Below are 113,424 nucleotides of genomic sequence, written 5' to 3'. Positions count from 1 at the left end.
CGATAGAATCTGTGGCGCTGAACGCACACACGATCCCACAAATTTATACTCCTGCTCTCCAGAAGGTCTGAAAATTGCCACCTTCTTACGATAATCAATCACGGCATAACTGGAGAACAACCAATCCATCCTAGAATAACATCAAACCTTGACATGTCGTATACCATAAGATTCGCCGGTAGCAGTTTCTCCTGAATTTTCACTGGGCAGTCTACCCACATCTTCCTACAGAAGGATACACTCCCAGATGGTGTAGTAACAGATAACACCTCATTCATATCTCGAGTCTCAACCCCACACCATCTCACAAAATTCATAGACACAAAGGAATGGGTTGCACCCAAATCAAACAAAACAGAAGCTTTATTTGAAAGCAATAATAAAGTACCTGTCACCACGTTACCTACATGCTCAGCGCCCGCTGGAGTAAGAGAGTATACTCTGGCCGGAGCTGTATTCGTCTGAGTGGTTCCCCGAGGTATCTAATTACCCCCTTGGTCCCCACTAATTGCAGGCACGTCTCGCCTTGGTGCTCGACAATCACAAGACATGTGGCCTGGCTGGCCCCAGTTGTAGCAACTACCCCCAAATGACTGACACTCTCCCTCATGCCACCTATGACATCTGGTACAATGACCACTGATCTGGCTCGTCTGAGAGTCCTGGCATTCGGTATTCTAGAGGTAACCCGAGCCCTTGCTCCTCTTCTTCCACGATCCCTGACGAGATCCTGTCTGAGAACCAGAAGGTACTGTCCTCTTTCTCGATTCCTGATCTGCCTCATCCTCTCCAATACCACTTTCGATCACCGTGGCCTTATCCACCAATACCGAGAACTCGCGGATTTGAAGCACACCCACCAGTCTACGGATAGCCTTCCTCAAACCCTTCTCGAACCTCCGAGTCTTCTCATACTCACTCGAGATCATACATGGTGCAAAACGGGACAGCTCCATGTATCGAGCCGCATACCCTTGCACCGTCAAACTCCCTTGCGTCAGAGCAGAAAACTCATCTGCTTTCGCATCATGTACTGAAGCCGGGAAGTATCTGTCAAAGAACACCTCCTTGAAACGGCTCTATGTCATATCCTCAGGACCAGCTCTCTGTCTCTCCAGCAGACTCACCGCAGTCCACCATCGACTCGCCTCCCCAGACAGCTAAAAAGTAGCATAGAGGACTCGCTGCCTATCCATGCAGTGCAGAACTCCCAGAATCCTCTCAGTTTTCTCCATCCAGTCCTCTACTATCGTCGAGTCAGGTTGTTCAGAGAACGTCGGAGGATGCATGCGTGTGAACCTCTCAATGGTGCACCCCGCAGCAGTGTAGGAGAGCGCTCGCATCTCCTCACACTCCACCCGTTCTCCCGCAATACCTGCCTCGTCAAACCCCGAGGCATAGAAGGAGACTCATCACTCCTACTCTCCTCGGAGCCACTTCCCAGATTATTATCCTTGGGCTCCATTCTGCAACACAATAAGAATCTATCAGTATCCCTATAACACATACAGTTAACACAATGATCTACACTAATCATGTTAACTACTTCCTACTAGGTCTAGGTATGTCCTATCACACCGACATGAAAGTCATCAATGATCTGCCCTGCTTTTACTGGAATCGTCATCCCAAGAAAAACATGTAATACCATCGACAATTCCCAGTCTAGCAACCGAACAACCCTCAACCAACTCTACCCATATCCACATCTTATACTCTGGTATAAACTCATAACTAAGCCTAACCAAGTCTACAAGATCTAGTAACCTGGTTAGCTCTAATACCAAGTTGTCACGCCCCGAACCCGAAAATGGGACCCAAGGGTGAGATTGTAACCTAACATGTCCCTATATCATACAAATCATCACAGATACAGTACAAATGATGAGGGTCCGACCCCGTGGGATTCCCAGACACCCTAAACACATCTAATCATAATCATATATGTAGCGGGAAAAAGTCATTCTATATCAACATATGCAGTACCATACCAGAGTCTATACAAGAGCAGAACATGACTCTAACAAAACGTACAAACTGGGTGCCCAAATACAACTCAAAATGGCAACCCAACAAAACTACAGTCCTAGCACTTACCCAAGCGCTAATGCAGTATACCGGCCACTACGCTCCCTACACTAGGACGCTAGTTCCGGTTACCTGAAAGACCTGTAAAAATGTACTTACAATAGGGGTGAGACACCTCTTAGTAAGGAAGAACACATGTTATATCGGTGTGTGGCATTTGAATGTTATCATGATACAACATACACACAGTTAAATGCATTCCAGTACTAATTTACACAGTGCATACACGCACACATACGACGGTCATTTATACGCAGTCCCGTCACAATACATACACATGATCAGTAATCCTCAGTGTCGTCACACTCTTCAGCCCGAAGCCGGTCCGCGAAATACGGCGTTGGCTCATAGCCAACCTGCGAACACAGTGCCACCGGCACATAGCTAGTCCCTTATTCCCATGGCATCATACCGGCGCTAAACTGGTGAATCCACAACCTTCGGCCTGATATGCCGGAATAGGCTCACGCCCTCGGATATAGAGCAGGACACTTTTGCCTACATGGCAGGCGATAACACGCCTTCAAATATAGAGCCGGACACTCTCAATACCTGGAACAATTTCGGAACTGCGTTCCTACTAGCATTTCAACATATCACACACACATGCATACTCATATAACTAAACAAACCACACTTATTTGGTAATCTAAACCATGATTTTCCAAACAAATACAGTTTAAACAGGTCAAGGCACGACCATCCCAATATCACAGTATAAATTACATATACTTGGTTTTCAACAAAATTCAGGATTCAGCCTGTCACCCCATTTTTCCCAAAACTGTAATAATGAAAAACTCATAGTTTTCCCCGTTAGATCCCCCCAAATGAGTAACCAAAACACACAGGACTGTAGACCACATTTCTACCGAGTCCGATTTAAAAAATAACCAATATAAACATAGTTCCCCTTACCTTAACCCCGTAAGCAAATCCTAAACTCCAAGGTCCCTAAATAGCGAACTGAGTTCCAAAACCTACAAATCACAGTAAGAATATATTCACAAGACAGCTACCTACAAATATACTAGATCAGAATTGAAAACCAAGCCTTACCTCGATTTTTCGCTGAAACCTGAAAATTTTCGAAACGAGATTCCGATCCATAGAAGTTTAGAGAGACAGAGAGAGATATTTGAGATTTCTTAATGAGGAAGCAAAGGAAATTTCCTTTTATAGCTCTTTGATCTAGAATTTCCAATTTTACCCCTCTCTTAATATTTAAACCCATTTTTCATTTTTGGGTTCTTACTCCACCAAATTGGAATTGGATCTTGTAAGCCAAAGGAATGTCAAACCCAAGGTATGGAACAATAATATAAGGATAAAATTCAACAATTACCCATTTATGAGGGATACAAGTGTTGAACTTGAAAATAACCCAATAAATGATTTTTGATGAACACAAAAGTTCTACAAATAGTGATTTTCACACAAAAATGAAGCAAAAAATAAAAACAAAAATTAAAAAGCATAATAAAACAGGGATTGAAATTATTCAGAGTAACATGATCCCATTATCAACTACCAAAGAGATTCTGCATGTATTAATTGAAGCCGCAATAGAACTCTCCCAAGTAATTCATCAAATGGTAATATGACAATCACTCTTCTAAGTAAAAACACCAAAACAATAATATTACTCTCCACAGATTCTGCATATTTTAATCAGAAGGGTGAAAAAATTACACCATTGGGCACAATTGCTTGAGACATGAAAGAACAGGGCACATTTAGGCAATGCTTAGACATCAACATAATTTTCAGTTAATTTCAATCTAAATAAAATTCATAAACAATTAAACAAGGAATACATGCATGGGGTAAACCACCCACCATGCCAATGCTCATCAAGCTTATTTATTCACTGCCCTTCTAATCTAAGAAAACGAAAAGGCACCAAAACGAAAATAACAGACAAAGGCCTCAACCCGATTCTTGTCTCCTTGCCTCTCTAAAAAGCAAAAACACAAACAGAAAGCCAAAACTTAAAATCAGTACTTGTAATCCTTAACATGGAGGCTCTCTGAAGCACCTTCACTCAGAACAGCATTACCCTGGTATTTTCCGAGGGTAGCCTCTGAGTTTGCCTTGCACCTTGCAAAGAATGCGGCCTGAGCTTTCTCCACATTTTCCTCCTTTCCTGCCCAAGACTTGAGAGTACTCTGCTGAAGTGCACGTCCGAATGAGAATGTGAGAGACCATGGCTTCTTTCCCTGGAGTTTGTTCATGGCATTAAGGTTTAGAGTAGCTTCCTCCTCACTCTGCCCACCAGACAAAAACACCACAGCAGGTACTGCAGGAGGCATGGTTCGCAACAATGTGCGGACTGTGTACTCAGCAACCACCTCTGGTGCAACTTTGGGGGATTCTGATCCCGGGGTCACCATGTTTGGCTTCAGCAGAGTTCCTTCTAGCAGAACATGGTGATCATTGAGTGCTTTATAGCAAGCAGCAAGAACACGCTCTGTCACATCAGCACAGCGATCAATGTCATGGGAACCGTCCACCAGTATCTCAGGCTCAACTATGGGCACCAGGCCATTCTGCTGGCATATGATAGCGTATCGGGCTAACCCATTGGCATTTTCATGGATGGCCAGGGGTGATGGCTCATTTGAGCTAATCTTAAGCACAGCACGCCATTTGGCAAAACGAGCCCCAGCCATGTAGTACTCCTGGCAACGCTGGGCAAGGCCATCAAGACCTTGGGTGGTTGTTTCGCCATCGGTTCCTGGAAGCTCAACAGTGCCCTTGTCAACTTTGATTCCAGGGAGGACCCCACCTTCCTGCAGAACCTCAACAAAAGGCTTACCTGTAAATAGAAATAAGTATCAAAATGTGTTTTGAGTCAAGGAAAAACAGCCATCAAATTATAGTGGAGGATAATACAAGTGCATTAATTAAGAGTACTTTCCAATTTTATAGTCACTTTGAGAACTTCTCCAATTTTTTTTAAATAATTAAAGACTAAAAAATATCCTGCATGATAGAAAACTCAGATATTATTTTATTTGTAAAGATACAAACCAGATGTATGCTATCCAACATAGTGACAAACATATATAATTAAACCATTGTATAATACCTGAAGCAGTCTTTTGATAAAGAGTTTCCTCAAAGAGAATCACTCCACTGAGGCATTCGAGGGCACCAGGTGTGCAGAAAAGGAGCTCACGCAAAGCCTGCCTGTTTGACTCAACATTTTCAACATTGATGCTGGCCAAACGCTTTCCAATTGTGCCAGTTGACTCATCAGCAGCTAGAATACCCTTTCCGGCTGTGCCAATGTAAGCAGCATTGACAATGAGCTCATCTGCAATAGCATGAAATTCATTATGCACTGATTTATGGACAAAATAAATGAAAGAACGAGTCACAAGACAATAATATCCATATGACCAAAAGGAGCCCAAAGATATCTTATTTACCATTTCAAATTGATGCCTAATGGATCAAAACAAACCCAACAAAGAAGATGGTGTTCGCCTACAGTTCATTTGATAACAAGATCAATGGAAATTTATTTTAAAGAAGAGTAAAATAAACTAACACCTCCTAAATTATGTTGTCCATTACAGATGCCACCTACTTTTAAAAGATGAACTTACACCCCCTAAACTATCAAAGGGGTAACAGAGTTAACATCCGTTAACTAAAATAGTAAATATGCCTTTACGCCATTTTATTTCAATTTCAATCCACCAGACTTGGTAGCAAATTTTCTATGACAAGGGTAATTTTGTCTAAAAAAATTACAATTTTTGTTAGATTTAACTATTTTTTTTGTAAACAAAAGGAGGTGTTTACAACCATAAAGATAGTTTAGGGGGCGTACCATTAAATGCACATTTAGAAGTTCAAGGGAGCAATTGTAGTAATGATATAGTTTAAGGGGTGTAAGTGTATTTTCCCCTTTAAAGAACAATAAAAAAATATTAAAAAGTGAAAATAGAAAGGTAAATAGCAAAAGAAGAAAATGAATTAAATAATAGAGAAGGTTGAGTAATTTTTGGAAATTTGAAGGGGACAGAATGAAAAGGTTTATAAAAAGGTATCAGAGGTTCAGGGAGGGTGCCTACCCTCTCATTGTTTGAATAACAGAAGGGCAGTCATTAAATCTACTCTCGTGTTCCAACCAAACTCCCATTCCCTTCATTCCCTTCCCCTCTCCTCCCCAACATAGTGTGAATCGCTATACCTGATGCACAATCTAAATTTCCGTGGGAAATCTACCAGGAAATGCAAGAGCACAAAACAGAAAAATAATTCAATAACAAAATCCTATTAAATGGATTCTAGATAAAATGATGAGGAAAAATAAGTAAAAAAAAATTGAATCTATGAAACTCAAGAACACAGAACAGAAAAATAATTCAATAACGAAATCCTATTAAATGGATTCTAGATAAAATGATGAGGAAAAATAAGTAAAAAAAAAATGAATCTATGAACATTCCACAGCTCTCTCTAGTATTTATTATTAGACGAGAATGGCAGAACTGCATAAGAGAATGCGTATGCAGCAAAAATATGACAGCAACAAGAGACAAGACAGCTTTAAACAAACGATCTTACTAGTTACTACTATAAAGGAAGGGGTTTTATTATTAGACGAGAATGGCAGAACTGCATAAGAGAATGCGTATGCAGCAAAAATATGACAGCAACAAGAGACAGCTTTAAACAAACGATCTTACTAGTCAATACTGTAAAGGAAGGGGTTTTATCATTCATCATATAAGAAGCATCACAAACGCGTGCGCGAAACAGATGTGATGCAATCTCTCAGTAATTATCACAAATCAATGACTAACAGACGTAAGCACAAACAGATCGACGATAAAGTCAAAGAAAGTTCGTCTTTATCGTTTATCATATAAGAAACATTACATACGCGAAACATATGCGATTCAATCCTCCAGTAACTGTCGCAAATCCATGAGTACCAAATGCACGAAGACACAGATCGATTAAAAAGTCATCGAAAGTTCATTCAATGAAGATCCACACAATACGGAACATGAATTCAATGATCCCCACATCTCCAAAGTTGCACAACAAATCAGATTTCAAAGCAGAAACTCCAGATGTAAGAGATGGGGATTCTGATAAAAACCATAAAACAAACAAACAAACACACAAACAAACAACAATAAGGACAACATCCAATCAGAAGATCCAACTCCGCAAAATCCCAGATGACGCCGTAAAACAAACAGAACCACATCAAAGATCCACCAAAAAGAGAAAATGGGGAGAGCCCAGAGTGATCGACTTACCATGGTATTTGCCCTTGTAGCAAGACATCGTGAAGATGGGACTGCGAGAAAATTCCTAGAGAGAGAGAGAGAGAGAGAGAGAGAAATGCAGAGAGGAAAATGGGGAAGAGGGAGCGGAGGGCGAGGGGTTTAAAGAGGAAGGCATGTGGGTGCATAGCCGTGGGTTTGTGGGGACCACATAAAAAACAATGGACCGCCGGGGAATACGAATTCGAGTGGGGAGGCGGTTTCTGGAGACCTTGTCGGCGGGCCGGATCTCGGCGACTTGTCTCTCTTCCACCTTTGAAATTTTTTTCTTTTTTTCTTTTTTCCTTCTAACCTAAATTACAAAATATTACACGCTTTACCCGTGCATAAGAGAGATAAAATTATTGTTAGAAGTACTAAATGCGGGCACGTGTGTGTTCTATGCTGTTACTTTTTCTAAGTTTTCATTTTTATTTTTGAGGATGGCTATAGAAAAGATGAATGAGAGTTGAAGGGTAGTTGATTTTTAAGCAAGTTTGTGGTAGTTGTGGTGTTGTTTTGAGCATTTAATAAGCTAAACCAAGTTGAGAAAATTTCTTGGTATTAAAAAATATTTGAACAATTGAACTTATATGAAAAATTGATTCACATTTATGTTAAGTATGATTTTGTTTTCTCATTTTATAGCTTTTTATGTCAATTCTGTTTTCACTTGCTCTTACTTGTTGAAATTTTACGACTTTATCAATATTTCAGGAGTGCAATTATGGATTTCTTTTTCTTCTTCTTTTATTTTATTTTACGATTTGCTAAAAAAGGGACTTTTGTTTGCACTAAATAGGTTTCAGATGAGACCGGTTTACTAAATAGGTTTTCTATTAAGATGTGGGTTGTGTGTTTGTGTGGATATCTAAAGAAGATCGGAGTTTTCAATAATTATTATTTTTTCTTTTCTAGGGAAGGCCGAAACATGGTTTGGAATTTTATTTCGTGGCTTATTTTTTCCATGATTATATAAGTTCTTCCAATTTGCAAGTTGGTTTGTTTATTTGTTCTATCATTCATTTTGTTTGATTTTGTCATTAATTTACTATTGAAGTGCTATAACTGGAACAAGTCCCTAGTTATGTTTGTTAGGACTAGAGGAGCCCATGGGTGGGTTCGATACACATGGATAAACACCAATTTGACCCAAAAGCTTAACCAATTGGATCTTGGACTCAACCATATATATAAGCACCCATTATCCACTCTAATTTTCCAATGTGGGACAAGCTCACAAGTGGAATTCTCAACAATCTCCCATTCACTTGTGCGTTCCAATTGCTCCCCCTTAAACGGAAATCGTCTCCCTTCTAGGACAATTCTCCAACAGTTGCTCAAGTGGGCCTTACCACTAGCACCTTACGTGCCTCAGATTGCATTCCACATGCCTCCGAACCAATCCTACCTCTCACGTCTTGACCCTATTTGGATCCATTCGTAGCTTAGAGGATCCTTATTGGCCTTAGCCACACACTTGGTCCTCCAGCTACTAGATCGTCAGGAGAATTAGCTTCTCGTCTCGACTTTTACGATGTCGTTCATCTAGAGTTACGAATCGTCAACTCTGATACCACTTGTTAGAACTGGAGGAGCCCATAGGTGGGTTTGATACACATGGATGAACACCAACTTGACCCAAAAGTTTAAACCTATTGGATCTTGGGTCCAACCATGTATATAAGCACCCATCATCCACTCTAATTTTCCAATGTGGGACAAGCTCACAAGTGGAATTCTCAACAATGTTTGCTGTAATTGAGGTGATGGTCCTCTTCTCCAGTTTGAAGCTTACTTCTACATTTTAGAGCTGATGTGCTAGTTATTTTATTGGAGTCTCGTTAAGCATCTTGCATCTAAAACTATCTTTGAGATTAATTGACACTGCTTTTTGATGTTTTTTTTTTTTGTATATATAAAACATATTTTTCCCACAAAAGTATTTTTCCCATAAGCTAATTTTATCTAAAGTGTTGTGCATTATAATTAAAGCAATAAATTAATATAAATATTGATTGTTGCACACAAAACTTACAATTTATGAATTATAAAATATTGTATTAGTATTTGGACAAGTAATAGGTATGTTTTGATAATAAATTTCAATAATAGGAGTTTTGTATTATGTATCGGGTCTAAATACTAGTAGAGTATTATGTAATTGGTAAATTTTTAATTTTATGCAGAGATAATTTTTTTTTTTAGGTGAGTATGCTAGGTTCAAAATGACTTCTCAAGAGTTGTACTCTAATTTCCTAAGAGCTATGTTAGAGCTAAGGAGTTTATAGTATTCGAGCTTTTATAGATTCTCAGATATAAGGTTCTTCAAATATTCTTTTCATTGGTGTAGTCTTATCAATAATGGTGAAAAGATTTATGTGTACATTATTACATGAATGACTAGAAATTAAAGTAAACATATCCAAATCTATATCCAATACTTAAGGTGATCAAAACAATGAATTTGGATTTGATTTGGAATTTCATTTCCATCTTACAATTTAGTTAAACCATGAATTTGGAATTCTATCGAATTCAAATACAAATTCATGTATTTATGATTCCAAATTCATGCATCCAAACACTACCTTATTGAAAAATTCACTTGTGAAGTTTGTCCCACATTGGAAAAAGTGAGTATTTGATGGGTACTTATATACATAGTGTAACCCAAAAACCAATAGGCTTAAGCGTTTGAGTTAAGTTGGTGTTCACCCATGTGTATCAAGCACACCTTTGGACTCCTCCACTGTTAACAATTGGAATCAGAGTTAGGTTGAAGAGTGTCGATACGGGATGTTCCTCCATTAGTATCCTTGATTCATCCTAGGTCTTTTGCTTTGTTGGTTGATATTGAATATATAGAAAATGGTAGAAACTGCAGTAGAAGAAACTTTGTCCACACGAACTCCAACCCCAACAGCTTCGATATCATCGTCAAAGACAATAGCTAATGCTCGATTTGAGGTGGAGAAATTTGATGGTGCTAATAATTTTTGGTATGTGGCAATGTGAGGTGATGGACATCCTGTATCAACAACAATTAGATATTGCTTTGGATGATAAACTAATGGATATGGGTGACAGAGATTGGGGAAAGATTAATCGTCAGACATGTGGTACGATTCATCTGTGTCTCACTAGAAATAAGAAATATTGTGTTATGAGGGAGACATCTACAAAGAAATTGTGGAAGACATTGGAAGATACATTTATGACCAAGAGTTTGGAAAATCAAATTTATTTGAAAAAGAAATTGTTTTGCTTCCAGTATCAACCGGGTATTTCGATTAATAACCACATAAATGCTTTCAATAAATTTTTTGCCGATTTGTTAAATTTGGATGAAAAGGTGAAAGATGAGGATAAAGTCATATTGTTGCTGAACTCTTTTCCTAATGATTATGAATATCTGACCACTACTTTATTGTATGTGAAAGATAAGGTTACTTTTGATGTTGTTTGTACTGCATTGATTAGTATTGAATGCAAAAAGAAGGATCAAAGTGTCCATAAGGAAACAGAAGAAACACTAACAATAAGGGGACTTTCTCAGAGTCGTAAGCCTATAAAGAGGAGTAAATCTCATGGGAGGAATAAATCTCATGGGAGACCTGCTAAAGATGAATGCCTCTTTTGTCATGAGAGAGGGCATTGGAAGAAAGATTGCCCCAAATTACAGCAGAAGAATAAGGGCAAAGCACATTCTAATGTCAATATAGTCAATGATGATGGAAGTGAGTCAGATTTTTCTCTTGTTGGAACATCGTCGTCACATTATTTTGGTGAGTGGATTTTGGATTATGGTTGTTCTTATCACATGTGTCACAATAGGGAATGGTTTTCTAATTTTGAAGAATTAGATGGTGGAGTTGTTTTATATGAAATGATAATACCTGTAAAACAACTGGAATAGTATCAATACAGTTGAAATGTCAAAATGGAATTATTAAAACCTTGATTGATGTTAGGTATGTTCCAAGCCTAAAGAAAAATCTGATTTCATTGGGTGCCTTAGTGTAGAGACCCGAAGAATTATAGTAATTAAATAATAAAAGAAAAGAGAGAAAAGTAAAATTTCAAAAGGGGCTCATCAAGGACTCGTCAACAAACATAGAGCGCTCGTCGACGAGCAGCCTTCTTGGGCTCATCGACGTGGACCCGTGTCTCGTCGACGAGAACTTACCGAGAGGGGTTTAGCAGAGCCTGAAGTTCATCGACGAGGGTTGCGACTTTGTCGACGAACTCAATTTATGGACCCATTGACGAGGTGACGTGTTTTGTCGACGAATCCGCATTTTATAAATATGCTTAACTCGAATTTCAGTGAAATTTTTCATGCAGCAATCCTCTCTCTCTCTCTCTCTAAAATCGTCTCCTCTACCTTCTCTCTAAATTTCTGGCTTCGTTCTATGCCGGTTCGACAATCGAAAGCCGCCATGTTACTCCTGGGAAGATTCTCTTCAAATCTGCTGGAGTAAATTGTTGGTTAAGCCAACTTGCGCACCATCTCAAAATCAGGGTAAGTAGATTATTTGGGTATTTTTAGTATTACTAGTTTTATTTGATCCTAGATTCTTTATGGTATGAGGATATACTTGAGTTTTGTGCAGTAACTTTGGGGTGTTATATTTTAAGATTAGGGTATTTTTGGGACCCTGCAGGTATGGGTTGAGGATCCCAGTGGGTATCTTTCTAGGAGTTCAGGTAAATTATAGTTTAGAAATGCTGGATATGTGGAGTTGGAGAAAATATGAATGTGATAATTATTATAGTAAATTCAGTTGTGTGACTGGGAATTATATGGGTGTTATTTTAGGGTGTTGAAAATTATGAACGCCACATGCGTGAGATTATTAAATAATATCTAGAGCTAGATAGTCAAGTAAGGGAAATACATGTTATGCCAGCTTTATTATACATTTTACCAGTATAACATAGTATTTGATTAGAGTGTGAAAATTATACAGTTTTACGGAATATATTTATATGGAATTTTATTTAGTTGTGTGGCATGAGAATTATTAAAATATTATTCATTATTCAAACAGAGTACAGAATTAAGCTTATTTATATAGTTTCTACAAAAATATGTTATACAGTATTATAGAAACATGATTATATAGCCTACAGAGTTATGAAACATAACTTATACAGTTTTATATACAGAGCTATGACTATACAGAATTATATAGAAATACAATTTATATGATATACAATATTTTACAGAATCATGCTTATATAGTGGGTTACAGAATTATGATTACGCAGTATATTTCAGAACATGATTGCAGAGTGTTTTATAGAGTTGATTATACAGTGTTTTTATGACCATGGTTATACAGAAATATACAGAATCATGATTAAACAGAATTTTACAGAAACATGATTATACAGAATTTTATAGAACCATGATATACAGAACATAGAACTATGATGTACAAAAATACAAATTATATAGAGCATAAAGTCATGACATACAAAATACAGAATTACAGTTATAGAATATACAGATATACAATTATTGCAGCGTCATGGCTATACAGATGATATAGAATCATGGTTATTACAAAAATACAGAATAATGGTTGTAACGACCCAAAAAATTTTGACCATTTAAAATAATAAGAAAGATAATAAAAGAAAAAAAGGGAAAATAGGAGAAAAAGGAAAAGAAATTGGAAAAGGAAATAAGCAGGCACTCGTCGACGGTCTGGATTTTCTTGTCGACGAGTAGTCTTCAAAGTCTCGTCGTTGAGTATGCATGTCTCGTCAATGAGGGTTTACTGAGAGAGGGTTTTGAATACCTAAATTTCGTCGACGAGCTCCCGGTATTGTCCATGAGTGGTGTACTCGGGCTCGACGACGAGTCTAGACGTCTCGTTGACGAAGCCACGTGGCAAGTTGCTTATAAATAGGGAGAAATCAGTTTTCAGTGGAGGAAATTTTATTCTCTTCACTTTCTCTCTCTAAGCCACGACTCCTCTGTCTTCTTTCTTCGATTCCAAGCCAGATTTAGCTTGATTCGACTATCAGAAGCTACCACGAGACTCTTGAGAAGATTCTCTACAACATAGGCAGAGCGGATTTTCGATTTGAGAAGTTTGGGAAACGTCCCAAAACTAGGGTAAGTGAAATAATTTAAGGTTTTTTTTATTATTTTGAGGTATTTGGAGCCTAGGAAGTATTATATGAGTATTTTTCTGAGATTTAAGGAATTTGGAATTTTTGGAATACAGGGTCTCATTTTGTTGATTTTAGGCAGGAATCCCAAGGAGCAAGTAAGGGAAAATATTTTATAATAACTTTTTAATAATTTTAAACGACTAATTTCAGGTATAATTTCTACATATTCAGGTATAATTTTTCTAAAACATGCTGGTATTGAAAATACTGATTTTGTATATATATTATATTGGAAAAAATCGTGTGGTTAAAACCATTCTTGTTAATTAAATGATTGTGAGCATTGTGAAATGATGAATCATTGAGATTGCGAATAATGTTTGGCTATGATTTCTGCCTCGTTGATTATATTGGTTGATTGCAGATATTGATGTTGTGTATACTGTGGTAGAATTGTAGATGTGTTGAATGATTGGTTGCTGTTAACTTGTGTTGTGGTTCATGTAAATTGCGATATAACGTTGGTGGTGGTATGAGGAGGTTGTTATATCGTACCTAGTATAACCGTCATATAACGTTGGCAGTGGTATAAGGAGGTCGTTATATGGGCGTTTATATTGGGAGGTAAACATTGGCAGTGGTATGAGGAGGTTGTTTACCTATTGACCATAAACGGAGTGTTTGTTTTATAACCCGTGTGGTTTGATTAGTCCTTTGTGGACCAGTCCTATGTGGATATATATGCTGTGTGATTGGTTTGTCCTGTGTGGACCGTGTAATCTGTGTGATTGGTTAGTCCTGTGTGGACCAGTCCTGTGTGGACATGTATGTTGTAATTGACAGTCTTGTGTGGACCAGTCATGTGTGGACATATATGTTGTGTGATTGGTTTGTCCTGTGTGGACCGTGTAATATGTGTGATTGGTTAGTCCTATGTGGGCATGTATGTTGTAATTGATAGTCCTGTGTGGACCAGTCCTGTGTGAACATGTATGATGTGTGTATTAGAAGTCCTGTGTGGACGATTACATATTGTGTGAATGTAGACCTTGTGTGGGTATGATTGAAGACTGTATGTTTATCCTGTGTGGATTGATTGTGATATGCATATATGTGTGGGGTTTTGTGAAACGAATATTGTGGGCTACGTGTGACTTTAATTAATTAAGTATTTTGGGTAAAGTAGATTACTCCACCCGAGGGCTTGCTGAGGAAGGCGAGTACTTTGGTAATTATATGTGGATAGCAGAGTAAAGGGAAGCCACTTGTATGGGTGGGTGACCTTCCCTATTCTTGGAGACTTTACCTAGATACATAACCCGAGGGCTTACTGAGAAAGGTGAGTGCCTTGGTGTTAGCACTAGAACAGAGAGAATCTACTTGTATGGGCGGATAGACTTCCCTATTTTCGGGAATTATTAGTAAAATATTTATGTATGTGGGCATGTGATTGGAGGACAAAGAAACTAACCATGGTGTGATTATGAAAGTGTTACCTTGGTTGCTATTGGATTACGATTGCATTTATATGAATATTTTAATTATATATTAAACACTTCAGTCACACACTAATATAAATTATTTCTTCCTTACTGAGAGGTATCTCACTTCGTCGATGATTTAATCTTTTCAGGTTATCCAGGTGATCGAGCTTAGATAGCTCCAGGGCGGGGTAGTTTTTTAAGTGGTACCAGAACGATTATGTTTTTAGTTTTTATGTTTAATATTTTTTGTTCAGGTTTGTAATATGAAGAAAGAGGTTGTAATTATTATGGATCTATGTGTGTAAATATAGAACTCTGGTATATTTTGTTGAGGTTATTTTACTTTTTTTCGTTGTGTGAATGGTATCAGAGACGCGCATTGGTCTCATAACGTTTCGGGCCCCACATGACGGGTCCGGGGCGTTACAATTGGTATCAGAGCATAACGGTCTTGCAGACTTTAGGAGGATAATACCAGAGCATAGGCTTGTGTTGAATGAGGGTAGGAATGGGTAGATTAAAGTGTTGACAGGAGTTTGAGTTTGTTTCGTAGCTGGGAGGCAAAAATCCCTTAACGGACTTCTGTGATTTTCTAAATCAGTAGACGGTTTCAAAAAACCACGGTAAATCCATCGACAGTGATATTTCTGAGCGGAGAAACTGAAATTTGGAATTTGAATTTGAAAGTTAAGATGATTGTGGATAAATGGATGTTGGATATTTAATTAAGGATTGGGATATAAATTTGGTTTCATGTTTTGTGAATATGTCAAATATATAAAGATGTGGAGAATCTAAATTGCCTCTATTGTATATTTATATTCAAGGATGGATCCAAGAGGCAAAGGGGTGAATGAAGGAAGAGGAAGCAAAATGAGAGCTTCCAGCGGGGACGAGATTGACACCTCTCGACTGTTACGAGGAATAGCTCGTCAAGTTAGGGAAGAAATGAGTTGGGACTTCGAGGGAACAAGCTATCCACCAGTGCACCAGGGTTGCACCATTGATCAATTTACTCGTATGAAACCCTCGTCTTTTAAGGGCGGCACTGACCTGATTAAGGCTGAGATATGGATACAAGAGATGGAAAAGATACTGGCAGTATTGAACTGCACCGGGGAGCAGAAGGTTCTTTTCGCCACTTTCAAATTGGTCGGAGAAGCTGAGCGGTGGTGGCATGCAATGAAGTTGTTAGAGGAATAGTGAGTGGTACCTATAGCGATGACCTGGGGTCACTTCAAGCAGGTCTTCTACGACCGATATTTTCTCGCCACCACCAGAAATGCGAAGGAGGAGGAATTTTTCAACTTGACTCAAGGGCGCCTCACTGTTCAGCGGTATACTGCTAAATTTATGGAGTTGTCTCGTTTTGCACCTTCTATGGTTCTAGATGAATATCAAAAGGTGAGGTGGTTTGAAAGGGGCCTAAATCATAGGATTCATGAGCATGATTTCATGGAGTTTGTGGAGAAAGCTATTATTGCAGAGTCAAGTCTGTAAAGAGGTATAGAGGCATCAGGTGCACTGGTGGTGATGAAAGGAATAAGGAAAAATAACTTGTATTATTTATAAGGTAGTACAGTTATTAGTTCAGTAGTTGTTGTTTTTGAGAAAAATACAGGTTCAAATACAATTAGGTTATGACATATACAAATCGCACATGTAGGAGAAAAATCTTTACAACAATTAGTTAAATGAGATTTGTTTAGGGGTGCAAAGGTGTGCAAACTTGAATTTTGTGAGAATTGCATTCTAGAAAAACAGACTAGAGTGAAATTTGGCACTGCAATCCACTAGACTGAAGGTATTTTAGACTACATCCATACAGATATATAGGGGCCCACAAAAACGGCTTCATTGGGTGGTATGCATTATTTTGTCACTTTTGTTGATGATTTTTCTAGGAGAGTTTGGGTGTATTCTATGAAGCATAAAAATGAAGCGTGTCAAATTTTCCTTAAGTGGAAAAAATTAGTTGAAACTCAAGCAAGCAAAAAGATTAAATGGCTCAAATTAGTTAATGGTGGTGAATACAGGAGTGACTCGTTTATAAAGGTATGTCAGGATAAAGGTATTGCTCTACACTTCACAGTTAGAGATACACCACAGCAAAATGGGGTGGCAGAGCGCATGACTCGGACTTTGCTGGAGAAAGTTCGATGTATGTTGTCTACCATCATCTGCAATAAGAGGAAAAACACCCTATGAGATATGGTCTAGAAGGCTTGCTAATGATATGATTCTTTACATGTATTTGGTATTATGGCTTATTATCATGTTAAAGAATCTAAGTTGGATCCAAGAGCCAAGAAAGCAATATTCTTGGGGATTAGTGTAGGAGTCAAAGTATGTCGTCTTTGGTGTCTAGAGATGGAAAAAATGATTTTAAGCAGGGATGTAACTTTTTATGAACTTGCGATGATGAAGAAAATAAAACACAAGGAGTCACGAGTTGAAGAGAAGACGAGTGGTACTCAACAATAGGTGAAGGTTGAGACAATTTTAGGAAACCCAGTGATAAATGAGACTACACAAGGTAACTCTCCAGTTACGATGGGGAATAGGGCACAAGAAGAGGAGATTTCAATCTGAGAATCTTCGCAGCAACAAGAATCAATTGTTTCTTAGAGGCCAAGACGATAAATTCGAAAACCTGCTCGGTATATTGATATGGTGGCCTATGCACTTCCAGTTGTAGATGATGGTGTTCCTTGCACTTTCAAAGAAGCAATGAGGAACTCTAAATCAGACAAGTGGAAAAAAGTGATGTATAAAGAAATGCAGTCTCTTCATCAGAATCAGACTTGGGAGCTAGCCCAACTGCCCAAGGGTAAGAAAGCAATTGGTTACAAAAGGATTCATGTAAAGAAAGAAGGATTTCCATATGCAAATAATGTTCACTTCAAAGCTAGATTGGTAACTAAGGGCTATGCACAGAAGGAAGGCATTGATTATAATGAGATATTTTCTCCAGTTGTTAAACATTCTTCCATTCGAATTTTGTTGGCTTTGGTAGCATAGTTTGATCTTGAACTAGTTCAGATCCTTATAAAAATTGTATTTTTACATGGTGATTTGGAAGAGGAAATCTGTATGATTCAGCCAGATAGATTTCAGGTTGCAGGAAAATAAAATTGGGTATATAAACTGGGTAAATCGTTATATGGTTTAAAATAGTCTCCAAGATAGTTGTACAAACGATTTCATCAGTTTATGATAGGTCAGAAGTACATCAGAAATAAACATGATCATTGTGTTTATTTTCGCAGACTACAAAATGGATCTTTTATATATTTACTCTTGTATGTTGATGATATGTTGATAGTTTCAAAGAACGGGGAAGAAATCAACAAGTTGAAAAGTCAGTTAAATCAAGAGTTTGAGATGAAAGATCTTGGTGAAGCAAAGAAGATACTTGACGTGAAGATTCGTAGAGACAGAATGAGAGGAAGAGTTCTTTTTTCTCAGAAACAATATTTGAAGAAGGTAGTATAGAGTTTTGGCATGTCTGAGCATTCAAAACCAGTAAGCACTCCTCTTGCTCCTCATTTCAAACTTAGTGCATCTTTATCTCCTAAATCAGACGAGAAACGTAGGTATATGTCACAGGTTCCTTATGCAAGTGTTGTTGGTAGTCTGATGTATGCAGTAGTTTGTACTAAACCTGATATTTCACATGCTGTTAGTATGGTGAGCAGGTATATGCATGATTCGGGTAAAGGACATTTGCAAGCTATAAAATGGATTTTGACATATATTATGAATACGATTGATGTTCGTATAGTATTTAAGAAAAATAATACTATTGATCAACGGGTTATTGGATATGTGGATTCTGATTTTGTAGGTGATCTTAATAAATGTAGATCAACTACTGGATATGTTTTTACATTTGCTAATGGTTCAGTGAGTTAGAGGTCTACCTTATAGTCTATCATTGTCTTGTCTATAACGGAAGCAGAGTACATGGTACCTTCAGAGGTTGTTAAGGAAGCTATTTGGTTGCAGCGTTTACTTGAAAATTTGGGAGTTGTTTAGAAGCACATTGTTGTGTTCTGTGATAGCCAGAGTAATATTCATTTGGCAAAGAACCAAGTCTACCATGCACGAACGAAGCACATCAACGTTCGGTTTCATTTTATGTAGGATATTATTGATGGAGGCAACCCGAATAATAATGGGATTTAAATAATAAAGAGGAAAGGAAATGGAAACAGTAACAAAAGGAGGAAGTCGACAACATTGCGCTTTGGAAGAAATAACTGAGAGAAATTATCAGGGAAATACAGAAAGAGGTTTTGGGCAGTTTGAATTTCGTTGATGAGGAGTGGGTTTCGTCGACGAAATTATTAAAGGGCTCATCGACGAGATGACGTGGCTCGTCGACGAATCTAGTCCTATAAATATCAAAAACCCAAATTTTAACATCAAAATTAAGAAATCTCTCTCACTCTCTCTCTCTCTCTCTCCCTTCGGCTCCCTCCTCTTCTCCCTTCGATTTCGGGCTGAATTTCAGCCGGTTAAGGGATTTGAAGCCACTACAACGCTCCTAGGGAAGTTCTCTTCAAATCTGCCGAAGCGGATTGTCGGTGGAACTCCATTGAAAATCATCCCTGAGTTGAGGTAAGGCTTTTTAAGCCAAATTTGGTCTTACAGTAGTTATAGGAAATGATATACACGTGAAAATACTAAAATTTAGTACTGAAAATTTTTATTTTCAGGGTACTGATCAGGAAATCCTACGGGTGTGAGATCAGGATTTATAGGTGCTTTTCTCAGTAGCCAGGTAAGGGAATAAACTTAAGCAGTTATTTTTCATGCAAATTACTATTATGTATGAGTAAACTTATTTTCAGGAAAGCATGTATTATATCTGTATATTATAAAGGAAATGCACATTTGGGAAAATACTGCTATTATGTTGAAACGTATATATATGTAGGAGATGCCAGAATTATGATTTTAGAATACAATGTATGACTTTATACAGCAAATGTGTGACATGAATATTACTTTATGTGAAATGTATTACAATATGACGTTGTTACGAATGAAGCATGTTTTCAGGAATATGAAATGATGTAATACGAATGATGTTGAAAATACATGATAATTGATTTATTTTCAGAATGATGTATATATATATATATGAAATGATTTCGGCGCGAGGCCGTTTATATATATATATATATATATATATATATATATATATATATATATATGAAATGTTTGGCGCGAGGCCATATTTTGAAATGTTTGGAATGAGGCCGTATTTATGAAATGTTCGGCGCGAGGCCGTATTATGAAATGTTTGACGCGAGGCCGTATATATGAATAGATTTTGGCACGAGGCTGTATTTATGAAATGATGAAAAATGCTATATTATTATGTATTATATGTTATCAGAACCTGGATGTTAGTTTAGTTCAATTCAGGAGCTCGGTATCATAGCTTATAGATCAGATATCTATGATCATATTGATGCTAACCACCCCACAAGGGGGTGGAAGATGGATAGTCGATGTGGCTTTCAATACAGTGTAGACGTCCACCTGACAGTCCGAACTAGGGTGTGGCGGGCCCATCGTACTTATAGACATTTTTGACTTGACAGTGGTCGGCCAGCCATTGTCGGGTCCCACCTTCGGGCTGCACAACCCGTCATGGGGGGTAATATATGACATCAACTAACTATTTATCCTGAGCATGTTTTCAGTATTATCAGTTATAACAGATGTTTTATGTACGGTATGAATTATTAGAAAATATGAAAGCATATGATTATTCCACCATGTTATGATGTATGTTTTTAGATATACGAAATGTACTTAGTATGTATAACTGCAATAAGTATTCATGTTACCACACAGTTGTATTTAGTTCATTTTCCCTTACTAAGATGTCTCTCACCCCCGAACTTAATTAATTTTTCAAGAGACCCTGAGAGACCGGCTGGTCGTGACCGCCGTTGAGTGAGTTGAGCTTCCCTGCTAGAAGGGTAAGCTTTGATCTAGGATTAGGAGATTTTTGTTGTAAGATCCTAGGTATATTTTGATGTTTTGGAGATTGTAATCAAATACTGTATTTTGGGAATGTAGTAGACTCCGGTATTATGTAATTAATGGTTTGATAGATGTAAATTATTTTCACTGCTGTTTAGGTTTCTGCTGTTTATGTCAGGCTATCCCCGCTACCCATAGGTTCGGGTTGATGTTAGTATTATTTATATTTATTATGTGATAAGTTAAGCAGGTCTTTACAATACTTATTCAGAAGATTGCTACAGCTGAAAATCCCGCAGATATGTTGACCAAGATTGTGACAACAATCAAGTTCAAACATTGTTTGGACTTGATTAGTATCCTACAAGTTTGAATATTCTTGGAAGGCGTCGATGATGTGGAACTCCAAGGAATGTTGGTGACTAAAAAATTTGTTAAATTTATCGTTAAGGTGGAGATTTTTTATCCCACATTGGTAGAAAAGTTGTTTTGAATTTTTTCTTTATTTGTCTCACATTGGTGAGAAGTGTTTTTTGGACTTGAGGGTGAAACTATATAAAAAGCTCAACTCTTTATTTGTAAAACACACCTCAAAGTTACTTTGTCAAGAAATAGTAAATTGCTCGTCGGCGTCCGAGGACGTAGGTAATTTTATAGTGAACCTCGTTAAATTCTTGTCTTGTTCTTTTTACTGTTTTTTTTATTAGTTTCTGCATAACTTTAGTTTTTATATATTCAATAGCATTAGTTGTAGTATTGGTGTTTGACACAAGTGGGGTGCCCAACACAACAACTGGTATCAGAGCTGACGGTTCATAACTTTGGGTGTGGGAGTGTGTGATCGAGGCTAAGAAGGATCATCTAAGCTACCAAGATGGATCCAAATTGAGTCAAGACGTGGGAGGTAGGATTGGCTTGGAGACACCATTTTGAATACAATCTGAGACATGTAAGACGATCCACTTTAGCAAATTATTAGAGAATTTGTCCCATAAGGGAGAAGATGACTTCCGTTCAAAGGGGAGCAGTTGGAACTCACATATGGTGGAGTTACTGTTCAAAGAGGAGTATTTGGAACTCACAAGTGAGGGAGAGATTGTTGAGAAATCCACTTGTGAAGTTTGTCCCACATTGGAAAAAGTGAGTATTTGATGGATGTTTATATACATAGTGTAACTCAAGACCCAATAGGTTTAAGCTTTTGAGTCAAGTTAGTGCTCACTCATATGTATCAAGCACACATTTGGACCCCTCTGCTATTAACATACCTTAGTATTAAAAAATATTTGATAATGAACTCATCTAAAAAATTGATCCAAGTCTCCGTTAAATAGATGACGAGCAAAGGAATATGTCATGACATCTTGAAATATGCTTCCGACCTAATCTTTTTCCTTATCTCCTTTACATACCTTTTAATAAAGATAAAGTTAACTGACAAGGACAATACACATAAAACTGAAAATAATAAAGCTCATAAAGACAACACACATAAAGATAAGGCTGACTGATAAGTGAAACAATTAGACATTAGAGCGTTTGATGCTAACTAGTAACTTTGAATTTTATTAAAATTCCTTTGATAAAACAACATGAAAACATGTCTAATTGGATTCAAAGGTCTCTTTTCTAATTTTATCCTTTATAAAAAATAAAAATGACAAAAAATTCAATACCTGGTGATTAAAATTAAAATAATAATTTTTTTTTGGTATAAAAAATAAATTATATTTTTATTTATAATTATTATTTCAATATATTGCAAGAAATTTTTTTTTTTATGTTAGATTAAAAGCTTAACATATACAATTGCTTATTAATCTAATCAAATATCTATCCTTCTAAGCATTAAGAAGGTTAAAATTGAAAAACAATACATATTTAGATATTAAATACCAAAAAATTAAGATAATTCAAATTTTAAATTCAGTAGCAGATTCAAGTTCAATTCAAAATTTGTTCACAAAATCATATTTGAATTTAGTGTTTAACACTTAACACTTAGTTTTACCAAACATCCTCTATCATCATTGAACTTAATTTGGATGACATACATAATTATATAAAATTAGTAAGCACTAATCCTTAATTTCACTAATTAAAAGTATCAAATTGAAATGACTTTTACTTAACAATATAGTGATTAACTTTTTTTTTTTTTTTATTACTTAGAAACTCCAGCCACCAACAAGTCCTTCAGACCCCTTGGTGTGGCATCAAACCTACGAATTAGCGTTCTCCCCCTAGGTTTTACTGATTAGGTAAAGTCCGGAATGTAGATACGGCTTCCGTGCATTAGTTGGACGTTCAGCCAATCCGACCCCTGAGATACATCTCCATTAATTTAATTGCTTGGTATTCAAGTGGAGAATGATAGATGGGCAGGTCCATTATTCCAATGAATTAGTCACATGTTCAAAGGGTCTTGAGCACCATCATTTCAAATATATATAACGATTAACTTATGATATGATTATGTATGTACCCTTTTGAATTGTAATTAATTTTATTATTATTTAATTATTTATTTCCAAAAGTAAAGTTATATCAAAGAATTATTTCAAAATTTTATATCAAAAGGATACGTGTTAAAAACTACTTTAAGGGGTGAGTATTGGTGTGGGTCTGTCTATACAAAGGTTGGACCTTGTGGAACCCTCATCCTTGATTGATATCTTATCCTTGCAATAATTTGGCTTAAGAATTTCCAAAATAATTCTAGCTATGGTGTGCACTCAAAAATTTTATTTTAAAATTTTAAAACATAATAGTATAGAATGAAAATAAGAGTTGGAAGACATTTTAATAATTTAGTTATAGGAGTATTTTATGTATTTAAAGGTTAGAACAATTTCGAGAGATCTCCATTCTAATGTAAGAGATTAGAAATAACTACATACTATAATTTTTATTAGTTAATGTACAAGAAACATGAAATAAATATACCTTTTACTCTAGAAACATCAAAACGTATATGAACACTTGGGCCATTTATTTGTGAAAAATATTTTTTATTTTTTATTTTGTTATTCTAAAAATCTACAAAAAAATTAATTAATTTTTTACTTTATCAAAATTTATATGAAATAAATGAACAAAAATAAATGTTTTGACACTATTTGCTCATTAAATAGTTTTACTTTCCATTTTTATTTTTCAAATAATTACAATAATGCTATCTTTGTTTTCTAATTTTTCCAAATTTTTATAAAAATTTTGAAAAACTTATTTTTATTGATTTTGTATACGTACTTTGTGCATGCGAGCATGTAATTCGGGTCTTGAACTTTAATTTGTGTGGATCATATGTAAAGCTTCTTCTAAACTCACTTCAAACCCTAAAATGCATGATTCCAAATATTTACCTTATATAATTTTTGAAAAATTGAAAAATAAGTTATTTGTAATTATTTTGAAATATAGAAATAATAATAAAATTATTTAAAGTATTTAAATAAACCCTTTCTTTTATACCTTTTCAATATGAAGCTTGAAAAATTAAAAAAATAAGTTAAATTTTTATAATTCTTTAAAAAATAAGAAACAAAAATAAAAAAATATTTTACAACTAAGCGAGATTAACTTTTGCAACTTATGATTTTAATATTTAGACATATTTACTTATAATTTTTTTATGATTATTGTTTGGGTAGCTAAATTAACTAACAAAATTAATGTTTATTTTAATGCTCATTCTTCTAAAAGATAGAATTATAGACGTGTATTTATCAATACCATGACTCTACGTTTGTTGTTGTCCAAACTAAACAAAATGTTGGAATGGTTAATTACATTTTGTTACATACGAATTATCTATTTTTTTTATTTGTGCATATGCTTTGAGTAAAGAACATTAACCTCTTCGGAAGTTTAACAAGAAAATAAAAATCTCTCTTAAAATTTTAAAAATTTTACAAACTTCTGCTGAAATTTTAAAAATGCATGCAATAGACTTCGTCTCATATTTGATTTTTGAGTATTCAAAAAATATGAAATATAAAAAGAAGATTGTGTCTTTTCAACAAACCTAAAAGGAGGTCTGTGAAAATTTTACTATGAGATTTTTGAAACCTCGACGGTAGTCTTTATTTTTTATTTTTTATACTAAATTTCGATAAAAAATTAAGATATTTTGTTCTATTGTTTTTAAAATATTGAAATAGTAGGTAACGAGAATTCAGTCCCAGCAACTTCTAGGTCAGACAGCAATCCTACATGCCCACAAGAATTGACAATTCCAATTGCAAGACCATTGAATTTTAATATAATAAAATATGATGCTTGCGTCAACAAGCATGCCTTCACTTCACTTTTGAACAAATGAAATAGGCTATGGTTGAAACTTTGAAATTTGCCAACCAAAAAATATTATTTTAAAAAAGATTGAATTATTAGGTTATGAGGTTGGAAAGACATTAGAGGGGAAAAAAAATCTGCAAAAATCAATTATTTTTTTGTTTAATTATCAAAGAATGCCAGAAAAAAAATTAAGCACGTAATAAATTAGTGAACAAGAATTTTGCTTTATGCTGTTGAATTAAGCACATGATCAATTCTTTTCCTGTTGAATTTTGAAGGCAGTGTATGTTGCAGCATGCAAGTTTTTGCAACCAAGCAACCTGTTAGGAAATTTAATAAAATAAAAATAATAAAACTTAAATACAAATAATAATACAATTATAAATGCGATTCACAAATATATTGAGACACAGATATTTGGTTGCCTTTAAAGAGATTTAAGCCCTCTACGGTTTTTTGGCTTAACTCACAAACCGGTACAGTAGAACTCCTCAAGACTTGTGCAGTCATAGCAATGATCAAAAGAGGAACGAGACTCGCGAGGATCAAAGACTGCAAGTTGGGGAAAATTGAAGAACTACGTTGGTCCTTGAAAAATCAAAAAACTGCCTTCCTCTCTTGGATTTCTTCTCTCTTTCATACTCCTCCAGCAATTTTTGCTCTGTTTCTTTCAGTTCCACCAGCAGTCTCTCAGAATATTCAGCTTACTGTTGATTTCCCTTAATGCCAGCCACGAGGATGTTTCAAATGCCATGTTATGCATCCAATTTTACAAATCCAACTAGCATACGGATGGAAAATTCTGGTGAGTCAATTCATTTCGAGTTTTCCTTCTGGTGGAGGTATCCCTTCATTTCTTTTAATTTCAGTTTCACATGACAAGTGAACTTTTCTCACTTTAGGTAAAAACAATTTCGTTTAAAACATTTTTTAGGGCATTTGGAGTTTCCCAAATGAAAGGCAAATGCAGAAAAGAAACAACAGATCCTACAGCCCTGGAAATCTTCAGCAAAAGGGAGAGTAGGAGATACCAAAAAGATTAAAGCATGACTAGTGAAAAGTTGCATGTTGGTTCATACTGTAAGAAATTTTTCATATTTCATTCGATGAATTAGGCTTGACATTGCACACATACTTCGGAATTTCAACACCTGTAGAGAACCCAAAAAAAGAAGAAGGTAAAAGCATTAATAGGGTGCCATATCATATTACCATTATCAAAAGTTGTAACCTACACACATGGTATTTTGTTAACATTTATTGAAGCATACAAGGGCAGATGTTTCATCACAGTTTTGAAATTTCTTCCATAACTAAATTCCACCAATATTCTTTCCTACATAGAAAAGTAATAACAGTGCCCTTGACTTTGTCTAAGTTGTCATACAAATCTTCGCCTATGTTCTTCACCATATGCAAAAGATGGAATAATATCATTGACTTTGTCTTAAATGTCGTAATTATTCTTACTTTGTCTTATGGGTCTAATCAACATCTGATTCATAACATAAACTTATTAGTATATAAATAGGGCAAAAGAAAAATATTTTTTCAGACAAATATACCTGACTTTGTCCCCAGCATAGCTCCAAGTTGCCCCCACTTCCCACATTCAGGGGTGTAGCAATTTAGATGCATGAAACGGGAAAAGCGATACGATTTAAATAAACATTGACATGGCCACTCTCATGAAAAGAATATTCAAAGCAATTGGGATTAAAGATCACAAAGTATAGAATTTACAAAAACGTTGACATGGCCACTCTCATGAAGAGAATATTCAAAGCAACTGGGATTAAAGCTCACAAAGTGGAACGCAAATTGAATGGAAGGGAGAATCATGAAGCCATTAGTTGGGAGGTCTTGAAAGCCCTCGTGGAAAGAGAATAGAATGAAGAAATCATCACTCAAACCATGACTTGGCCATTTAGGTTTTGTGATCTTCCCCAAGGCACTAGGGTCCATTGACCAAAGTATAGATTTCTATTTTGACTGTCTATAGGCTAGGGCCAGTCCAATACCAGGGATCTTGGCAAAAACCTTCAAGACTCTCAACCATTGCAAGACCACGGGTGAAGAAAGACTAAAATGTTGTGTACCCTTACCATATATTTGTTTCTTAGTCTTCTGTCATGCAAAGGAGGACAATTTCAAGTAGCATACATGGGAACCCCCAAGACCTTGGAGGAATTTGTTGGAACAAAGTGGCAAGAGTTTTTATGCAAACCATAATGGGATGATAGAATGTAGAACTTGGCAACTAGATGGATTGTGTGGATAACCTCATGGATGATCCATTTGAAATTATTATATTGATGTGATAATTTTCCTTGGGCACCTCTATTAGGCCCATAGAAATTCACATTGAGAAAGACTAAATATGTTCAACAATACTCAGAAAGTCAACAAGCTTTACGAGGGAACAAACTAGTTAAGGAAATGAATGTCATGCTGCCATCAAAGATCAAGGTTAATGCAAAACTAAACACTTTACAAGAACTAAAATCCATCTAGCAAAGTTGGTCAGCAAAGCAACCCCTCTAGTTCTCCAAGTTGGATTGGCACATCAAGTTTATCCTACTTATCCCATCTAGGCTCTGTCATCTTCCCTAAGGCACTAGAGTCCATCGACTAAAGTACAATGTCCTATACGCTTGAGTGCATGTCGAGGCCAATCTAGAACAAGGAATCTTCAAAAAAACCTTTGGTTTTGCATTAACCTTAATCTTTGATTGCAACATAACATTCATTCCTTCAGCTAGACAATTTCTTATAAAGCCTGTTAACTTTCTATGTATTGTTGAACATTTGACTCTTGCTTAATGTGAACTTCCATGGGCCCAATAGAGGTACCCAAGGAAAATTGTCGCATTGGTATAATAATTTTAGTGTATAATCCATGGAGTTTTCCACACGATCACTCTAGTTTCAAGTTTTACATCTATCTACCCACTTTGGTTTGCATTGGAACTCTTGTAACTTTACTCCAACAAAGTACGTTCCCATATATACAATTTGAAATCATCCTCCTTTGCATTGTAAATGGCTAAGAAACCAGATATATTGCAAATGTACACAAATAGGAAACTGTACTTGGTCGATGGACCCTAGTACCTTGGGGAAAATAAAAAAACCTAGATGGCCAAGGACATGGTTTGCATTATGGTTTCTTTCTTCTCTTCTCTTTCAATGAGGGCTTTTTGCTTTCAAGTCCTTCCAGCAAATGGCTTTTGCTACCCTCCTTTCTGTTAAGCTTATGGTTCACTTTGTGAGCTTTAATCTCAATTGCTTTGAGTATTCTTTAATAAGAGTGACCATGTCATTATCTTTGTAAATTATGTAAGTGGAAATGCAGTAAGGAAGTATACTCCTCGATAATAGGTGTCATGTCTATGTCATTGAACGTGAAATAAAAAGAGAACGGATTCTAGAATTGTACCAAAGATTTTCATCACATTTAGGTCTACCAGGGTAAGTAGGAGAAACACGAAGCTCCCACACAACTTGGAGAACTAGAGACACGCTCTACTAACCACTTATGCTAGATGAATTTTAGTTCCCCTATCATGTTTAGCTTTACATTAACCTTGATCTTTGCTAGCAGCATGACATTCATTCCATCAACTAACTTTTTAAGTATTATTGAACCTCAAACTCTAGTTCAATGTAAATTTGCATAGACCTAGTAGAGGTACCCAAGGAAAATTGTCGCATTGATATAATAATTTTGAGTGGATCATTGAGGGGGATTTTTGGACAATCCCTCTAGTTGCCACATTATGCATTCTATCTATCTACTCTACTTTGCATGAAAACTCTTGCCATTTTGCACCAACAAATTCCCCCAAAGGGTTTTGAGTTCCCATGTATGCAGTTTGAAATCGTCCTACTTTGTATGGAAAATGTCTAAGAAACCAAATATGTAGCAAAGGTGCACAACGTGTCAATCTTCCTTCACCTATTGTCCTACAATGGTTAAGAGTCCTTAAGGTCTTTACCAAGATTCATATATGGTGTACTAGATTGGCCTTGACTTACACTCGAGCAAAATCTAAAATTGTAGTTTGGTTAGTAGATCATAGAGCCTTAAGGAAATCACAAAACCTAGAGGGATAAGGTCATGGTTCGCATAATGGTTTCTTCCTTCTCATCTCTTTCGATGAGGGCTTTTATGTCCTCCTAGCTAGGGGCTTCGTTATGTGAGCTTTAACCCTTATTGCTTTGAATATTCTCTTCTTGAGGGTGGCCATGTCATTGTCTTCGTAAATCTTGTAGGGGATCAACTTTAGATGTAGTAGGGAAGTATACTTCTCAATAGTAGGTGTCATGTCTATGTCGATGAACATAAGATGATAGAATGATTCCAGAACTGACCAAAGCTATCATCACATTTAAGTCAGCTAGGATAAGTAAGAGAAACTCGAGGCTCTGCTTTACTAGATGGACTTTAGTTCCCCTGGCATGTTTAGTTTTGCATTTACCTTGATCTTTGCTAGTAGCATGACACTCGATCATTCCCTCAACTACATAGTATACGTAGATGCATACAAATATATGTTGTAGGTGGAGCTAGGAGACGCAAGCTGAAGACGTGTCCGCGTAGCTGTAATCCATGGACATTGATTGAATGATTTACTGTAATTCCTCAATTTCAATTTATTGTAATTTACTCCAGCTATCTATAAATAGAGAAGAGTTGTTGAGAGGTAAATACACAGAGATGAAGGAGAGAGTGTAGAGGAGTGAGGAAAAGACGTGAGAGATTGTATTCTTTCCCTGTTGTATAGTAAATTGTGGTGTGCTCCATGGACGTAGGTCGATCTAGACCGAACCATGTAAATTTATGGTGTCTCAATTTTCTGGTGCTTGTTTATTGCTCACATGGTCCTAATAAGTGATATCAAAGCCTAGTTTGGAGCAGAAACGCCAAATTAGAGACTTTCACCAAAAACAGAGCTCTATCTAGTGGCTCAAAATTGAATTTTGAGGCCACCATCACGTTCATCTCGCCGAAATGAAACCAACGGTGCAAACCGGAGCTCGAAAGGAGCCCAGATGGCAACACACACGCCATGCTAGAGACGTTCATGTTTTCACACGTTAGCGACCTACCAGCCATGCGCCGCATGCGCTCCACGCGTTTTCCTCACTCGGCCGCCTCAGCCTGACCCGGTAACTACTCCAGACCTGAACCATACTCGAGCCGGATCCATACCCGGCCCGACCATGTGTCCACTTCAGTGAGCTCCTGACAGCACTGCGTTAGTGCTGAGTCAGTGCCTCGTCACCCCGCCACGTTAGCTGCCACGTCATCCAATGGGACCCACAGAATTTGCCAGCAGGTGGCCCACAGTGCCACATCAGCGGAGAACCCCACACCCCTGCCACGTCAGCAGACGATGTCAATAATGGCGTCAGTAACGGCATCAAGTGACGATAGGTATATTCCGTTAAGTTAAGGAATATTCCGTTATAGTTGACCAGGTTTGACAAGGTTTGACTAGATCTTTGACCGGGCTTTTCGGAGCCATTTTGGGTTCGCTTTTCGAACGACTTAAACCATTTCTAAGGTTTTTAACCGTTCTGAATCCAACTGTGCTTTCCATTTGAGCTAATTCCATCTCTAGATCAGCGAATCAAGATGTCGAATGAAAAGAGCTTAAAAATCGAGATGTTTAATGGCAACAATTTCAGTTTTTGGAAGATGCAGATTGAAGATTACTTATTTGGGAAGGAGTTGCACTTACCATTGAAGGGTAAGCCAGCATCTATGAACGAGGATGAGTGGGAGTTACTTGACCGGAAAGCTCTCGAAGCTATCAGAATGACGTTGTCAAAGTCTGTGGCATTTAATATTAAGCATATATCATCCACCAAGTCTTTGATTGATGCGTTTTCTAATATTTACGAGCAGTTGTCAGCAGCTAATAAGGTACATCTTATGAAAAGGTTATTTACTATGACCATGTCTGTAGGTGAAAGTTTTAGCAGACATTTGAATAGTTTCAACAAGTTGTCGGATCAACTCGCTTTAGTCGGGATTACATTTGATAGTGAGATTCGTGACCTACTGATTCTCAGTCAGTTACTCGAAAGTTGGAATGGTGTTGTTACTGCAATCAGTAGCTCCGCAGGGGAAATCAAAGCTAGTATACGATGAGGTTGTCTGCATGATTTTGACGAAAGAAATCAAAATGCAGTCAAACCATGGTTCCACTTCGAGTTCAGCCTTGAACATGGAAATTCGAGGCAAAGGAAACAGGCATGGACGATCAAACAATCGCGGTAGATCTAGGTCCAGGCGATCTAAATCTAAAAACCCCAAAGGTTCTTAGGACATAGGTTCTTAGGGCACAAAAACTATTGAGTGCTTAAACTATGAAAAAACTGGTCATTACAAGAACCAGTGCAAAAGTCTGAAGAAAGAATATGAGACAAAGGTGAAGTCAGAAGCAAATGTTGTTTTAGAAAATGATGATATGTTGATCTACTCTTTGGAGAGCAAAAAGGAGTCTTGGATGTTAGACTCTAGAGCTGCATTCCATGCCACTTGCAGTAGAGATTGCCTATAAGAGTATACACCAGGTGATTTCGGTAAAGTATACCTTGGCAATGATCAACCTTGCAACATAGCCGGCAAGGGGACAGTGAATTTCAAGATGAACGGGTCAGTATGGAAGCTGAGAGATGTTAGATATATTCCAAACCTAAGGAAGAACTTGATCTCACTTGGTGAACTGGCAGATGAAGGATATAACACAACTTTCATTGGTGATGAATGGAAGATTTCGAAGGGTGCATTGACAATTGCACAAGGTAAGAAAAGTGGTACTCTCTATGTAACTCCTAATACATGCATGTCTATTACAGTTGCTATAGGAAATGATGATAGCAACATTTTACATCAACGACTTGGACACTTGAGTGAGAAGGGACTCAAAGTGATGCACTTAAAGGGAAAGTTGAGTGATTTATAGTCAGTGAAGATTGACACATGTGAGGATTGCATATTTGGGAAACAGAAAAGGGTCAGTTTTTAGATGAACATTGGTACCCCAAAGAAGGAGAGACTTGAGCTAATCCATTCAGATGTATGGGGACCAATGACCATTTCATCCACAAGTGGGAAGCATTACTTCGTGACATTTATTGATGATCATTCTTGTAAGGTATGGGTTTACTTCCTAAAATATAAATCTGATGTTTTTTATGCTTTTAAGATTTGGAAAGCAATGGTAGAAAATAAAACTGGTTTGGAAATCAAGAAGTTGAGAATCAATAATGGTGGTGAGTATGATGACACTGAGTTCAAGAAATTCTGCTACGAGAGAGAACTGTGCTAGGTACCTCAGCACAACGACGTAGCCAAGCGAATGAACAGAACGTTAACAAAAAAAATCCAGAAGCATACGTATGCAGTTAGGCTTACCAAATATGTTTTGGGCAGAAGTAGTCAACACAGCAACTTGTTTGATTAACAGAAGTCCATCAATACCATTGGACTATAGTCTACCAGAAGAAGTATGGAGCGGTAAAGAGGTAAGACTTTCACATTTGAGAGTTTTTGGTTGTGTTGCACATGTACATATCAATGATCATGTCAGGAATAAGCTTGATCCAAAATCCTGAAAATGCACCTTCGTCGGTTATGGTGGAGATGAATATGGGTATTGCATTTGGGATGATGAAAACAAAAAAGGTGATCAAAAGCAGAGATGTGATTTTTGATGAAAAGGTAATGTACAAAGATAGACACACAACATAACGTACAGAGTTTGAAAGAACCTTTGTAGATGTGGATGATGTCCTAGAAGGTGTAGAGACAAGACAATGGAACACCGAGAATCTTTAGGCAGACGAACCTGTGGAGCAGATTGTTGCACCACTGCCTCCTACTCCAGCACCGAAGTTTAGGAGATCTTCTCGGCAACATGTACCAAATAGGAGGTATGTGAATCATTTACTTCTTACAGATGGAGGAGAACCTGAATGCTATGTTGAAGCATGTCAGGCAGGAGATTCGAGTAAGTGGGAGTTTGCAATGAAAGATAAGATGAAGTCTCTTACCTCCAACAAAATATGGGAACTAGCTAAGTTGTCCAAAGGTAAGAAGGCTCTTCACAACAAATGGGTGTATAGGATCAAAGAAGAGCATGATGGATACAAGAGGTATGAAGCCCGGTTAGTAGTCAAAGGTTTCGAATAGAAGGAAGGAATTGACTACACTGATATTTTTGCACCAGTTGTGAAGCTGACAACCATCAAATCTTTCTTGAGTATTGTTGCCTCAGAGGGCTCACATCTTGAGCAGTGGGACGTGAAGACGACATTTCTTCACGGTGATCTTGATGAGGAAATTTATATGCAACAGCCAGAAGGTTTCTCAGTTAAAGGTAAAGAGAATCTTGTATGCAATTGAAGAAGAGCTTGTATGGTCTCAAACAAGTTCCTAGGCAGTGGTATAAGAAATTTAATAGCTGTATGCAGAGGAACAATTTTTAGAAGTGCAATGTCGACCAATATTACTACTTCAAGAGGTATCATACTAGCTATATTATTCTATTGTTATATGTTGATGATATGCTAGTCGCAGAATCAGATATAGAAGAGATCATAAAATTGAAGCAATAATGGTTAGAGGAGTTTGATATGAAAGAATTTGGTCCTAAAAAGCAGATTCTTGGGATGCGGATCTCTAGAGATAAGCAACAAGGAACGTTGCGGTTATCTCAATCAGAGTACATCAGCCGTGTTTTACAGAGGTTTAACATGAGTAATGCCAAAACTGTAAATACACCATTGGCAGGTCACTTCCATCTCTCTAAGGATCAGTCTCCCCAGACAGATGAAGAAAAAGATTTCATAGCTAAGGTACCATACGCCTTAGTCGTTGGAAGTCTCATGTATGCTATGGTTGGTACCAGACCAGATATTAGGCAAGTAGTGGGAGCTGTCAGTAGGTACATGTAAAATCCAGGAAAGACTCACTGGGAAGCAGTGAAGTAGATTTTGAGATATCTATATGGCACTATTGATAAGTGCCTATGTTTTGGAAAAAACGACTTGAAAATTCAAGGGTATGTAGATGCTGATTTTGTAGGTGAAATTGATCATCGTAGAAGCACCACCGGGTATATATTCACTGTTGGCACAACAGCTGTTAGTTGGATGTCACAGATACAGAATATTGTTGTTCTATCCACTACAGAAGCTGAGTATGTAGTATTGATAGAAGTCAGTAAAAAGATGATTTGGCTTCAGAGTTTGTTAACAGAGTTTGGATTAAAGCAGGAGAAGAATGTTTTGTACAGTGATAGTCAGAGTGTAATACATCTGGCAAAAAACTCAGCATTTCATTCCAGAACTAAACATATTGGACTGCGTTATCACTTCGTCAAATCTCTGATAGAGGACGGTGTGTTGATACTTGAAAAAATCCAAGGTAGCAAGAATCCGGCAGACATGTTAACAAAGGTGGTGACCACAAAGAAGCTGAAGTTGTGTTCAACTTCAGTTGGTCTTCATGCCTGAAAACATATTTGAACACATTGTTTATTCATATATTGATACTGGTTGAGGAGGTGTCTCCGTCTCCAAGTGGAAGATTGTTGTAGGTGGAGCCAAGAGACGTAAGCTGGAGATGCATTTATGTAGCTGTAATCCACGAATATTGATTGAATGATTTACTGTAATTCTTCAATTTCAATTTATTGTAATTTACTCCAACTATCTATAAATAGAGAAGAGTTGTTGAGAGGTAAATACATAGAGAGGAAGGAGAGAGTATAAAGGAGTGAGGAAGAGAGTTGAGAGATTGTATTCTTTCCCAACTGTATAGTAATTGTGGTGTGCTCCATGGACATAGGTCGATCTAGACCGAACCACGTAAATTTCTGGTGTCTCTCAATTTTCTGATATTTGTTTATTGCTCACAAGGTCCTAACGATATATATATATACATATGTGTTCACACACAGATGCACTTTAAAGTATAAGATACACACACGCACACACACACATGCACACACACACACACACACACACACACACACACACACACATATATATATATATATATATATATATGTATGTATGCATGTAGTATTTATAAGGGTAAAATCCAGCAAAAGACCTTGAGTATTTTGAAAATAACACTCTACCCCCCGTATTTTTGAAAACTAACAAAAATCCCCTTATATATATATATATATATATATATATATATATATATATATATATATATATGTAGTATTTATAAGGGTAAAATTCAGCAACAGACCTTGAGTTTTTTGAAAATAACACTCCACCCCACGTAATTTTGAAATCTAACAAAAAATCCCCTAGGACAAGTCCTAGCAAAATCAATTAGTCTAACTTACCAACCAGATAAGTGTATCCAACTGGAATCACAATGCTCGTCTTTGAGGACAAAGAACGAGTTATTTCCCAAGCATCAATGAAAACCTAAAAATATGAAAATACTATATCCTTTTCAAGAGATGTAAAGAATAAAATGATATTTGAAAAAGTGCATGTACCAGAAATCCTTCAATATCCTACCAAAGTAATAGATTTTTTTTTAGTTTTATGGAAGAATTTTAAAGTGTGTAACTTTTGGAAACAACTTCAAAAAAAAGACTAAGCAGTTCTCTAACTCACAGGTTATTAAATTTAAACATCTTAAGAACAATAATAACCCTTCATTTTGATTTCTTGAACTTAAATAAAAAATAAAACTATTGTTGCCTTTCCATTGTCATAATAAAATCCTTATGAAATATAAGATTGCTTAACATCCCAATTCATCTGAGAAAAAAAAAAATTGAAAGGAAAAATGAATATTAAAGAAGGAAAAAAAATGGCAGGGTAGTTGACAAATCTTACACATCTCCACCCATATTTGGTATCTAAATTAAATTGAATTTCTTGTAGAAACAGATTTAGCAGGGAAGTGAAATCAAGACATGGGCTATAAAGATCAAACTCACTAGGAGACTCACTTCTACTCCTTCCATGTGCTGGCTTGTTCCTTCTTTGTGCTTCTCCAACACTAACTTCGATTCTTCTTGAGAACCAAGGGTGCCATTCGGAACTTCGTAGAGGGTAACATAACTACCTCTACTTTGGGGCACGAGGCCTTTCCTAGTTCTCTTCTGGTGTCTTGAAAGTGTAAATGTTTCAACCACTTGCCTAAGAGGCATTCCTTTCGAGTTTTGGCTAAGGCATTGATGTGCCAAATCGGCCACCTTAAAGGCAGTTCTCACTGAGTACCGTCCCTTCATTTTATGACTCTTTTTACTCCCTTTTGGTCAGTTTCTTTGTGTGATTTTCTTATTGTGTGCTTTGCTTACCACATGAATATGTGTTTTCCCTTTCGTTTGTGCATGTATGTGCTTGCATGCATTTGTGTGTGTGTAGCAAAACCCCAACAAGGAATGCTTAGTAAATTGGGATTTTTTGGTCATCGATTATCTCCTAAGGGGTAGAGAGTCTAACATAATCACTTTGAAACTTTCCATTAGTGATACTATTAGAATCTCTGAATTTTGGGTGCACATCTTGCTTATGATTGCTACCTGAATTTTAATAGCAGTTGTTTGTTGTATATGTTTAATAAACAAAAGAATTGGAGTCTTGATCGATAAACTTTGAAGATAATTTTAGGCTAATCAGGCTGTTGGAATTAAGGGTGTGAAGGAGTGCTTATACCTTTCATTTATATAACCATACTTCTAAATCCAAATATAGTGGCGCAAACCGTGGACTACTACTTTCCTTGGACCTAAATATAACTTAATGACAAATGAACTAGTGGCATGTTAATTAGGTGTTCTAACCGCACCAAAATAAATATATTAATGTTGACTCTATTTTATTTTAAATTAACTCATTTATCAGTCCCACATATTACACCAGACATCACATAACATTGAGTTCACCACTCAGTCAAGGCAATCCGAAGTCTTAATCCGATCCTTTTTTTGAGGTTTGCCCTCTATGACGTTATGACACCCATAACCAAATGTTGCAACATACACCATATTCTAGGTATCCTAATTTTTTTCAGAAATTAGAAAATTATAGACACATTATTTCTACCTTCTAAAATAACATCTTTGCTTTGTCTTGAACATCTAAACTTTTATATAATCTTTTGAAATGAAGATCATCCTTTTATTTTCAACTATTCTTTTTTCTTATTTATTATTACAAAGGCCAAACAACATTTATAGGGCCTAAATTTGTAACACTTTCAAAAGTTCCCTTGCATCAACTTATCATATATCCATTGCACATGTTTTTTGGCTATTTAATCTGTTAAGTATTATGTATTGAAAATATAGTTGCATATTATTATAAAATATATTATTTAATACCTCTAATATAATAAAGAATATTCTTCTTTCTAAATATTAAATTTATCCCTATAAGGTTATAACTATCCATAATTATCCCAAGATACTCCTATAACAACTTATAATTATTTCAAAATGTCCTTATGATTATGTTACAATTATCCCTATAACTGCAAAAATTATTTCAAAATATTCCTATATTTATCCTTAACTATCCTAAATGGCCGTATACTTTTTAAAAAATCATTATAATAAATGTAACAAATATTTTAATTATTTGTTATTCTAGTTTCTCATTCAATTTGATTAATCCATATGCTATTCTTATTAAAAGTTTTACAAACTGAATATGACAAACCTAATGTGGCGCTTTTTTTGGTTCTACACTATAAGAGTAGAATAGCACTTACTATCCAAACATCATATCCACAACTATATATGATTGTAACATACACATAATAAAATGCATTGCTTTAAAAATTGGATCTCATTGATCGATTGTTTTAACCTAGTTTGACTGGAAGCAGCCACCTTTTCGATTTGGGTGAAGCTAAAAAAAGCAAATATGGAGCAACTCGATCCAAAATCAATTGATCCAATTTGAATCTGTCAAAACTAGCTTGACCCAGGCTTGCGGCTAGGTTAGCCCAATTTAATTTATTTTAATTTAAAGACATATATTTAAAACATTGATGTTAAAAGAGTAAATACATAAATTGCTAAAGGTTAAATTTTGAATTCTTATAAATCTTCTTCTTTTAATTATTTATAATTATTTATTTGTACTTATACAGGTAATCGATTTTACATAGGCACACACATATGTAATTACATACATAATTATATGTATGACATCATACTGATGTTACCAGTTTGACAGTTGAACCGACATTACCCACCAATCCAATCGGTCTAATGGACCTAGTCACCCAATGGCCTTATCGAGTCCGCCACCAACCCAATTTTTAAAATCATGGCATAATATACACAAAACTATAAGTAAATAAAAGTATAATATTTAGAAAATAAGTCTAGTATTTCTTATTACTCAAGTCTAAGTAAAGTTGTCTAGAATATTAACAACAACATTAACAAAATATGTTGTTATCATGTAGTTAACTAGTAAGTGTGTACCTTAAAATGCATATAATTTTGAATTAATAATATAAAATTAAATTGACCCATTTAAGATATCTTTTAAAAAAATATGCAATTATTTTATCATGTATTACATAACAATTTTTACCCTTTTAACTTTTCACTTCAGCATGCAAAAAGTTTTCAAAAAATAAAAGGGCAAAATTGTCATTTCATTGAAAAAAATTAATGGTAAGATTGTCATTTGATTAAAATAAAAATAAATTTGGAGTACTGAGATATTTTTTGAAGTGCCAATAGCTCTTGCCCTTGAAAAGAGTCCAATAAATAAATATTTTAAATTATATGGGCCCTTATAATTAAAATAAGCTAAAGATAAGATAAATAAGTGCAATAAATGCATTTTTTTGGAACATGTGGGCATTATAAATAATATATTATCTATTATTTATTTATTTATTTAATTGTTTAAAAACATCTCGATTGATTCCTTTAATTTTATTTTATTTTTTAATTCAAATTACTAGGGTTTTGGAGATTATAGAAAGCCCTTTGTTTTGCTTATATATATAATATAAATTATTAGTTTTCCTTTCTTAACTCCTCAATTCTCTCAAGAAGTAGCAGGATTGAGATACCATGGATTGATGTTTTGAGGACCAATGGGTCTTCATGCATTCAGAGCTTGTAGAAGGTCAGGCTGATCGGATCAACTTAGAGGATCCAAACAAGAATTACTTCCTTTTTGTTCTTTTCACCCCCACGATTGTACCATTGGAAAGCGTGTTGAAATCTATATCTTAAGCATGATAGGATAGAAATTCTACAACCGAGCCAATCTCAATTTCAAAATGAACCAAGAAAGCATTTGAATTAAGCAAACATTTCTCAACAAATTCTTGCATGGTTTGAAGAATAGATGGCATTGCACGCGACAGTAGGGAAGCCAAAAATAACACTGATTAATGCAGCTGAGCAAAAGGTGATGGACCATGCTCTAAAAAACCCAGCTCTTTTACGCAATTTAAATGCAAATGATTATTCAAGTGAAATCATGTTTTCTATCATCCTACCAATTTTAGAATGTGCGCGCAATGAAAAAAATTCTAATACAAGGACAATAAGAAACGATATAAAACATTCTATGAACTTCAAACCTAATTATAACACTAAGGAGGAACATGGCTATTTAATCAATTACTAATCTCACTCCTTGATCTCTCTAATTCTTCCGACTACAGTCAGCATAAAAGCAACAAGCTGCCAATGCCCTAATGTACACTATTTTCATACCCTAATGTAAACCGTCCCTTTTAATGTTTCCAAAGAGTTACCAGAGTCCGCCAACTCCTTCACTGCAACAGTTTCTTCATCAAAGAATTAAATAACTCCAACACTGACGTGTTTTCCTGTTCTTCTAATTGAACTCTCATGTGTTTCCAAGAATGATGGTGGCTAAGAGAAAAAAAAAAAAATTCAGTCCTTTACAGTACGTACATATTTACTCCAGTGATGCAAAACTGAGCAAATTTCAGTTAAGATGCAAACTAGTTATCAGCCTCGTCTTTGTTGACGTCCATTTCCAGCATACAAAATATTGTGTTCCTCCCATAGTGGGCAGCGACATGTTGCCTTTTTGTTCTTCCACTCAGCCCCACAAGTATAGCAGAACTCATATCCACATCTGCAAAAAAAAGGCAAGCATGTTGCATGATTTAAGGTGGTGTTTCATATATTACTTGAACTGAAGGAGTTCCACATCATGTCAAATCTGGGGAACATTAAATCATGCAATATTACAAAAATATTGAAATAACAAATTCAGAAAAATAATAAACCTTTGATTTGTAATGAGCATTGGTCCAAGTAGAGCATCCACACTAATCCTGGATATAAGAAGAGAGAGAGAGTCCCAACCTCAACTAATGAAGCCCAAACACTTCCAATTGGCAGCACTAATCCTTTTCTATTGTTACATCAAACTAAGGGCATGGACCTTTTTTTCCTTCTTTTTGGATGGGAGGAAAAATGAGAGGCTGGAATGTCTATTCTCATTGCATTGATTGTTATTTTTCTCCATCTGTTTGTTGATTTTCCTCTAATCTTTGAAACAGCTTCAACTTAAGTCAAATACCTCCCTAACAATGTCATAAGAGACTATCATTGAAAAGTATACCAATTCCAGCTTTGCCTGCTTTATGACCATGTTTCCTTACTATCAAACATTATTTTAAACTAAATGCATCAGCACCAACTCCCATATTGTTTTCCAGCTCCTCCATTTAGTCACTTTCAGTTAGTTCATCTTCCCAGAAATTAAGGGTGGCATCACAGGGCGAGTTGGCAATTTTGATATATAGTGCAAGTCAGCAACTTACCTTTTCCTTTCCCCCTGGGAGAGGAAACCAGGCCAATGATATACAAGTAGACCACACTGTACGTTCATAAGGAGACCTGGCAAGTTAAAAAAGGTAGCCCGAAAAGCTTAGCTAGCTCAGTTCAAAAGGATAAGCTGCAAACAAAACAAGCTGGAATATGCTCTGGCAGCAGCCCACTAATGCCTAAGTTTGCATAGGATGATGGGGGATTGCAAGAAACAACCACTCTACAGTCTACCCTGAAGCAAATTAAGATAAGTAGGCACACCCTTAAAAAAATTCTGGCACTTCACTCCATCCAAATACACCAAATATTAGCCATAATCGAGCACCACCACAAAAAGCTTTCCTCTCCTTCCCCTTCCCAAACCCCCCTAAACATCATAGTACATAAACCCACCAAAGAGGAGCAAACACAATTCTTGCCAAAAATACCAAAAAAATTACTCCAAAGAGCCCAAGAGAAATGACAATATATAATAAATCAGAAAAAATATCTCCACTGTTGAAGCAAATGACACACACATCAAATGAAGCAATAGGGTTTTATTAGGTCTTTGTTTCTAAAACAAGCCATTAGCATATTTTCTCCAGGATCCCAATCCACATAGAGGCCTTTATTCTTTTAGCAGGAGTAGAAACTGGAAATTGCAGCCCCTATCCTTCAATTTAAATGGAGTAGCCAAATTATTAATTATCTGTGGATTTCTGGTTCCTATTGCTTTTTTACTTATCACTTACGTAAAAACTGTAAGTTCAAACGACTATGTTTTTTGAGGATCCGCTGTGATAATGAAAAAGATTTCTGCATATACACCAAAATCAATCAATAATATCAGAATCTGATAAATCAGACAGGAACTTTAACTTTCCAAATGAAAAGTAAAGAGCAAAAAGGAATAGCATTGGAATTATAAATCAAATTAGACAAAAAAAGACTTGCAAGGATATTCCCAAAACAATCTAAACCCTAAACTCCTTTATCATTAAACAAAGAAAATCAAGCACATTAGTCAAACAGGCAAGCTTGTAAGTCTCTCTCAGTTTCCTTGAGAATAACAAATCCAAGAATGCCCACCATCTTGCAAGAGGAATGCAGAAATAGGGGTATCATGAAAAGTAGATGACCAAAAAAGGAGAGGATACATAAGAGCCAAAGAAGCCTTCACAATCCAATATCCTCCCAAAAGCAGATAGCTTTATAAACATGCCATATGTCATGATGCTCTTATTTCTTCTTTCTACTCATTAATCACTAGAAGGGATTCAAATTCTGGGGGCTTTTAATTTGCAAAAATCTTAATGAAAAAAATACTGATAAGCTTATGCATTTTCCGGAGGCACTTGCATCTTTTTGTTCCTCAAAGCTAAAACCTTGAAGGAGGGACAATTTTGGACATTTCTCTAATAGTTTTTTTTTTTTTTTGTGTGAATAGAAAAAGAAATTCATTAATATGAAGAGAATTTACAAGGGGGGAGAATCAGACATCTCCCAGAAAAATCTGGAATGAACCAGAAAAAACTAAAACAACAAAAAACAGAAATCAATCCAACCAATTCTTCCAATCCCCATTTAAATCTTGAAAGCTAGCTTCACTGAAAATTCCAAACCTGATACACCTTGTGCATTTCTCTTATAGATCAATCTTGTGCATGTCTCAAGCATTCCCCTTCTCCTTCATTTCCTTTGAACAAGATCCTTAAGAAATCACAAATCCTGTTGAAAGTCAAAGCTTTCATTCAAATGCAAGTTCTCAAACAAAGTTAATGCCAATGATTTGTCAAGTGGACATAATGCTTAAGACCATAACCATGAGTTTTGTTAAGTCTTGTTGGGAGACTAGTGCTCATCTTTATCTACATTGTCAAAACGCAATTGTGCAAGGTGGTTGTGCCGCAAGCTATCTAATCTTTATACTGAGTTGTGGTTTTTCTTAGCTATGGTGGGAAAATATTTTATGATAAGGTATAGAGGGTTTATAGGAATAAGAAGGGGTAGGCTTTGTATGTTTGGTTGTTTTTGCTATGTCTTGCAGGCCATGTGTAGAAAGGATCAATAGTCTCTTGGGGGGTCGATAAATTATGGTCTTCTGCCTTTGCTATAAAATTGTTTTTCCTAGCTTCTTTTTTTTTACCGTCTCTTTGGATGTTTTGGGGAGTACTTTGAATGACTCGCAAGACTGGAAGCTTGCCTTTTTGCAAATTTTTTTCTTTAATTTTGAAGGATGCTTTGTCATTTTTTTCGAAAAAAAATATTTTTCATTAAAGACAAAAGGATAAAAATATAATATGTGGAAAACAAGACATCCTCAAGCAATCAACTGAAAGCAATTACAGTAGGGTGGCTCTCCAATCCCTTTGGAAGTCAGAAATTCCCCAGAAAATAGCCAACGAATGTGCCCAAAAGGAAGTGAGGAAGACAACCCTATCCTGTATCAAGTGGAAACTGGAAAGATCTTGTTTTGGCACCAAGAATCATAGCATTTTTCCTAAGCCACAAAGTCCAAAGAATAGATGCACCGCACAAGTCCATTAAGCCACCTCTTTTTACTTATCCCAAGCCAGACCAACAAGAAATCATCACATTTTTGTGAAACTATCCATGCTTCACCAAAAATAGAAAAAAGAATAGCCCAAAGCTGTATTGCCACTTGAGAACACAGAAAGAGTTGCGCGCACATGATGCAAACACTTGTGGCCTAATAGGGTATTGTTATGACTTATGAGTCACAAGTCATTTGTATTACCTTACTAAGAGTCAAAAGTCCAGATGAATGCCCTGACTTAAAAGAAACCCTTGCCTTTAAATGTCATTATGCATAGGAAAAGAACAAGAGGTTGAAGGTCTCAATAAACGAAGGAAGAAAGAGTTTGAGGAAAGAGAACTCAATGAATCCCCTAGACAAACACCCAAATCATTCCTCTAGGGGAACAAAAGAATCTACGGCATGGATCAAAATAGCAAGTTCATCAACTTCTCTTTTATTTAAACTCCTAAAGAAGTGGAAATCCTGAGAGAGCTCCCTTCCGAAGAATAAAAGGATGTGAATGGAGCATTACAAACAAAAGATAATCTAAAAAGATGAGGCATCAAAACCTCTGGTGTAACTTCCCCACCCGAAGATCCTTCCAAAACCAAATCTATTACCACATGTAAGGAAAGAACAAATGATCAGCCATTGAAACAAAACTTCCAAGGGCTTGCATTAGAAACATTGCTATCCCCTATGGTATACCATCCTTTCAAATGAACTCTATACTTAGTTCTTATAACCTTCTAATGTAGGCAATTAACATTTATAAGGAACATCAATAACTATTTTCCAACTAAAGAGGTGTTCTTGGGATGTTAAATGATACGAGGGAGGATGTAGAGATGTTTAACCTTCATTTAGATGATATTAATATTAATATTTTTATTTTTATTTTTCATTTTATTTTTATTTTCCTTAAGGATGGTGTTGAAAAATTCTAAAAAGTTCCTACTTTGTTGAGAATTTTTCAGTGGATTCCGAGATTGACGAGTAAGGTGGTAGGTATTAACGTGGACCATGGTGACTTAAGATGGGTTCATGGCTTTACTCGGTTGTAAAAACAAGGAATTATATTAGACGAGAAAAGAATAAAATACCAAAAAAGGAGAATAAAACAAGTAGAATAAGAAATCCTCCTTTACAAAAAGAAAACTAACTATAAGATCACAACAAAAAACCAAAAAACAACTCAATGGAGTCGAGCCAAACATACCATTGTAAGTTCCAAAGAGATGGGTTATATAAATGCGGAGATTGAATTTGACTCTAATGTAGTGGTCGATTGGGTTCGTTCTCGGAGATGCATGGTATGGTATTTGTGGGATTTTTGGGAAGAGCTTCTTGAGGCTCTTTCCATGATTAATTTCACCATTGCTCACCAATTCAGAGAAGGAAATAGGCTGCGGACTTCTTTGCACGTCAAGGAGAGGAAGGCGTCACTATAAGATATCTGGAGTTCGCTTCTTTACCTCGTCTAGTTAGACGCATGATACGACTTAACAAAATTGGTCTTCCTAATTTAAGAGTTTAATGTATCATTTTGTCTTCATTTCGTTTTCGTTATGTTTCGTTTTTATCTGTTTGTAGCTTGATTTGCAGGAACCACGGTATTTCTCTGCCATAAGTGAGGGGTTTTCTAATAAAGAAAGGAGGTGCCGCCCTCTTTTATTGAAAAAATAAAAAATAAAAAAATAAAAATAAAAACAAAAGTTCCAAAGAAACATACCATATAATAGCCATATTGAAGATTCTAGAATTCCTCTCCGACCAAACATGCCATATAATAGCCATATAATGGTGCACCACCACAAAGCTATCCTATCCTTTCCCTTGTCAAATCCCCTAAATATAATAGTAACAAAAACCTTCAATGTGGAAAGACAAACCCAATTTTCACCAATGATACCAAATAATTGATTCCAAATAGCAAAAGTAAAGAGGTAGTTAAGTAACAAACGTGAGCAAGTCTCCCCACTCTTCAAACAAAGGGCAGGCCTTAATGGGTCTTCTCTTTAAAAGTGAGTCATTAGTATTGATTTTCTCAAGTATCATTTCCAAATAAAAGCTTTACTTTTTAGGGCATTTAAGCTTTCCAAATTAAAAAGGAGATAGAAAAAGGAATCTCATTAAGCTCACGAGTCAAATAGGGAAAAAAGAACTCACGAAAGAATTCCCCAAAAGGATCTATTGAATAATTGTGTAAAATATAAGGCCTAATATCAATGATAGGTCTCTCCCTCTATTTATAATATATGTCAAGTACAGTACCAATGACCATAGTACCTTACTAACTCACACTTATTAACATAACTCTTAACACATAATAGTAATAATGCTAAATGACTAAATAACCACCAACACTCCCCCTCAAGATGGAGCATGTATATCATATGCACTTAGCTTGTTTCAAACGAATTTCACACGGGCACCTCCCAAGGCTTTAGTGAATAAATAAGCAAGCAAAAACTCAGACTTTACATAAGTGGTTGTAATAAGCTTCTGTACAAGTTTCTGCCGAATAAAGTGGCAATCAACTTCAACGTGCTTTGTTCACTCAAGGAAGATAGGAGGTGGTTAAGGAGAGGAATAAACTTATTGAGGTGAGTTTAGTTACAAGGGAGAACGTGTCTGAATAGTCCAAGTCATACACCTGAGTATATCCCTTAGCAACAAGGCAGGCCTTCAATTGAGCCAAGGAACCATATGGAATAAGCTTCACAATTTACACCCAACGACAACTAACCATAGACTTATTAGGATTAAGATGTACTAAGCCCCAAGTATTATTATCCTGTAGAGCACACAACTCTTCTATCGTTGCATTCCTCCACCATAATAGGACAGGGCTTCGAAAATTGATTTGGGTGAGCAACAGAAGACAAAGTACTAACAATATAGTAATATAAGGGTGACAAGAAATCATAACAAACAAAATTTGAGATTGAATGTTGGGTACAACTACGTTTACCTTTCGAACAACAATAGGCAGATCAACATCTTAGGGAATAGGATCATTTCACGAGGGAACTAAAGGCTAGAAGTGGAAGCTAGAGGAGGCTCTCCTCCCTTCGCGATGTGTATACCTACAAATTGGGATGATCAGCTGGATGAAGATGTTGGAGGATTTGGCACAAATATTAGGTTAGGATTTGGAAGACAAAGCAAAGGAAGTGACTCATTAAGGTCAATAGAACTCAAGGAATCAGAGTAGTATAGTGTAGACTCAAAAAAGGTGACATCAACAGAGACAAAAGAATCGATGAAAAGTAGGGCTATAACATTGATATTCTTTTTGAGTATAGGAATAACCTATAAAAATGCACTTGATAGCGTGAGGATCCAACTTATCCGTTCCTGGAGTTAACTAATGAAAAAAGAAACAACCAAATATACAAAGATGAAGGAATAACAAAGGAGCCTTAGTGAAGATAACTAAATATGAAATTTTACCACCAAGGACAGAGGATGGCATTTTATTAATGAGAGAGCAAGCTGTGAACACGACATCATTCCAAAAAAAATTGGGGACATTCATTTGATACAATAAGTTACATGTGACTACGAGAATATATTTGTTTTTCCGTTCTACAACTCCATTTTGTTGTGGAGTGTGGCACAATAAGATTAATGGATTATAGTAGAATTAGTCATATAGGTACTGAATTGGGTACTGAAGTACTCCTTAGCATTATCACTACAAAATATCTTGACTGGCATATCTAACTGAGTCTTTATTTGAGAACAAAAGGCACAAAACATATTAAACAACCCAGAACGATCTTTCATTAAATACAACCAAAGCATCTTGGAGTATTCATTGACAAATATACAAAGTACCAAAACCCCAATTTTGACGTGACACGACTCAAACCCCAAACATCATAATGGACAAGCATGAAAGAACTATTTGCTCGATTGTTGACTCGAGAAGCAAAGGGACACGTTGACGTTTTTCCAACAGACAAGAGTTGCACTCAAAACTAGACAGAACTCAAGGTAGGAACTAGCTATTTTAATTTATCTAAGGACAGATAGCCAAGACAACAATAGATTTAAAGCAGTGTAATAACAGCTATGCAGGCAATGGGAAAAGAGAATGACTCAAGGTGGTAGAGTCCACAAGCCTCACGTCCAATACCAATTGTCTTCTTGTCTTTAGATCCTAAATAATCATAGAATCGGGAAAAAAGGTTACAGAGCAATTTAGCGCCTTTGAAAGCTTACTAACTAACATAAGATTAAAAAGGGAGTTAGGAATTGTATAAAACAGAAGAAGCAGAGATGGGGAGTAGAATTTACTATTCCTATCCCTTTAACTATAGTTGTGGGCCCATCAACAAGGATAACTAGAGGTAGATTTTTAGGATATAGGAGGATAGAAATGAAGTTGGTTAAACCTGACACATAGTCAGTAGCTGTAGAGTCAATAATCCAAGGACTAGTGGGAGAGATACCAAATGACATACAAACTGTAGGATTACTCTTCTAAGCAAAAGATGCAATGTGATGAGATGCTTGTTGGGATGTTTGATATTGTAGGAGCCTTGAATACTCTTCCTCCAAGATAGTTATAGTACGTTGTTCACCTAAACAAATGCCTAATGATGGAAATTGTTGACTTTTTGAGTCCGATCTCTGTTTTGATGCTGACAAACACACGTGTTACTTATGTGTGTAATCTAGTAACTGAACAAGTTATAATTCAACATAAGGGGAAGTGGAATATAGGAGGAATTTCATATTTATCATCATTCTAGCGTGTTCCATGGGGTCTTGTAGAACAAAAGGAAGACGAAAACATTAGTTTATTTCATTTGTAATGCATTTATTTTTAATTCTGGTCTGTAATAATGCATGCATCTGCATGATATGGATTACAAGCACAGATGGCCGTAGATTGACCATAGGGAATCAAATGACCGTAGGGCACCCATCGGTCGACCAATGCCAGATTTTTGGGGTTATTTCTCAAAGGCCTTAAACTGACCTTAGGACCCATAATTCTGCATGAAAATGTCTTCTATTGTCTTAAAATTAATCATCATATGAATAGGGACAATCTTATGAGAGGGATAGGACCGAAATGCTCAAAGTTGGCATGTTCGGTCAACCGAACTGTAATACACAGAACCATTCAGTTGACCAAGCCTCCCTGGGGTCAACGGTTTGACCCTTCGGTTGACCGACCAGAAATATAAAACAACACCCTGATTGACCGAACGGACACGTGGGAAGTCCTAATGCCCTGGTCGACCGAACCTACAAGTTCAAAATGACTTGGTCGACCGAAGTAGATGAAATTCGGTCGATCGAACCTCGGAGGGTTCAGAATTGCCTTTGGACGGTCGACCGAACCTGTAGTTCAAAAATCCCCTAGTCGACCGAACTTGGCAACCTGGTTGACCAAACCATGAAAATAGTCGACTGATCCTCCTGGATTGGAAATATTTTGAAGCGCTAAAATGTCATTAAAATTTAATTAATCTTTTCCAAAATACCGAGCGTGTCCCCAACGGTCATATTTTCTTGGAAGTCTATAAATACCCCTTCATTACTCCAGATTAGCAACTTTGATTAAGTTTAAAAACCTCTCAAATCATTTTCTTAATCAGAGTTTCTCCACTCATATTTTCATTGCAAAATCCTTTTGGGGTTACATTTTATACTCTCCAATCTCTTCCAATCATTATTTTGAAAATTGTTTTGAAGAGAATATTTTACTTTAGGCATTTATTTTACACTCATTTACATTTACTCTCATTTACAACTTCATTTATTAAAATCATTTTTGAGAGTAGCTTTAATATTTCTTCTGATTATTTTTTCTTGATAAACATTTTTTTTGGAAGAAATCTTCTATTGCACAAATATCTTCTTGAACTTGAACTCCAGTTTCTACAAACATTTTTGTTAGCAAAAATCTTTGTTGGAGAACATAATAATCATTTTGATGTTTTCATTTGTGCATTAATTATTTAGATAAACACCCTTACTCTATTGAGCACATATTTCATATCATTAGAGAGTGCATTTGTTAGAGCTTAAACGTGTACATCCCAGCTTATTATTTGAAATATGTTATATGTACAAAATGATTTTCATTGTAACGGTTGGGTTCAGCTCGGAATTGAATTGGGGAGTCTCAACCCTGTAAGTGAGACCGGTTTGGTTAAGTCCGGAAATTGAACTGGGGTTTTCCTCGCCCCGTAAAGAGAGGATGTAAAAGGCTTCTGCTCCACCTATTTAAGTGAGTACGGTTAGTGTAATCCTTGGGGGGTATGTCCAAGGCAGGGACGTATGCTAATTTGGCCAAACCTTGATAACAAATATCATGTGTCACTCTCTCTCTCTCTCTCTATTTCATTTAATTACTGCACTTTAATTTTCATATGTATATGCTTGCTTGTTCACTACTATAATTATTCGCATGCACACATTTAATTTAAATGAGATATGTTGCACACGTGTATGTCTACGCTAATAGCTTAATCATTTTACATACACGTTTGCATTATGAATGAAATATGAATTGTGGTGAATCGGCGTAAATGTTTAAATTAGCCGAAATGTTTTAAACCCAATTCACCCCCCCTCTAGGGATCACACCAAAGTCAACAGAAATACACTTTAAGATTTGAGGATGCCATCCCAATACACACATACAACCTCAATACAGCAGCAAATCAGAAATACACAGCAAACAAAATGCGCTTGGGATTCCAAAAGTGAACTTCTCGACCAACTGAAACAACCACAAGTAAATTTTCAGAACAACTAAACCAAACATAAATGAGTCAACCGTTGATTCAACCACGGATGAGTCACCAACAACTGGACATAGCACTGCCACAACCCTACAAAATCAATGTATAAATGCTGCCACTGCTCCAAGAGACTTGAATAACTGGGGATAGCACTGCCACAACCCTACAAAATCAATGCTACATGTTGCTCCTACTCCAAGCGACTTAAACACATCCCCAAGAAAACAACATGCAGCTCTAACAATACCAAACAGCCTCTATACAGTAGAACATCTGAAGTACATAGCAAACAACATCCTCCTAGAATTCATGGACACCATCCCAAAACGTTCAACAAACTGGAGCAAACCACAAGCACACAATGAACAATAAAGATTAAAAAAACGAATCAAGAACACAACAATATCACTGCTTCAGGCCTTAATGAACTCTATAATTATTGACCAACAGCTTCAGGCATTAGCAAGCAATCATTCCTGGAATGTCGCACATGAACAACTAAAAAAGGTGATACCTTTGGACAAAAAAGATGACAAACAACTTGGTATCATGGTGTGAGAAAGGATTGAAGATATTTGGGAGGAAATTGATGCAACATGGCTGCTCAAAAAAGTCTCACGCGCCGGAACGTGAGGTCAGCACTGCCGGCGGGGGCACATGGAGGATCCTCTGGCTATGAAATTTCGGGGGCTGGCAGATCGGCAGGTTCTATGGCTTGCTATGTAGTTAGTTTTGCAAAATATGAGGTAATTCTTGCGGTGTTGAAGAGGAGAACAGCATCTAGGATTTTTACGGAAACTGCAGTTTTTTCTGGCAACTCCTGAAGCTGCTTCTGGACTTTGGTGATGCCGATGACCCTTCTACTGCATCAGGTTGCATGGTATTATGATGTTTAGGGTTTGATTCAGTGGCAGTCATGCAATTAGAGTATAGGTCGGATCTTGCTCTGACACCATGTTGAAAAATTGGGTAAAATGGAAGACCTAACATCAATGATAGGTCTCTCCCTCTATTTGTGATATATGTCAAGTACAATACCAATGACCATAATATCCTTAGTAACTCACACTTGTTAACATAACTTAACACAAAAAAATAATAATGCTACTAAATAACCACCAACAGAATCTAAGCACCAAACACCTTTTTATCACTCCCCAAATGAACATGAAAAATGTTTGGTCAAGAGAATACCAATTCATTACACAACTTACAAGAGAATTCCTCGAACGGATCTAAGCCCCAAAAAGAACTTACAAGAGCACCAACTCATTACTCTCTCTTGTATTTAGATCTCTCCCAAAACGCCCATCCTTTTGCAAAAGGACAAAAGCATAAATTGGGGTATCATGAAGATTAGATAACCAAAAGAGCCCGGGACATGCAAGAGCCAAAGGCGCCTCCCCATCCAAAGGTCCTCCCAAAATGAAAACTCTCCCCATTACCCACTTTATACTAGACTTTAGGAAGAAAATGATGGTAAATTTAAGACACAAACTTCCAAGGACTAGAAAAACTGTAGCCCTATTTCAGTTTTTCTCTAAAGGTAATCCTACTTCTACCGCTTTTTGAGATCCAATGGCTAAGGGAGTGCATAGGAGATTGGAGGGGGGGAGGAGAGTGTACTTGTCCTTAGAGGGTCATTCACTCTTATTACTTAACACTCCTATCTATCTTTATGACCTTAAGTTCTTATGATAGGGGGTGAGATTTCTTGGAAAAGGAGAAAAGCATAAATCGGGGTATCATGAAGATTTGATAATCCAAACACCCTTCCAAATGTCCATCCTCTTCCAAAAGGAGCAAAGCATAAATCAGGCCATGAAGGTATCATGAAGATTTGAAAACTGAAAGAGACCAGGATATGCAAGAGCCTAAGGTGCCTTCCAAAACGAAATCTCTCCCTATCACCCACTTTATAATAGAATTTAGCAAGAAAATGATGATAAATTTGAGATCCAAAGGCAATCCTACTTCTACTGCTTTTTGAGATCCAGTGGCTAAGGGAGTGCATAAGAGATTGGATGGGTTGAAGAGGGTGTACTTGTCCTCAGAGGGTCATTTACTCTTATTAGTTAACATTCCTATCTATTTTTATCATCTCGAGAACTTATGACAAGGGGTGAGATTTCTTATGGTTTCGTGTGGCGGATAATAAAAGGATGCCTTGTCATGCCTGTTGTATCTTCTTTCTCTTTAAAAATTACTTCTTTCCTATTTTTTTATTAAAAAAAACGAATGGAATCTGATTATACCACCCTAAAATTTTATAATAAAACTTTACATGACCTCATTAAAGTATTAACTTTTGATAGACTAAAAAAATTCTATCAACAAGCCCAACAAAATGTAAAACAAAAAAATAGTTGTGGATCAGTGTTTTAAAAGGTGATGGCATAAAGCCAAGCATTTTATCCCTGATGAGGCGGAGCATAAGCCTTCTGAGACATTTGTTTTTTTTTATTTTAAAAATAAAAAACAAATTATATGTACAAAAAATGAAATTTATTAAAATTAATTATAAATTTTGTTGTCTGAATTTTAAATTAAAAAGATAGTTTAGAAAAAAAAAATCAAAACAAGCTGTCTTGTTTCGCCACATAGCCTTCTACAGGTTGCTCTCATTAACCAAGCTGGTCTTCATTACCACATGATCTTCTACAGCCACGTGCCCTTCTTCAGGTTGCTTTCCCACCCAGTAAACACTAAAATCTTGCCTCTCTCTTGTAATTTTCTCTCCAGTCGATTACCTCCATCAAAACTCAGCTGAGAAAGAGAGAAACTTGAGACGAGAGCGAGGAAGACTCAAAGGCAACCCAATTGTCCTGTCAGAGAGGAGAACGAGAAAGAGAGAGAAACAGTTGGAGAGATATGGCAGTGCAGTCTTCTTGCCGGAGGAGCTTGCCGGTGAAGATTGATGGTGGCTCTTTGTCGAAGTGATGGAATACTTGTTGAAGGGAGGAGTCTTCAATAGTGCTATTATTCGTTGACAAAAGCGAGAACAAAAGGGCATTCTGCCCTATTTTGCAGTTTCTTGCATTTGTTTATATTATTAAAACAAGTTAATGGTTGATCCCAAAATGCAAGCACCTTCCTCTTACTCTCTTAGAGGCATAAAAAGCATGTTTTTTCAGTTGAGGCGTACGCCACAGCCCAGAAAGCATACGCATTTCAGGTCTTTCGCCTTTCGAATTACGCCTCAGTGTGTTTTTGCCCCAAAATGCCTCAAGGCACGCCTCAGAAATGCCTTTTAGATGTGGATGATAAAAGATTTAAACAAACATAAGGCAGTGCATATGTGATATGTTCAAGTGTTCTCTAAACCAAATAGATATTGTCTTAATCACCCAACTTTGAGAACCATAAGTGATATCTCAACTCATTCAAAAATTCTGCTATTTATATCCCTCCACACAACCCAAAAAATGGTGAGAGGACTCAAGGCTATGATTCCTTTGTCTCCATACAGTATTTATATCTGTTCTTCCATAACAGACCAGGCTGCTACCTGAGAGAATGTAAAAAGAGACAAAGCCAACTCCCACAAAATCCTCATTCTAAAAATTTTTGTTCACTGATTAAGAGCCATTTTATCAGTCTCACAGTACTTTTCCCTTTTTTTGGAGGTTGTGATTTGTCAACTCACAGCTCTGTTTTGTTTCCCAAGCCAAAAAAGCACTTTAATTGGACACTCCTTTTCCAAAATGCTTTCTTTGCAAACTTAGCCCTTTCCTCGATAAGATTGTCTCTGAAGGTCATAGTAATAGCAATTAACCATATAGCAACAGCTAGTATTCAACTTCCACCTTAGTCTGTCTCAGCCTTCCAAATCTACCACCATTACATACACCTTAAAAAGTAAGACACAGTTTCCGGCTCATAGTCGCTAGAATTTCACTCAAGGGGAATGCTCCAAGTCACAACACCAACATTAAAGAAGAGACGAAACATCTATTAATGAATGCTTTCTTACTTCATGCTGTCAAAAAATTGTTTTTAAAGGTGCGTCTGCACACCAATGATCACGTCAAAGGAGAATACTGCCACCATTCCCCACCCTCAAAACAAATCAAAGCAAAAAAATCATTCCACCCTTTTCTTATCCACTTCCACAGCCTCAATCCGTACAACTCCCAACTTTCCCTATAGATACACCATTGTTTTCATTTATAGAAACACCCCCCCCCCCCCCCCAAAACAAAAAAAAGAAAGGCTTTCAAAAAAAATGAAAGGGATGCCAAAATAAACCATTTGTATTGGTCCCTCTGCAAACCTATTTAACCAACTCATACTTGAATTCTTCTCATACTACCCTAGAGGAAACCTCTTTTGGATATCTTCACATCTTTTGGTGACCAACAAAGAGATAGAAAGGGGGGACGTGGAGTAAATAATAGATTGTAAAGGGTATTCTTTATAAGAGCAAATCTTCCACCTTAAAAAGATAATATCTTTTCTAGCCAGTGAGCTTCTCAATTTTTACCACAATGAGAATCTAGGTACCATGCCTTAGTATTTGGCTCCAACAAGAAGATGCTCTTTAATTTCCAGCCAGTTACCAAAGCAATTCAAAGGAAAGGCCACCACTTTGCTTCCTAAAATCCCAGCTAAAAGATGCCCTGTAACTCCATACACTAGTACGATCAGCCAGTTTTTCTGCGAGTTAGCTTTCAGTCAAGAGACCATTTCAAAACAAAGACTACATATGAAATCTAGAAATTGATGAGCCTCCATCTCACCAAAAACAATTGTGTTATCCATAAAGAGAAGATGAGAAACTGTGACTTCACTACTATTTCTATCCATAACTGGTTTAGAAGCCCTTCCTCTATAGTCCTAGCAAACATTCTGCTAAGAACTTCCATCACTGAAATAAATAAAATTGGGAGGCAAGGCTAATAGACCAAAATCCAGAAGTCACTGATGTTGGTAATCTCAACCTTCAAACTCAAACTTTTGACAAAATTACAGTTTGCATGGAAGCCCTCAAAGAACTTTGTCACGTCGATTTTTTACCCACAACCCAATTAGCTTAGAAGAAGACCAAAGTAACACTATCGAGTCCAAGCAAAGCTCTCAAAATTTTGTTCATCATCAAAAAGCCTTGCAAGCCAAGAGGCTAAATCCTGCCATTTACCGTGCTCTCAACCGAAGTATAATTATCAGGGTTACACAACTTATATGCTGCACCATCAAAAGGGAGACATAAGAATATATAGTGCATGATAGGCCATAAGATAGAATGCAGTCAGTGCAATTTAACTTTCACTTTTTATACGAAAGCTGAGCAGTAAAATTTTACTCACATGTAGGTGCATGTGTTGAACAAATTTGTGCAACATGCATGCACAGTTGCACAGCACCTGAATGAGAGAGGGTTGAGAGATGTAGAGTACTTCACAAAATATTTAGACACTGGCAGAATAAGATGTGGAAAAAAAATGACTTCAATATTTATTAAAACTTTTCTGCATATGTTTGCCAGTATGGAGACTCATATTAACTAAGAGACAAGCTCTCACTTATGTGAAGTTCATAGGGCACTCTAAATCCATTGCAGCTTAAGCCATGTCCCATCTTGAATTTTGGTTTTTTATCTGTAAGATCATGTTGTTCTTGGTGAGGACATCTCATTCTCACTATTCTCCTGATATCTTGGTCATCCCTTCAGGAAATGGCAATATCTTCTAAGAAATAATAAGAAAAGTAAAAATGAAGTATGATAAACTACCTGCAATAAATGTGGTTGCAGCCTTCAGCAAGTTCAATCATATGGTTGCACTTAACACACTCCGCATACACGGGAGCTTTGTGCACGGGGCTGCCCTTTTTTTTCAGCAGAATTAGATGCAGAAAAAAATGACTTCAATATTTTATTACAACTTTTATGCATATGCTTGCCAGTGTGGAGGCTCATATTAACTAAGAGACAAGCTCTCATTTATGTGAAGTTCATAGGGAACTCAAAATCCATTGCAGCTTAAGCCATGTCCAATCTTGGATTTTGGCTTTTTATCTGTAAGATCATGTTGTTCTCGGTGAGGATATCTCATTCTCACTATTCTCCTGATATCTCTGTCACCCCTTCAGGAAATGGCAATATCTTCTAAGAAAAAATAAGAAAAGTAAAAATGAAGTATAATAAACTACCTGCAATAAATGTGGTTGCAGCCTTCAGCAAGTTCAATCATATGGTTGCACTTAACACACTGGCGCCATAGCTTGGTTGTTGCCAGAGACTTCAGCTTCACATCTTCGACACAAGGGTAAGGATTTTCCCTTCTATAAAGATTGCAGGTCATGCTGTTATGCCAAGGGACTTTGCAATTAATACAAAAAAGGTTACGACATTTGATGCATTTCCTGGCTTTAGTGTCATGAGAATTGAAAATTTCCCTGGAATGTTCTAAGACCTCATTCCTGGACATTAAAGCAGAGCACTGAGGATATGGGCAATAAACTTTCTCTGTCGCAGGAATGGAAGCTTCCTTTATTCGTAAGGTCATAAGCTCAATTAATTCAGGTGTCAAGAATCTTCTGCACCTATCAATATGTAGCATAGACCGACAACCTTCATGAGGACAATTAGGCACCAATGCTTGGTATAGTTTTACTACTACATGCTTTCTCAAACAAGAAATGCAATATCGATGCAAGCAACCGTCAACTGAAATCATCTGACCAACATCAGTATCTTCAAAACAAATTTTGCAAGTCTCTGTCAATTTCTTGGCATGGCTAGATTCTGCAGGGGAGATGAGCTGAGAAGTTATAGCAACTCTTGCAAGTTTATATGCAAATTTAATATGATTCCTTGCCACCAGGGAGGAGTTGCAATATGTAAATTTTTTCTGTAGAAGGTCCACCTGATTGACTAAAGCTGCAATTTTTCCGTGAGCTGGTGGCCATCTGCCTGTAACCTGCAATAGGGACACAAAATGTCGACCACCCCCAATCCAGACATTTGAAGGCGTGAACGTAAGAGCGTTACTTTATGATTGTAAATTTGTAGTTTATTCTCTTAAAAAACAAGTGAACAAAAAATTTCTATAAATGCATATATTATTAGCCATTGCAAACAAAATAAAAGAATCATTAATACTAATAACATGATGAAGATTGGTAATGCAGAGATGAGATTAAGAGCATGGTCATCATTTAAAAATGAAGAAAATGATTTCAATAAATTGTGACGCAGGGGAAGCAAGAAAAAACACTTACAGCAAGGAAATGATGGCAAAACATACTTAAAGGAGCTTCTCGTAGGAAGATTTGAATTTTAGCATGTTAATTGTGTCAGTTAACAATAAAATAGGCAAACTATGAAGCTGCTGGAAAAAAAAAAAACACTAGATGGCTCAGAATAAGTGTTGCATAGTACATGTTATTTCTCCTACTTTCCATTTCCATTTCCATTTGTTTGGAACATACAACTTCTACTATTTGCCCCAGTAGAGAGTGGTACAAAGCTAAGCGTGTGCTAGTGATATGTGGGGCAAAGAAGGTGGGAGAGAGGAAACTGAGGATGAATAGAAGTGGAGGTGCAGAGCAGAGAAGACAGTTAAAATTAAAAGTTACCTAAAACGTTTAATATAATCATTAACGTTGAAAAATGTTAGAAGATCAGGGCATCTATCCCTTCAATATGTCTTTAAACTAATCTGCTTCAGGCACAGATACTTAATCCAATCAAAAAACGGTAGCAAACTGTTATAATATGTGGCTCATATGTTGAGCGGAACGCATGTACAAAGAAAACATGGTGGAAAAACAGAGATGCGGACTTGCAGGAAGAAACCGGTGACGGTTTGCCTAAAACCGTCAACTGTTTTGTTCAAGTGTAGAAGAAACAGTCGACGGAATTGCAATGTTATATCGACTGTTTGGTCTCGACATTAAACCGTCGACGGTATGACTGAAACCATCAACAATTTTGCTCGGTTACTTAGTGCTGGTTTTCTAATTTTGAATTGGGAAGTTGAATAGGTTGGGTTTCAGGGGGAAAACCTCTGGAAGAGTTATATAGACATGTTGTATGTTGTAACTCAATTGCTTTTGACACAAGATAGTAAAAACTCACAGTCGTTTGCTCCCATAGATGTAGGCATTTCCGAGCCACGTAATTCTTCGTGTCATTGTTTTATTGCTTTCATAATCTGCGTGATTGTGTTTTTTGTATATTTCATCGTTGGCTCCTGCATTGTGTGATTCGGTTTTCGACTGCGCATTAACTTGCGCAACAAATTGGTATTAGAGCAATTGGTTACAATGGCTTCTAGGATTTCTTCTGCAAAGTTCGATATTGTTAAGTTCAATGGATCAGGAAATTTCGGACTATGGCAAAGAAGGGTTAAGGATCTGTTAGTGCAGCAGGGTATGGTGAATGCATTATACAGAAGTCAATCAAAAGGCATGGACGAAACAAGCTGGAAGGAATTGGAAGCGAAGGTTGTGGCGACTATCAAGCTTTGTCTGGCTGATGACGTATTGTATCACTTCACGGATGAGGAATCTCCGGCGGATGTTTGGCAAAAACTAGAAAGTCGGTATATGGCTAAGTCTTTAACGAATAAGTTGTATCTTAAGCATAAATTGTATTGGCTTAAGATGGTAGAGGGTTTAGATTTGAACCAACACATCAATATATTCAATCAGACAATAAGTGATTTGATGCAGGTTTATGTGAAGTTAGAGGAGGAAGACAAGGCAATGATGCTATTGAATTCCCTACCTGCGTCTCATACGTATGAAAATCTGGTTACAACTCCAACATGGGAAAAAGAAACCCTGAATTTGGAAGAGGTTAGGAGTGCTCTGCTTGGTTTTCATCAAAGAAAGAAAGCTAGCGATGAGATTTTACAAGGTGAAGGGCTTGTGGTAAAGGGTAATCAGAAACATGGGAGAAGCAAATTTCGGAGCGAATCGAGTAATAATAAGTCTCGGTCGCAGTCCAGCAAGGACATACGGTGTTTTAAGTGTGGGAAAAAGGGGCACATAAAACCAGAGTGTCCTAAAAAAAAAGAAAGGGAATGTAGAAAATCAAGAGGGTTCTTTAAAATCGGAGAATGTAGAAGGAGACTCAAAAAGTGGTGATGGTGATATGCTTTCTGTTTCATCGGGTTCAGATCGCCTCACGAATTCTTGGATCCTAGATTCGGCGTGCTCTTATCACATGACACCAAATAAAGATTGTTTCAGCACTTAAAGGTCAATAAATTCTGGTTTTGTTCTGATGGGAAATGATGTTTCATGCAAAATTGTTGGAATAGGAAACATTAGAATTCAAACGCTTGATGGTGTTATGAGAACATTATGTGATGTTAGGCACATACCAGATCTACGGAAGAATTTAATTTCATTGGGCACTATAGATTGTAAAGGATTTAGTTACAAGCTTGAAATGAAGATGAGTAAGAAATATCTATGCATTGTTGGGTACTTGAGTCGTAGGTGGAGCTGCAGCTGTAGATTCTGAGTTAGATAATATTTTTTTGTGGCATATGTGGTAAGGGAATATGGGCGAGCGTTGAATAATGGAGCTTCATAAGAGAAATCTTTTGAAGGGTGTCAAAACATGCACGCTGAATTTTTGCAAGTATTGTGTTCTTGGGAAACAAAATAAGGTGCAGTTCAAGACAGCTACACACAAGACAGAGGATATCCTTAACTACATTCATTCATATGTTTAGGGGCTGGTGAGAGCAGCATCACGAGGTGGACATATGTACTTCATAAGTTTTATCAATAATCACTCACGAAAAGTTTGGGTATACTTCATGCGGCACAAGTCAAAGACATTTTCCAAGTTTAAATTGTGGAAAACTGAGGTGAAAAACCATATCAAAAGGTGGATTAAATGCCTCAGGTCAAGCCATGGAACTGAATACGCTGATTCCAGGTTCTTGGAGTTGTGCGAGCAGCATGGCATAAGGAGACATTTCACAGTGCGCAGGACACTACAACAAAATGGTGTGACGGAAAGGATGAACCGAACTCTAATTGAAATGGCTCAGTGTCTCATGTTGAATACAAGGCTTGTAAAGAATTTATGGACCGAGGCAATGAGTATAGTGTGTTTCTTGATTAAACGATCACCAAGGGCATAACTAGATGGGAAAGTTGCAGAGGAGGTATGGATAGACAGTGCAGTAGACTACTCTGGTCTCAGAGTGTTTGGATGTCCAGCCTATGTGCACATTTCTAGTGAGGAAAGATCGAAACTTAATGTAAAGTCTAGGTGGTGCATTTTTCTGGAGTAACAGAAAGGTGTGAAAGCGTTCAAGTTGTAGGATCTAATAGCAAACAAGGTGGTGATCAGTAGAGATGTGGTTTTTAATGAGAATGTCATGTTGCAGCAAGAGGAAGAAGAAGAGAAACAGGTGCCATAAAATTGAAGCAGAAATGAGCATAAGGTGCAGGTGGAGTTAGAGACTTGGGGCAAAGATGACAATGTTCAGAATGCAAGGAGTTCTAGCTCAAGAAACTAGTAAGATCATAGTATAGCTATACACAAACTCATATGCACTATCACGTCACTGCCCAGGTATGAATTTGATGATCTGGTGTCTTATGCACTCATTACCAGTTGCAAGGATCCTATTACTTTTCAAGAGACGGTGCACAGTCAAGAGAAAAGTAGATGGATAGATGCTATAGTGGAAGAGATGGAATCATTGCATAAGAACCAGACATGTGAGTTGGTGAAACTTTTAGAAGGGAAGAGGACGATAGGATGCAAGTGGGTGTATAGGAAGAAAGAAGTTATATCAGAAAAAGGAGAGAAACTCAATGCTCGATTAGTAGCAAAGGGTTACTCACAAAGGAAAGGAGTTGATTATGAAGAGATATTTTCCCCTGTGGTCAGACACACTTCCATTAGAATAGTATTCGGATTGGTGGCACATTTCAATATGCATTTGGAGCAAATAGACGGAAAGACAACATTTCTCCATGGTGATTTGGAGGAGCTGATTTACATGGTACAACTAGAAGGGTTTAGTCAACCTGGACAAGAGCACTTAGTTTGTAAACTAAGGAAACCACTTTACGGGCTGAAGCAGTCTTCAAGGCAGTGGTACAAATATTTTGACTCCTACATGATCCGGATTGGTTACAGGAGGTGTGAATATGATTTCTGTGTGTATGTGAAGAGTCTTGAGGACAGTTCACTCATTTTTCTATTGCATTATGTTGATGACATGCTGATTGCTGCGAAAGATATGACTGAGATAAATCAGTTGAAAACTCTATTGAGTAAAGAGTTTGACACGAAGGATTTGGGTGCGGCCAAGAAAATTCTTGAGATAAGATTCGCAGGGACAGTACTACAGGGAGATTGTGGTTATCTCAGGGCAGCTATGTGGAGAGGGTATTGGAGAGGTTTAAAATGGTTAATGCAAAACTAGTAAATACACCGTTGGCAAAACATTTTAAACTGTCTACCGCTCAGTGTCCAAAGACGGATGATGATATTCGTGACATGCCAACAGTCCACTATGCTAGTGCAATGGGGTGTTTAATGTATGCTATGGTATGTACAATACCGGATCTAGCATAAGTTGTCAGTGTGGTAAGTAAGTTTCTTTCAAATCCGAGCAGAAAGTATTGGGATGCAGTGAAGTAGATTTTCATATACTTGCAGGGTACTTCACACTATGGCATCATATTCAACAGGCAACAGAGTGATCTGTTAGTTGTGGGATATGTGGATGCAGACTATGCAGGGAACTTAGATGACATGAGGTCTACAACAGGGTATGTGTTCACACCTGTGAGAGGGCATATTTGTTGGAAGTCCATGGTACAGTCTCTGGTTGCACTATCTACAAATGAGTTGGAGTATATGGCGGTCGCCGAAGCTGCCAAGGAAGCATTGTGGCTTATAGGTTTAGTCAAGGAACTGGGTATTCAGCAAAGTAGACTTCAGCTGCATTGTGATAGTAAGAGTGTCATTTATTTGGCGAAGAATCAAGTGTATCATGCAAGAACCAAGCATGTAGATGTGAGATTTCAAAAGATCCGAGAATTGGTTTCTTCAGGTGAACTTGTGCTTGAAAAAATTCACACTTCTGAAAATGCAATAGACTTTTTGACAAAGTTTGTTACCACGGATAAGTTCAAGTATTGCTTGGACTTACTTAATGTCTCCAATTGCTAAACTGCGGGTTATGTTTTCGATTTTCTCATAAGGAGTGTATATTCGTCAAGGTAGAGATTGTTATAATATGTGGCTCATATTTTGAGTGGAAAGCATGTACAAAGAAAACATGGTGAAAAAACAAAGAAGCCGACTTGCCGGAAGAAACTGGCGATGGTTTGATTGAAACCATCAACGGTTTTGTTCAGGTGTAGAAGACACAGTCGACGGATTTGCAATGTTATATCAGTTGTTTGATCTTAGCACTAAACTGTCGACGGTATGTCCAAAACTGTTGATGGTTTTGCTCAGTTACTCGGCGCTGATTTTTGAATTTTGAATTGAAAAGTTGAATAGGTTGGGTTTCAGAAGAAAAACCTTCGGAAGGGTTATATATACATGTTGTATGTTGTAACTCAATGTCTTTTGACTCAAGATAGTGAAAATTCACAGTCATTTGTTCCCGTAAAATGTAAGCATCGTCGAACCACGTAATTCTTCGTGTCATTGTTTTGTTTCTTTCAGATAATCTGCATGATTGTGTTTTATATACATCGTTGGTTGCTGCCCACTGCACATTCATTTGCACAACACAATCAAGCAAAAACCCTGACAAAAATATTTTTTGGCTCAACCACCAATGACAGGGGCAGACCCTAAACATAAATGTAGGAAAAAAAACAGAGAAGACGAAGAGGAGGGGCAGAGTAAGTTACGTATAAATAGGTGAGGTCGTCATCACAGAGAAAAAGGACTCTTTTCAAGTCCAATATAAGAGCGGTATTGAGGCATTCAATCAATGCTTCCAGTTCTGCAAGTTCTCGCCCCAGTCCATCTTCCGCCAACGGCTTTCGCAGCTCGAAAATCAGATTATCCTTCGGATCGCAAATCGCAACCCCAACCCCAGCAATCATTACCGTCGATTCTCCGACAATTTCTTCACTCACCAGCCCTTTGAAGTACAGCCGGAAGCACGCCTCGCTCTCCACCCCCCCGCTCGAACTACCCTCGCCGTACGGCCTCCGGAAATAATCCCCAGTATTGCTCCATTCTTCCTCGGGGACCTGAAGGATGTCGGAGGCCAACTTCTGATCGTGCGTGCGACGCCTGAGATCGTCCGCCGCGCCCCGCATCACGGCTTCGACGTACTCGCGGTCTCTGCGTTCCTGCTCGAACCTCGCTATCTCCTCGGCCTGAACCCCCGCTAAGCTCAAGAAATCGTCGTCGTCTACGTCTACGTCGATCGAAGGGGGCAACGGTGACAGGGGAGACGAGGAAGAGGAGGGACGAAGAACGAGAGAGGCAGCCATGGCCTCCTGCATCTGGAGGCGGAAGGCGACGTCGAGGTCGGAGTCAAGGGCTTTGGCCACCTGCAGTTCTCGCCATTGCTCAGCCATCATGGTCTGTGCATCCTCTGCGTTCGTCGTGGCCATTTCCCGCGCCGGACTGAATCCTACTATCTTTCTGTAATTTTCTCTCTCGCCTTGATTTTTTATAAGGACCCGATGCGGTGAAAAGAAAACCTGCCGACTTTACAGTTCCCGAAAGAAATTCTAAGTGACGTGGCCCACCGCTCTCTATCTCTCTCCCTGTCTCCTCCCAATATCGTATTCTCTCTCTCTAATTTTTTTTCAAAAAAATCTGTTGCGAGTCCAGAAGGTAAGATTTGGATACTTCGATATTCTTTCGAGAATGACCAATACATTATTAATAGTGACTAAAATAAAAATCAATGAAGATGAAAGCAATACTATTATGTTATAATAATATAAAATAAAATAATGGACTAGAGATATGGCTACTTAAATTTCAATTTCATAATTTAATTTGATATTATAATAATTAAATCACTAAATAAATTAATAAATAATTGACAATGAAAATCAAGTAATAAAACACCAAAAAAATAAGACACCAAAAATTTACATGAAAACCCACAAAACCTCTGATTCAATCCAAATCCACGTATAAAGGTTCACAAACTCCATAAGAGCTCTCAATAATTACAGGAATGACAACTAATTATAAGCAAACTTATTCGAAAGTCGATCTCCCCAACAATAACTAGAGATCAATAAAAGATTATCTCACCAAACAACAAAAATACGGCCAGGGATGCAAATGAATCGAACTGAATTGAGTTAAAGTGAGTTTGAGCTTGACTTGTATGTTTACAAGCGAGCTTGAGATTGACTTGAGCTTAAATTTTTATGGTCGAATTCGACTTGTTTATAATATATATAACTCAAGTTCAGTTTGAATTCAGCTTAATGAAGCTCATTGCACATATAAACGAATTAAGCTTGAATTCTAACTCAAACTCAACTCGATTGAAGTTCGTTTGGAACTAATAAACGAACCAAGTCACTAAGCTAATTAAATTAATTGATAGTCAATAAATAAGTCAAATAGCTCACGTGTGACTTGGCTCATTTGCAACTCTAAATACCACTAGGGTTGGATTTTTTATTTTTATTTTTTACAAGTGAGTTCAAACTTGACTTGAGCTTAAAATTTTCTATTCGAGTTCGATTGGTTATTACTTGAGCTTGGCTCGACTAAAGCTCATTTTACATATAAACAAGCCAAACTCGAGCTCGAGCTTGAGCTCAAACTCAACTAAGCTAAAACTCATTTTAAACAAATAAACAAACTAAGCTAATTAAATTAATTGATGATTAATAAATATAATTTAAAAAAATATACATTTTAAAGTAAGAAATTTAAAATCAAATATTTAATATGATTAATATTGACTTTTTTTTTTTCAAACGCCTAATATTTAGTTAGTTCATAGGTTACTAGCAAACTAGTAAAAAACTGAGCAATGAGCCAGCTCTCCAACAGTTAAATAAGCTGGCTCACAAATCTAACATGTTGAGTACGACCCAACTCGAATTCGACTTGTTTAGTTGACAAGTTTGAAATTTAAGGTTGAGCTCAACTCATTTAACGTAATAAACGAGTTCGAACAAATCATTATCGAATCGAGCACCGAGTAGATCACAAGCGGCTTGACTTGTGTAAGTAAGGGCATCCTATCACTTAATTTCTAAATATCAAGAGCACCCTTCATGAAAATTGTATCTTTTGAAAATAATATAAAAATTTTCTAGTACAATTTTTTTTGGGTAGTATATATAAAAATATGTGAATATAAGTATATAATTTTTTAAAAGTAAGCATTCCTCAAAGAAATATTTTTTATGCTATCTATAGAATAAATAGTGTAAATCATTATGTGCACACAAATTTTCTTTATCTTTTAAAAGTAAAACAAAATATTTTTAAAAGAAGCAATTCCTATTTTCTAAGTTAATTTAATCAAAATTAGATTGAAATTACATCTAAAATGTTTATAAATCATTTTTTAGGCATGAAAAAAAAATTTATTTAACAACAAATAAATAAATGAAGTTACAATAGAGATACATATCAATATAATATCTATTTCTATGCTATAAATTGATTAACTACAAATGGACAAATCATCTTACGAAAAAATATTCTTACGTTTTAACTTTAAGACATTCTAAATACAATTTTATGGACAATATTTTTGTCAATAAAATGATTAACATTATCTATACTTGTATATATGGTATAGAAATTTACTCCTTTTAGGACTTCTAAAAATAATAATTTTTTAATCCATAAATTGATTTACAATTATATCTTTTAGAAGTTTTTAGTATTTTTATATAATAAAAAAAAGGATATTTTTGTCCATAAAATGGTTTAGACTATTTATACTTAGTTATAGGGGGGTAAAAAAATTATCGAAAGATTGAAAACCTGACCAAAATCACAAATGGTTTAGTGTTTCAGTATTCAGTCTTGATTTCAATATTAAAAAATGAACATTTTTCAGTTTTGGTTTCGGTTTCAGTTCCAGTTTCCAAAATATAACCAAACCGAAAAATAAATAAATAAAACCAATTTAAATTTAAATTATATATAAAAAAATTAATATAATTACTTAATTAGTATGTTAATACATGATTGGTCCATTTAATATTTAAAAATCAAAATGTCCAATAGATTCTCAACAACTCTTATGGAAAGCAATTGTTGAATATTTAGAAAATCAGTTAAAAATCGAAAAACCCATAACTGAACCGCTGAATGTTTAGTTCTCAAAGGAGGAATAATAAATTCGGTTCGATTTCAGTTTCAATTTGAGAAGATTAAAAGCTGCGAGGTTCGGTTCGATTCTCGATTTGGCCCATAACCGAACCATAATAAATTTAAAATTTATTATTTGGGGATACTTTTGGTTTATAAATTTATTTGTAAATTTTATCTTTTAGAATTTATATATTATTATTTACGGAAATGATATTAGATGCTTCACAATAATTTTAGAAGATATCGGAGCAATTTATCTATTTTATTTTGGATCCATATTTTACTTAACTTTATACCATTGCATTTATTTTATTTTTTAAATGAAATAATTTTTTTTGTTCTAATTTTGACATATTCAAAATAAAATTTTTAAATGTAAAGTTATTTGATGTTTTTTAATTTAATTATTTTAAAAAATACTTATGCTACTTCTAAAAAACATAAAAATATTTTAAACATAAAATTATTTATACTATTAGTACTTCTATATACAATGTGCGTATACACTGTCATTTTTTATTGGTCAAATAGAGTTTTTTGTTTTAAATTTAAACTTAGTTTTTTGTTCTAAAATAGATTTTTACCTAAATTTAATTTATTTTATTTTATTTTATTAATATTTTGAATTGATTTTAAAATATACGGACATTTTTGCAGTAAAATGATTTACTTTTTTTTTATTATTAATATGGATATAGATAAATTGTGACTTGCTCACTTATTATCTTGTTTGTTTGCTTAATTATCAATTAATGAGTTCTTAAATTTAAATAAATTTAAAATTTATTATTTGGGTATACTTTTGGTTTACAATTTCATCTCTAAATTTTATCTTTTCAAAATTTTATTATTATTTATGTAAATGATGTTAGATGTTTCACAATAAATTTAGAAGACATCGAGGTAATTTATCTATTTTTATTTCGAGATGTACGTTTTGTTTAGCGTAATAATACCATTGCATTTATTTTATTTTCAAATGAAATGGATTTGTTTTGTCCAAATCTAGAAGTATTCAAAATAAAAACTTTATGTAGATTTATCTAATATTATTAAATTATTTTAAAATAAATACTTGTCTTACTTGTAAAATATAATAATATTTCATATACAAAATTATTCATACTATTTTTACTTCTATATATGATATGCATTTACATTGCCATTTATTCTTGGCTAAATGGAGTTTTTTTTTTTAGTTTAAACTTTAACATATTTAAAATAGATTCTATAAATATTTTTTTATCTAAATTTAATTTAATTTATTTTATTTTACTAATATTTTGAATAGTTTTTAAAATGTAGGGACATTTTTGCTACAAAAATGACTTACTTTTATCTTTATTAATTTATTATTAGTATACATACAGATGTAGATAACTATATGTAATGTTAGTTTATTTTATTTATTAATTAAATGAAAGTTTTTCCTAAGTTCAAACATTAATTTTTTATATTCTAAATACAATTTATTCTAAGTTTAATTAAATTTATTTTTATATATTATAGAGATTACTTCTATTAAGAAATTTGGTGCTACAATAAAAGGATAAGAATATTTTTATAAATAAAATGATTTATACTGTCCAATCTACTTCTATATGTATTATATAGTAATTTATTTATTTTAGGAATGTTGGTCTTATAAAAAATTATTTTAAAAATTAAGAATGCTTTTGCCGACAAATTGATTTATAGTTATATCTTTTAAGAGTTTTTTGTCTTTTTTTTTGAAAAAAAAAATATAACAAAAAGTTTTTTTTTTCTTATGGGAAAGAAAACTACGCATCTTTCATTAAGAAAATAGAAGTATATATACAATTTCTACATCTTATGATGTTTACATCTACCATCAAAATCCCTATAAAATTTTCAAATTCTATATATAGGAGATTGTGCAGAATCATAGGCGATTTTCTTGTTGCAATAATTTGAGGATCCCATCCAATTTGTGATTTACTTGTTGCAATGATTTGAGGATCTCATCCAATTTGGGATTTGCTTGCTGCAATGATTTAAGGATCTCATTCAATTTGAGATTTGTTGTTGCAATAATTTAAAGATCTCATTCAATTTGGGATTTGTTATTCCTTGAATTGAGGATGCCTACAAATTTCATAATAGCCTCCCTCAAGCTAGTGTATTTTTGGACTCCACCGAGCTTGCCATCAATGTTGTGAGTATCTACCTTGTGCCTCCCTCAAGTCAATGAAGAGCGAATTCTGATACGAGCTAGCAATGAGTTAAACGTTTCAACACTAAGCCCATTTGTCAACAAATCTACAAGATGATTGTGTGAGGGAACAAAATTGAGAGCCAAGAGCTTTCGTTGGACGTAGTCTCTAATAAAGTGACAATCCAGCTCAATATGCTTTGTTTGTTCATGGAATACCGGATTTGATGCAATATGTATGGCTAATCTATTATCTCAAAGTAATGGAATGAGTTCTTTAATAGATAAAGACAAGTCTTTTAAGACATTGCGTAGCCATACCAATTTTGTAGTTGTTAATGCCTTTGCTTGATATTCGACTTCGACTGATGATCAAGATACCGTTTTTTGCTTCTTTGATTTCTAACTAATAGGAGTGTCTCCTAAAAAGATAAGCGTTGCTGAAACTGAATGCCTCGTAGTTAGGCAAGTAGCCCAATCTAAATCATAGTATGCCTTCAAGCTAAGTGAGTTCATACTAGAAAATAAAAGGCCCTGTTCAGGGGATTTCTTAATATACTGAGTCAATCTCTTTGCCATTGCAAGATGAGGAGCTCTCGGTGTCTGCATGAATTGGCTTAAAACTTGTACATCATATGAGATGTCTGGTATGGTCACTGTCAAATAGATGAGTCTTCCCACAAGTCATATGTAATCACATCTTCAAGTAGATCTCCTATCTCACTTAATAGATTATGTTGCTGTGAAAAAGATGTTTGTGCTACCTTTGCATCTTCTAGACCTTCTTCCCTTATAATATCTCTTGCATATTTTTGTTGATTTACGTAAATTCCATCTTGACTTCTTCTAATCTCTAACCCCAAGAAATAATGCAAGGGTCCCAGGTCCTTTATTTTGAAACAAGTGTGGAAATATTTCTTAAATTAAACACATTTATCTCCATATTTCTAAGCAAGTATAAGATCATCTAAATAGATTAATAATACCAAGAAACTATCCCCATATGAAAGTGTGAATAGTAAGTGATCCCATAGACTTTTCATAAACTCATAGTTGAGAAAAGAAGTGGAGAGTTTCCCAAACCTTTGTTGTGGTGCTTGTTTGAGTCCATACAAGGACTTATGCAACTTATAAACTAGTGAATCATTAGGGTCTTTCATACCTTGAGGAGCTTTCATAAATACTACCTCATTAAGTTCTCTGTGTAAAATTGTATTATCAACATCCATGTGGTGTAGTTCCCATCCTTTAATTGTTGAGATAGCCAACAAGCACCGAATTGTGGTGAATTTAGCCACGGGAGCAAAGGTTTCATTACAACCAACCCCCTCTACTTGGCTATATCCTTTTGCAACTAGTTGTGCTTTGTACCTCTCGATCATTCCATCTGCTCTTCGTTTAATCTTGAATACTCATTTGCTTCCAATTGCATTTTTCCCTTTTGGTAAGGGAACTAGAATCCAGGTATTATTTGAATGAAGAGCTTTCAAATCTTGATTCATTGCCTCTTCCCACACTCTTTTTTTGACAGCATCTTCATAGGTATTTGGTTCAACATCAATTTCTTCTGATACTACATTGTTAGCAGAAGATACCACAAGATTTTTAGAAAGAAATGAATTTTGATAAACCTTACCATGCAATCAGTTTATTTGAGTGGTATTCTTGGTAGGGGGTCTATGGTCTTCTTACATGCCATTACATAATCTTCAAATTTTTGTGGCATCCTCCTTTCAATTTATAGTATTGAGTTCTCAACTATCATTTCTCTTTCAACTACCTCATTTTCTATTTCAAGATCAGACTCTTCCATACATTTTTCTTCCGTTTCTTCGTTTTCCTCTAACTAAATCGAGTCTCCTACATCTGCAAATTGGTTTTGAGTACGTGTTGACTCTTTAGGTTCAATCATGGTCAACAATGGTTGCACCAATACACTTTTCAAAGGTGTACATTTTTAAATGGAAAAGAATCCTCATAAAATATAACATCTCGGGATTCAAAAAACTTTCTAGTATTGAGTTCCATTACCCTATAGCCCTTATTTCCTGAGATATATCCCAGAAATACACACTTTCTAGATCTCGCAGCACACTTATCATGTGGCTTAGGTTTAACATAAACCTAACAAAAACATCCAAATACCCTAAGATGATCATATGGGGTTTTTTCTTTAAACAAAATCTTATGTGAAGATTTTCCATTAAGTATTGGTGCGGGAAGAAGATTTATCAAATGTGTTGTTGTCATTACACATTCTCCCTAATATCTTAAGGGTAGATTAGCCTGAAATCGGAGAGCTCTTGCAACCTCCAATAGGTACCTCTACTTTCTTTCCATCACCCCATTTTATTGGGGTGTGTGCGAACAGCTGGTTTGGTGTGTGATTCCTTTGTTTAAAATGAATTTCTTGAAATTCCCATACACAATCTCTTGGGAATTATCTAACTAAAGTGACTTCACCTGTACCTCGAATTGAGTTTCAACCATTTTCAAAAATTGTTCAAATAGAAATAAGGCTTCACTTTATTTTTCATTTAGTGAACCCAAGTACCTCTCAAACAATAATGAAAAAATAGCGAGCTCCAGAATGTGTGCTAGTTTCATAAGGTCCCCAAGTATCATCATGTGTTAGCCTTAGAGGCCATGTGAGCTTAACTGCACTGTTTTGATGATAACAACCTATTAGTGGTTCTAGGTAAGCTTATCTTTACATATTAAGCCATGATTAATATAAATACAAATGCAAAGATTAAGTAAATTAGTAATAGGTTAGACATTATCAAAAAGGGGGAAAATGTTAGCCTTAGTGGCTACACCATCATTATTTAATGTGTTTTGATGATATTAACTTATATGTTGTTTCTAGTGTTTTCCTATCTTTACAGATCTTATTTAGTACAAGTACAAAGTGTTGAATACATAGAAGTACCAAATCAGAAGCAAAGATCGGACCGAGTAGACATCAAATAGGAAAGATTGGAAGGACGCTGACTCAGAAGCACTAAAGCACATCCTGAAGTTTTTATTGTGTATAAATTAATTGTAATAAGGGTTGTGTGAGTGAGTGCACATTGTAACTCTTGCGGTGTGTGTCTTGCATGATTTCTGAGTAAGAGTTGGGCCATTGCATAAGCATGCTAGGACACATGAGCATAGAGGATCTGCACAAAAGTAACAAACTCACAATTCATAGTTTTCAAAGTTAAAACAAAAGTTTGTCAAATGAATCCTAAAACTCAAATATGTTTTCAAAGGGACAAGTTTTTAACATCCTAATTTTAAGAACATTTTTATACTTAGTCCCAATTGTGTTAAAACAAGTTTTATGTCCTAAAGGTTCAAAGAAAGTCAAGTATATTTATAAAAGGACATACTAAGCATATAAGATATCAAAATAGGTTTTCAAACGTGTTTTATTAATTAAGATATCTTATATTCAAAAGGAAACTCATTTGGACAAGTTTTAATCTTCATTAGACTTAATATATTTCATATACTTTTGTCCAAAAATGTTTTGAGTCATTAAAACACTTTCTGACAAGGAAAAATAAAACAATCGTCACTACCGTAGTGAAGCCTTGAGTCCTGAATACCTTGCGGTACTTTGGACATAATTTTTTTTCTAAAAAAGTCCAAATGGGACGATCTTGGTGTCCCTGGAAAGTTAAGACAAAATTCCACAACTTTCATTTTGATGACTTTTTCTGATTCAGGGACCTCGTCAACAAACACAGGGGATTCATCGACGAGTCCAACGAGCAGAATGACGCTAGCGGGCGGAAAACAACTAGTTTGCCAAATAAAATATCTTTTCTTCCCCCCAACGGCTAGTTAACGGCTCCTAAGACTCTTGGGATATAAATACAAGCTATTAGACTTGTATTAACATGGTTTTGAAGGTATTTGATCATTGTCAGTAAAAAAACATCATTTTATACAAAACCTAGCACATTGCATATTAGTTCTTCATTACATGTGCTCATTCTCTCTTTCTCACTTATTGTGTTTGATTCAATTCTTAAGAGAATACTGTGAGGTTTGGGTTGTAAAACATATTTGCTCATTGTAAGGAGCATTCTTTGTAATCTTCCATCTTCTTATGAAAGGTTTTTTGTGAACCAAGTTGTCAGGTTCTTTGTGAGCCGAATCGGTAAAGGCTTTTTGTGAGCGGTAGGGATTTGTTCCCAAGTTTGTAAGGTTTGCTTCGCTGCGGAAGGAGCGATTATAGTGGATTGTGGAATCCTTGGCTTGGTGCTAAGGCGTGGACGTAGACTTGGTGCCGAACCACGTAAAAATACTGGTGTTGTTCTTTCTCTCCCTTACGCTCTTTATTTTATATCTTGTGCATGATTTATATTTATATTGTGATATAATTCTTTGTATCTTGCCAAGAGTTTTTATTTTGTAGAAAAATATGTATTCCGCGAAAAGAGTCTATTCACCCCCCCTCTAGACTATATACTCCCGGGCTAGGACAACTAACAACATGGATTAATTCAAATAAGTTTCTTGATTTATTTCTACTAATAGGAAATGACAATTGAGTTTATCTAGCCATGTTACATGCACCGCATGGGAAAATATTTTTATTTTTAGCTAAAACATCAAATAAAATTTTTAATCTAGAAAATGGGATATGTCCCAACCTCCTATGTAACAATTCGGGTTGATTCTTCAATCTCACGACATTTGCACAAATCTGATTTTTCTCTTCAAAATAGTAGAGCCCTCCTTCCATTCTACCTGCTCTAATCATCCTCTTGGTGGTAAAGTCCTGCAAAATACATCCATTTGGTAAAAAAAGAATGTTACAGAACACTTTAAATCTCAAGTAATTCTACTAATTGATGCTAAAATACAGGTAAACTTTATTAAGAAAAGAACATCCTTCAACACAATATTTTGATTTAGTTGGATATTTCCAACACAATCAACTTGTGAATTTCTTCCATCAAGTAGCTTAACTTGTGAAATAGATTTTCTTAGATTGTTTTTTTCATTTTAATAGCTTTGAATCTGACACGACATGATGAGATGTTCCGCTGTCCATAATCCAATTTTGAGAACAATAAATTTTACTAACAAAGTTTATGGTAGGTGTTCCTTGTTTCTCTCCACTGAGTATGGCCATCAGCTAATCAACTGAGTTTGTGATAACCCACATGGGTTAAGAATAATCTGTTGTTAGCTTGCTTGTTGTTGAGGATCTACCTCCTTCCCCTTAGTTTTTGTCACTACTACATTAATGGATTTCTTTGCTTGAAAGTTCTTTTTCTTCCCTTGACAATTTGGAGGATACCCGACAATCTCAAAAACAATTCTCTTTTTTGTGACTTGTTTTCTTACAGTGTTCACACTTTGATCTTTTGTTTGGATCTAGATTCTTTTCCCCAGCATAGACTTTGAAAGTTGTTGCCTCCATAATTGGCCTTATCATCGTCACCTCTTTTGAACTTAATAAAGAATAAGCAATTGTTCAGGAGGGTAATGGATCTTTATAGAGAATGTTCGATCTTAGCACACCATAGGAATCATTCAATCCCATTACCTCTTATTTTTCCCTAACCAAGATTCCACATGTACAACTTGCACATCCTTCTCCATGAGATTTGGAAAAACTATCAAATTGATCCCAAAGTTCCTTTATTTTTGTATAGTAAGCTAAGATCGTTAACTCACCTTGTTTAGTGTTGACAATTTCTCTTTTCAATTATTGAATACGAAACCCACTTCCTTGTGAAAACCTTTCTTCTAGATCTCTCCAGATGTCATAAGTAGTGTCATGGTATGCAACACTATTATATAACTCCTCGTTGAGTGAGTTTAACAACCATGCGACCATCATAGCATTGCAAGACAGCCAGTCATCCTCTTCCGAATCTCCTTCTTTTGGTTTTTGTAATTTTCATTCACAAATACCAATTTGGTTTTGATCGCAGAACATTGATGACATATGTCCTTCATGTTGAATAGTTGGTCCCCTTTAGTCGATGAGGCATCAACAAATCTGTTGACTTTTTGAGTCTGATCCTTGATTTTGATAATGACAAATCGTAAGTTACTTATGTGTAGTGTTTGAGTAAGTTTAATACTTTAGCGCACACATAAGGAAGAGATGGAAGCCAGGAGGAACATAATGACCATATCATCCGACGTATTCTATGATGAATCGAAGAAGCAAAAGAAGAAGAAGAAGATGAAGATATGTGTTCTTATTGTAAATGCATTTGGTTTTTATATTTTGGGTCTGCAATAATGGACTGTAATAATCATTTCATACATGATAGATGTATGCTCAAAGAGACCTTAGATTGACCATAGGATACCAAACAACCTTAGGGAAAAACTTACACTAATTAGAAAAACCTTTTCTATAAATATTAAAATCATACAAAGGTTTTTTAAATAACTTAAGCTCAAAAATAGGGTTTGCAAAGACTTCAGTTGACTGACGTTGGATTTTTGGACTTATTTTAAAAGCCCAGTCGACCGAACCCTTCAAATATTAATTAGCTCAGTCGACCGAACAAACTGTAAGCCAAAAAGTCAAAAGTTTGACTAAGCCTCAGTCGATCGATAGATTTGCGTTATAAACGTTTCGATCGACCAAACAGGTCAAAAATCAACATATTGACTTCACTCGGTTGACCATATTGAAATTGAATGCACCGTCCTCGGTCGACCAAACCATGAACCACTAACCCCCCAACTACTTGGTCGACCAAACCATGTAGTTCAAACTTAAGATGGTCGACCGAAACTATATGAATAGCCAACCACATCTTTGCCTCGGTCAACTGAACCCACGAAGGGTTTAAAATCGTCCTGATGTGGTCGACCAAATTTATGGTTCAAATTTGCCTTGGTTGACCGAACTTATAAAAGTGGTCGACCAAACCTTGTCCTTGGTCAACCGAACTTCTTGTGTTGGTGCATTTTTACCATGATAATTAGGGTTAATTTTTCACTAAACTTTTTCCAAAATACCTTATATATCCCCAACGATTATATTTTTAGCAAAATCTATATATACCTCTTCATTTGCTAAGATTAGCAAGAGATTATAATTTTAATTAGAATATTTTTCTTTGAAAATTTTATTGTGCTAAAACTTTTTATACTCCCACATTTTTACAAGCATATTGTTTAAAACTCTTTCTCATACACATTTGATCATATTTTTTAGAAAGAGCATATTTCCTCACCTTCTTCACTTGCATATTGATTGTATTTCGAAGCTAGGTTGAGTGTTATTTTTGTGAGAAAATTTCATACTAATCAGAAGCTTAAACTCTCTCCCATACTTGCATTTGTTGAATATTAATTTTTGAGAGTAGCTTAAAGTTTTTCTCATTGTGTTTTACTTACAAATATTGTATTGGAAAAAACTCTTCCTAACTTGCGAACTTGCATCCTTTTTGAAAGTTTCATAAGCTTACTTTGTGTTTTGATAAAAATATTTTTTAGCAACCTTAAACCCGAATATCCATGGTGCTTGATATTTGAAAAATATTATTGTCAAAATATTTGCTTAGGGTTGCAGAGATTCTTTGAATATTCATATTGCAAATATATTGTCTTAAAATCAAAGGACTCACTCTCACATATACATATTGACACACATATTGTTGAGAGTTAACACATTGGTTAACAAAATCTCACTTGAGCTTAATATCTTATCATTTGTGAGTGCATTAATAGATTGTGCGTAATGGTACATATCTGCTCAGTGTAAGAAGCATTTTTTTGTACACAAAAATTATTTGAATATCTTTTATATTCCTAACGGGTGGTCGGAAGAGAGAGACTAGCCCTGTGAATAGTCCCGAATTGCTCTAACTCAAGTAGAAGAGTACCGGACTGGTTCAAACCCGGTTAAAAGAATTAAGTGCACCATCTTGTTAAGGTCTTGTAAAGGTTGGGGTCAGTCCTATTAATCTGACTTAGGGGTATTCCCTTACTCAGCAAGGAGAGGGAGATTGTAAATAGTGTCACTCTACCTGCAAGTGAGCAAATTTAGTGAATCCTCTTACTTGTGAGCTTGAGGCAGGGATGTAGGCATTATTGGCCAAACCCCAATAACATTTCTTGTGTCTAATTTTAATTTCCGTAATTTAAATTTCTGCACTTGAATGTTTATGTTTTATTGTTGTGTATAATTGTGAATTACTGAGCCTACTATATATGCCTTGAATATTTACTCAGTTAATTGCTTGGAGAATTGAGACTGTTTTAGAAAGACCCTAAGTTGTGTACTACTGACTACCATTTGAACCAAACCTAGGCAAGATAATTTTTAAATACCTAGTTCACCCCCCCTCTTGGGAATATACCAATTCCAACAAAGTCACCTAGTCTTTCTGAATTGCTCAAATGATAATGAGATGATTCTTTACTCATGATTTTGGTAGGCTCTAATACCATGAAAAAAATATAACTAAAAGTATTTTTTATTTATTTATGGGAAAGAAAACTACACATTTTTATTAAGAAAATGGAGGTATATATATAATTTCTACATCCTATGTGTTTACATCTACAATCAAAATCCTTAGAAAATTTTCAAATTCTATTTACACGAGATTGTGAAGAATCATAGACGATTTTCTTATTACAATAATTTGAGGATCCCTCCCAATTTGGGATTTTCCTATTGCAATGATTTGATGATCTCATCAAATTTGGGATTTGTTGTTGCAATAATTTGAGAACCCCATTCAATTTGGGATTTTCTATTGCAATAATTTGAGAATCTCATTCAATTTGGGATTTATTATTTCTGAAATTGATAATCCCACAAATTTCATAATACTTTAAAAAATAAGGGTACATAGAATGTGATTTAGACAATTTATACTTTTATACATAGTATATGTTTATCGGATCATAATCTTTGAAATTTTGACATATAATTGAAATAAATGAGTTTTTAACCAAATTGGAGTAAGTGGGGTGGATGGAAAACAAATTACAATAGTGGGGTTTTTTGCATTTTTTGAAATAGGGGGATGGACCGAAGAGGAGCTCCGATATTTTATATAACCATAATATAATATTTTATATATAGTATACAAGACATAAATTAAAATATGAATGTTATGATGTCATTAAGTATATAAATATAATAATATATTTTAACATCATATTATTTAGTATAATATATATAATATACAAGGCAATATAGAAATAACAATATTATTGTTATATTGTATTAGATTATATTTTAATGAAAAATATTGTAACAATTATCATTAATATATATTAGTACATAATAATATATAACATATAAAGAAAATAATAGAATAGTTGTAGATGATAAAATACTATCATATAATTGTGATATGTTCATTGATTTATTATATTGTTATATAATACAATATAATATACAAAATAATATAAGAATATTGTATAAAAAATTATAATGTTATGTTTCTTCTTTATTATATTACTATTTAATATAATTAATTCTAATAATTTAAATTTAATTATATGAAAAAATTACTGCTTTATTTGCAATATCACTTAATGATGATATGCACTACTCATAATATATGAGTCAAATTAATTAGGATTATATAAAAATTTTGACTAATGCTATGGGTTGTAACTATTATGGGTCCACGACAAAAGAGGAGAAAAGAGATATTAGAGTTGTAAAGAATCAAACGGTCCACATTTAAGCTTTACTTAGGAATACAAGAGTTCAATACAATAAATCTCCATATAATTTATTATACAATACCATTATATTGTTTTGTATATTAGACATAATCACACTAATATTCATATTTTATTTTATTTAAAAATTATAAAAAATAATGTAATAAATCAATAATCATATGCAACAATATTTTATAAAATAAAATAAAATAATAATTAAATTTAAATTATAATTAATTTTATTAGTAATTAATATCTTATAACTATTTATAATTATATTAAATAATAATATAATAAAGCAATATCATGACATTATAATTTGTTATATGTTCTGACTTAATTATATTAATAATTAATATTTTATTTTATTTTAAATTTATATATAACAAAATAATAAATCAATTACCATTGTGATGACCCCAAAAAATATATTATGAGTAGGAGCATGATAATTATATATATAAATATATAATATATGTGATGACCCAAAAATATATATATATATGATTAAAGTACAATAATAATAAAATAATAAAAATAGTCATTAAGTTAATATCAATACGGAAGTGTTTTTCTGTAGGATCCTTGATTCCATGTTTGATGCCTAAGAAAGACCTTATCTTAGCGAGTGCTCAGAGACCATTGCGGCTCAGTCGCTCCCTGGAGGTCGGCCTGGTCAAAATGGAATTTCATAGGATAAACAGGATAGACACTGTTTGTACACGTAAATAAGTATATATACATAAAATAGTGTTTTGACAGACATAATTTGTAGAAATACATAATAAGATGATAATAATATAGGTATCATATGTGGACCCCACAAGACTATGTGGGGTCCACATGAGTCCCGGAGCCACAAGACACTGTTTATATACGTAAATAAGTACATAAAATAATGTTTTAACTGATATAATTTGAAGAAATATATGATAAAATAATAATAATATAGGTATCCTATGCAGGGCCCACAAGACTGTGTGGGGCCCACATGAGTCCCGAAGCCGTATGGAGGTTTACACGAGTCTCAAAGTTATGTAGGATGTATAAAATCGTATAAGAGTTATTCGAGTTACGTAGGATTCATTCGGGTCTCGAAGTTGTGTGGGGCCCACATGAGTTTTCAAAATTTAAATTTAATTCTTGTTCAAAAATAAATAATAAAATAAATAAATACTTAAAATAGTTTATAAGTAATAACAATGATAATAATAATGACAATAATGATTAAGAAAAATAATAAAATAATAAAATAATTAATTAACTAATTGATTAATTAATTAGGTAAGTAGTTAATTAAAAATTTATTTAATGGGAATGGTGGCAAGCACTCCCACATGGCCTTCATCCCCATCCCATACTCAACCCATACCTTGCCCATCCCTTGCCCATTCTTTAATTTTAAAAAATTATAATTTCACCCATCTCCCCACACTTTTATAAATTTTATTTCTTCCCCAAAATTTTCCTATAAATAGGGAGCTCTCAACCTTCATTTTTCACAACAATTTTCTAAGGAAGAGAAGGATTAGTGAGTGAAAGAATTTGTGGTGGAGTGAGAATTTTGAGTAAGTTCTCACTCACCCACTCTTTCCGATCTCATATCTTAAAGATAGTTATTGTGTTCGTAGCACACGGTAAAAGAAGAAGGTAAGTAAATTTTGATTATGTTAGTTTCTTTTTATTTTAAATTCATACCCGAGTTTATTTTGTACGTAAATTTTAATTATGTTACTTAGTTCCACAAAATTTCCATGAGTTTATTTTTACGCATATTTAATTATACCAGTTCTATCTTTAATATACTTGCATCTATTTTTGGGTTAAGAAATGTTCCAATCCCCTCGGGTAAATTTTCAGCATTTCTTTCTATTCAAAAATAAAATTATATATATTTATAACATAAAAATTGTGTGGCATGAGTTTATTTTTACGTTACATTTTTTATGTAAATATGAGTAAAGATGAGATTTTCACGATATTATTTTAAATTGCATAAATTATAATAAGATGATTTTCAAACCCCTTATGGCAACGAAAGTTCAAAGTTACAGATGCTCGGTACCGCAGCTTAAAGTTTATACGGATCAGAGTGCACCCATACTGTTTACAGAGTGGTTATTTATGTTAGTGGATTTCTCCTGAGTGCACACCTGGTTCCGGACCAGAACTTAATAAGGAAAATCTCACTTAAAGTTTACGTACGTTGATTTAGTTTGGTCGGCCAGCCAGCTAAATCCAGTCTTCGGACCGCACAACCCAGTCATGGGGGTAAACATGACTTACGGCAAACAGGCTTAAGGGTGGTTTTTACAATATATGTTTATACATATTTAATTACGTGTACAAAGTTACTGATGATTTGAAGGGAAAGTGTAAGTTTACGTGAAAAAGATCATTTTGGTGCTTAAATGACGATCTAAGGAAAACGTATAAGGAAAAGTATATGTATGTTTATCATTAAATATTTTTACAATTTTAAAGTTAAAAGTTTAATTTAACAGTTATAGTATATGATTGTAAAAATTTACTGTTAAAATTGATGACAAAAGTTTTATGCAGAAATTTTTAAATTTATGTTTATTCTAAAAGCAGTCTTGAAGTTATAGTATTAAATATTATTTTACGAAATTCTTTAAAAGCTCATTTTGGCCACACACTAATAATAATCTTATTTACTTACTAAGCGTCGTCTCACCCCAATCATATTTTATTTCAGATAACTCTGAAGGACATGTCGGAAATCAGGCTTAGCAAGCATGCGGGTGGGGATTAGAAAAATAAAGATTTACTTAGAAACATTAGTATGATTTCAGATATTTACGTTTGTGTAATTTTCTTCTTTTGAAATAAGTGATTGTAACATGAATAATTAGCGCTCTGGTTTAATAAGAATCGAGTTTATTTGCTTCCGCTGTAAATCAGTAGTAAAGAGTTAATATCCCAGGCCCCTCGGGGTCGGGGTGTTACAATATATGTAGACGTTAATCGGTTATTCACTTCCACGCGCTATCCTAATATAATAATAAAATAATAAATATGGTTATTGAGTTAATTTCAATACGGAGGTATTTCTATACTAGGATCGTTGATTCCATATTTAATGCTTAAGAAATACCTTATCTAAACGAGTATTCAGAGACCATTGTAGTTCATTCGCTCCCTGGAGGTCAGTTGAGTCAAAGTGAAATTTCGTAGGATAAAGATAATAGACACAGTTGGCACGTATATATTAGTACATATATATATATATAATAATATTTTTGACTGACGTGCATTGTATAAATATATGATAATATATATACATAGGAAAACACTAATAATTTTTTAAAAAAATTAAAATTAAAAATATATTTATAAATAATAATAAGATAAAATAAAGGGGTATCGGAAGAAGCTACCAACCACCCCCCAATTTGTAATCCCCCTCATTATTCAAAAATAATAATTAATTAGTTTCCCATCCCCTCTCACATACAACATGCACTCCCAATCCCCACCCCTCCCCGTCAACATGCATTTCATCCCTTTAAAAAAAAAAAAAAATTCTAATTTCACTCTCTACTGCACTTTTACAAATTTAATTTTCTCCCACCCCTCTCCATACTCTTATCTATAAATAGGAAGCTCCAACCTTCAATTTTTCACAAAATTTTGAAGGAAAGAAGGAAAAGTGAGTGAAAGAATTAATGGTAGAAAATTTTTACACTTAAAATTCTCACTCTCCTACTTTTTCTAACCTCACTTTTATAGAGATAAAAATTTATTGTCACCGCTTCATAGGAATAAATAAGGGTAAATAAGTCTGATTAGGTTAGTTTTTTTTATAAATATTTTTGAGTTTATTTTTAATGTTTTAATTTCTGTTGGAATACTTTATTGCATTATGATAATCTGTTAAAAATAAATATTTTTAGCACAAAAATCGTATTACATGAACTTATTAAATTATGTTGCATGTTTTATAAAACAATTAAAATATGATAAAATTTTATGATGTTCAATTTATTGTATAAATTATATATAAAATTTTTATGAAGTTGTTTATTTTATTTTATTGCATAAATTATATATAAAATTTTTACAATGTTGTTTCTTTTATTGAATAAATTATATATAAAATTTTTACAATATTGTTCATTTTATTGCATAAATTATATATAAATTTTTATGATGTTTATTTTATTGCATAAATTATATATAAAATTTTTATGATATTGTTCAAATTATATAGTATTATGTTTTAAAAGTCCTTATGACTAAGAACTTACAAAGTTATAACTGCTCAGTATCGTAACTTAAAATTTACAGTGATTAGAGTGCACTCACACTGTTTTTTAACATAGTGATTTTACGGAATAGTGAATTTTTCCTGAGTGCACAATTGGTTCTAGACCAGAACTTAATAGGAAAAATCTCGCTTAAATTAAAGTTAAAATTTGATTTAGTTTGGTCGGTCAACCAACTAAGTTCAGTTTTCGGACCGTACAACTCTATCATGGGGGTAAACATGACTTACAGTTAACAAACTTAAGTGAGGTTTTTAAAGCATAAGTAAATATATATATATATATATATATATATATATATATAATGTTATTAATATATGCATTCTACTAAGAACTTACAATAATATTAATAGTATAGATATACATTGCACTTAAAATAAAAGTGGTTATCCAAACACCACTTATTCATCAACACTTAATCATAACTTATTTTTAAATGCAACCAAACACCACTTATGACTTTTAACACTTTTTAAATTCAGTTTTAATTATCAGCACTTATTAAATTATATACCTTTTATTAAAAAATAAAAAACACTTCTGCATATGTAGTTTTAAATGATCTTAACAATGTAATGCTTGGTTTAAAATAAAATATGCAAATTCATTCCCAATAATATTCCTCAAACAAGAAAATCAAGATGCAAGAAAACTAATTAAAACAAAATCAAACACAATTTAACCAAATTCTACTTTTAGATAGTTGGAAAACAATGTGGTTAATTTATATATAAAATAACAGAAAAAGTAAAAATAAAAAACACAGAAGTTTTGGAACTTCTTCAATAGGTACACCAAGCATGAAGCAGCTACAAGTGGCCACATTAACTTCATAGTTATTATTATTATTATTATTATTATTATTATTATTTTATATTCATCACATGATTTATTTGATTGGTAAGAATAGAATAAAATGAAATACAATTACCCTATATTGAAAAGGTTTTGAATTTGAATTTATATTGAATTTGAATAACATCTAATATAAAATTATATTAACATTTATTCAAATTCACTCAAGTATAAATCTAATGTCTGAAATACATGCAAGGAATATATAAAAATTACCAAAATAATCGAAAACCGAATTGATATCACAAGCAGTTCAATTTTTCGATATTCGATTTCAATTTCGAGTTCCAAAATATAACCGAACCCAAAAACCAAAAAAACCAATTTAAATTTAAATTATATATAAATTAATATAAATACTTAATTAATATGTTAATACACAATTAATCCATTTAATATTTAGAAATCAAAATATCCAATAAATTCTCAACAACCCTTGTCAAAAGCAATTGTTAAATATTTAAAAAATCAATTAAAAATCAAAAAAACCAAAACTGAACCACCAAATGTTCAATTCTCTAGGGAATAATAAATTAAGTTCGATTTCGATTTCAATTTGGAAAGACTAAAAACCACAAGGTTCAATTCAATTTTCAATTTTACCCATAACTGAACCGTAATAAACCGATTACACCCCTAATATATGCTCTCAAACGCAACACTAGACTTTATAATTTTATATATTCATTTCTTTTGACTTACAACCCATTTCTTGCAAAAGCACCAAACATCAAGTTGGCGTAAAATTTAGAGGAGGAACTGACAAATTTTACAAAATTAACTTAAATTAACTTAAATTATAAGAACCAATGAGAACTTCTGTACAAATAGAATAGCCTAAACAATTTAGATAAACATTTATCCAACTCATTTCCAATGAACATATAACACAATTTAAGATGCACACTACATTACATAGGTCTCTACTAGTTGACAATAATTTTACTGCCTCCAAGTGCAATTCACTCAATAGTTTGAAGGACCATGTGTTGCCTATGATACTATAAAACAAGGAAGCACATGCATAAACTAGCCAAGCTTGGACTAACCATTTTGTTGAACAAGCTATAAAGTCAGGTTTACCACACTCAGTAATACCAAAACCTCATGAGCTTAACATCATGCACAAATTATAGCTGCAAAAACCTACAGCAGCACCATAAAACAGCATGGTATTGAATCTAACATTTGTTCAGAGACAAAACTTATGTGCTTCCATCATCATAGATAGGGCATGAATACTGCTTGTACAGGCAAAACACATGAATTAGTACTCCACTAATCACATAGTAATGAGATTTAGTAGTCAAAATACATCATAATGCTAGTAAGGAAATTCAGTTTTCTTTAAGGAAAATAGGCAACCAAACACTCTACTTGCAATCAGCATGTCCTGCAGCTTCTAATTCTCTTCAGCGAGCCTCGTACTGAACAACTGCAACAAATAATAGGTGAAAACATGAATCAAATTGTGTGATATGTTTGAAAAGCATGCAACTATAACAACTAGAATCATGCATTGAGGAGAAACAAACCAAAACAAACACATTCGAAAGGGTTTTTGAGTAAGGGAGAAACGTTAATTCGAAGACAAGGCATAGAACGAAGCTAGATTATTTACAGTAAATGGTCATCCACTGCTGTTGTGAAAGAAAGGGGACAACAAACACTAATCACAAGCATCTAGCAAACAAATGCCTCCAATACAAGATGAGAGTTTTAAGAACTCAATAGTGCCCAGACCCTGGGAAATATGCTCTCTCGCTTTCTCTCTCATGCCCACATACAAATACCTGATATACAGACATAAATAGTATATATTGTTGCTGTTTTAGCTGTATAATCAGTATAATACTTTTGGTACAATGAAATGAAATAAATTCTAAATAGTTTTTGCTCCCAGTGGGAGACCTAAAAGCCCCTGCTGAACCTTGTTTGCTCCCCACAACAAAAGCCCAGAGTCTTTGATGCACTGTTATGATGATAATTTCCTTCCCCTTCAACATCCTTCTCTGTCAACATGACTCAGCTCCACAAACAGATACCAGTTCTTTCCCAACTGCTTTGCAGCCATCACCAGGATGAAAAGACCTAACCAACACCCTAAACTCTTCCTAAAATGATACCATCCATCACCTTTAAACCCTTCAGGAATATAAACTGAAAACCCTACCCAAATGTCCAAGGAATGATAAAAACCCATCAGAGAACCAGTTAGAAGCACATAAAGACAACCTCACCCCCCTATTACGCACCTACTTGTGTTCAAGGATGAACAGAGCCAGGACCTTTCCCACTTTATCCAATTTCAGTTTGAAGGTCCTCCTTTCAATCTGGATTAAGTGATGCCCTTAACTCATGACTTACATCAAAAGATATGGCGAAAGAATGGGAGAGATATGAGGGCAAACAAGGAAACAAATATGACACTTGGCATTGGTCAATTGTATTTAAAATTTAAAAAGTAGGAAATTTGGGAGCCATGGAGCACACATTACCCAGCTAGTCTAGTCATTCAATAAAAATGTGGCATAGCCGCATAAATGAGTACACAATCAACAGTCAAATCATATGCTATATAAAAAGAGACAATGGTACTTGGGACGTAGTTATGCATGTCGGATTGAGTCTACTCATCAGATCCCAAAAATTGTGAAGAACTTGAGGCGGTGCACCCACATCCTTTGCAGGCATACACCAAATACTATCACATTTAGGCATTAGGAGGAGGAATTAAGACTTTAATTTAAAGTGGTTTTAGTTAGAGAGATGAGAGCAGCAAGATGTTCTTCCTTTTCCCTCTTTTTGTTGAGGGTTTTCGGGAGAGGCAAGGAAATTGAGATTTTCGATAATAATGTATGCACATTACATTACATGACAATATGACAAGCCAACAATGACAAGAGGCAAATACTTCTTGCACACTCGAACTCCATTTAATTTGTTCTTTTACTTAATTTTCTAGATTGATCCCCTCTACTGTTGATCAAAATTTTATTAAGTTAATACAATTTGTTTGTGCATAGAAGAAGAAGGTGGTATAGGCCTCACAGGGTTAGGATTGCATCACGCAATCCTCCAAGGGCACCAACTGCAGGAAATTTTCTCTAAGAATTGGTAATCTACTACATTTGAGCACACAGGCTTTTACAGACCAATGTTTCCTAGAAGGCTAGAAGCCTAGAACACAAAATGTCCAATTCATGGATCAGGAACAGGATTGCAGAAGTTACACTTAACAATAGTTAACAACTTAACATAGATTTACAAGTGAAGATTATGTAATGTCTCTTCTATATATAAGAGAGGACATTGAAGATCTTTAAATTTAAAACAATTATTATTTGTTAAAATAGATTATTAGTGACTCAAAAGAATCATAATGCAAAATACTTTCTAAAAGAATCTGAGACTTCTCAAACAACCCATAACACAGGAAAGTTCATATGTTAAGAGTTCAAACAAGCCAAATATGACCAAACCCATGAGCAAAGTCCCCACCCCACTACCCCAAAAAAAATAAAAACACGGTAGAAATTGGAGATCATGTCGAGCAACTACAAAATTCCCAAAAATACTATTAACAACATTCAAAGTAAAATAAAAAAATTCCAACAACGACGTCACATGAAGATAGCCTAGTATCAGACATTGTGTCTATAATAGAAGAGATGCAATCTTAAAAAGAAAAAAAGAAAAAAAAAACACTAGATGGCATATAGTGTAGAAGACTACCTCACTACAAGATGGAAAAAGTGAATTTCATTAAGCTATGAGCAATATACATTAGTCTAGTGATAGGGCCAACAAGGCACTCTTCTACCTAAAACTTCAGGTCTGACTGTAACTCTCACACCAACATTGTAAGGCAAACACCACAGATAGCACAACAAGGTCAAAAATAAAGGTAATAAAAGAGAAAAAGCTTCTACCATGTGATCATCAATAGATTGATCAATATATTATAGAATATAACAAAAAATATGTGATTGTGAGAGTTTAGTTAACTCCCATAATGTCAACTCATTTTCCGTAAAACAAAAAAACTCAAAAAATGTCTCTAAAAATAGATGCTGTGACAGATTTATTTCTTTAAAAAGTAAAAGAAATATATTAAGCATAACAGAGAAAATACATAGGGAGCTGTTACAAAGTGCAAGCACAACCAAGAAGCATTTTAGCCCAAGCTAACCTATATAAACCTGAATTAAGAAGCTTCAACTGGACTTCGGGCAAATCATGAAAGGCTGGCTAAAAGAGTTCTGTAATTGAAATAGTTTTTCAGTGCTTATAGTTGCACATGGTCAGGCCTCTCATTTAGTTACCTAAGTTGCAGCCTTGTCAGACGAAAAAGAATCAGCATCTAGTTTCACTCAACCCCCATAGTATTAATTCTAATTAATGGAACAAAAACCTACCTTAACACAGTCCCCCCCCCCCCTTCTTTTTCCACTTAAATGCATGTACAAAAGAAGGAATAGTTTTGCATCCATTTAGTACATCTATAAAAGGAATAACAATTTGGGGTCCCTCCTTCCCTACCCTTACAACAAAAGCGCAACAACAAAAAATAAGAGGCTGAAGCAGTTTATATCTGGACCTTCAAGGTATTGACCATCTTTGCATCTTCATCAATACCCTAATATGGCAGCTCATCAATAAATCAATTAAAGATTCACATTTGCATCACTGTAAAATATTCATCCATCTCAATTGTATAATGAAATATGTTTCCACATTTTTTTGCCCTCCAATATCAAATAAAGTTGATTATTCAACTTCTACATTCGATAAAACCAAAGCCTTTCTATTGGTAAATTCAAACAAATGAAAAAAGCCAATTCAGTTGAATTATGGTAGCAAACAAACACACGAACCAACATATACACAGCTAATTTTTAAACGGATTTGGAGCAACTTCTCCTTTTCAAAACTAAAGTCAAATTTAGAGAGTTTGGTAAAATGCTTGTTCAGATTTTCAAAAAACAAAATTTCAAAAGTTGGTAACTTTAAAAAGTAGGAGTTCGTGGTTTTTAAAGTAAAAGGCAAGCTATTTGTTGCCACAATAGTTCTATTCCACCTTTGTACGTAAGTTTTTCCTTCAAATATTACAAGATTGCTTCCCCATTAGAACAATGCACAAATACTCTATCCATTGTTGTCATTTCAAATATTTTTGCAGAGTTGCAACTTTTTTTAACAAAAATTAAGTAATGTGGGATGGATAGACGAGGGGAGAGGGGAAGAAGAAAAAAGAAGGAAGAAGGAAGAGAAGGGAGGAGATACAAGGGGGGAAACACGCATTCATTTCAATTCAAATTCATCAATACACTCACTCTTCCATGACTTTCACACCCTATTTATAAGAAATCCTAAAACATAAGAAATTACACATATACTCCTCAAATACAAGAAATTACAAAACACAGCCCTAAAATACAAAAATATTACAAACAAGCCCCCAAATACACATAACTCTAATACAAAGTAAATTAAACATACAATAAACTATTAAACAAATCCAACAATTCCTTGACGCAATTCTTCTGAATTACTCTCCAACAAAGGTTTTCCCATGGTTTGACTTCTTGTCTTAAATCAGATGCTCTCTTTAATTTTTCTATTTTGTGTGTGTGCTTGAATATTATATTTCTTCCATATCATAGCTTGCCTTTTTGAATCAGCTTAAAATTTAATCCCCCACCAAAAAAAAAAACTAGGATAGCCTTTTGGGATAAGAGGGTAAATCTAGGCCACAGCCCAAACTTGATATTGAAAGTGAGAGAGAAGGAAGATTGAGGGATGGAGGGAGTCTTGAGGTTGGAAAGAAAGATCATCTGGACTCTGAAGTGTGACAGCCAGTCTGGCATCAAGGAAGAGAAAAAGAAACATTTGGCTCATTGGAAATTTTCGAGAAGAAGTTCTAAGTATCCACTTGGGATATTCTGTTTGTTAATGGCCTCATTAAAGGGCACTATCCACCAATGTCTGAAGAGCATCCACTTAATGGGATTATCCTTTGTGTCACAGAAAGGCATCAATGAGTACCAAAACCAATCACAAAAAATTATTCACAAGACAGAAAATCAATGAAATCAAGAACTGCCTAATTATCCATAGCATTGTCTCCACTAACCCACAACCTAAAGCAACTTAACCACCTATTGTATGATCTTTGTAATGAATAATAAATATCAAATTAGAAAAATAGCAGCCACACATATTCAAATTAGCAAGTTAAAAAATGCTTACTTCGGCGAGTACGTTTTTTATACAAGATGCGGTAACCGCACTCTCGGCACTGAATCACGTCGCCTTGTTTCAGATAGTTTTCCGTCCCACAATCTATGCATCATACCAAATCCCTCAATTGTCAGATAAAGTTCTATCTAGCAAGCAACGTAAATAAACAAGGTTTGATCAACAAAGACACTGGCAAAAGTGATGCTTCAATATCAATTTTCCATCACAGTTTCTCGGCAATCAAACAGAAGAAACATAAGAAAGGTTATACCTCCGCAGATGTAGCCGACTGGTGCAGGCGGTGGAACAGGATCCATCTTATTAGGGTTGTTTTTGCGTTTGTAAACAGAGTGGGAGAAAACCGACAGAGAGGGAGATGACTACACGGTCAACAGAATAGAAGCTGCACCCTGAAGGGAGACGAAGGGTTTTGTGCTCATTTTATGTAAAATAAAATTTTAACAATATAAAATAATTGCTATATGCGATTATCACACTAAATTACTAATGCATCTAAAAAAAAAAATAGAAACAAAAGAGCTCCCACTGTTGGTTTCAAGCAAGTTGCCCAAAACCCACCCTCCCTTCTCCCAACGTAAATCATTTAAAATTAGAAGATAAGAAGTAATTTTGTAAGTTTTTCCTTTTTATAGTCTTATTTTACATAGCTGCAATTACAGAGAAAAAAAAATACAAGCATTCCCCGATTGACATCGACCAAGTAGAGCGACCGAGCAACAAAAAATAAAAACATGAGGAAGAGGATGAAAATATTTACCGCTGATCAGTGGAGGAGGGACGAAACGCCGGAGATGGTTGCAGATGATTAATGAGCTACTATGAGTTGGGAAAGATTAGGGTTTGAGAGGAGGAGACGTTCGTGAGGTGTGTGAAATCTGAGATTTGAGATCTGGGACTGGGCTGGCGTGGGGGCTGGGAGTGGGACTGACGGACCATGGGCCGTGTGGGCACTGCCGCATGAGAGTTTTTTCACAGTTTAACTTTTTTTGAAAAAAATAGATTAAATAATACCTTATTCTAGAAAGTATTTTCCAAGATAACTCCGACTTAATTTCGCTACTTGAAATATCGAGATTTAAACAAATCTTACTACTCCAAATAACGAGATTTACTTTAGATGAAGGATGCTGCTACGGCTCAATCATCCGGTGCTGGACGCGTGGCAAATCTAGCTGGTTCATCCAGCGAGATTTGCTTCGGATACTAACTACCCATCCAGCCGGCGTTGGACACATGGCAAATCTCGCTGGTTTAGCGAAATTTGTTTCATCCCTTACAGAGCCTTTCCTCCTTCCATTTTGTTCGCAAACAGAGAGTAGGTCATCCTACGCAGGCTTTGCAGAGAGACGGGGAGGAGCAGAGCAAGTTACCGTTGCTGAGGCAGAGGCCGGACATGTTGTAGGTTGCAGGTGACCGTTGCTCATCGAGAGGCTGCTTAACCGTTGAGGAGCAACTATATAAACTCAAGGAGATGGGGTAAGACACAAATTGACCATTTGCTTTGTTCATAAATTTTAAATTAATTTTTTTTTTTATCGAAGAGTTCGTTTGATTGATAAAAGAGTTTAGTGTGTCTTTCAATTTGCTATTTGAAGGCTTCATTCGAAAACACCCAAGTTTAAGGTTAGGGTTTTTTTTTTTTTTTGTATTTGAACTTTATTTTTTATGATACATTATATGCCCTAACAAAAACGAGATGCATGAAATTTATTTGTTTGGATTATATAATCATTTTGGTATTTCTATGTTCTTTAGCATACTTATGGAATCATCTTTGTTCGATATATTTGCATTTTTATTTCTAAATGCATGTTATTTATTATCTTAATTTATTTCATCAAAATTGAGTGGAAGAGTATAATTATTATTTTATTAAGTTTAATATTTTATTAAACTTAATGGTTGAGTAACTGAAAGTTCATGTTATCAATAAAATTAAACCTCAGTTGGGTTTTGTGATTTGATTTTGTGTTAAGTATTTTAAATTTAGTAGCATACAAATTTCAAATTAATTTTTATGCTGAAGTATAATTAGCAACCAATTGAACTTGCTTATTAGTTAAACTAATCTCACATAATGAAATCACTACAAAATAAATTTATTTTACTTTCCCTTGTCTCTCTTTTAATATTATATGTATGTAATTCCATTGCTTACACACATTATTTTGATATATATAAAATATAGGGATTCTCTAGTACTTTTAGATTTAACGAAAGTGACAATAATAATTGAATAAAATCAGTAAATAGAAATCCTTAATTTTACTAATTAAAAATATATGGATTAAAATATATTTGGATTAGTAGTATAAAAACTATCAAATAATTTCAGTTTATATATATTAGAGAGCTCGGTTAGCTTTGATGCCTTAAAAGGCTCTTTAATTTTGAATTTGAATTCTAATATTACATTTTGGTAACATTCATTTTTAGTAGAATCATCAATATTAAATATGAATGTTTATTTTTAAAACCAATTTCCTTTAAAATGATGATTTAATCATATGTGTTATTTTATTTTGTATAACAAAAACTATATTTTGTATAGCATTTATCGATTTACTAATTGAAATATGAAATTAAACATTATCTTAAAAGTCCATGTTATCTCAGTAGGGTTTTGTGATGATTTTTAAAAATTTGCATTAGGACCCACAATAATTTGTTTTATTTCATACAAAAACGAAGTACTTGTTGATTGAATGGTGGACAATTAACTAATTAAAAGACCATTAGTAGTCTAACTATTATGATTGGGCGTTATGAGCTTTTGAATTGAGATTAAAAGCTTTATATTTATGTGGAGAAGGGCAGAGGGACAGACTTGTTAACTTGGTGTAATAGTCAAGCCTGTAAATGAACTTGGGCACCACTTTATTAAGTTTTTAGATATCTAATTTTTCATTGAAGATGTTAATAATTTATTATAATTTTTTAAAAAGGTAATATTTAAATCGTATATATATTTGTGATTATATTTTTAAATACATTTAAAAGAATAAAAAAAAGTAATGATAATTTGTAAAAAAAAAAGTAATGATAATGCTCCGAATTATGTATGCATGCAACTGTATGCACATATATATGTACCAATATATTATGACATATTAGTTATTTTAATTCAATTATGGATTGAACAAGAACTATTTATTAATTTAAATTAACATTAAATAAATTAATATGTTAAATTAAATTAGTAATAATCATTTTAATCTTAATTTTATATCATAGTAATGTGCTGTAAATATACATTAATAACAAGATTATTGTTAATTAAATAAAAGAATCTTATATTATTTATTAACCTATTAATTATTAATAAAATATAATTAAATTATGTAAGGAATAAAAAGAACCATCTATAAATTTAAATTTACATTAAATAAATAAAAAAATTAATTTAGTTGTAGATACTACTTTTAACATAAATTAATGTCATAATCAAATGTTATAAATATATATTAATAATAAGATTATTGTTAATTAATAAAATCTATATACTTAAAAATTTAAAAACTATAAGAGAGTTAATGATCATAATAGAGTTATAGGATGATTGAACATGAGGATTTATATAATTTTTCTTTAAAAAAATTACCAAAAAAATAAAAAAATCTTGCAATGCTAAAAAATATAACACTAACCTCTTGTTGACATTACATATATCGACACTAATCCTATGATATCCTTAATCTTCTTCCTTCTCATGCATGCAAGAGTCGGGTTGTAGCTACATGGTAATTTTTTTTATGTGTTCCATTTGAGAACACAAGTTCGCGAACATAAATTGTAGATTGTATGAATTTCAACAAATTTGAATGTAAAAGCACATATAATTTTACTTGAAGATACAAAATTTTAAATTGATGCATGACAATAAATTCATGTTACAAAAATATATTAATACTTATTTTATTTTCTCTGGGGAAAAAATTAATAATTTTGTTATATAATTAAAATTTTATTTAATTCACTTATTTGAAGAAAATAATTGTTTTATACCAATTATTTAATAACACACTATCTCTATTCCTTATTTAAATGTTAAATATCAGACTATTAACCTAAGAAATTACCACAACTTATGAAGTAAAAAAAAAGATCTCAGGTATATTTTAAAAGTTCAAAAATTTTCTTAACTTATGAAGTGATTTGTACTTAATTAAATAACATACATGCATATATAAATTATATATTTTTATGATAAAAAATATTATTACCTTATCTTTGGAGAGACCTCGGATTTGAATGTGAATTTGCATTGGATTTAAATAAAATGTAATGTAAAATTATATTAAAAATTATTTAAATATATCCACATTCAAATCTAAGGTCTGAAATTTTTTTAACGAAATAAAGACACTCTAAAATCTATATACTCAAAAATTTAAAAGTTATAAGAGAGTTTAATGATCATAATAGAGTTATAGGATGACTAAACTTAGTGAAATTAATTCTTGATTACTATAAGTAACTCATATCACTTATACATACAATTTTATTTTGCATAGGTCTTTTTTATTTTCCGAACGCCGATCTAAATGGCAGGAAGCTCAAGCAGTGCTCCAGTAATGGTATTGTTGTACATGGGGGGGACATCATAATCGGAATAGATGGTGTTAGTTATAGTAGTCCACCAGTTTAACCAATTCAAATTGGTCATAGGTGTAAATTAAATAAATTATAAAAGAAGATATATAAATATTTGCATATTGATTCAGATCAATATGCATTGCGGATGACTGCAAGATACACTTTGCGAGGGTTCAATAATACAGTCCTCCATGAGGCCTTTCCCATATCTAATGATTATGGTCTGTGCATTGTGTTGGACGCACACATCATAGGTTCGACATATTTAACGGTGCAATTATATGTCGAAACCATTCTTCAAATGGGTGTAATCGCGGCTAGCTAGCTAGATGCGCATGTCGAGCATTTGGATGAAGTCGAGGAAGACACCCAACAAACACGTCATATCGATGTGAGTACGGAGGTTGGTGGTATGCCTAGTATCGATTTTAACAAATATCCTGGATCGTCGATCGAGCCGCCGGCATACGAAGCACCTGTTCTTGACACGTATTCGCGGGGAGGTTGCAAAGACGTCCCAACAGAGGGTCCAGGATTGTTGTTCGCCATTGCGAACGACGCATTGGACGAGGGCATGAACATTACAAACGATGTTCATCTTGAAGATAAAGACATGTATGAGCAGGAAATTGGTGAAGGGTTAAATGAGGCCCCCGATGATGTGAACTCACCCCCTCCCTTGAAACGGATGATGCAACGTTTGATGCCCAATTGACGAACGAGCCTCCGATGTACGGTCATATTGACTTAGATATTGCAGATTTAACTGTGGTGGATGAGCTTCCTATACACGTGACTCGTTGGGATGAATCCTCTGAGTTAAGCGGGGGGATGCTTTTTGGGTCGAAGGATCAGTTGATTGTGATAGTGCAAATGTATCACGCTCGAACCCACCATGACTTCCACGTCGTGCGATCTATCCTAGATTTATGGGTTGCTAGGTGTAAGGAGCACGATTGCGGATGGAGATTGCGTGCAATGTATCAGATGAAACACCGATTATTTGAAATCACCCAATATGGTGGTCCACACACGTGTCCGAACGAACTTCTCTCGCAGGAGCATAACCAAATCACATCGTCCTTCATTGCTAGGGAGATAGTGAATATGATAAGGGGAGATGCGTCGACATCGATCGCCACATTAAAGGAGTTTATAGATCGTCGTTTCAGCTATTTGATCTCGTATAAGAAGGTTTGGTTGGGCAAACAGAAGGCAATTGCCCAAGTATTCGGCGGTTGGGAGAAGTCCTATCAAAAGTTGCCAAAGTGGATGGAAACGATATACGCGTACAATCCTGGGACTATAGTCAGGTGGAGGTGGACTCCTATTCCAGGTAGCGAGAACACCGCAACCTTTGTATCCGTATTTTGGTCGTTTGCAGCATCTATTCAGGGTTTTCGTCACTGCCCTCCCATCATATGTGTGGAAGGGACACACTTGTATGGTAAGTATAAGGAAAAACTCCTAATTGCAACGTGTCTAAATGCAAATAGGCAAATATTTTCCTTTGCATTTGCTATTGTGCAAAAGGAAAGCCTAAACACATAAAATTGGATTCTATGTTGTCTTCGTTCCATTATCGACAAGGACAACATTTGCCTTATATCATATCGGTATCGAGGAATTCTCGCTGCAGTTAAGCGCAATCTTGATTGACAACCACCATGTGCCCACCACCAATTTTGCCTTCGACACGTGGTCAGCAACTTTAATACGAAAGTATGGAGTGTCAATTTTAAGCGAATGGCTGAGCGAGCAGGAAGGGAACATCAGGTGAGAAAATTTGACATGTGGATAGAGAGGATATTAGATAAGGGTAGGGAACTAGCGAAGTCGTTCTTTGATCAAATCCCTCCTCATATGTGGACTCAGTGCCACGACGGTGGAAAAAGGTATGGGAACATGACCACTAACCTTGTTGAATGTTTCAACGCCGTCCTGAAAGGCGCTCGTAGCCTTCCAATAACGACCTTTGTGCAACTAACATTTTATCGCGTTGTACATTATTTTTGTCACATTCAAAGATACAGTACGATGGATGAGGGTCCAACCCCGTGGGGTTCCCAGGCACCTTAAACACATTCAATCACAATCATATACGCAGCAGAAAAAGGTCATTCTATAACAACATATACAGTACCATACCAGAGTCTATACAAGAGCAGAACATGACTCTATCAAAAACGTACAAACAGGTGCCCAAATACATCTCAAAATGGCAACCCACCAAAAATACAGTCCTAGCACTTACCCAAGCGCTAAAGGCAGTACACCGGCCACTACGCTCTTTACATTAGGACGCTAGTTCTGGTTACTCGAAGGACCTGTAAAAATGTATGTACAGCAGGGGTGAGACACCTCTCAGTAAGGAAGAACACATGTTATATTGGTGTGTGGCATTTGAGTGTTATCATGATACAACATACACGTAGTTAAATGCAATCTAGTACTAATTCACACGGTGCATTCACGCACACATACACATACACATGATCAGCAATCCTGGTGTCATCACACCCTTCAACCCGAAACCTGCCCGCGACATACGGCGTTGGCTCGTAGCCAACCCGCGAACACAACGCCACCAGCACATGGCTAGTCCCCGACTCCTATGGCATCGTACTAACGCTAAATTGGTGGATCCACACCCTTCGGCCTGATCTGCTGGTATAGGCTCACGCCCTCAGATATAAAGCCAAAAACTCTTGCCTAAGTGGCAAGCGATAAACACATGCCCTCGGATATAGAGCCAGACACTCCCAATACCTGGACAATTCGGAACCCCGTTCCTACTAGTCATTTAACATATCACACACACATGCATGCTCATATAACCAAACAAACCACACTCATTTGGTAATTTAAATCATGGTTTTCCAAACAAATATAGTTTACACAAGTCAAGATACGGTCATCCTAATATCATAGTATAAATCAACATATACCCTCGGTTTTCACAAAACCAGGGACGCAGCCCGTCGCCCCCTTTTTCCAAAACTATAATAATGAAAAACTCATAGTTTTCCCCATTAGATCCCCCCCTAAATGAGTAGCCAAAACACACATAGGACCGTGGACCACAGTTCCACTGAGTCTGATTTAAAAAATAACCAATATAAACATAGTTTTCCTTACCTTTTCCCGAAAAGCAAATCCCAAACTCCAAGGCCCCTAAACAGCGAACTGAGTTCCAAAACCTACAAATCATAGTATAAAATATGCTCACAAGACAATTACCTACAAAACTACCGGATCATAATTGAAAATCGAGCCTTACCTTGATTTTACGCTGAAGCCCAAAAATCTCTGAAACAAGATTCCGATCCGTAGAAGTTGTAGAGAATCCTTCCACGATCCTTATGGTAACTTCAGATTCCCAATTCCATCAACGATCGGTGAAGAAATCTAGAGAGAGAGAGAGAGTAGGGAGAGGTTTAGAGAGAGAGAGAGATATGTTTGAAGTTTGTTAGCTTAGAAGTAAAGAATATTCTATTTATAGCCCTTTTGACCCGTCCCAATTTGTCGACGAAATGGTGCCTTCGTCGACGAATCTTCCACTGACTTCGTCGATGAATCGGTGACCTCGCCGACAAATCTAAGATCACCGGTTTTTTCGAGACTCCTCGGCTTCTCCTCGTCGATGAGTCTCGAAATTTCGTAGATGGGAAGAACAAAGGCTTCGTCGACGAAATCTAGCTTCGTCGATGAAATTTGCCAAATTCCCAATTTGCCCCTCTCTTATTTATTTAAACCTAGTTATCACGGTTCGAGTTCTTACAATTTCAATAGTCGACGAGAGGCTGCATGTAACGCAATATCTAGAGGAAATGCATTTACTCCACATATATTGCTAGCGATGGAAAGAAGGAAGCTGAAGGCGACTGGGCATCGAGTCACAACGTTCAACCGATCGAGGGGTAGTTTTAGTATCACAACCATGCAGTTGGGGCCACATAAAGAGAATAACATCCAAACTTTGAGCATCCATAGACGCGAATACTCGTGCGGGAAGTGGCAAGCTTTACACTTTCCTTGCTCCCACCTTCTCGCCGCTTGTGCGGAGACACAGCTGAATGAAAACCAGTATGTTGAGCCATGTTGGAGCACTACCGAGTACTATGCGACATATGTTGCGAATTTTCATCCGATTATGCATGAGTCATATTGGCCAGCATCCTCGTTGTAGAATTTGTAGGCAAATCCTGCATATGCTCGACATAAAGGTCGGCCTAGGAGCTCACGTATACACAACGAGATGGAAGCACGAGAAGGTAGGAAGAATATCATGTGCAGCATATGTCATCAAGAAGAACATAACTGCACGAAGTGTCCAAGAAGGACACAACCCGGGGATGCAGCTGGACCTTCGCACTGACCTATCACTTATAGGTTAATGTAGAGTCCTATTATTACCTTTAATTGCTATAAAAAAAAAGGTGAAGGAATGATTCAGGGTGCTGCCACACGTCCACACTTCATGCCTTGTTGCATCCCACATATTGACCCCATTCAGATAAAGAGTTCTGATTCTGAATGTTCTAAAGAGCCCTTTTGATTAAGGTTATGTTCAAAGGATAATAAATTCCTTTATTTATCCTCAACGCGGCCAAGGGGAATTCCAAGATATCTGTATGGAAAGTTTATAATATGAAACTCAGTAATCTCTCTGAATTTCCTCATGTCCTTATTATTATTATAGTGATTATTTAACATTGCTACATTTTTGTAGGATCGATCCAGGGCTGTCCGATTCTAGTGTATTGACGATGGGCGGTCGTCACCGATCTAGTTGGGCGTAGACTAATTCGCACTCTGACGTCTTATATTGATGAGAGGACACACAGGTCGTACATCGATAGGATAGGCATAGACCCCCGCATTGTTGATTGGAAACAAGAGGCAGGCTTCTATAGGATATACCAGATTGGCCATATCCTATTGGATTGGTATTTGGTGACCGCCTTGGTGGAGCGATGGAGGCCGGAGACGCACACGTTTCACCTACCACATGGGGAGGTGACTATCACCCTCCAAGATGTGGTGGTGTTGTTCGGGGCTGCCGATTGAGGGGAGGCCCGTCATTGGTCGTATTGCTAAACCAGTACAGGAGGGGGCGCTAGTCAGGGGGAAGCATTGCGCCGCATGTGCGAGAGATTGTTAGAGGTGGTGCCTCCTGAGGGTGATATGGTTGGTGCTCGCATCCGCATGCAATTTCTTGAGGGCGAGATGTTTCGCCAGCTCCCGGCAACTGTAGATGATCATATAGTAGCATGCCACGCACGTGTCCACTTGCTGCGATTGATATGTGGGACGCTGTTCTGCGAATTCTCGGGGAGTTATGCACACTTGATATTCCTTCCACCCCTCGCAGAGTGAGTAGAGATACGCCAGTACAATTGGGGCTCCGTGACGTTAGCATGGCTTTATCAGGAGATGTGTCGTGCTACTGATGTGTCCCACTCGCAGATCGGAGGGGCACTCTGCTTATTACAGGTTTGGGGGTGGGAGAGATTCACATCCTTAGCTCCTACGCATTGTGGTGTCCGACATCTTATGGAAAGGGACCAGGACTGTCACTCTATTGACTCAGCCTCACTCGCATGGAAGTTAGTAACTTCATTCACAATGCATTCGTGGTATGAGTACTACAAATATTAATCCGTAGTATGTACTAGTCATTATACATGTTCACTTATGTATTATACATGCATTCATGGTATGAGTACTACGAATATTAATTCGTAGTACGTACTAGTCATTATACATGTTCACTTACGTATTATTTTATACAGGTGGAGGGATCAGTTGTTGGAGCCAAATGTTGCGCAACATGTGCTGCCTTGGTACATGTTCGAGTTGGACATGCACTAGGAGCATGAGGTATAGTCCCATTCAAGTGTATTGACCGTATTGCATATTTATTAGATATCCCTACCCACCTCTTACATTTTGCATATGTTTACACGAAGTTCATATGGGCGCCCTACACGGATGACGTTCTAGCTGACCTACTGGCTAATTATGTAGTTGGGAGGGATCTGTGGGTAGCCCAAGTGCCACTCATATTTTTTCATATTATCGAGTGACATCTCCCTGACCGAGTGATGCATTAGTTCGGCTATCGGCAGGGCATTTTAGACCTCTTTTTGATGTCGAGGGTCGATGTACGTGGGGATGACCTACACGAGATTGATGGTCGCGGTTAGGGAAACACATATTGGTCTGCCGAGCAAGCGATGTACGTGACTATGTGGGGCCATCGGCGAGAGTACATCATACAGGGAGTGGAGGCGGACGGTCCGATGGGTCTGGAGGACCCATATTATTCGTGGTATAGGTCCATCACATGATGCTTTGTAGATAGGACTGTGGCGATCTACATGAGCCTCGTAAGAATACTTTAATGCAGACCTAATTTTTTACCATCTTCGTTATGATATCAATGTGGTAACCACTTTTTTCATATGCTGCAGGCGAACGTACTACACCAGGTTAACCTACTCTCTTTAGAGGCCGCTGTGAGCGATTTAGCGAGAGTAGGTATGGACATTGTCCACGAGGACGGGCGACGAATCCTTACACCACGACAGGCCCCAGCACCACGAGGAGGTCTAAAAGCTCCAGTATGAGGAGGTCGAGCAGCTTTCTCTAGTCATCCGTCGAGTCCGGCCTTCTTGCCGTCCATTGTACAAATGGAGTACGTATTCGGGTCGTCCACACCGTATGCCCCATCAATAGCCGCTGATATTGCGGGCCTGTCTAGTAGACAGGTGAACGCCTTGTCCAACTTTGCCGCCACCCTGTTGATGTCATACCTGCTAGACGACCCTCTCGATGCGGAGGAGATGGATGCACCTGCTTTGCCACCTCGGACTTGTCCAAAGACTTCATACGAATTAGCTCTCCGTCTGCTTCGCATAGAGATAGATGATACAGTACCTATGGGCAGAGATGACAGACATGTAGCACATCGACAAGCCCAGACGCAAGACGCGGAGGAGTAGCCAGGAGAGGGCAAATGCTGACGGTAGCCACCCCGACACCGGAGACGACCTCTCTGCAGCACCAAGTAGGAGATCATCGTTGTATTATTTCACTTGTACATCATGTATTTGTTCATTCTTTCATTTGTTCATTATTATATTTGTACATCATGTATTTGTTCATTATTTCATTTGATAAGACCATCGTATTATTTAAAGTGGTAAGCATCTATTTGTTCATTTTTTAACTTGTATAGACCATTGTATTAATTCTTCTATACAACATCAGGATGTCCATTATTTCATTTGTATAGATGATCGTTCTATTATTTCATTTGTACAACATTATATTTTCTTCTTTTTTTTCTGATCTAAAGAGCATTGTTGTATTATTTTTCTATAATTACAATTATTTTTTCATTTTCCATATGATGTATATATGAATGAAATTTGGTTATGACTATTGTGAATGAACGTTTCGTATTGTTTGCCATGGATGTATACATGAAACTGGTGAATGTAACATTGTGAACATATTGGTATGCCTTGTGTAGGATAAATATTTTCTTTGAACAGGTGCATGGATGGATTTGCTTAATTTTTAAAGGGGACCTCCCCAAAATTTTTATAGTAATTTGATAGGTTGGATGTGTATAAAAGTGGTGAATGTAACATAGTGAACATATTGGTATCAATTGTGTTGGATAAATGTTTTCTTTGAACAGATGCGTGGATGGATATGCTCAATTTTAAAGGGGACTCTGCCAAAATTTTTATAATAATTTGATATGTTGGATGTGTATGAAAATGATGAATGTAACGTTGTGAACATACTAGTATCAATTGTGTTTGATAAATATTTTCTTTGAACATGTGCGTGGATGAATATGCTCAATTTTAAAGGGGACTCTGTTGAAATTTTTATAGTAATTTGATAAGTTCAATGTGTATGAAATTGGTGAATGTAACATTGTGAACATACTGGTATCAATTGTGTTTGATAAATGTTTTATTTGAACATGTACGTGGATGGATATGCTCAATTTTTTAAAGGGGATTCTGCCGAAATTTTTACAGTAATTTGATAGGTTGGATGTGTATGAAACTGGTGAATGTAACGTTGTGAACATACTGGCATCAATTGTGTTTGATAAATGTTTTCTTTAAATAGGTGTGTGGATGGATATGCTTAGTTTTTAAAGGGGCCTCTACCGAAATTTTTACAGTAATTTGATAGGTTGGATGTGTATGAAACTGGTAAATGTAATATTGTGAACATACTGGTATCGATTGTATTAGATAAATGTTTTCTTTGAACAGGTGCATGGATGGAATATGCTTAATTTTTAAAGGAAACTTCGCCGAATTTTCTACAGTAGTGATTCTTTATATAATTGGACGCCCACACTACGCTAAATGTATATCAAATTTTGAGTTTTAATACTCAGATTACCATTATTCATATTATAGAATATTGAGTCAATAACAACTAAAGAACTCAATATGACAATCATATGTTATAAATATACACTAACTCATTGGACATATACCATGGTTTATGTGAAAACAATTCATGCTTGCAAAGTAGGTCAAGAACTGCATACTTACCACAAAAGAAAAAGGAAAATGACGTCAAACTTCATGAATTGTGAATGAAAGTTGCTACCAAATGAGCATAGCATATCAGTGCAACTGCATACATGAAGGTTGACAATAATTAGAGGGCTGAACTTTGTTCCTGAAGTTTGAACCCTATATCTCCCTTCCCCCCCCCCCCCAAAACTAAACTCAACATACATGCTTAAGCATGTACCAAACGAAGTCAAATTTCAAACCAGAATGCTATCTTTTTTAGCCAACATGCCTACACATATGAAATATTGTTAAAAAAATTTATGATCACATATCTATTTCAAATTAATCCTACGAAATAGTGTGGGTAACAAGTGTAAAAAAAAGGACTTGGATAAGCACAAACACCTCTATAATTTGATCCAGCTCAATGTGCAAAACCTGGTTGAACTGAGACTTGCTAACCCTATCCCTAAATCAAACAGTTAAGTAACTGATTAGTGAAGATTATTCTAAGTTAATTAACTAATGGATCCAAAGGATATGGATACTTGATGTTATCAAATATTAAAAGCCATATTTTAGTTTCCATTTAGGCGAATGATTCAAGTAAGAAAAAGGGATTTTTTTGGGGGGGTTTGAACATGCTAGTAAGGCCAAAATATTATGTCATACGCACATGGCGTACAAATCTAGAAGATCACATCAAATGAGAGACGTCGTTTCGTGACACGTCGCAAATCTCACTGGACCAAGTAGCCATATTACGTCAGAGTCATTCCAAGAATTATTTGCCCCAAAAAGGTATTATTTAATATATTTTCTTAAAAAAAAAAAAGATAAACCGAGAAAAAAGTCCTACAAAATGGGCATTTGTATTGCTTAATACTCTTAGGCTTAGTGGGGGTAATCTTCACACACTTTACATGGAACCACTTCTCACAAATGTTGCAACCAATCCAAAACTCATTAGCATTGTAGTTTCCACCGCAGCTTCGATAAAGGGTTTCACTATGTTCATCTTCATCTTCCTCATAACTTTCATCTGCAAGTCTCGGGTTGCCTTTAACTTGTCCCAAGTGCAGGTTCAGGAAGTGGAACTTCCTCTACTAGAAGAGTAACTTCCCAAGTTTCATTTGAATGTACATACAGACACAAGTTCTCCTCCTCTGGATCACAAAGGCCATAACAATCATCAACATCATAGGTTAAGGCACAAACAAGGCCAGCTCTGCTACCGTTGTAATCCTTGAAGATCTCTTCTACAGTTTAAGGACTAGAAGCCATTTCCATGGTGTACGAGAGGTCGCGACCATGATCATAGATCAAACTCTGCCAAAGAGCTTTGGGATAGATACCCTCCCCGTAACACTAACAAAGCCCACCTATAAATAGGGCAACAGACAAGCCCATCTTCTCCATTCTTCAATTCAATCTCACTTCCCAATCTCTCCCTGAAGGCCTCTGCATCACTTCCCACTCTCTCTCTCTCGCAGGTAATTTCATTTCTTCATCTGCCGATTTCTTTCGAGCTTCGATCTTTGCTTTTTCATTGTGTTGGGAGGGTTTTGTGGTTCTGATTTTTGTTTTGATCGGTGTCTGCATTGGCTCTGCTATTTTTGTTTTATTATTTTGGGGAACTCGAAATACCTGTTCTATAATGCAAATCGGCGTGGATTGGGGTTCATTTCTTGGTGGGTTTTTTTTTTTTTTTTTTTTTTTTTTTGTGGAAAAAGGTGGTGAAATGGCTTGCAAGAAGATTCCCTCCCTAGGAGGTTGCTGAAGGAGCATTTCAAAAGGCTCTTTTGTCCCTATTTGGTTATCAAATCAACCCAAGTAATTGTCATTTACTGTGGAATCGGGTTTTCCTTCTTCGAATTGAGCTTGTTGATCTCCAATGTTGACCCTAAAGACTCATTGTAATTTATATTTTGTATAATTTGGGTCTGTAATAGTAATATAGGAACGGTCTGTAATAATTAATGCATGACATGCATGTAGAAACTAAAGCTCAAGACCGTAGTTTGATTTCGATCGACCGACGCCGGATTTTTTTGGCAAGCAAAATGACCTTAGATCGACCTCTAGGTCCTTGCACAACACTTCGCATAGTCCCCAACATCACTTGTTATATTTGGGGAATTAAATAAGGCAAAATTGGATTTAATTGAAAAAACTTGAGAGAGCTCGAGTGACCAAACCTGTGGCGTTTTAAACGCCTCGGGCGACCAAACTCTGGACAAGTTAACTCGTTGATTTTCTAGCGTATCTGCCTCAAGCACCCGAACCTATGTTAGAACACTTTTTAACTACCCTGGCGCCCGAACGATCATGTTCAAGAAGGGCTCGGGCGACCAAATTAGTCAGTTCGGTTAACCAAACTTGGCTTCGGGCACCCGAACCTTGGACATTTGGCTACTAACTTTGGTTCAACCACCAGAGCATAATTTCGAGCACCCAAACCTTTTAAAAATGATTTGCTGGCTAAGTTTGTTCGGGCGACCGAACTAAAATTTAGCCACTCGAATCTCTCGGGTTAAATTAATTTTTATCGGGGTTAAAATTAAGTAAACAAGGTTAATTTTCTTAATGGTTTTTAAAACAAATTTAATTATCCCCATTGAGTCCCCAATGGTAAAAAATTTCCCCTTGCCTATATATACATGTTCATTTGCAATAATTAGCAAGAATTAGAAAATTGATTAGGATCAAAATTCTCTCAAATTCAAAAATCATTTTATAGCATATACTACTCCCATACACTTCAAAACTTCATTTTCCTTGATCATTCAAGTGTTGTAAGTATATTTAGTATGCTTGTGCATCATTCTAATTTGCTCATACTCTCATTTGCTATATTGATTGTTTGATTTTTTTTGAGAGTAAAGCTTTAAGTTCTCCCATCAATTTTATTTGATAAATCTTGTGTGGGAAGACTTAGTTGCTTGTGGTTCTTGCATTGTCATTACAAGTTACCTTAACTTATATTTCTGTGTGCAAAAATCATTTTCAAAACTTGCATTCAAACATCCATTGTGCTTAGTACATTAAGAACATCTTATTAAGTTTGTTTGAATCATCTAGCTAGCATATTTGAAACCTTGATCTGATATTGTGATATTCATATATTGTGTTTCAAATCTTGCTTTGACATACACTCTTGTGCTTGATAAACTATAGACATAACCTTGAGTGTTGATTGCACACGTAGAGCATCGAATTTATAGTTCATACATCATTGAGGTGCATTAATTATATTGTGCGTAGTGGTACATAACAGCTTGTGTAAGAAGCGTTTGTTTGTACAAAAATTTTCATATACATTGTATTCCAGGCGTGGGCCTAAAGAGGGAGACTAGCCCTATTAAATAGTCCGGGACTGACTTATACCTGGTTAGGAAAGTTAGGTGCGCCATCTTGGTAAAGCGTGTTGGTTGAGATCAGTCCCTTGAATTGACTTAGTTGTAATTGGTGCCGCTCCACCCGTTAAGTGAGCAGTAGTGGAATCCTTGTACTAGTGTGGCCAAGGCGGGGACATAGGCACAGTTGGCTGAACCCCGATAACACATCGTGCATGTTCTCTATATTTCTACAAATTTATTTTCCGCACTTTTATTTTTCAACACATGTATATTGTATGTTTGATTAATTATATATAGTACATGTGTTGATTAAGTTTATAATTAAATAGAAAGACCCTAGGTTTGTGTAATGATGCTGCTACATTGGTTAACTTAGGGACAAATTTTTTAAATACCCAATTCACTCCCACTCTTGGGAATACACCAAAGCTAATATCCAATACACGAGTATGTTTTAATATATATTTCAACGAAAGATTTTGTATTAAAAAAGAAAACTCATGTAAAAAATGATAACTTATTTTATACGATTAATAATTTAGAAAACTCAAATGTTGATCATTTCTAAAATTATATTTTTATGCATTCTTTTGCTATACTTTTTTTTCCTCAATTTTATTGATATGAAATATGAAAATTAAATTCTCTTATATTTATTTTACTTTTTTTCCCCATGTTTCATTTTCCAAATAGGGCCTAAACGAAAGATTGTTGTTATCAATTAATTAGTTTATCTAATTGATTAACAATTTCAATAATATTATTTTTAATTAATATTTAAATATTTCCTACTCAATAAAATAATAGAATATTTTCCTATTTAATTAAATATAATTAGTGTATATTTACAATGTATGATTGTTATATTAATTACGTTAGAGTCATTCTGGAAAATACTTCCTAGAATAGGGTAATATATAATATATATTTTTTTAAAATAATGTTAAGCTGGGGAAAAACTCGCCGCACTGGGCAGGGCACTTGGGTAGTGGGTTGTGGGACGTTGGTCTTTTATGGGTTAATTAGTAATAGGATTTTAAGTGGGTTGGTGGATATCCGTCAAATAAACCCGAACCGACCGGCTAAGGAGGCAGATATGAAAATGGAAAATCATATTTCACTCATTTAACAAGAAGTTGATTATAAGTCAGTTAAAAAGGGTCGAATGTCAATCGAATTAAAGGATTTTTTTGTAACGACCCTAAAATTATTACCAATTTTTTATTTTTGTTATTTTTTTAATATTTACAAACTTGTTACCTATAATAATATCCACTAGAACGTCTCGACCTCATGTGATATCGAGGATACTTGTTCACAAAACATACCACCTATGCAGTGGAAAACATAAAAATACATTAACCTTATTTACAATACCAGAGTTTTAGTATTTTCCAAAACATACATATACATCTCCCAGAAAATCCACAACACTTACTCTTTAGCGAGGGTAGTACTAAAGTCTCCTCTATCTTGGAGCTCGCTCCGCACGCCTATCTGGATCACTTGAAAAGTTTGGAATTCTGAGGTGAGACACCTCTTAGTAGATGAAATAAATTAAAACTAGCGTGTGGCAAATGAGTTCTACTTGAATAACATAGTTATTAATTCAGTTATAACTGTGATAACATTTCAATGTAAAACATATCATAACTCACACCTATGCCTTTTAAAATAAGTTTTCTAATTGAACATAGTTTTAACTGTAATAAATAGTTCCTGTTCTCTGTAAAACTATATACATTTATTTATATAACTGTGAAAGCTTCCCTAAATGGATAACTGTATGCATGAATTAACCCCGCATGTTTGGGTTGTGTGGCCCATGGGCTAGATTTAACTCTGACTGGCCTACCAGGCTAAGTCAAACTGTAAATCTATGTAGTACGATTTGCCCCCTCAACCTGGTCCTAAATGCTAGGGAGCTCCTCGTCTCTCCTCTAGGCACAATCGACTGTCATTCCACACTTTATCTGAGATGTGTGATTGCACTATCTATGTAATGACCCAAATTTCTGCTATACTTTTTTTTTTCACATACAATTAATACTCTGATACCATAATATACAGTCAAAGTCCACCCGAACCCATAGGTACCGGTAATTTACCTGTATAAAATATTTATAGTGCTAGGGTGAGACACATCTTAGTAAGGGAAATAAACTAATATTAGTATGTGGCATCATGAGTTTTATCATATTATAAACGTATACTGCAAATAATATAGTTCTGCAAATAATATAGTTGTAGTATAACTAAAGCTGAAACTGATGATACATGAAAATGTGTACTTATAAACATAATCTTGCTATATCATAATGAATATCGCATCATTTAAATCATCTGTTAAATCTGTACATTATTAGAATTTTACCCTAGACGTAAATCTTGTATATCATGATTTCACCTCACATGATCTGGGTTGTGTGGCTCGTAGGTAGGAATTAACGCTAGTTGACCTACTAGGTTAAGTTAAACATGACAAAAATATGCACGATTGCCCACTAATCCTATCTTGCCCATCCTACTACACCATCAAACCTTTAACATGTCAGTAACACAGTGGGTATCCTACTACACCGCCTACACTTCTAGGCTAATCGGCCTTCGACCCACACTTCTTGAATAGTGTGGTTGCACTGTCGGTTATACACCAATCTGGTCCGCCTAGCCTACTCACTGTCAAACCTCTAATGGGTCAGCACACAGTGGGTATCCTTTCTTCGATCTGGCTAGCTAGCAACGGTATCGTGCTCTTAAAATACCATCCCAGTTCTATTACTATATTATACATTTCACATAATATATATTTCTGTTTGTAAATAACATTTTCATATTTATGAAGTAAAATCTGGCTTTTACATATTTCTGAATAAAAATTGTTATTTCATAATTTTTGAATCATATCATCATAATAAAACTGATCACGACATCTGCGTCGGCTGTCATATCACAACATCTACGCTGGCTATACTATCTCGGCATCTATGCTAGCTGCCATATCATAATATACTGTAAAATATCTTAATTCTTGTACTTGATTATCATCTTTCAAAAATTATAGTAAAATCATACTTATTCTATGAAATAACAACATATTCTAACATACGGTTATTACATTAAATTTATACTCATGCTACACGAGTGAGTTCTGCTCTGTATTATAATATAAGAAGCTATTAAATCCGTTTTCTCTGTTCAACACCAGTATTCCCAAAAATACATTAATTCATAAATAAATTTCTGAACATGTCTGACTTAATCTATTCCCTTACCTATTTCTTATTAAGCCTGTTGAAACTCTAAATCTACGCCCCGCAGCGTTTGAAGTTCAAATCTCTGTAATTATATTTTTCCCAAATTAATCAACTCAATCACAAAAATATTATCATTTAAAATTCCCTAGGCCCAAATACTCCAATTTGACCATTGAAATCAATATTTAATACCCTTACCTTAGTTTTGGAGTGCTGCCCCGGAACCCGTAACATAAATTATGCTCCGGTAAACTTGCAGAGAATCTTTCCAGGAACCTCGTGGTGATTCCTGATCGTCAATACAGAGTTTAATGGAGCGAAAATTAAAGGAAAAATATGGTATAGCTATAGGGTTTTGGTGAGAGAGAGAGAGAGAGAGAGAGAGAGAGAGAGAGAGAGAGAGAGAGAGAGAGAGAGAGAGAGAGAGAGAGAGTGTGTGTGTGTATTCTATTTAATTTACAACTAGCTCGCGAGTTTCCCTTATAGCCTACACTGCCGAGAAAACCATCGACGGTTTTCTGCTCTTCTTACAAAACCATTTACGGTTTGGGTTTTACCCGCCCTTTTTTGTTGTTTTACCTATAATCATCCCACGGTAAATAGAAAACCGTCGATGATTTGCCTACTTCCCTACGAAACCGTCGACGGTTTGGGATGTTCCCAAACCTTCTTCCTCTTTTCCTTATTTCTTTTATTATTATATTTTTTCAGGCCTCTACATTCTTCCCTCCTCTTAAAAAGTTTCATCCTCAAAATTTGTTGACTATATATGCACCAAACTCTAAAGGAAAAAAATTTGTTATACTTTTATTAATTACCCTCACTTATGGCGGAAGAATATTGTGGTTACATATACGGTTCTGAGAGATTACAATAACAAACAAAATTCTCCCAAACCTACTATATCCTATAAACCAAAATACAATTTATAAATATATTACCCTGCACTACATAAAATAAAATCAAAACTATACTTGCCTTACTTGAACTATTATCGTTCCTTTTCTGTCTAATGTTGATTCCCACTGAATAGATGTTGGTACTTCTGTCATATCTCTTCCTCTAGCTCCCACGAAACTACCTTGACTGCATGATTCCTCCACAATATTTTCACTAATGAAAATTTCTTAATGCGCAACTCCTATTCTTTTCTATCTAAAATCTGCACTAGTATTTCTTCATATGTTAAAGTATCTTTAAGCTCCAACTCCTCAAAACTGATTACATGGGAGGGATCTGAGACATATTTTCTCAGCATAGAAACGTGAAATATATCATGAATCCTGGATAATGCTGGTGGTAAAGCTATTCTATAGGCAACTGGACCCCCTTTTTCAAGTACTTGAAATGAGCCAATGTACCTAGGATTCAACTTGCCCTTTCTCCTAAACCTTATAACTCCTCTCATCGGTGCTACTTTCAAGAACACATGGTCTCCTACATCAAACTCCAATTTTTGGCAACGAGTATCTGCATAGCTTTTCTTCCGACTCTATGCTGATCTGATTCTATCTTTGATAAGTCGGACTTTATCATATGCCTGCTGCACCAAGTCTGGCCCCAAAACTCACTTTTCACCCACTTTATCCCAGTATAGCGGAGAACAACATCTCCTACCATATAATGCCTCGTAAGGTGTCATTCTAATGCTGGCTTGGTAACTATTATTATACGTGAATTCATCGGGTGGCATATAATAGGTCCAACTACCCCTGAAGTCCAGCACACATGCTTGTAGCATATCTTCTAGTATCTGGATCGTCCTCTCCGTCTACCCATCCATTTGAGGATGAAATGCTGTGTTGAATGATAGTCGAGACCCCAAAACCTCCTACAAACTTCTTCAAAACCGTGATATGAATCGTGGGGCTCAATCTGAGACTATAGATACTAGCACACCATGTGGTCGAACTATCTCTTGAATATATAATTTCACCAGCCTACTCATAAAGTAGTTGACTTTAATAGGGAGAAAATGAGCAGTCTTCGTCAGCCAGTTTACAATCACCCATAGGGCATTTTGCCCATGCAATGCCAGCAGTAATCCGGTAACAAAATCCATAGAGATATGATCTAACTCCCACCCAGGAATGTGGAGTGGCTGCAACTGTCACACGCGGTCTCTAGTGCTCAGCCTTTACCTGCTGGCACGTCAAATAGTGCTCCACAAACTATGCTATCTCCCTCTTCATACTGCTCCACCAGAATGACTCCCGAAGGTCTCGATACATAGAGATCCATATCTTCCAACTCACATACTGATGTCCGACATGATTCCTAGAGGGGAAATCATGATGTTGGGGGTCAGAGGTCGGACAGGGCTAATTGAGACTATCAGAAGAATGCATTCCACCCCCTTTGTGCCAGATGTAATAGAAGGCATTGGGGGGAATGCTGGGGTAGGAATACCATGTTCTATAGTTGTGGCAAGCCTGGCCACATAGCTCGTGATTTTTGTGCTCCACGGGGCAATGCACCCACTCCTAATTAGAATAGGAGGAACAACCCGATGTCTTGTGGCAGCGGCGGCTCGGTGTGTGTTTACATGCTTGGTATGACTAAGGGGGATAATGTTAAAGGTACAGGTAATATATATTTATGATTGTATAAATGATAGTCTTGATTGATTTTAAATGATTTGATGATTTATATGTTAGAATAGATTGAACTATGTAAACATGATTTATTAGCTTTTAAGATATGAAAAATGATGGATTAACGAATCTCGAGGACAAAATTTTATAAGGAGGGGAGAATGTAAGGACCCGGGAAAATTAAATACTAAAAGAAATGGGAAAAAGAAGTTTTTGGGCTGATTAAGGAGAAAATCGGCGCGGGTTTTCTAAAGAAGGACAGAAAATTGGTGATGGTTTTGGTTTTCACCACAGAATGGTAAATGGTAAATTTGGGCCGGTTTAGGAGAAAACCGCTGATGGTTTTCTGGAGGCCAGAGAAAATCGGCGACAATTTTCTGTGCAGAGGAGATATTAAGGAAAGTGCCGCAAGCAGTTTTCAAAGAAAAATCAATTCTCTCTTTTTCCTCTCCAAAACCCTATGGTGCCCCACCCTTTTTTCTTTGATTCTCGCTCTGTTAAGCTCCGTTTTGACGATCAGGAACTACCACAGGATTCCTGGGAAGATTCTTTGCAACCTACGCGGAGCAGATTTTTTAGTTTAAGGTTCTGGAGCACCATCCCAAAATCAGGTTAAGTAGGGTATTTTTAAGTTTTATTCTTAATATGGAGTATAAAGGGCCTACAGAATGATAAAATAACATTTTTATTGAAGTTTTGGTTGATAAACTCAGGTTTCTGAAATAGGATTCGGGTGAGTGTCGCAGGTAACGTTTTGGGGTTTCCATGGGTGAAATTTGGGAAAAGAGGTAAGGCGAATTAATTATAGTATATTTTTATTAATTATAAACATGTAATTTCGAGTATACAAATTACATATATTTAGGTATGATTTATTTACATAGTTAAACATTTGGAGAAATACTGACTTTTGATATATAATATATATATATATATATATATATATATATGGAAAATAAATTTTGTGCCAGGAATACAACTTTCGTAATGTAATTGGTCAAGGTGAGTACTGAAAAATGAAATTTTCTGTTGGATTGTGAACATTGGTTAGCTGTGAGTACAATTTATTGGTGAATAATGATCGTTTGTGACTGCTACTGCTTGAGATTTCTGCGTGACAAATAA

At 35.5% G+C, this 113,424-nt stretch overlaps 3 protein-coding genes across 3 annotated transcripts; all 3 read right to left on the bottom strand.

Moving 5' to 3' along the window:
* Window positions 1-3,835: 3,835 nt before the first annotated feature.
* LOC131149841 (fructose-bisphosphate aldolase 6, cytosolic-like) lies at window positions 3,836-7,728 on the bottom strand. Its single transcript, XM_058100605.1, has 3 exons — window positions 7,374-7,728; window positions 5,180-5,407; window positions 3,836-4,906 (listed from the first exon to the last, which is right to left on the bottom strand). The coding sequence occupies exons 1-3, from the start codon at window positions 7,399-7,401 to the stop codon at window positions 4,086-4,088; spliced, it is 1,077 nt and encodes a 358-aa protein (XP_057956588.1). The 5' UTR covers window positions 7,402-7,728; the 3' UTR covers window positions 3,836-4,085.
* A 32,461-nt stretch (window positions 7,729-40,189) lies between these two features.
* LOC131149840 (E3 ubiquitin-protein ligase RSL1-like) lies at window positions 40,190-64,078 on the bottom strand. The gene is made up of 3 exons (XM_058100604.1): window positions 63,277-64,078; window positions 56,575-57,344; window positions 40,190-40,432 (listed from the first exon to the last, which is right to left on the bottom strand). The coding sequence occupies exons 1-3, from the start codon at window positions 63,991-63,993 to the stop codon at window positions 40,303-40,305; spliced, it is 1,617 nt and encodes a 538-aa protein (XP_057956587.1). The 5' UTR covers window positions 63,994-64,078; the 3' UTR covers window positions 40,190-40,302.
* A 20,723-nt stretch (window positions 64,079-84,801) lies between these two features.
* On the bottom strand, window positions 84,802-90,892 carry LOC131149839 (DNA-directed RNA polymerases II, IV and V subunit 12). The gene is made up of 4 exons (XM_058100603.1): window positions 90,690-90,892; window positions 90,183-90,321; window positions 89,921-90,013; window positions 84,802-85,103 (listed from the first exon to the last, which is right to left on the bottom strand). Exons 2-4 carry the CDS (start codon window positions 90,226-90,228, stop codon window positions 85,081-85,083), a joined length of 162 nt encoding a protein of 53 aa, XP_057956586.1. The 5' UTR covers window positions 90,229-90,321; window positions 90,690-90,892; the 3' UTR covers window positions 84,802-85,080.
* Between the last annotated feature and the right edge of the window lie 22,532 nt (window positions 90,893-113,424).

The sequence above is a fragment of the Malania oleifera genome, chromosome 2 (assembly GCF_029873635.1).
Source record: "Malania oleifera isolate guangnan ecotype guangnan chromosome 2, ASM2987363v1, whole genome shotgun sequence".
In the NCBI taxonomy this organism is placed as follows: Eukaryota; Viridiplantae; Streptophyta; class Magnoliopsida; order Santalales; family Ximeniaceae; genus Malania; species Malania oleifera.
This window is presented reverse-complemented; position numbering and strand designations above follow the sequence as displayed.

Coding starts and splice junctions, on each gene's coding strand:
- LOC131149840 (XM_058100604.1), bottom strand. CDS start 63,993: ATGGCCACGACGAACGCAGAGGATGCACAGACCATGATGGCTGAGCAA. Junction 57,345..63,276: donor ACGACCTCACCTATTTATAC/GTAACTTACTCT, acceptor TCCCTATTGCAG/GTTACAGGCAGATGGCCACC. Junction 40,433..56,574: donor TGCAACCACATTTATTGCAG/GTAGTTTATTAT, acceptor TTTTTTTTGCAG/ATGTGGATATGAGTTCTGCT.
- LOC131149839 (XM_058100603.1), bottom strand. CDS start 90,228: ATGGATCCTGTTCCACCGCCTGCACCAGTCGGCTACATCTGCGGAG. Junction 90,014..90,182: donor AGTCGGCTACATCTGCGGAG/GTATAACCTTTC, acceptor TATGATGCATAG/ATTGTGGGACGGAAAACTAT. Junction 85,104..89,920: donor TAAAAAACGTACTCGCCGAA/GTAAGCATTTTT, acceptor TATTTGTTGCAG/TTGTTCAGTACGAGGCTCGC.
- LOC131149841 (XM_058100605.1), bottom strand. CDS start 7,401: ATGTCTTGCTACAAGGGCAAATACCATG. Junction 5,408..7,373: donor CTACAAGGGCAAATACCATG/GTAAGTCGATCA, acceptor ATGCTATTGCAG/ATGAGCTCATTGTCAATGCT. Junction 4,907..5,179: donor TTATCAAAAGACTGCTTCAG/GTATTATACAAT, acceptor TTCTATTTACAG/GTAAGCCTTTTGTTGAGGTT.